The sequence below is a fragment of the Biomphalaria glabrata genome, chromosome 2 (assembly GCF_947242115.1).
Source record: "Biomphalaria glabrata chromosome 2, xgBioGlab47.1, whole genome shotgun sequence".
Classification (NCBI taxonomy): Eukaryota; Metazoa; Mollusca; class Gastropoda; family Planorbidae; genus Biomphalaria; species Biomphalaria glabrata.
The window spans coordinates 60,540,068-60,679,098 of NC_074712.1; the positions used below are offsets into that span (position 1 = coordinate 60,540,068).

Genomic DNA, 139,031 nt, shown 5'->3' on the forward strand with positions numbered 1-139,031 from the left:
TTTGCAAGTGATAATAGCTAGACATGATGTTATGTTGGCTCAAGGCATTTTGAGAACATACAAAACCTAAATAAGCTCTGAACTTAGTAGCCAAATGTTATCAGCTGACACAAACTGTATATATATTTATTTTTTTTATACTTCTGGAACATGAACAGCATACAGACTTGTATAATTTTTTTTTTAAAAATCCCCTAACCATGTGGTGCAACAATGATGTAAATAATAATAATTTAAAAAAAAAACACCACCGGAAGTTTCATTGATAAAAAGACATTTAGGATGATTAGATATTCACTGGGCAGCCCATGAAGATAGTGATCCTTCATAGTGATTATTTCTTTTGCTTTAATATAAAGTTAAACAGTGGTACATTAAGAACACAATTTAAATAATACAAAGTCTTTGATGTTTAAATTATATCAATTTATTTACTGTTCAGATAAGACAAATTTAGCTAGCAGTCTGTCTTCCCTTCCAGGCATCAAGTGGGCCATGGTTTGGCTTGTACTGAACTCCCACACCATCTGGTACCAAGAAACCTTCAGCTCTCATCTTTTCATAGTCTGTCTTGGCAAACTTAGTAAAGCCCCACTTCTTGGACACAACAATCTAGGAACAAAGAAAGCATGACAAATTAGCCATTGTATTTACATAGTTTGACTTCTACAGCGACAAAACACATTTCTTAAAAAAAAATAAATAAAAAAATCCACCTCATTTAACTATATAATGTTATGTTTCAACTATGTAGTTAACCATTTCACCACTAAGCAGTTGTAAGAAATTATCTACCCCATCCCTAAGAAAAGGGATATAACTTCTGTATCAGCTGTATCAATTTTTTGACTAAATTCACAGAAAAAAAAACTAACAAAAACTTCTTTTTATAATAAAAAAAAATAGACCTAGGGTTAAGCATCATGTTTGAAGTCATAAATAGGCCTACGGAGCTCAAAAACATAAAAATATCACGTCATATTTAGTTGCCTTCCAATCTCCAATTTGACCAGATCTAACATATTAAATACTGGATCTAGAATCTAGCATCAATTTTTTATTTATTTTCACTATCGGTCTTAAATGGTTCTAAATCACTTACCCCAATCATTATATCCTTATTCTATAGCTTAAACATTAATATTCCCATTAAAATCTTATTCTATTAAAGCCTAAACATAAGCCTAAGTATGTTCCATTTTCTAGGCTAGAAAAAAAAAAAAAAATTTTCAAAAAATCATAAAAATCCACCCTAACATGCTGCAGATACAAAATAAACACCTAAAAATAGCATCAATATCGCTCTCCTAGGTCAGAGTTAGTAAAGGTATAAATAGTCATTTAAAAACTAGCAGTGCGTGCATAAACGAAACAACCCAAAATCGGTGATTGCCGGCGACTCTAGTTGTCAAAGGGTTAAGTAGACTGCCTAGCATTCCTTCAATTATCAATGAACATTTCAAAATTGTAAGAAGCCTTGATTGTAATACTAGCATAGAGATAGCTTTACATTTTATGATAAATAAAACCAAATGTAAATCATATCTTAACAAGAATAAGATAATAAACCTATGTAACTGCATGGAATAAACGTAAAAACACAGGCAAGTCAAATATAAATAATGTTCATGTTTATACACATAAGTTGTGTATTAACTCTCTAACCCTAACCGCTCAGGCCTAACCCTTTATCTTAAGCAAGCAAGCTGACCCAACATTAAATTAAAAAATTAATATCGGAAGGAAAATGTCAAACCTAATTGCTCCTGTAAAAGAGTTTCTAATCTCTAATGTAGCTTGATTACTAAATGGAAATGATTTTATCTAAATTGTATTCAATAAGACAAGTTTAATCAAAATTACCCAATAGTCATGAATAGTCTCAAATGCTGTTAGCAACACCAAATCAATAAAAATATAACAGAATAAAATACCTTTTGTCTGCCTGGGTATTTGAACTTGGCACGACGCAAAGCTTCAATGACTTGCTGTTCGTGGTTTTCACGGGCTCTTACTGACATGATTGGCTGTCCAATGTTTACACGGGCAACAGTTCCCTGTGGCTTTCCAAAGGCTCCACGCATACCGGTCTGAAGTCTAAACAGTAAACATGATAGGACATAGTATACTGAAGAAATATTTTAATTTTGTTAATTTCATAAATTCAAATTTTAAAAATTATATAAAAACTTACCTATCAGCACCGGCACACGACAACATCTTGTTGATCCTGTTAATGTGGAATGGATGCAAGCGAACTCGCAGGTGGAAAGCATCTTTACCACAGTTCTTTACCAAGTATTTGTTGGCACAGATACGACCAGCTTCAAGTGCTTCAGATGACAGCTGTTCATACTCATCAGAAATCATGTGCACACAGAGAGGGAACTCATCCACACGAGCCTTTTTCCTGCCCAGATCGAAAATCCTGATTTTGGGATCTTAAGAAAAGAAAAAGCTAAATCAGTAACTAGTGGCTACACAACATATTTTCTAAATCTAATCAAGAATCTAGTGTTTTTCTAGCGTCTACGCCATGTCGGACCTAGTCCTAGTCGTCCTAAAGAGTAGACTAACTCTTTAAGTATCAACACTTTGGTCATAATATAATAATTACTTATAACTAAAGGACTAAACTGAGATCTATATCTACTAAATGACATATACTAACCTGGAACACCTCGACAAAAGCGAGATTTAGGGTATGGTTTGTTTTTGCAATATCGATAGCTGAAAAAAAAATTTGATGATAAACAATCATTTTACAATGAATTATGAATGATGAGTAGAGAGTCCATAAAATATTCATTTAGATTATTCAAAGTCTACTAATTGGTACAGAAATTAATATTATAGCAAATGCTAAAATAAATTTTACTAATATGTTGACTAGATTGGACTTAATTTGTACCTAACATCGATAACTTACCATCGAGCTGGTCGGCGACCCATTTCAAAACTGAAAAAAAAAATATTTCGATTCTTTAAATAACGTTAAAACAAATGCTATTAAAAGGGTAATATCTACACAGTTTAAATATAATAACAAAATAAAACATTAATCAAGCTGAGTCACGATGATAACAGATTTAATTTCTACTTTCAGAAACTTACAGGGTGTTATTTTTCCGACCTAAAAAAAGAGAAAGAACTCTAGCAGAACGGAAGTATAGATCATGTGACTTTTGTAGGTCAGAGTTATCTTTAGGGAGTAAAATGTAGTCAAGAAGAAAGAAGTTAAATATTATTATTCTATCAACAATAGACTAGACTTCTATAGTCAATAGAATAGAGCTAGATATTCTAATTCTATGCACTTAAGAGTCTTAGACTAATCTAGGTTTTGCATGCTTAGATTTTTGCAATTCTTCGGAACATATTATGGATAGATTGGAGTTACTTTGTTAAAAATCTTTTTGCAGGATGAGTGGTAAGAAATAAAGACTAGCTAGCTAGCTAAATAATTTATAAATAAAGTTATTATTTAAAGGTACTAAAAGTAAAAGTCGTAAAGAATTAGAATAAGTCTAAGACTAATAACTTTTAATAAGTTGAATAAGTAAGAGTAAGACTAGCACTGAGACTGAGCAGTCTTACTAAGAGTATTACTAAGAATTATTATAAAGAATAAGATTATTTTTTAAGAACATCATAATCATACTATTATTTTTTTTTTCATACATCATGATCATAATACAGTCCTAACAAAATCATTACTGTTACATAATTTAGAATTTAGATGATTATTCGATCTATTAATTATTAGTATTATCTAGTAGTAGTATAACTATGTATGTGAATGTGACATGTCTATATGATACTATAGTAACTATATCATACAATGATACATCAATTCCTTTTACTAAAGTTTACTTTTACATGTCATGTTACTGGTGCTCACAGTGATGACTGTGTGACAGACTGACAGGATCTGTGACTTAGCTAGACGCTAGACAGTGACTAAGACAATCAGACTCGGCTAGATCTAGATCTATTAAATCTAGAACTCCATCCATACTCACAAGCTATGGCTATAGATTATAGATCTTTGGTATGATATGTAATTTATAATAGAACTAGATTCTAAATCTACTTAACTAGTACTTGTGATTCTGGTCTATACTACTCTATACTACTACTACTACATCTCCATCTGTACAAGTCTATTTATTTTTCTCGATCTATTCTAGCACTCTAGTCTAATCTAATCCTAGTCTAGTAGATCTACTCTCTAGTCTCTACTGACTACTCAGCTTAGATCTAGATTCTGACAATAGTGACAGCAGTGAGATTCATAACAAATGAATATTCACATTTGACTAGAGTAACACCTTTAGGAAAATCACTAAATTTAGAAAGCCTTCAGGACAGAAGACTCAGAAGTAAAGTAGCAATTATACATAAAACACTGAACCACTGAATCTTCAAATACAAAAACAAAATTTAATAAAATACTCTGAAAGACACAAAGATAAAGGCACATTCCTCATCCCATATATATATATGCTAGGACAAATTTGTACAAATACTACTTCTTCCCTAGTGCTATTAGAGCATGGAATGGGTTGCCTGAGCTAGCCAGGAAAACCAGTGACTTGGCAGAATTTAAGTCATTGGTTAATATGCATGACTGAATGCATGACACGTAGGACGTAATCATCTTCTTTTTTGAAGTAACGTCTGTATTATATAAGATAAGATAAAATTACTCTGGAGATGTCTAGATTTCTTGTATGGGTGTATTCGATGTACGTAACTAACAAGTAACAAGACCTAAACATGTAACTAGTAGAAAGGATTAAGTCCAAACCATTATACAAACTTAGATGGCGTTTAATACTGAAAAGGCCACAGTTGAGTCCCTGTCTGTAATATCAAGTTATCCCACTGAAATTCAAACACCGACTATATTAACATAAATAATCTATAACCCAACTAAGTTGTGACATCACTAAATGTCGCGTTCAAAGTCTGTCAACTATGGTGCGTCTCTATACAAACTAATAATACTAATTGTCTTACAAACCCTACTCAGCACACCTAGCTCTCAGTTTCCACCCTTATAAATGAAATTGTCCAACTATGAAGATTTCCTTTTTGAACGTGTTCCACATTATCCTAACCTAGACAGACCTAATTCACTCAATATAGATTTCTGCCTGGTCATGCTGTATGTGGTCTGTTGTTTGAACACTGCCCCACACCATTCTTTACTGTCATGCTCGTGGTTTGGGCTATGATGTAAGAATCTTCCGCTCCAAATAAGCATCTGAAATATGTAAAACAAACAGTCAATCAGGAAATGCTGCTGTTTTTCCTTAGAGCACAGCTGCTAAAGGGCTTACAGATCAGAAGCATGTTGTTAACTAAAAGAAAGAAATAATGCTTTTGAAGACAGTAAAAAATGTATATATCTTAAAGTCCAGTGTGTACACTTCCTTATCTTTTTTTATGTATGAGACTTTCATTATAAATGTAATTATATCATTATTTTACACATTTATAGTTACAGGCTTGCTGGGAATATGGGGCATATGACCAGGCTTCACTTTTTTTTTTCATTAAATACAAAACCTGGTCTTTGTTATAGTTGGCATTGGTATTTATAAGTTAAATGGTGATGAGAAGATGTTATTCTCTAAGTAATACAACTGGTGGGAATGTGAGGAACTGTTGTAATTTTAAAGTTGTCCATTGCTTTGTGTGTTAAAATCATTTACATCTCACAGTGACAATGTAAATCATCACCATGTAGACACTTTAAAATTCTTGTTATTTCAATCAAACGTTTATGGAAAGCAAATTTAGCTATAAATGTTTTTTTTTAATATTAATTAAACTAGATTAAATTTAAATGAAAATTCAATTAAAAAAAATAATTTTATAGAGCTTAAATTGGTAATAAAATAAACTTCTGAGATTGTTTGCTAGATACATACACTTTTGTTTTCAGGTGATGACATACACCAGCATGAAAGGCAAACAATTCTAACTAGACTTTTAGATGCTGTGAAACAAGTAGGATCATTTTTTTCTGCTACTCAAACTAATAAATTGCATACAATGTACATTTAGTATTGATTATATCTGTGTAAAATGATCACAGATTTTTTATAGAGCTACTTTTTTTTGTAAAATTGGCTTTTGAATATATGCACACTGACACGTTTTGTCGTCTTACCAGTTGCTGAGAACTTGTCTTAAAACAAAAAATGTAGTTTCATTCTTAAACAATGCATGTATAATTCTTTTTTTTTAATTTTATTGTTGACTTAGCGCTGTTTAAAAAACAACACCTCTTTTATTAAATTTATATTGTCTCTTATTCAAAAATGTTTATTAAATTATATGTAGTTGAGAATTTTAAATGCAACTTAGTAAAACTTCATAAATATTTATTAATTTTGAAGAAGCTGAGAATTTGAAATGCGAACTACTTAAAAGTTCATAAAGATGTTATATGTTTAAATTAGATGTAATATAAGAATTTCAAATACAAATAAACAGAACTTCATTAATATTTATTAAATTAAATATCATTGGGACAAAAAGGTTAACTGCATAATAGTTGCAGTTAAAAATATTTTCCCGTTGCATCTTGTCATAAACCCATTTATTTTAAAACTTTGTAAGAATCATTTAGTCACACATTTTGTTTTTATTTTTATTTATAACTTTTTTTTTGTAAACTATATTTTAGTGTCAGGTACGCTTTGGTGGAAGGTCAGAATTGGCCACAGATTCAGACAGTAGGCAAGTGTTTTGTTTCTTTCTAGACCAGCTTAAACTTTGAACTTAACGTTTTATGGTTTATTGGTGACTTCATAGCTAGAAATTTTCTAAGCATAAAAAAAATCTAAAGGAAGTCCTAATTTTTTATGTATTGGACAGAAAATAATGTAACCTGTAATGTCTTGGCTAACCATAATACAAATATGTATTTTTGTTTTTAATCATTCTAGTCATATCAACTCATATGAAGCAACAATGGTTCAAATATTAAGCAAATAACCATTTATAGGCTTTTTAGAATTACAAATTGAAGAAAACATGGTACCTTTTTTTTTAAATTCTGTTAAACCCTTCATTTTGGTCAAATCTTTCAGAATTTCCTGTTTGTGTGCAACATGGGAAGCAGCTTTACAACATGGAATGAAGAAAAACAACAAAGCTTTTTCTGCATTCAAGTATATTTATTGTTCGCTCTATTTTCTAAAGTGTCTTCATTTTCTAGTATTTGTTCTAGTTTTTCTTCAAGTCACATTTTGCTTTGTGGTAAAAAGTTGTAACAAGTTATTTTATGTTTCATTATAAAGAAAGTTACTTGGCAGATTGGTTTCTTTGTTAAATTAATTCAAATATACTTTAATTTTGTTAAAGACAAATGACAGAAAGAGCAGGGCTAGGCAAAGTAACAGATCTGTTCTCTGACATTAAAAGGATTGAAACTGAACCAGGTAGAAAATCAATCACTCATATTTAAAGTGTTTATTATTTTGGATATCGATGATTATGTTAACTTGTAGGCAGATCATATTGAAATTTAGTTTTCTTGTATCTGAGGACTATAAAAACATTTCTTCTCTATATAATTTAAAAAAAGATAATTTTTTTTTTGTAATACTATCTAAAATAACGATAAAACAATTAAAATAAAGTATCTTGTTAATTTAAGAGTAATTTTATTTATTTGCAGTATTTTGGCATTATGCTAAGGAACATTTGACTAAGCATGAGTTTCAACGATTCAATAAATTGAAACTTGTAAATACAGATTCTGGAAGAGGCCGAGCGTGGCTGCGGGCATCCTTAAATGAACATTCTTTGGAACGATACATGCATATGTTGATAGAGAGTGATGAGATGTTGTCGTGAGTTGTTATTTTTTTTTAACTTAAATGGGAACTTAAGTCTTTGCGAACATAATTATGTCATTGAAAAAATATTAGTATCGGTGTAAATCAATCCCAGTATGTCGTTGAAAAGAACTCTAAAATAAAGTAATAAAGGATTAAGTCATGTCTTACATTTTTTATGAAAATCTGAAATTAAAAAAAAGTAATGATTTGGTTTCTTATCCGCAAAAAGTAACATTTTCAACTTAATTGGTAATAAACATTTTAAAAAAATAAATAAGTATAATTAGATTTAGTCATAACCATATTGACATTTATAATAGACAACAACTTTGCTGACTTTTGACTTTCATCATCATATATTTTCTTGTTGAATTTATTTCACATACAATGTTTTGTCAATTATAAAGAAAAACAACTATTTCTTCAAACAAAATATATTATGTATTTTTTAGAATAAAAATAAAAAAAAAAAAACATTTAATTTCTTTTTTTTTTTTTTTTTCACAGCTAAGAGATGTGCTATTCTCTTGCAATATAATTATATTAAAACCTCTTTTTAATCATTTATAATTTTAATTCAGGTCTACTGTTAAAATGTTGAGTTATTCTAGTTAGTAATGTTTGATCTAGGCTCTAGTTAGTAAACAATTGTTTAAGAGAGTAGTGAGACTCTGATTAGTAAACAATTGTTTAAGATAGTAGTGTGAATCAAACCACTTACATTTGTTCCTCATATTACAGGCAACACTATGAGGAGTGGGCATTCCTTAGGGATGTAGAGAGAAGCAGCATGTTACCCAATATGGCAGCAGGTTTGTGATTTATAATTTATTAAGACCCTCATCCACCTGCAGTCAAATGGCAGTGTGTCAAACTTGATTGCTGGTGCTTTGATTTGTGAGATATGCCTAGAGCTAGATCTTTTCAGCTGAATGCTAGGAATATCAGTTGGCACTGAAGATTCAAACTTAATTTGGTGTTGGATCTATCTTTGAATTGTACATCTATGGCTGTAATTGTTGACTTGACTGAAATGTTGACACCAGGCCATCACTAATTGCACATCAAGCTGGGTACACGATCATGTATCCTAGGCATAACAATACATTCTGAGTCTGGGTATACAATAGACCAAAGGTGGATGGACCTGGTACTGGATTTCTATAATTTGCAAAGAGCAAATGTCTTTATGAATAGAGTAACTTACGTAACTAGTAGTACTGATACCTCTAATGTAATATCTGCTATCCTGAAACATAGGTATTGATTTCTGACCAACTGTGTACATTAAATACCAAACATCTTGGAGACATCAGAGACTGAGAACACAGAAAAACTAACAGATCAACAAACCATATTGAAATAGGATTTAAAAAATAATAATTAAGAAACAAATTACAATTTGAGTTCATGTCCGAGTTCTCCCATATGAGTTTATTCATCAAAGGCTATGAGTAAAGTACCATACTTCATGAATTTTTCAGATGTTGTTCCATTCCTTTCTAATATATGCTGTCTTAAGATTTATACCATTCTATAGTTTGATGCCTTTCAACCATTTCATTTGCATAAATATTTATCTTCTTCTTGATAAAAATGTAATAGTCTCTTTTATTTGTTTTAATTGATTTCCTTCTTTTAATTTTTTTGGTTTGTCAGGTTTGGGGTCCATTTTGTTTGCTATTACGGTAGACAGACCAGAACTCAACAAAGGTTACACTGTGCCTAACTCTATTCATGTCACCTCCATGGACTCACTAGAAGCCAACTTACTCAAGGAAAAAGAACCAGAGCCTATTATCTCTGAACCTGTTTCACCAATTGCAGGTAGATTCTAAAATTTACTTCCTGTTGATGTCAATGTGTCAATGCAAGGTCAGTCTTGGGAGGGAAAGAGCTACAATACTATGTATACAGAATAAATAACAGTCTAAATAATTTGGCACACGCCTTAAAATATCTAGTAAAAATATTGAATTATGATAATTTTCTCTGATAAATTTTACAGTCTTAAACAGAAAGGAAAAAAAAAAGTATTGTATAGCAATTATTGCTGCATTCATCAAAAGTATACTTAAAGAATCCTTGAATGGTTTGAAAACATTCTTGGTTAGAAGTAAAAAACTATATGATTGTGCAAATTTTATTGAAGAGGCTTTGAAATATACAAATGCATGCTGGGGTCAATTGTTGAGAGACCAATAATAGCCAAGGTACTGTGAAGTATTCTGGGATCAATCAGTGAGAGACCAATAATGGCCAAGGTACTGTGAAGTATTCATTTGAAAGTTTGAACAATAAACACACAATACTGTGTGGCTGAGGGGCATGTAAACCACTTGGTTACCTAGGGGACTTTAGTTTAAATCCTGACTTGTGCTGTGTTTGCTTAGCATTGAAACCCCCCAGATACCTCACTCCCCCTCACATGCCCACTAAAAAAATTGGGCCAAAGTGTACTGATTATGTTATAGCTTGAATGATAACAAATGTATACATACATATATATATATATATATATATATATATATATATATATATATATATATATATATATACTTTCTAAAGTATCTAGTTATGTATGAGATGTTTAGGTCTCTTAGCCTACCAACAATCTCTATGTTTATAAACAATGGTTCTCACCACACTTTTGTGTGGCTCTTAGACCTGGGTACTCTATAAACGTCATCAAAGGTTGCTCAAATGCTTCCATTAAAAGTACCTTGTCTCCGTAATGGGAATATGCTGGAAAGACTACCTTTCAAATAATCTTGTTCTGCTGGAGGCCATTTGACAGCTCCACTGGGTCGGATGTGTAAAATCACAATAAGCACCGACTTTTTTTGTGTGTGTGGGCTTACTTGTCATGATTACTTCAACAGGATTGATTGAGCTGTGATATTATTCTTAAAACTTTGCAACTTTTCATGACATTTTAATTTGTTTGAATTAATAAATGGATTGTTGTGAAAGTGATATGGTTACAAAAAAATAATACAAGTAAATAATTATATATTATATAATTATATATATATAATATAATATGTTTAACAAAAAGGGTAACTATTTGAATATTTTCAAGGCAGTCTTATAGTTTTATCTATAGCCTATCTTTACTGAGTTATTCTTGGCTACTTTTTTTTAAATTTGTGGAATTATGCTTTTTTTTTAAGCTTCATTCTGTATCAAATTGTTATTACATACATTGCTTATTGTAAAAAATAAGAAAGAAAAAAGAGAAAAAGGGGGGGGGGCTATTTATCTTAGTGATAAGTCAATTTGGTCAAACTAAATGAACAGTCATGAACATCTATCTTTTGTTAGATCACTATCTGTAATAGGTGCAGTATGTAATCAATACAGTCTGAACTTGGCCTTGATAATACTCTATTTTTACTTCTTATCATTGACATGTAGTTAGTTGTACCATTTATAGTAACCTGAGATGTGTGTATACAGGGTTCTGTCACTCTGACCTCTTGCAATGCATTCAAGGACAACAAAAATATAAACAAATGTCTTTAAAAAAACAAACAAACATAGATACTCATTGAAGATAGTGACTTTGTTAGATACTCATTGAAGCTAATGACTTTGTTAGATACTTATTGAAGCTAATGACTTTGTTAGATATTTATTGAAGCTAATGACTTTGTTAGCTTTTTATTGAAGCTAATGACTTTGTTAGCTTTTTATTGAAGCTAATGACTTTGTTACTCATTGAAGCTAATGACTTTGTTAGATACTTTTGAAGTTAATGACTTTGTTAGATACTTATTGAAGCTAATGACTTTGTTAGATACTCATTGAAGCTAGTGACTTTGTTAGATACTCATTGAAGCTAATGACTTTGTTAGATGCTCATTGAAGCTAATGACTTTGTTAGATACTCATTGAAGCTAATGACTTTGTTAGATACTTATTGAAGCTAATGACTTTGTTAGATATTTATTGAAGCTAATGACTTTGTTAGCTTTTTATTGAAGCTAATGACTTTGTTAGCTTTTTATTGAAGCTAATGACTTTGTTAGCTTTTTATTGAAGCTAATGACTTTGTTACTCATTGAAGCTAATGACTTTGTTAGATACTTTTGAAGTTAATGACTTTGTTAGATACTTATTGAAGCTAATGACTTTGTTAGATACTCATTGAAGTTAATGACTTTGTTAGATACTCATTGAAGCTAGTGACTTTGTTAGATACTCATTGAAGCTAATAAATTTTTTAGATACTTATTGAAGCTAATGACTTTGTTAGATACTTATTGAAGCTAATGACTTTGTTTTTTCACAGTCAAAAAGAAAGAGAAGAAGAAAAAGAAGAAGCTGCCCAATGTGGTCAGTTTTGATGAAGATGAAACAGTGGCCACTGTGATCACTAGAACAGGAAGTAGCAGCTATAGTCCAGTTGCTGACCCCATTAGTGATTCTCAAACTGCTGATCAGGACAAAGAAATAGGTCAATTATAAGCACTGTATTTTCTAACAGTTGTTTTGTAATTGTTGATTGTAATTTTTATCATTGTCACAAAATGGCTTGTGTATTACATCTGCGTTTTTAAACAATCCCTGAAGTTTATCTGGGTGCTTATCTCACATTGAAAGTTGGGGGAAAACAGGAACAGTATTTCAATCTCATTATAGTTTGGCACACGTCAATAAATGTCATAGAGATAAACAGAGCATTTTGATGTCTTTATAGAGCTTATTGTGTTTAGTGCTGACTGGAATCTGAAGTAAAATAACATGCTTTTGTACGATTTCATTTCTTTGCCCTGATTGTGCATCTTACACTGTCTTGTATTCTGCTATATATTCTATCTGAGATTTATAATTTTTGGTCATTTTATAAGTTAGATGTTAAAGCTACACAACTGCGATATGATAAAACACTTCTTGCATGTGTAATACATCTGCATCTTTCAACAATCCCTGCAATATCAACAACTTTGTTTAGCTTATAATTACCCATTTAGATATTTATTGAGTCTGCTTCTTGTATAATAATAATAATAAGGCTAGTCTTCGAGTCCGAAGATTAGTGAGGAATGCAGTATTTCCAGTGGCTGCGCAGTCCCAGCTGTGACCTACATATTTTGCCACATCCAGGGCAAGCATGACAATTGTCGGCAGGCGGTTGATTTAGATTTTCTTTTCGCCATCTGCGTTTGTCCTCGGCAGCAGATTTTCTTTTGGTCTCATACGTGCCCTGCCCAGCGCAACTGGGACCAAAAAGAAGTCCCTCTATACTGTCCCTACCGGTGTTCGCAAGGACATAGCTGTTTGTAGTGTGGTCCTGCCTCCGTATGTCCATGATGGAGCGCAAGCATCTTTGGTGGAAGCGCTCAAGAAGTCTTAGATGTTTCCTGTATAGTGTCCATGTCTCAGAGACATACAGAAGGGTTGAAGGAACCACCACCTGGTAGGCACTTATTTTTGTAGGCAGGCGGAGCTATCTGTTCCGCCAAACTCTCGCCTGAAGGCGTCCAAAAGCGCTACTGACCCTGGCCAGACGGTTATCAACTTCCCTTGAAAGTGAGGCGTCATTTGAAACTATAATACCTAGATATTATATTTAAAATAATTTTTCTTTGTGCTTGATATGAAGCTGAAATTACATGTTTGAAAAGAACAAAAGTTCTGGTTGGAGTAAAAAAAAAACTTGTAATGTTGCATTAGTCTAACTAAAATTTTGTTTACAAAAAATTGTTTCTTAAAGGAGGAATAATAAAATATATTTTTTTTACCCAAACTAATTTAAAATTATCACTAGAATTAATGTTATTATTTATTATACGTTTCCTCCCTCTGTGGCAATTTATGCCTGGAGTGACAATCTTTTCCCTTTTTTTTTTTTATTTAACTTCTCAGGTGACTCAAGATGCCATCCTTGATGCACATGCAGTCACAGGTTGGGCATCTGTAATCACCAAGCACTGTTGTACTTCTATCTACTTCTGGTTTATATGCCATCTGCGACCAGGACCCTTCATTTATGCTGGGATTTTTAATTTCAGGATCTTAAGGGCGCTTCTGAGCCCACCCAGCTCTAATGAATACCTGACATTAGTTTGGGAAAAGTAACAGAAACAGATGACCTTTACATCATCGCCCTATAGAAATCGCAAAGTCTGAAAGGGCAACTCTACTTTACATCTACTAAACAGTGCCTCTTTTTCTCAACTGTTAGTGTTGATTTTTGAAGAGCTTCACGTCTGGCAGTTCCAAGAGTTTGTATACCTGAAAAGTGGGCTTTTATATGTTTATTGACTTGTATAAAAAAAAAAAACTTTGCCATATTATCAATACAATCTTTTTTTTCTGATTAAATCAGGTGAAGATCTACAAGACGATAATGTCTTCTCTATTGACTCTGCTAAAGATGTAAATAATAAACCCTCTTCTGCCTCTGTTGAGCTCATTAAGGAGCAGTCAACTCCAGCACTAGTCAGAGTATCCAGTGAAGTTAGCTCCCCTTCTATCCGTTCTTTCAACTCTGACAGGTTGTCCAAGTCCAGCGTAGGATCTTATAGTGACCTTGATCATGACACTAGGTATGCTTTTAAACTTTTACAGTCAGGCAAAATTTCTTTTTATATTTCAATGTTAAGTGATGCGGATAGACTTAAAGGGTCCTTGATCTTAATCAAGTCTGAAATTTGGTAGTAACAAAGACATGGGAAGATTTCATTACCAAAATTTAATTTTGTCATTTATAAAAGGTGGTGATTTAATGTGAGTCCAGCATTATATTGATTTACCCAAGAGAACCCTCAAACCCACTTGATGAATAAATAAACAATGTTTTAAAATTTCTTCCGTAACTCTTAATTTTTTTATTCCTTGCTATGTAAAAAAACAACTGAAACTACTATAGTACTGAAATTTTTGAAACTTTGCTGTTAGCTGGAATTTGTATATGTAGCCAAGCCAATGTAAACAAAAGAAAAGTCCAACTGTTAGAATATTCTGATGTTCTATAATAATACATAATGAACAACATTAAGTTAGTGACTAACAACTGTTTTGTCAATAGTTCATGAATCCTTAGAAACTATTTGGATTGTAGTCATGTGTTCTGTTTAGTGTTGTTATTGTATTAACAGGAACACTTAAAAATAATTTCTTTTTTGTACAATGAAAATTTTGTTAAAAATTCACAATACAAAAACTTTAAAAAATTTAGTTTAACAAATTTATTTTGTTTATTATTCAATTTACTTATTTATATATTTTTTCTATGGTCCAAGCTTACAAGGTTTTAAGTTTTTGTAAATAAAAGTAAATTTTGAAGATATCTTATTAATTAGGTGAGCTGGTAAACCAGTCAAATGAGGTCGCTTTGTTACTTTTTTATTGGGGTAAAATTTGTATTTTATAATTAATTAATTTAAATTATGTTTTATGTCCTATTTTCGTTTCGTTTGGCTTCCAGCTCATATATGGCACCAGTCAGTTCCGACGGACTTGTTATGGAGACTGAGATGGTGCCGTTGAATCACACAGATTCTCCTGACAGAATTTTGAATAACTCAGATCTAACATCCGACTATCCAAGACTTGTTGAGATGGAGAATGCTTCACTTGCCATTGCTCTAGCCCAGAGTGGTCTTTCAAATAGGTTCTTTGATATAGTCTGATACTTTCTTTGTATCCTTGACTGAACATTAAGTCTAACTGTAAAAAGTTTAATAGAAATATTTTATAGGTAGCTGAAGACTTTATACACAGTTTTTAATGTTGAACTTTCTCTTTGATAGCTTAAGGAATTGAAGAAATGCTTTAATGTTTTCAGTTCCAAGACAAAGAAGAATTCTTTTGATTCTTCCAAAATCTCTCAAGAAATCATGTCACATGGTAAGCGGAGTCTAATGCTGCATTTTGTTTGTGCCAGTAAATTTAAAAAAGACAAAATTGAAGCTGCTTGTTAATTTATTGCTTGTAATATTTAAAAAGATTATGACAAGTGGACATTTTTTCCTTTGTTTACGACAGAAGAACTAAAGCAGGCTGTTGTGGCCATGATGTTGCGGAAAGATTCAGTCGAAGATCAGAACAGGTTCGTTGGAAGTATTACCAATATAGATTTTCATGCAGCTTTCTAAAGTTCTGAATTCAAAAAGCATCTGGCACATGTAGTGTAATATATGTATTAATATAACCCTATTCTAAACGTTATTATTTAACGGGTTCACTTAAGCTGTCAAGTGTCAGTTCCTGTCTATTCCTCTTGTTAAAAACTGGATATTTTCTATGGCCTTCCTGTCTTCTGTTTAAGTTATTGCATTTAGTGATCATTAGGCCTAGCCTGTGTTAAGATCCAGTGACAATACTTTAACATTAGAAATGCTTGTAAACAAAATATTGCTGTACAAATATTTTTTAATTTGTAACAGTTCAATACATTTTTAACATTCATGGGAGATTTTTGTCTGTGGTGGATAATAATTAATAGCTAGCTTGTAGGTGTATCTGGTGAACAGAATATAGGCAAGTGTTGATTGTGTTGTAGTTTAACAAGTTTGCTGTATTTTTTTATAAAGGGGCACCCAAAATTCAAAATCCCAGTCTTCACCAAGATTCAAACCCAGGACCCCAGGTTCAGAAGCCAAGCGCTTAACCACTCAGCCACTTACTTAAAGAATATAAATCAGATCTGAAAAATAAAAAAAAAAGAGGAGATTATTGTTTTTAAAATTTCTTGTAAAAATTTTCCAAAACAAAATAATTGCAGCATGAATTAGTATACATGTTCAGTAGTTGAGTAAAACTTACAGAAAATTAAATGGCTGCTTAGAAGATGAGAACATAAATCTTATTGCTTATTGTTTTATTGTTCAGAAAAATTGAAGGCATGTTACAGCATGAGATGGAGACTTCATCAACTCTAAGAGCTGAAATTGAAGAAATGAAAATGCAAAATTCAGCCAGACAGGAGAAAGAACAGGCCAAGATTCTGGCTTTACAAAAGTAAATCTTTTTCTTCTTGTTTCACTTTGAGATCAAGATTTCGTCAATTATTTACATTTGTTTTGTTTTTTTTCCCACTCAGAGAAAATGAGTTATTGAAACATCAGCTAAAAAAATATGTCAGCGCAGTACAGATGTTGAGAACAGAAGGCATAAACAAAGAAGGTATAACAGTTTCTATTTATTTAGCATAGATTTTCTTTAACATAAAAACCACTGCTAGCAGTTTAGAGAGAGAGAGGAGAAACTGAGGGATCTATTGACTTCAAATTTTATATGTTTGTATAAATAGGGCAGATGATGACCACAAGGTCTGCAAGGGGAACTTAACGTTTTACTTTACATATATGTATTGTATATATTTCTTATTTCAATTGTAATTTTGTTTGTTTTTGCTCTAAGATAATCTTGGCATTCACTTAGAAGAGCCACAACCCAGCATCCCACCTCCCAAGCCTATTATAGACTACAGCCATGAGGCCTCAGAGTATGAAAGAAAATTAATACAGGTAGAGTTCACATTTGATTTTTTTTTTATTATCAAAGTGCCACATTTTGACTTGGAATTATTTATAATCTTGTTCGGTGCTAATTTAGTAACAGATCAAAATGAATGTTTCCAGGTAGCAGAGATGCACGGGGAATTGATGGAATTTAATGAGATGCTTCATCGTCAGCTTGCAGCCAAGGAATCCTTGTTGCGACAGTTGAGAGATGAGCTGATTTTATTAAGAGGACCTGTGAGTTTGTCATTGTCTTTACATTTAGGTTTAACTGTCATTCTTTACTATACTGTTTAGAAGGTATAGTTTGTCTTTACATTTAGGTTTAACTGTCATTCTTTACTTTAATGTTTAGAAGGTATAGTTTGTCTTAACATTTAGGTTTAACTGTCATTCTTGACTATACTGTTTAGAAGGTATAGTTTGTCTTTACATTTAGGTTTAACTGTCATTCTTTACTTTAATGTTTAGAAGGTATAGTTTGTCTTAACATTTAGGTTTAACTGTCATTCTTGACTATACTGTTTAGAAGGTATAGTTTGTCTTTACATTTAGGTTTAACTGACATTCTTTCCTATACTGTTTAGAAATTATTGTTTGTCTTTGCATCTAGGTTTAACTGTCATTCTTTCCATACTGTTTAGAAGTTATAGTTTGTCTTTGCATCTAGGTTTAACTGTCATTCTTTGCTTTACTGTTTAGAAGTTATAGTTTGTCTTTGCATCTAGGTTTAACTGTCATTCTTTCCTATGCTGTTTAGAAGTTAAAGCTTATGTTTGTGTTGTTTTTTTGTTTTTTTTCAGCTACCTAACGACAGACATCAATCATTTGATACAGGACAAGAGATAGAAAGGTACTAATTTAATACTTACAAGAGTTAAACGCTGTATTGTTTCAAAAATATATCTAGTTCTCAGCAATCATTGAAAACAAAAATCTGAGCAGAATCAATACACAGCTTCTAAGTGACTAACCAATTGATGTTTGTATTTCTATCCTTTAAAGTTTTAGTCTTCAAAGAACGCTCATTAACATTTGGATCCCTTCAGCCTTTTTAAGAGGAACCTCGAATAATACTCATCATGTTTATCAAGTAAGTTGGGGCTGACTTTAAAGTTTATATGGTTTTTGCTAGCGGAATCTTGCACTTTGTTAATATATACCTATCGTGCAGCATGTCTAAGGGCTTGTATAGTTCGTCCATGGTGGTTCGATGATGACCACTTTTGTCATCCAGGGGGTTGAGGGCTAAGGACTAGTCTGGCACTCAGCATGTCTAAGGACTTGTATAGTTCATCCATGGTGGTTTGGTGATGACCACTTTTGTCATCCAGGGAGCAGAGGGCTTTGGACTAGGCTAAGGGCTAGTCTGACACTGAGTGGGCAAAGAAAGGAAGTTGTCAAATACGAGATTGTTTTAGGCGTGTGTAATGTGTTAAACTTTTAAAAAATGTTTCCCCAAACAAGACTTGAAAATTAAATAGCTCTGCACTTCCTAATCATATTCGAAACTAAAAGTAATTGATTAGAGAATTTTAAAACGTATAAATCTTTCCATTTGAAGATAAAATTACCATCACATATTTAGATTCAACAGAAAAAGAAACAAACTGTTTACTGAAATAGGTACATCACAAATATTATTACATCATTTAGCTATTAACATGTTCTATGTGAGGGCTGGGTAGAGTTTAGGTTACTTTCTGGTTATTTTTAGCATTTGGCCCTGATAAAGACAAAAATGCTCCATTAAATTATTTTATTCAGATGGTACATTAAAGAAGTAAAATAAATTTCCTTTTTCATAATCAAATCATACAGTAAACTAAATATTCATATTTATTTGTCATAAAAAAAAAAGGATATTATTGGGTTTAAACCCACTGCATTTGCATTCTTAGTGGTACACTATCAACCTCGCCAATCAGCCATACTACTAACTATGTGCAAAAATGTAGCTTCAAATAAATTATTCACTTTTTGCATTACAAAACTATTTCACCTCCATATTAATTTTCAAAAAATAAATTAACACTGTCTTGAACTTTCTTTGCTTTAACTTCCAAACATCTACACTATATCAATAAATACAAAACATCTTTATAGTATGCTGACTTCCCCTCCTTTTTTTTGTTTTTTTATAAACCCACATCCTCACCATTCCATTTTCACGCCAGGATGTGTACTTGTGCCTATGACCAACTTCCAACTATAGGCCAAGTTTTAACATTCTTTGCATTTCCATTCATAAAAAAATTTTAAGCTTATAGTAGGAATTGCGCAAAAGAAACTTAACTTACATTCAAGTTGAGGCCATGAATTCACTATCTGAAGGTTGTTCCTTCTCTATTGATTCTTGTGTCATAATAGGTTTAGACGTTCTAAGGGTGGTTTGAACTATGCATCCTGCAACTACTTGGTATCAGTGATTCTGAACTTTATTTCAGGTGTATGTGAGAATCAGAGATGAAGAATGGAATGTCTATAGACGGTACAGTCAGTTTCTAGACATGCATGTGAGACTCAAGAAAGTCTACCCGATAGTTGGCAAGTACGACTTCCCACCCAAGAAAGCCATAGGGAAAAAGGTAAGTCTATTAGAGACATTCCAACAGACTTGACCACTAATTCCATATAATTATATTCCTTTTTTTAGAAAGAAAAATCCAACATGACATTAAGAATTGCTAACTTCATTTGATATTCTTTATTTTTCTCCCTGAGTTTCTGGTTAAGTGTAACTAGTGCATGATAGTTATTTGTTTAGCTTTTACTTTTATATTAACCCCCACCAACCCTGAGCCCCTGAAACAGATTGCCCTCTATGGCCTGAGTTCCTGATGGCCACACCCCTCTTTGCTTACTATATTCTAATGAAAATCAAGATTTTTTCTTATCAATCGATCTCTCACAGTCCCATTCAATGCAAGAAAAAACACTATTCTTTATGAAGTCAAAATCAACTAAAATATTGTTTAACTTTAGACTTATTACAAGCCAAGACCTACCTCATAGGTGCCTGGTTCATGTTGATTGAAACTTTTCATGTTAAACCACACCAATTCAATGTACACACATGGACGCAGCCATTTACGTAGCTAAACATATAGTTTTATTATGATTGGTTTGTTATTTTTAGATTCTGACTCATTTTTTAAAATCGGCAAGTACCGAAAAAAAGGTCCACCTGGATAGTGACCATTTTGGAAATTACCCAAAAAGCTGTCCATCGGTCTGATAGTGTTAAGTCATTGTTATCTTTTTTTTTCTGGCAGCTTCTAATGTTTAGAAAGTTTTAGTTCAGAACTAAGATGATAAGAAGATAACTTTAGCTTTTGTTGTTTTATTTGCATGAAAACTATTTATTATGCTTAAATGTTTGTGTTCCTTCACAGGTCCCTAGCTCTTCACAAACACATTATCATATTCGTATATATCCCATATAGTAAAACATTTTCCTTTTATTTTAAATTTCTATTGGCTATTACTATTTGAAATGTGGTCATAACTGCTAAATTGATTTTAATTTTTAATGTCTATCTTCATAAAAATACTGGCTATTTATGAAAGTCAACTTTATTAAACATGGCACTGAAATTTGTTACAATGCCAAGAACACAAACAAAAACCATAAACATCTTAAAATCTCCAGTGATATTAAATTAAACTAAGTCCAGTTTTGAAATGGCACTCTTCATTTTTATTTGATAACTCCTCCTGAATAGTACAGTACCCCCAAAAAAAAAACTATAAACAGTTGCTTTTTTTTGGAGGGGGGGGGTGCTGTCCATACCCCAACTGGGGCATAAGTCAGTCGGTCATCTGTTTTGCTTCATGTATTTCTTTTGTTCAGTTTTTAGGTAAAGTTTTTAATGTAATGTGAAATCTATTATTCTTTACCTTCATAGGAGGCAAAATTAGTGGAAAGCAGACGTCAATCTTTTCAAGCCTACCTACGCAGCATCATCAATTTACTGATGGAGAAAAATGACCAACTTGCAAACTCAGCCACAAAAGAAAAATTAATTTCCTATCTGCCATTCTTCAAGTAAGTGTTTTTAATCTTTAGTTTAAATTATTAAAAACTTCTAAGCATGCCACTATGTTTCAAACATTTGAAACATTGCCACCATGTAGCAATGTTTCATTCTGTTATTTAAGAAATATTTTACTGTAACACTATTTAATAACATTTTTATTATAAGTCTGAGGAGTTCAAATATATAACTAAATTACTTGTTGTGTTTGTCTCAGTGATAAACTGGAAGAAGGAAATAAAAAGACTAAGAAAGGGAAACGTAACTCTACAACCATTCCTGTATCAGTAGCAGAAGTGACAACTAATAGGGCAGAAGGGGATCAAGTTTTATCTTATCAAGGATTATGATAGTATTTCTTTTTATTTGCTGTTAAGTCTCTAGTTTTCTATTAAAACTATTACGTTTGTTGTGAGTAAAAGTGCCATAGGGTCTTACTGGTTTTTCAATTACATACAGTACTGATACATTTGCACATTAATTTTATTGTTATTTTTATAATGTGTTGCATTTAATATGTAACTATTAATCAAGATGTGTAGGCCAGGGTCTCTGTAAATATAATGTTAATGTTATTATTATTAATGCTTGGGTTGCCCACATCTGGGACCTATGTCAGCTAGTTTATCAATCAATTTCTTAACTGAAAATATGTGATAGGTTGTGTTGTGGAAGCAGTTCTGTTCTCCTGATTTATTTGTCACTTTCTTTATGTATTATTACTTATATTTTTATGACTGTGTCTTTCAAGTTCACTTTGATATTTACATACCTGCGCTAGGGCTATAAATGAGTTAAATGTTCACTGAGGATTAGATAATAATCAAAACTGCCTTGTAATCAAAGTCAAGTATTACTTGTTTTGCGCCATATACTCAGTACAATAGCTTACAAAGATACAAAGTTCCTTGCTTGCAGTTTGAATGAATTATTAGGGGGACATTTAATTAAAAGAAAGATGTTCCAGAATGTTGGACTCAATTTTTTAAAATTATCATTTGAGACATTTACTGTATGTCTTAGAAGGGATATTCCTTATTCGCTTGCCACATTGCTTGTCAATTTAAAATAGCTCAAATTTAATAATGCTAAATTTCATTTGTTGCCTTTTCCATTGTGATTTAACTATAGAACTAAGGTTGATATACTGTAGTGAGATTAAAGTATTGTAGTTTTGAGTTTGCTACATTGTAGCGCCAAGGTTGTTATACTGTAGTGCTGTAGAACAGTTATGTGATATTAAAACAAAAATAATTTTTGTGGTAATCTTCATCAAATGACTCAGCTTTTTTTGGTGAAGCAAAATGTTAACAAGGGAAAAATTAATTGAAAGTTTACAAATATAAAAAAAATTCCCCCTTGCAAGCAGTCAACCACCATGTGAAATAGATACCCCATCCAGTCCAGCATGGTGAAGTCTAGTTCAGATATCAGTTTAGTCTTAATGTCATAGATAGCACAGCCACCTTAAGACTAAGACTACTTTTTTAATTCTTGTTAGAATTATATTGTCATTGCAAGGACTCTTTTTTTTTTTTTTTTTAATGAAAAATCATCAACATTCCACAGAAATTAGAGACTCATTAAAGTCCATTGAGTGGCTACACACATCTTGATCTTTTCCATATTATCTAGTCAACGACTAGCGCTGATAATCTCACACAGCAAGGAACAAACAAGTTTTTGTACCATTCAGTTCTTGCCCAATATGCGCTGGCTTGACATAGTTATGAGTGTGTGGCAGTTGTCTTCTAAAACCTTATTGACTTTGCTGAGACATGTCTTCATTGAAAATACTCATTTCATTGGGGTAGGATTGTGCTTTTGATACTCATGTATAAGGTTGTCCATGTGGCTAATAGCTTGGATAACACATTGCCTTGCCAACAAGTTGTTGCCTGTGTTAGAAGATTTTGTATTGTCATACAGTAAAACTTAACCAAGATGGTGTTTTGTAATTTAATACTTTTCAGTTTTAGAAGAAAAATAGCGGCTGTGTGACTTTCTTATCCAGGTTTTCAAGATGCTCCCCTCACTGTGGTCTACAATAACACTCTGTATGAGTTTACTTTTAGTGGTATATCTGGAGTGGATGTATTAATTGCTTTTTCTAACCAAAGTCTGAGTTCTTTTTTTTTAAACATTTAGTTCTAAAAAGTTGTCAATGCGCCAGTCTTTTATTGAACTTCAATACTGTTCTGTCTCCTGAAATAAGACAAACTATGGCCTTATGGCAGTATCATCAGCAAGTTAAAAATTGCAACAGTCATGGAGGCTTCGTATGTCATTAGTGTAAAGGATCTACAGTACCTGAGAAGGTTGTTGAGGCCTGTACATAGTACTCGAATTGATGATTTGAGGTTTTAAACAAACTGGGGACGTTGGATTAGGTAATTTAAAACTCATGGTTGTAGGTGGGAGATGACATTTAAATGGCATGGTCAGTAACTGGCTTCTGAAAGAAAAACCTTTGAGAACCCAAGAAAAGGTTACTGTTGATTGAACAAAAGAGGTGATGACAAGAGAATGTAACACACTAGACTAATTTGGATCATTATTGTCTTGGAAGGTTTTGTAATCTCCCCTAATATTCAGAATCAAAGACAATGCCTTACTATTATTGATAACTCAAAATTAAACGTGAATGTTTCAGTTTAATCTGGTCCTTGTTTTATTTAGGGTTCTTTAAACTTAATTTTAATGTACCGGTAGAAAAAAAGCTTTAAAATATTTAATACATTCTTTATTTTCAAAAAATGTTTTTAATGCTTTAAGATAGTTATTATTTTTAACATTATTGCATGTTTATGTCATTATAAAAGTATTTTATAAGAATAATTTTTTTTTTAGATTTTTTTTTTTTTAAACATCGGTCATTCATGATAACCACAAATAACATATTTATAATATTCATAGTAAAAATTAAATTACATTAGTATTTTCAAACAAATTATGAAATCATTTTATTTATATACCTGATACTCTTTTTTTTTTTTTTTTTTTTTTTTTTAAGATGTTTTCTCTTGCAAGATCTTTTCTTGATCTTATTTCCACTTACTAGTTGATGAAGTAAAACTTTCTTGCTTCTTAATAAGTATGTTTAATTAGGTTCATTGTATTAAAACTACACACTAAGCACTCTGCTGTGAAAGACTGATTAATATGGACATTTCTTTACCAGTTAAATAATATGATAAACAGTGCAAAATTAAATATAATTTTAAAATTTAAACTTAACATGGAAATTTTTTTCTACTTTTGTTTTAAATTTTAGAACTGTATTAAATTTTTTTTATTTATTTGATTACGACATGTTTGAAATGATTTTCAATTTTTTTAAAAAGTCATTTTGACAGCTGTATTAGGTCAAACTGCAAAACAAGAAAGATACAACTTACTGGTTTGGGTAACAGCACAATGACTCCCTGGTTCAAATACCAAGCAGTCAGGTCAATTTGTTCCCAGTTTCACTGTTCATCATTGAGTCTGCTTTATCTTATTTTCACAGTATATAAGAGTACCTAACACTAGTAGAGCATTGTAAAGGAAGACAACTCCTGTCATTAGAAAAAGTCTTAGAACAGTGTGCTTTAGTTCCATTGCCCTGTCCAGAATGTTCTAGAAAGGCTTTTTGATTATTTATTGAGTCTCAAGTTTGACTTCAAATTTTATTTTCATTGAAAATTTGTTTCACTCTTTTTTTTTAAAAAACGTAAAGTGTTTGCATTTTGCGTCTTCTTTGTGTTTTACAGTGTTTTACAGTTCGACATCAAGTCTTTTATGTTCTGTGTAAATAGTTGTAATCATGTTTGATTAAGATACTAAAAGAATAGCATTGAATGTTTAAAATATGGATTGTGAAGGTTCAATGCTCATCTGCATAGAATTCGTTTTAAAGTCTATAATTCAACTGACCATGCTGATCACATAATACTTTATCGCTAATAATAATAATATTTGTTTTATCTCTGTGATCACTGTAATTTCTTTTATGCATGACCTCCCCACCCCCCACCCCCTTTCCCACATTTTTCGGTACCAATAGTCTGCAGCTTGCTGGTCATTCGTTAGGTTTAAATTTGTGTTTTCATAGAAAATGAAATGTATACTGTTCGCTACTTAACGTATAAAAAAATTGTGTGGCTTCGATGCGAAATGTTGGGTGCATTTACCACAGGCACAAACAAACATTTGATTCATAAAATGATTATTTCCACTAATCATATTTTTTTTATGTACTAAAAAAACAAACATCTTTTCATTACCATGGTCACATCATGAAGATACTATATTATTTTATTTTTTAAATTACCCTTTTTGTTGATTATAATTGCTACCAGTGAAACTATTATCATTTTGTGCTCGTTTCTCCTGCTGCCTCCTGCCTAATACTGTCACTTTCTATCTAGTCTGTTTTACTGTAGCCTTTGGTCAAAAGGTCAAGGGTCATGTTCCCTTTACTCCAACCTTTTTTTTTTTGCTTATTATCAAACTACTTTTAGTTGTATGAAAAGAAAAAGCCTTGTGCAATATTTATATATATTGAAAATGAAATAATAAAGTGTAGAAAATATTTGGTCACATCTCTTGTTGTGTTTGTAGTTAGTATAGAAAATATTTAGTTACATCTGTTGTTGTGTTTGTAGTTAGTGTAGATAATATTTAGTTACATCTGTTGTTGTGTTTGTAGTTAGTGTAGATAATATTTAGTTACATCTGTTGTTGTGTTTGTAGTTAGTATAGAAAAATTTGATCACATCTGTTGTTATGTTTGTAGTTAGTATAGAAAATATTTAGTCACATTTGTTGTTATGTTTGTAGTTAGTATAGAAAATATTTGGTCACATCTGTTGTTATGTTTGTAGTTAGCGTAGAAAATATTTAATCGCGGGTGATCTAGATGGCCTAGCAAGGACAGAAGAAGCGCTAGCTGACTTGGTGATGCGTATAGACAAGAATTCCGCAGCATATGGTATGCATTTAAATGCCGAAAAAAAACTCAAATTATGACCAGTAGCCAATAGGGCTTTAAAAGGGGCATCACCATTGGAGATAAAAAACTGACTAGTGTTAGCAGCTTCAAATACCTCGGAGCTATCGTCTCAGGTGAGGGAACCAAACCTGAACTACTGACCCGAATTGCATAGTCCACAACAGCACTTGCAAAACTCCAAAAGATATGGAAAGTCAAAGGTATAGCCATTGACACCAAAATCCAGAGTGATGCGTCACATTCTTATATGATTGTGAGTCTTGGACGCTGACTGCAGAGCTAGAGAGGAGAATCCCAGCAATGGAGTAGAGTTGCTACAGAAGGATCCTAGGCATCACAATTAAAGACCACATCACAAACGAAGAGATTTAGAGACAGTAGGTCATCGTGGGGTCCAATGACCTGTTACTACAGTCATTAGACCCCAGGATGACCTTCTAACTATTGTAAAAAAAAAAATGCAAACTAAAACACTATGGCCATATTACAAGGTCTTCGAGACTCGTCCAGTGAACAGTACCCTCAGTGAAGTCAGTAGGGCGTCGGCGCCATTATCCCGTTGGTGGGCTCTTCACCCCTGTCCTGTCTGAGGGCTCCCAACGGTAGACGGCTATATCCATTGACTGGGCCAGATCTTGTGTGGTGCCCCAACGGTCCAACAAACTAACGTGTGAAAGTGAAGGTCTTATCTAAAATTTGTGTATAGCACTTGTCTTGTTTACACAATTTAACTATCCATTCACATGTAGGGTGTACATTAATACTGCAGCCTTCCTAATTAAAATACTCTCAGTTCTTTTAGTTGTAGGCTATTCATCATTCTACTTTTATGAACAGCTTTAAATTAACTCCAAGAGATATTTTAAAATACAGAAATTACTACGTCTTACTGCTTGTTGAGTGAATCACAGTATTCTTTGGGAAGCATGATTTTGAATCCGATAGTCCTTTTTGCTTCTTCACAAAATTCACTGATGATGCGGCTCTTCTTTCCCTGCTCTCGGAGAGCTCAGACGTAAATGAGTATTTCAGAGAAATAGAGCACATTGAAAAGTACTGTAAAGATAATTTTTTATTATTAAATGTCAAAAAAAAAAAAAAAGAAATGATAATTGATTTTCGTAGGGAAAACTAAGAAAATGATATTGTTTCTGTAGCTGGAGAAACTATTGAAATAGTGCAAACTTTTAAATACCTTGGCACTAGTTTACAAACTGGTGCACCGACAACTTTCTAGAACTGAATGTCACAAAAACAATGTCACAAAAACTAAAGAACATATAATAGATTTTAGAAAGAAAAAACAAACTATACGTGAACTGCAAATAAACACTACATCTATAGAACAAGTAAAGGCATATAAATATCTAGGCGTTATCATCAACAACAAGCTTTCATGGGAAGACCACCTTGGAACTCTGACAAAGAAAACAGCCCAGCGACTCTTTTTTCTATACAAACTCAATAGCTTTAAACTAGACAAGAAGATCCTTGAGACTTTTTACGGCGCGACTATACAAAATCTGCTAACATACGGAATAACTTGTTTGCAAGGCAACGCCTTATCTAAACTGTTGCGACGTCAGAAAACATCATAAAAAAAGGATAAAAAATTACACTCACAACATTACCAGATTTAAAGGAACTTTTTGAACAAAAGCCCCTAAGAAAAATCGAAAAAATCTTGGAAGACAACGGCCACCCGCTCCATCAGAACTACGTCAGGTCGTCGCGAAGTGAGTGACTGCTGTCAATCAAAACAAGAACGGAGCGGTACAAAAACTCGTTCGTACCTCACTCGGTCAGACTCTATCACCGCCACTCATTGATCAGGAAACATGAAATGCACCAAGATACCTGCGTGTAGTCGCTGAATGAACTCTTTATGTTGTCTGTTGTATTTATGTGTATTTTTCTGTTGTGTTGTCTTTATATGAGAAAAGAGTCCTTGTAATCACAACAAATTTCCGTAAGGATCAATAAAACAGTCTTAGTCTATCCTAGACAATAAACTAAATTTTTACTGCAAATACTGATTATGTCAGCAAAAAAGGGCAGCAAAGATTACGATTACTGAGAAGATTGTCCTCGTTCAATGTTAGTGACAAGGCTTTGGCTATGTTTTATCACGCTCACATCTGCAATATTTTAAGTTTTAATATGACTGCCTGGTATGGCAATCTGGGCATTAGAAATAAAAATAAACTCCATAGAATCCTAAATGCTGCTGGTAAAGTCATTGGGAAAAAAACAAACCCCAGTTGGGTAGCTGTTTGAGACTAACATCCATAAAAAAAAAGATTCTAGAAATAAGAAATCCCCCTTTGGTTCAGGATTTTGTGATTATACCATCACAAAAGAGATACAAGACACCGATAGCAAAGACAGACACAAACACTCTTGTGTACCCCTGGCAATTAAATCATTAAAAAGAAACAATTGATAGGCCTATAAAAATGTTTCGTATGTAAATTATGAGTGACCCAGGTACGGAATGTACACATTTTTTCATAGTTACTATGTTCTGTTTGGTGTAATGCACAAATTGTAAGACAAATTTCCTCACGGACAATAAAGATTATTATTATTATAATTGATAAGGTTTCAATTAGAATATGCTAAAATCTTGGATTCTTTAAAAATGGCTGGTCAGTAAATATACTAAAATTTTGGATTCTTTAGAAATGGGTGGTCATTCCATTGGCTAAAATATTTGAAAGGCTTACTTTAGATTTAGGGGTCATAAGTGAATTTCTTGTTTAAAAGGAGAGTTTCTCATATGTAAAACTGCTTATCACAAAGCTTCTGTCAAAATGTGATCTTTTCAGTATAACCTACTCGTCAAAAACTTTGCTCATTCGTTTCTTTTCCTGACTAATTCATGCAACCCATTCCACTTGCAAGAATGTATCTTTGCATCTGGAACATAAATTTACTTGTATCTTTGTCTCTATCTAAGTATTGTAATAACTTAAGTGAGGCAACTCAACGAGGACATAGACGTTTATTTACATAGAGACATGATAAACACAAAGGGCATCTGCCTTGATTACAGCATCTCTATATTGGCTCTCTAGACTTGGGCGGAAATTGTTTGTCTCTTATGTCAACATCCGACTTGTCTGGTCACTGATAGTGCGCACCTTCTTTATGCACCATCTTGGATGGCGGTGCGCATGGCAAAGTCATAACAGTATTTTATTAGGTTTTGTATTTGTAAATTATGGTTCATTGTTTTATACATTATTGCTACTTCACTTCTTAGTTCTCTGCCCCTGAAGCGTCTCTGAATTTAGTGATTTTACAAATGCTTGTTTATAAGTTTCGGATGTTCCTTCAAATTTGAAGATAATTTCATCCAAGTCCAATTTTCCCGCAGGTCGAAGGTGATGACAGCGGAACAAGGTAGGAACCCAGGACAATCAAGGCCATCCGAATGACAATCCAGTGCGCACGCCTGTGCTAATGGTGTTACTCTAATCCAAACTTTTTCCTTAGCGGCCCGGAACACTGTTCTGAGTATTTAGCGTACTTAGCTTATTTTTAGAGAGATTAATTTACGTGGTAGCTATTTAGGCCTCGCGGAAAACTAGGGTTCCGCGGAACACAATTTGTGAAACACTGCTCTAATCAAATGTGAATATTCGTTTGCTATGCCGCACAGCTATGGGCTTAATTCTCAAGGCTCTACCATGCGTCTGTTCTATTTTTTGTTTGTTTTAAATTGAGTGGTCCTAAATAGAGAACGCATATTCTAATTAATCTTGATTTACCAAGGATATCTTGTTTGATTTGTTAATTTTTAAAAAATAAATGTTTGATTTGTACAATACTTCAATTCAGGTCGCACAATCGGAGTTTATTGGCAAAACCTTCTGGGCTAAAGTGGACACGTACGGTTGTCGAAAACGGCTCTAACGACTTTCCTAGTAAAATTGACAGTTGATGTAGCCTATATAGCTGGGGAAAAAATTACTAGCTCGTTGGCCTCACTGGGAAAACTCTGGTTTGAACGGGATAATTTTTCAAAATATAAAAAGAAACAAATTTAAATTTGGCTAGAGAACTGGAAAATCTGTATCTTGAACAGACTGTGTAGATCTATATGGCTTCATGTATTTCCGCATGTAGACCCTATTCCTATGTGCCCTATTCATTCAAGAGTTTAATAAATTAATGTTTAGGAACATTATGTGCACCGCATTCAAAGTCTATAAGCTGTATAAAGGAGGTATTGTCATTTTAACAAAAAGTATTTTTAAATTTTTCTTGCTTAAAATAGTTACCAGTATGGGGGCTCCATGACAATACTTACAATTCCTCCTATTAGCTTGAAAACTCTTCATGGCTGAAACCGGGACAAGGATCTTGAAAACAGCTATCCTGATATCCCTAGAAATTTGACAGTTTATGTCTGGGCCCTATATAACTTTGGGGAAAATGTACGAAATTTGTCACAAGGAAAACTCTGGTTTGACCGTTATAATTTTTCAAAATAGAATCATCTTAAAAGAAGTAGTTTTTATTTGCTTTAGTTTTTTTTGTACCTCTTAATAATCCTCGGTATCATATAAGATAAGAAAATAATAATGGACATTTTCTGGGTGGAAAGACATGCTCCATTTGATTCCCACTTCTGTAATTCTAATTCTCTTTGTAAAATTTCAGTATGCTGTGTTGTTTTTACAATACCTCTATTCAGGTCAGAAATTCATGGAACCAGTGTGGAGGGTGGAACCTGGACACGGATATACAAAACGGCTCAAACTATTTTCCTCCAAATTTAACAAGGATATTTATCGCTGAGATAAGAATTGCTAGCTCGTTGGCCACGCAAGGAAAACTAAAGTTTGACCTTTATAATTTTTGAAATTAAAAAAATAAATTTAAATTTGGCTAAAGAACAAGGCTTAGGTCTCAATCCAACATTGGTTTTGAAAGGACTATAGCGTTTGGGAATTTCCCAAATGTAAGGTAGGCTATTATTGATTCCAGTGTTGAATAATAAAACAATGAAGAGTAAAGCTCCTCTTTCAGACCTTGCGATCTATGGGGCACAGCTAATGATGGTGTCGTTTGGCCAGCACAATGACCGACCACCTTTACTTTTCCCCAAATTCGGTCAGGTACGCATTACAGCTGAATTGACTCAAGAGACGCCCTAAAGATCTCGAAAATTTTTTTTTTTGTCACAAGGATTCAAACCCGGGACACTCAGTTCAGAAGCCAAGCCCTTTACCACTTTGCTATGCCCCTCCTCTGTTAGAAGCCTTTGCTATATATCAATAAGTATGTGACTCACCATCTACTTTCAGTGTAGTCTCCTTGTTCAGTCTTATTATTACTATTATTATTTAGTAATTACTGAAATTAAAACGTGACCAACTTGAGTAAACAAAAAGAAATGAAATGATTGCTGTTGTTAAATTTTAATTCTATCAAGTAGCATAGATAAGATTTATATAAAACTTTGGAGAGCAAATTTAAACTTGATACAAAATGAATAGTAATTAATAAAGAAATATATATCCAATAAATAGGCACATCAAAAATGTACACAAGTATAGGAGCTTTGGGTCAAAGTCCTTGTTAATGGTTATATGTCTAATTTTTGCACAATACTCTAAAGCTAGAGCCACAAATTTTAAATTATAAATACAAAACAAAATGAACTAGCATCTTAAAACCAAACATACGGTATCACTTATATTGAAAATTTATCATAATGGATTTTTGAATCAAATAACACCTAGAGCTTAATCTAGCTATAGTAAAATGGTGCAAAATTTATTGTAGAACTTTTTTTTTAAAGAAGATTTATCTCTTGAATATATATATATATAAAAAGACATAAAATTGTAATCTAATTTAACAAAACTGACACTTTATAATTGTTTTACAAAGTAAAATTGGACCTAAGAACAAAAAAATAATTATCGGTCCCAAGCCCAAATGAATAAGGAGGAGGGTTGATATTGGGGGCTAACAACTCCACACTGTAAAGCCTCGATTGCTACAGAAGCGGCAAACATCAAACAGATATAATCTAACATGGGTTAAGAGGGGCCAATTACTGATGATGAAGTTGGACCAAACAGGAAGTCCAACAGCCCATGCATGGCAAAATGAGATTGTTACAGACCTTTGCACGAGGTCCTGAGGGACATGTCCAACATAATGAATTGCAAGTCCCAAGGGTATAACATGAGGGCAAACACAAGGAAAACTCAAAAGGGATGTCCTCAAATAACTTGGGGCAACACTTTTATTGAAGATCTCATGGCGGAGAACACTAGCTGAGAATAGGTTAGACATTGCTACAGACTGATTTCTATAGACACAGCTTGCTGCCCAATGCACTGAACAGCCTGTGAGGACCCAAGTAATCATTATACAACGTAAAAATGGCCCCAAGAATACCACTAGTTTTTTAAAAAAGGTTAATTAAATAATTAAACATTTAAAAGCCATATGAAGTAAAAATGGCCTTGGACAGAATATATTATAACTTTTAATAATAGAAACTCTCTGCAAGCAAACAACTGTTAGTATAACAATAAAAAAAAAATAAAATCAGTAACATCACTGAGATGATGTCCGGTTATATCACAATACACATGTGTTCAATCCCAGGCAATATTGCAGAAACGCCAAATAAATGTGTATGCATTCAATGTGCTGCCTTCAAAACAAAATGGAGGTAGGTAAGGGTTTCTCCAGAGCTGGTGGCCAGTTGCTGACAAATAATGTGTCAAATAGTTGATTAGGGTTCAGTGCTGAATACAGTCTTCTTTGTCCTTGAGATAAAAATAAATCCCCCTCCCCCCCAATACATCTAATAATAGTAAAATGAAACTATCAATGTTTGGCACATTTAATTTTGTTCCAAATGAAAAAAAAGTGAAAATGAAATAATGAAGATTGCTTTATATGAAAGTACACAAGCTAGCACTAAGAGACATCCCTTGCGCCTTTCTTTGGTTTTATCCATTCAAACTACACAATCTAATCTACCACACACACAAAGCAATAACAATACAAATATGTTTACTAGAGACATTAAGTAACATGTTGCCTAAAACAAAAAAAATATAGTCACTTCTTAAATTACCATTTATGCCTCAGACTTAACCTTAAATTCATTTCTGACCAACTTAACTCTTTCAGTGCGAATTATTTTGATCGAAAAAAAATGGAGTTTTCCGGATTGAACACAAATTTTCCCCTGGGGTAGAGTTACTAAAACTAACATTAACTTTTTTATTTTATTAAATAATCTAACATATTTGATTTTATTTGGAAGGAAAATGAATGGGCTACAAAATGAAAATAAATAAAATTAATTATTGAAGAAAAATTGTTTTTCATTAATTTTAAACTGAGCACGGAAAAAGAAAATATTTTTAAAATTCATTAAAAATTGATATACTGAAAGATTTAACCTTTTAATTAAACATTTAATCAATAAATATTGAAAAATCACAATACTAAACACATTTAATCGCTTCAGATTTCATACAAGAAGAAAAAAAACACTAAGAAATTGTATATTTACATTTTTCGGGTCCTGGGAAATAAACTAAAAAAGAACCATTAACATAATGTTGTCTATTTTCTTTTAAACATGTTGATACTGCATCAAATTTACTACCAAAACAAAGAACAATCACTCTCACATCCGGAAAATGAAAAAAAAAAGAGAAAAAAGATAGTGAAATAAATATTATAAACCAAGTTACACGCTGAGTGTACGCCGTACTGACCAGCGCTAGCGAAGGTACTCGCTGAGAGTAACACCGCACTGAAAGAGTTTAGCAAAACTAAATTTGAATGAAAAAATTTCCAAAACATACCCCATTACATTTTTTAGCCATGAAGGTAATTTAAAGACTACAATGTGATCAGATGCATGCGGCTAAGAAAATCTGGAAATTCTCATCCTTTTAAATCACTTATTGAAATGTGTTGGGTTTTTTTTTAAACTTCATACTTAAAATTTAAACTCAATTATAATCATTTTATAACAGAAGCATTTTACAAGCTATTCCAATATGATCAACATCAAACTTTTCACCTTCAAACCGAACACAAGAGAATTAGACAATACATGTTATGGATTCTGATAATTAGTCTATTGGAATATGCCCTTGTGGTGTGTCACCAGAGAATGCAGACTGTGTCCTCAAAAGCACATGCAGCAAATTTTATTGAGAGGCCCAAACAAGACATTAGCCACAAAACATCCCTATGCAAGAAAAACTGTATGAAAATAGGCCAGATCTGGACACATTGCACAGTTTATCGCAGATAGAAGATTAGTTAGATGAACTCTCCAACACGATATTGAGAACACAGAAGAAGAAACATATAACAGAGAAATGAATGCAATATAATTTGAAGAAGGTATATATATAATATTTATAATTAAACTAATATTTGTAATTTAACAAAGTATTATTACATTGTTAGAAATCCCTGAGACAGACAGTGAAAGAGAGTGAGTGAATATGCCATTTGTATGCAAGTGATTAGAGTGAGTGAATATGCCATTTGTATGCATGTGATTAGAATTAACAGTTTTTTTTTTGCTACACTTTGCATCAATGGATTTACCTCGTAATAATTTCATCCCAGTTATACAGTTGAACTAAGACACAAAACTGGAATGTAACTTGGGATACGTTTTAACAAAAATTTTGCTAACGGATCCAGTTTCAGTAAAGCATGAATAGTACTTGTCCATATAGCAAGTTTGTCAAATTTAAGCCTAAGAAGTTATTTACTTAGAGTTACTTGAAGTTATTTTGGCCAAAAAAAAAATCTTTCACAATCTCTTGCCCCTAAGAATTGACACTCATGACTTTTCAAGGCATGGACATCAGCAAAGAACTAAGAGCAATAAAACCAAAAAAAACTAATGCTCTCAGCAGGCAACACTGCAACTGACCCAACCTATTCATGCTTTGTGTGCAGGCAACACTGAAACTGACAAACCTATTCAAGCTTTGTGTGCTTTTCCAATCTTGGGAGTTCGTCAGATTGTGCTCATCTTCAACCACAAAGGAGGAGCTTTATATGTAAATATACAAGGACAGCCAGTGGCTTACTCAGTAATTGTATATGTATTGAATAGGGAGGAACAACTAAGCTATTTCTTACTTCTTTTAAAGATCAACTCTGGAGAAACCAAATTTGGAGAAACACTCCATTGACAAGCAAAATTTTTATATTTATAAACATACTTAAAAAGAAATTTTAAAATATAATCTCTTGCTTGGCAAATATTTTTTATGAGAGGACATTGTTTAAACACATAAACCTTGCATAATAATTTGCAAATAATAATAATAACAAACAAATAGATAATTGTTATAGAGATGATGAAATCTATTTTAAATAAATTATTAGAAAACAAAATATGTACACGTCTTGTAAGGAAACAATAAAGTAGTGAAAAACAATAAACCTAAAGATTTTGTTTTATTTTAGGTTTTAGTCTGTATAAATAGAACTGATTAAATAAAAGAGATTGAAGAATTAAAAAAAAAACAACAGCAGTACAAACAAATGTTTTTTTACACATATAAATCCAGATCACATATGAACAAAAACATGTCACAGATATCACTTGTTAGCAGCAAATATTCTATACATAACAAATTTAAATAAGGTACATTATTTTCTTTTTTACCAAATCGCAAGTCAGGCTTGAATAAAAAAAAAAAGTTAATTAGAAAAAAAACTGAGAGCTTATAACCACATGCAAAATGGCAACAACCAAAAATCATACAAGGATGACCATTACTTTTGCTTTTAAAAATTATGTATATCAGTACAACAAAAAGCTTCCATGTTTAAAGCCAGGTAAAGATTCTAAACTTGATCAAATATTAAACAACTCAAATATACAAATCAAAACGTTTGACACTCAAGTTACAGTAAGTATGACTTTCCCTGTCATGTAACATGACCAGAGAGAGTTTCAATGCGGAAAAGGACCCAGTCTAAAGGTACACAAGAATCTTCAATTAGATTCAGCTTCATGTTAATGGGACTCAATGCCTTGGCAGGACAGAAATGAGAGTACTAGTAGTAGATGCCAGTTTGTATGATTCACTACATTCAGGCACTGGATTACTTTTAGCTCTATAAAAGTGCATGTAAATCACATATTAGAACACATAGGATTTTAATGTATAAAATAAATAAATCCACATTTATGATTAGCATCAGCGATGACAATATTTACATAGTGAGTATTGCATGTATTACAAACAGTCAACTCAAGCTGGCACAACAATAATTTTAGTACTAAGCTCTTAAATAGGGAACTGGCGCCAAAAGCAAGTTGAAAAGCCACCCGTATTAGAATCAAGCAGACAATAAGATTCACAATAAATATAACTTAGAGTGAATTGCCCAAAAAAAAAGCAATAATTGGGTTCACGTATATGTGTGGAAGATCGAAGATGAAATTTTATATTTTAAATGAAACGTAAACTCAAATTAACATGAACCAAATAAGTCAAATTCTGTAAGTTATTTTGTTCACTGCATGGTCCCAAAGATTTGCTTTGAAATGCAATTCGGAATCACTTTTATTTATATATACTTTACCTGAATTTAAACCGACAATCTAAGAAATATTTCACATCAGCTAGAAACATGGTCCTGTGCCCGAAAGTCAGTAATTGCAACAGTACCATTAGCCAAAGATTTATCCTTGAGATTGTTACTACCGGGTGAGCCTGCACAAGATGAATTGCTTGGTGAACTTCCAGATGAGTTTGATGTGTGAGCGTCTTTTTTCTCCCCACCTTCACTGTCCCTACGCCACAAAGAGTTGTCATACACGTCTTTCTCCACCACTAGTAACAACTCTTTGTCCCCGTTACTTAACTCTGATCCTAGATACTCCAAAAGACTCGCCTCATCCCCAATGGCACAGGGAGCATCTAATTTTGAATCAAGGTTCATATATTTTCCATTCAGCCACCGAATGGCAATCCAATGCTTGCGATGGATGGGCAACTTAACAAAACCCAACTTGTAATCTGTTGGTGTGTTCAAAATGAATCCCATGATTTTATCTGGAATCAAAACATTCACTTTTCTGAAACAAAAGAAACATAGTACAAAATCTTGATAATAGTACTTCTTAATATTATTTTCACATTATTATAAATATGATATGCAAATAATTATTTATAAAAATTACAAAATTACTATTTCGATACTGTTTTTCACAATAGCTGTATTCTGTAGCCAATATAACATTCTTTGGAATGATATAGTCAAGAATGCTTACCTATTAAATGCTTTTTCTATTCTTAGAATAAACTAATAATCGGGATTCCCCATTAAAAGTGATTAAGGTCTAGAAAAAAATCTTCTCAAAAGCATAACTAAGATTTAAACTGAAGATCTTTAGCTGCATTCTACACAATTCCTGTTATTGACACACATTATTTAGTAACTCAACTTACTTTCGTTTGTCAAACCAAATAGTTTCATATCCTTTCTCTTGCAAGGCGGCCATAATAACATTGACATCATAATTACCAAGTCCGAGCATGCTACGATGAGGATTTATGAATGTGTCAGGAGACAACCTAGAAAAAAAAGTATCAAATTAAATTACAACGTTAAATCAAAACATTTTTATTTTATTGTTTACTGGTATTTGAGTTGGCATACAAAATATTAGTGGCCAATACTTGACTTCCATTGAGACTTTGTTTAGAGTTCAAAAGAAACAGAACTATAGACACAGAAATAGATATTGTAAGACAGATGACTTTTTCTTCATTCAATTTTACTACCACTGTACCAGATCTTACACAAGAAGTTGCAAAGGGAAAAGATAGTCTCTCGAGACGTAAAAGGCTACAGGTACCTGAGATGAACTCCTATTGAAAAATCAGAGCAGGAAGGACTAGTCCTCCCGTAGTGCTCTGGCGCTACAGGTACCAGATCTTGTGTCCTTCTGTTAAAATTGTCCTCCCAACTACTCTAACTTTGAAAGGACTAGGATGTCCTACTGATGCTACTAAGTTTGTGAGTTGGTTCAATTATTTCAACACCATGTTCCAGCATTAAGAAGTTTCATTTTTTAAAATTGTGTTTAAGTAACATATGTGTCTTATCAAATGTTCAACGACAGAATGATTTTTCTTGGCGGTTATCTTCTTTAGATAGAAAGTCTTCCAAGCGAATTAGATAATTAGTTAAAGAGCTGTTTATTTTCTTTCAAGGAGCAGGTGATGGTTTTAACCAGCCCTTGGTATTAGATTTCCCTGGTATACCTAGTAGTAAGTGAAGGTTCTATATATATATATATATATATATATATATATATATATATATATATATATATATATATATATATATATATATATATATATATATAGGCCTACCGGCTATGCCATTTGATTTGTTCCTAGGCTAAAATTTTTTATTTTGACCGAAAAAAACAACTATTTTTGTTTTTAGACTTTCTGAAAAAAAACAACTTTTTTTTTTTCAGACTTTATGTCAAGCTTTTATCTAGAGACACATAAAATACACACTTAATTGTTTCCCCCATTATTTATAGCTTGTGGAGATCAAATAGCCCACTGCCACGAACTGTATAAACATAATATCCTTTCCCAAAACACACATACTTTTAAAAAGCCTTTACTGTCACTATGGCATTTTCTTTGAATTTTTAGTTCTAGATTTAGCATTCATGTAGATCTTGATCTACTTTTCTCTCTCTGAACACCCCCCCCCCCCCCCCCCACTTTTTTTTTTTTTTGCTTTTAAACCATGCAGTGTATTTTTAGTTCTAGATTTAGTATTCATGTAGATCTAGATCCAGTTGCTATTATGTAATTCTGAAGAAATTATATTTGTGTTTAAAGACTTGTAGCAGATAAAAATAATGTAATTATTCCTTTATGAGTGTTTTTGTTTAAATAACACAAGTTATTTTTTCGTGTTACTAATTGTCTTTAAAATGAGATATTTAAAAATAAGTTTAAAATCAAAGCTCGCAGATTTATTTGGGTCCTGTTCTAAAAGCACAATAAATTCACCTTAAGCAAATGTCGTCAAGATCCTTCTTAGTAAAGGCATCTTTCTTCTGCATCAGGTTATTCAGGGCATGGAGAGCGCACAGCTCCTTTACCTGTCTTTCATGGTACAGTTGCTTGTCACCAGCATCAGATTTCTTGCTCATCATGTACTTCTTGAAACAAAAAGTAAGTTTAGCTTTTGGATGTTGCTTCCAATGGGAGTATTCTAAATCTGCAGAATGTTAGAAATAAAAGACCATGAGCTTGGAAATAAGGATTTCAATACTTAATTACTATTAAAAACAACTTTCAAATACACAAGAGTTGCCTGAATATTCACTAATTCAAATATTAAAAGTTCTAATTAATGACAGTCATCCCCTCCTCGAAGATAAAACCTAGCACTTCCCCAAGATTAACACTGTAAGACATTGATCTGAGTTTATTTATGTTCAAATATTTCCTTCTAATATTCTGGTATCTGAGCAACCAAGAAGGAGTTACAATCATTACACATTCTTCTTGTTTCTGATATACATGCAAATGTAGGTGTGCTTATGGCATATCTTAAGTCTGGACATGTATTCATGATGTATGTATGCTTAGTGACACTTAGTCTTGAACTTAGATCTAGTAACTTATTAGGGTCTGTCTAGCAGATCTAGATCTAGATCATACTCAAACTCAACTGAACTAATCAACTCACAGAGTTATGTATTAACCAGTTAACCAGTAAGTTAAGGGTTAACCAGTAAGCATCGGGCAGGAGGGGCTCATTAGCCATGGCTGGCTACACACCTAGGAGAAGGAAAACTCTGAATTCAAACCTCTGTTGCCTTGCAGCTATACCCAATCATGGGAAAGGCTTCGAGAGTCAACCCTGAGGAAAAATCAGGAGCTGGCGACCTTAAGGCAGTTTGCAGCACCCAGTGCTACACTCTGGCAGAACCTGCGACGCAGCTGACCCCAAACTGTATCGGCACTGTCCTTTGGATACATCAGCAGCGTGGAGTGGGGGGAACTGATGTGTGGGCAACATCGTTCCGACCACAACTTATGCCCAGGCATTCATCCCATTTCCATGAGATGATCCATAGTCGCTTCGCGACTGAAGGAGGCCATGTAATATTAATAATGATCTATACATCATATTACATCTATCAAATCAAATCTATGTGTATGTCTATGTAATAATATTAATAGTAATTAATAGACACATACTCATGATACTGGCATAGAGTCACCGTCAGAGTATTTTAGGATTTAGACTTTAGAATTAGATCTAAGTAGATCTTTTTATAAATATTAAGTTTAAGTAAATTTTCAAGTATTTAGATCTAGATATGAGATCTATGATTATAATATTTATAATGATACTCAATCATTGAATCAATGTGAATGATACTTGATTTTGATAGAGTCGAGACAGAGACAAGAGTGAAGAGACTAATTTAAAAAGTTAAAGTACATTTAAGAAGTCTTAAGACTTAAGTTCTTAAGACTAAGTTTCACTAAGACACTTATTATAAAGTTAAATGACTTAAAGTTAATAATTATAAACTTAAGTTTATTAATAAAACTTAAAAGACTAAAAGTAAAAGTTTAAGTTAAAAGTTAAGTCAGTTAATTGAGTTAAGTCTAAGTTTAAGTAGAATTCAATCTACTATCTAGTCTAGATATTTCTAGATTTAGCATACTTAATGTAGTAAATGTAGATTATTCTAGATGTAATCTAGATTCTAATACTTTAGCTTGCAGAAAAAAGTTCTAGATCTAGAGTCTACATCTAGAGATATCAATAAACTGGAGTCTACAAGATAAAATTTGAGTGTAAAATTTTAGCCTGCGGGAAAATAAACTTTTTAATGTTATTACAGTACCGCAGTAAAAGTTCCTTGGGAAATTTCCCCCCCCCCCTTTCCGTATCTCAAAATTAAAAATAAATATGTAGCCTGCTAGATATCTAGAATCTAGATACATAATTTTTTCTTTAGTGTATAAATCTATATCTAGCATTTAAAATCTAGTTCATTATATTAAGATGTGTAAATTTCAGAATCTTTCTTTCAGTTTTATAAACAGAAGTTTTTGTTACAGATCAATAGTATTTTATGCTGTGCTGTAGTTGATGACACTGTGTTGCAAAAGTTTGATGCCTGAGAATCCCAAGCAACAGTGTCAATATTGTAGGATTTAATTATAGAAAATACTAATACATAAAATTGCTGGTACATTGCATCAGGTCAGAATATATAAAATACATCTTCCTAGATCTAGCTGTTGCATATTTCACAGCTTAAATACCCATTCTAAATGATAGATTTTAACGATATTATTATTAAAAGTTGATGTTTACCACAACTTAACACTTTTTCACTTTACTTATTTTACTACTATTAGATCTATATAGTCTAGTACTACTACTGACTAAAGTGTCTACTGAGTTACAAGTTACAACTTTCATTTTGATCATAATCATAATGAATGATAATGAACTTAAGACTTAGACCGTAGTAGTCGGCGTAGTTTAGATACTAGATCTAGTCTAGAATATAGATTATCATTATGATTATAAGTCTAAGACATAGATGATAGATCTAAGTCTAAGTCATAAGAATAATAGTCTTCTTACTTCTATAATAGTATACTATAAGTATAAGATAATAGACTAGTAACTCGTAGTAACTGTCTGTAACTCAGTGTAACTCTAGTGTCTCTACTCACTCTAGAGTACTCTAGACTAGATGATGGTAGATGTATAATGATAATCATAATAATGTATATAAATACTAAGTGAGTAAGTCTAAGTAACTAACTAGACTAATAATAATTATAATAACTATTAGTAATAGTAAATAGACTAAATAGTAATAGCCCTAAAGTCTAAAAGAACTATTACTAATGAGTAATGTGAGTAATTTTTTAATATTATAATAATTATTTTATATTTATATTATATAATAATATAGATCTAAGACAAAACTTAGTACGAATATTAGTATATAAGTATATAGACTATGACTGTCTGTATTCTATAATAAAACTGTGAATGAGCGATAGTAATAAAAACAGTTCTTACGCTTGCATTATTTTACTCATTTAGAATTCTATATAATAAATTTAATAATATATTCAATATCAATAATATAAAAATAAATCATTAGAATTAGATCTAGTTTCTAGATTAAGTATAGTAAGTAAGTATACTAATATGGTGTACATTATTATATTACAAACTAGTCTAGTAAATTATGATCTTACTCCGAGTTACTGTAACTGTTTAATTCTCAGTCAGATGTTCTTCTTCTAGACTAGACCTAGAGTTAGAGTCAGAGTAGGCTAGGCTGACTAGAGATCTTGTCTTATCTTATATAATACAGACGTTACTTCAAAAAAGAAGATGATTACGTCCTACGCGTCATGCATTTAGTCATGCATATTAACCAATGACTTAAATTCTGCCAAGTCACTGGTTTTCCTGGCTAGCTCAGGCAACCCATTCCATGCTCTAATAGCACTAGGGAAGAAGGAGTATTTGTACAAATTTGTCCTAGCATATGGGACGAGGAATGTGCCTTTTACTAGATTACTAGATTATGTAGTTTAGTAGACTGTAGAAGACTATTGTTTAGTGTCTAACTAAACTAGATCTAGAGCTTTACTCTGACAAGTATACTGTTACATTCACATATTAGACTAGAGTCTGTTTAACTTCATTTTAGGAGACATTCCTGCACTAGATTTCTAGGAATGAAACTGCTTTTATTCTGGACAATTTCTATTGTTACATCCACTATAACAAAAAAGTATGCCATATAAAATATGTTTATATATAAAATATATATAAAATATATATATATTTATATGTGTCTAGTCTAGATTTTGTTTTTATTTATTTATATTCATTTAGTCAAATTTAGTGTGATAAATGCTATGATTTTTAAGCATATTTTTGCCTTTTTTGATCTGTGATAGTATTGAAAATTACTATCAATCTTATCTTATAAAATACAGACGTTACTTCAAAAAAGAAGATGTTTACGTCCTATGCGACATGCATCTAGTCATGCATGTTAACCAATGACTTAAATTCTGCCAAGGTGTCATAGCGCGAGAAATCTTTTAAGTTAGAGAGGAAGTGGAACAAATTTAGAGAGTTGTTTTATATCATTTTTAGTGAGCGGACATGTATAAATGGTTTGATTTGCTAGACACAACGTAATTTTCTCCATTTGAATGGTTTGAGGAGAGTGTGTTATTTCCCTTGGATATTATTTGTTAATAGTGTTTGATATATATATTTCTCTTATTGACTTCATGGACTGTAATTACCCCAGTGGCTTATGGCTGGATGCTCACTAGTATACTATTTTCTTATATTTTTACCTTTAACTATCCCTTAGCACATTGAACTATTGGGACATCACACAAGATCTGTTGACAGTCTTTCTTCACTCCTCTCTGTCTTTTGGCTATGATATAGAATCTCTTTTAGGCCATCCTTTTATAAATGTTATCTTTCCATCACTGTGTCTGAAAGAAGGTTTTTGCAAGCCTTGTTGACCTTATAAAAATAATATATATAGCCATAGAGTTTTAGTTTGTGTTTTTTTGACAGTAGGTAGCAGATTATCGTGGGGTCCTGTACTAATCCTTCACTAATCTATTTGATTGTGATGCGATATTTGTATGTGATACTTAAGATCTTTCTGTAGCATCTCAGTTCCATTGCTAGGATCCTCCTCTCTAGTTCTACAGTCAGTGTTGAAGATTTGCAAGCATATAAGATGTGGCCATGACAGAGGAGCACATCGGTCTTATATTTTATTGATGTAATAAACCTGGTCTGCTGAAGTACACCTTGCTCAGATTGTGTTATAGATACAGTTGTACTTTTACGCTTGTATAGTCTAACTTAAGCAGCAGAGCCCAAACACAACTCTACACACCATAGAATAGTCCAAGTATTCAAACCCATAGTCACACAACCCAAAATATAGGTGTGGCATGTACCCATTTGACAGTCAATCTAAACCGTAGGCAAAAAGAAAAAAATATTTCAGATCTACTTCAAGTTTACAATCAGGAACTTTTAAAAAGTTATTTATAATTGTATTTTTGTTTCATTTAAGATTTGAGATTACATCATGGAAAGAAACATATATAACAACTTAACCTCATAGGAGAATTGAAAGTAAGTATATAATTTATATTTTATTAAGTTTTTTTTAATAATGATTGATTAATAAGATATTCTAGAAAGTAAAAAAAAATAATCAATGTTCAGTATGTTGCTAAACTACTGGATGAAGTTAATTAAAAATTATATATCTTAAGTTGTAAGAATTGCTTTAGTTTTCTTTTTTAAAAAGTCAGGTGCCCAGAATGGGGTGGACTTAGGAGGGCCCCTAAAAATCCTGAAATTCAAAATCCCAGTCTTCGCTTAGATTTGAACCTGGGACCTCAGGTTTGGAAACAAACACTTAACCACTCAGCCACCGCTCCCCCAATCATAACAATAAACATATATATAATTTGGTGTTAAACCAAAAAGATTGCCTCCGGAATTTAACAAGCAGAGAAAAAAAACTTTTTCTATGAGTTTTTTTTTTTTTTTTTTTTTTTTCAAGTAAATCTTAAAATGAGTAGCACAGGAGAAATCAACCCAGTATAGGGTGTGATATCGCACCAATATTGACTCTTTGTTTTTCTTGGTCCACAACTATTCTCAATGACCTCAGCCACCGATTTTCTCCTTTGTCTTCTTTGCTTTCTTTCACCTGGCAATGTTGTAAGAGTCTTTTGAAAGGCTAATAGATCTTGTCAACACAATATTTTAAAAGCAGTTATATGTTGGTCAATGTAAGCTATCTAGTAAAACTGTTGAAGTAGATTTACAGGTAGTTGTAATAAAATGTTGATTAGGAAGGAAATTAGAGTTTTTAAATCCCAGACAAGCCAGCCTAATGAAAAGGCTATTCATTCAGTTAAATATCAAACCCATTTTATCAAAAGTTTGCTTATTACAAAGATATTTGCAGACCAGCTTATTACAATTGATTAAAAATTAATATTTAAAATGTTTACTGATATGCGTTTGAAAATTGTTGAATTTTCGTAGACTTGAGACAGTACAGTATCAAAACCATGTATTTATCAGCGCCATTTATAGTGAAGGATATAAAGTAGTTGAATGAAAGAAATATCCATATCATTTCCTTGTACAATGTCATGAGATTTGTTTCTTTTGTATTGATTTCGTGCAACATTGTTTACAGCTCTCATTATAAGGTCAGCTCTTCATCTATTCCTATGACACAAATAGTTTTATTCCTCAACCAGGGAATTGTGCACCATTTTAGCTCTCGAGTTTGTGTTTGTATTGTTATCACAGTGCCTTGAGCCTACATTTTGTTTGTTAACAGCACTTTATAAATAAAATTATTATTAAGCTTGCTTGTATTTCAAGAGCAGTGACAAGTCTGCATATGATCCCTTGTCTATTTTGAAATTCAGCTTCATTATGGGACACACAATGATTTGGTCTTTTTATGATATTCCTATCTGTCATTCATTTGATTTTTGGTTCAGTACACAAGTACACAACCTTTTATCTCATGGCTGAAATGAAAGCTTTGCAACAACAGGGGAAAAAAAAGATATAATTAGTTTCAGTTTAATTATCTCCAGTGACAAGTGGTCTATTTATAACTTTTCAATGAACTTCTAAATGTGGGTTTGTGTCATTTTGAATAATCATTGTCAACTACAGTGTAGCCTAAATTATGATTTTGATTTTAATGTTTTGAAAATTTCAGGGTAAAAAAAACAACTGTTTTAAAAAAGTACATTTCTTTTAAAGTTGTTTAGGATTTTAGATAGATGTATGAAGATCTTGAACAGAAGCAATGTTGTTATAGTCATCTTAAAGAGAATTCTTTCAATACAACTTCAGGCAGTTTACAAGATATAGGCTTGATAGTTATGAGATTCTTATAGAGAATTTTTGAACTTTAAATGAGAATAGGTTTATCACAATTAGTTTTGAGTGTTCAGTTATTAAAATGCTAGGACTGTTTTGAAATTGCTTTATGTTATGCCTGGAACTGCTACTTTTTTTTTTGACTTTGTGCTATTCTTTATTACAACAGACCAGGACTACACATTTCAAGAAGTGTCGTCTCGCTTGTGAAGATGTGAATTCAATGTCAAAATACAAGATGTAAATTATCAATTTATACATTTACACACATTGTCCTTGTGATAAGAGAATCTCTGACCAACGAACATAAAAGACATTTAAAATCAGTTCATAATTACCATTCATCATGGCGGCATTAATGGACATAGATAAATTGGAGAGTCCTGAAATGGAGAATGGAGGTGGCCTCTTTGCACCAGATGTTGGTGACCTTGACATGGGAGCATTGACATCAAAGGTAAAGTAAGGGAAATACAAAAAATATTGTTTTTTATAGTTCATTCTCTTAGAGGTAATTTCGGTGCCATTTTATAGCATTAAAATATAAAAAAATATAGTTTTATGAATTATTATGTTGGCTTAAAATTACATGTGTAAATCATGTTTCCTTGCGTAATCAAACTGCAGGAGGATAGACCTGCTAAATTTTTTTTTTTTAGTCATTAGAATAGGTTTCTTTATTTCAAAATAACAGAATAATTTTTTTTTGCTGCATTTTAGGAAGTATTGTTTGTAAGGGTCATTAATACTAGATAATTCTGTCAATTCTGACAATGAATACATCTGCCCTGTGAAAATATTTCCAGATGGCGCTTGTGAGTCCGACCAATGAGGAGTTTGAGATGCTGCTGGAAGATATCAGGACAAGAATCATGGACACTCAAGGGGAGACAATATATGAAGTTGGAACAGGGGGTAAGTCCAGCCTGGTAACATCTACATTGTTGAGTGGGGAGGAGTTGTCTCCCGTGTTCATGGTCAATGTACACATTGAATAAGAAAAGAATGTAGAGTTCTAGATATTGAATAAAACTTTCCTTAATAAGTAACTCTTTCTCTGAAGAGTTTCTCTTGACATCTTTAATGCTAGAAGCAAGTGAACCTAAATGACAAGACTTTCCATTTATCAAATCCCTCATTCTTACTATACTGTGTCCATTTCCCAGACATAGTTACCAAGAAGGAGGAACTGTTCATTGAATCGGCAAAACTTTCTTGTCACCTCTATGGTATCTCCCCTCCCCCCTTTCTGGAGCTTATTCATGTTCTTTGGTCATCACGTTCAATAAATCATTAATACTTCTTTCTTTAAAATCTTCCTAGTCACTAGTTTCACATAAAAGTGGTTTGAGTGCTGGGACAAGTCCCAAAAAGCCTGTGGAGTCTTGGAGCGCATGAGGCACCCTGACCGCACTTCCCTGTGGTGGAGGCTGTCCAGGCCTGAGCAAGCTATTATAGCACAGTGCAGGACAGGCCATTGTCCTGTTGGCTCATATTTCTCACGGCCATGGCCAAATTTTGATTCATGGTGCCCCCGCTGCGGGGAAGAAGAGGAAACCATGCCTCATATTCTGTTTGACTGCCCCAGACTTGCTGATCTCCGCCTCGACAGGTTTGGGAAACCAAAAATTCTCGACCTGTATGGCGACATTGATGCACTACACAAGACAGCAGGGTTTCTGTCCAGGGCTTTTGCAAGAGAGGATTTGAGCCTCTCAAGCCCTCACTCAGATGTAGTTTGATGATGATGATGATTATGACTAGTTTCACATGTTCTCAAGTCTATATTGATTGTATGAATGCACAACTATCCTACAGTCACTGTTTAATAGATCTACACAGATCCAGATCAAATAACCTTTCATCTTTTTGTTTTACATTATAATGTACAAGCATTACAGTTTTCTTCTACTGTAAAGGACAACTATATTATTTTTCTTTGAAAAGTTACATTCTGAATTCCTATTGCGTTAAATAACTTATGAAAAGTTACATTCTGAATTCCTATTATGTTACATAACTTATGAAGAGTTACATTCTGAATTCCTATTACGTTACATAACTTTGACTAGCACATTGTTATAAACTTAACAGAGGGAGACAGACCAGGTTTAAAGGATGAGGATTATCAGGCAGCAGTAGCCACCTTACAAAGTATATCCCAGACGTTAGATCTTGTGTGTGTTTTACTGAGGGAGAGGACAGCAGAAGAAGGCAAAGTGGCGGAGTTTTTACTGAGGAAAAAGTTAAAACAGGAAGAGTTTATGGAAGTCAGGTAGAAGTCGCTCATAATTTAATAATCACATATGGAATTATTTTAAAATTAAATGCTTTAACATATCTCAAATAATGAGTAGTTTCCCTTTGATCATTATAAATGATTTCAGTCTCATAGCTTGTTAGGTAGAGGTTTGATAATCCTTTTGCTTCTCAACTTAGAATTAAAAAAAAAAAAAATTAAATCACAGCAACCACTTTCAAAATTTTATTTTAGTTATTATAATTTGATTTTTATGAAGTAGAATGATTTTTAAATGTTTTATTTTTATGGATTCTCATTTTTGGAATGACCAATAAATGAAGCACTTAGAAGCTTTTACGGATATTTGATAATGAATAATTTTAAAAACAAATAAAATGTTAATCTTTTTCAGATTGATTAAGTTACATTTAAAGAACACTAGACTGACTCAATATATGTCATATCTTTACAGAATAGCTGTAGTAGGGAATGTAGATGCTGGTAAAAGTACTCTGCTGGGGGTGTTGACCCATGGAGAGCTGGATAATGGAAGGGGAGTGGCGAGACAAAAACTCTTCCGTCACAAGCATGAGATGGAGTCTGGTCGCACCAGCAGTGTGGGCAATGACATCCTGGGCTTTGATGCCTCAGGGAATGTGGTGAATAAACCTGAACATGGCCACCTGGACTGGATAAAAATCTGTGAAGATGCAGCAAAAGTAGGATCCGTTCCTTCTTCTTAGCTTTACAGTATTAGCAGATTATCACTGGATTCTAATTACATTTTTAGAAACATAAAATAATGGACTTGTTTGAAATACTCTTTATCCAATAAAATGTTGGAGAATGAGTATTAGCATTAACAGTGGTAACATAACAATTCAAAAACAAAAAGCTTTAGACTTGTATAAAAGTTTTTTTTCAATAATATAATACAGCTGCAGTTGGTCAGAATTACTTAAGCCACATTGTGTTTCATATCTCAGGTTGTTACGTTTATTGACCTTGCTGGCCATGAACGGTACCTTAAAACGACAGTGTTTGGCATGACAGGACATGCGCCAGATTTTGCGATGTTGATGGTAAGGTTGGCATTGTTTTATTCGTTTTTTAATAACATTATTATTTTTTTGTTGAGATTTTATCAAATTTGCAAGGAATATTTTTAAAGCGTACATTATGTATTAAAAGATTTTTCTCATACTGATTCATCATGTTTTCTAAACAACATTTATTACTTTGGAATATGTTGATTTTATTGCTGTTGAGGATTAAATTTAAAAGCTGATGCTCCAATGTATTTGTAAAAAGTATTACATTTTTTACCAATTTAAAAAGTATAGTTACATTATATTTTGGTGTCAGAGCAAGGTTAACTTTTAAGTAGAGACTTGATGGTTAAAAGTTGTTAGCTGTAAATAAACATTATTATATTATACTAGAGTTTACATTTTTTCCTCTTTGTGTCATGTTTAATTAGATTGGTGCCAATGCAGGTGTGATTGGTATGACCAAGGAACACCTCGGCTTGGCCCTTGCCCTGAATGTGCCAGTTTTTGTTGTGGTGACCAAAATTGACATGTGTCCACCCAATGTCTTGCAAGAGACCCTTAAGCTGCTGACCAGAATTCTTAAATCTCCGGGATGTCGTAAGATTCCTGTCTTAGTCCAAAACACAGATGATGTTGTAGTGACAGCGACTAACTTCACATCAGAGAGGTAAGAGGGAGAGCATTCAGAAAAGTTGTAGAGGAGATCATAATTTTGTCGAGATGTCCAAAAAGGTTTGAGAGACATCCCTTTTATGAACCAGGAAAGGATTTTATCCCGTGGCCAGGATTAGGAATGAACTAACTGTGCAGTAGTTTCCAAATCAGTCAGCTCTTAATATAGTTTTTCTTCTATAGGGTGTGTTGCTCTGGCCTATCTTTGGAAAATGTTACTAGTCCCAGTTTTTTTTGCTTCCGGAACATGTGTTGTCTCATTTAGTTGTGTCCAGTTTGAAGTGAAAAATATGTTGGTTGTCTCAGCATAGCCTGTAGTAGACATTTATTTTCTGGAAAGTTGGATGAGAGCCGTCCATTTTTTTGGTTTATTCTACTCACTATTAGTTTCATTATTTCTTTCCGGATAGGGAGGAATTTTCATTCTCCCATATTTGGCCAGTATTTTAAATGTGTTCTGGGATCCATTGGAGAATAGTTTTCTTTGCTATTGAGGTTTACAAGAGCTGTCCTGAGTTGTTTTCATATATGAAACATTAAGAGTTTTTCAAGCTTTTAAGGACTGTTTTGGCATTGGTTAGGAAGACAATCTAGCTGTTCAGCATACTCGGGTGCTTTACTAGCTTGGTAGCTGCTAGTTCTAGTGCTCCCCCTTTCTTCTCTTTGTCTGAGATATCACACCAGAGGCAATGAACTTTTTCTACTCTTTCTATCTCAAACATTTTTTGTTCACTTTGTATACTATTGATTTTAAAATGCTAAATTACTAAAATAATATAAATATTTTGTTATTAAGGAAATTACCATTTTCAGATGCATTTTTGAAATGTTTTTTCCTGTTTTTCTGTTTTGTATAGAAAGGATGCAATGTAATAAACATAACAATCAACTTCATGCTTATCTAAGGTGATTGTTTTAAAAAGTGCCTATCAGTGTTCACAAAATATCAATAAATCATTTTTCAATGTTATGAAAATAATATAATAGCTGTAACGCTAGTATTCAATTATACAATAATAAAAGGAATAAAAACTTGACAACAGTGATAATACTTGGTGTTTCTTTACACTTTACAAAACATAATTATTCTTTATTTTCTGTGAAGAATTATTTTAAAAAATGATAGATACCAACCATACTTGATTTAAAAAGTATTTGTACTGTAACTGTTCCAGTGTAATAAGTAACGAGACCATAAATGATCTTTTAGAATGTGTCCCGTCTTTCAAGTGTCAAATGTCTCCGGTGAGAATCTTGATTTGTTAAAAATGTTCCTGAACCTTCTGTCTACCCGTGTCAAGTGTGATGCCTCACAGCCAGCCGAATTCCAGATAGATGACACATTTTCTGTTCCTGTAAGTTAAAGTATTTGTTAGTGAAATTTGGCTGTGTAAATTTAAAGATAGAGCCGAGGAGTTTAAAATGGGTGAACTATTGATAATTTTGCGTTTTTCTTCTGTTTCCTATCAGGGTGTAGGAACTGTTGTATCCGGTACTCTGTTACAAGGTTGCATAAAACTTAACGACACATTGCTGCTAGGGCCAGATGCTCTAGGTCAGTTTCAGCCTGTTCCTATCAAGAGCATACACAGAAAGAGAATGCCAGTGAGAGAAGTCCGAGGGGGTCAGACAGCATCATTTGCTCTTAAAAAGGTTTCAGTATTATTTCATAATTATATCTAATAATATTCAATAAGTTTATGGAATTATGTTCTTAAAATCAAATTAACTACTCAATATATGTGTAAGAACAACATGCAAATGTTAAGAAAATTTAAGAAAATTTTATTTTATTTTTGTTTAGAACACTTTGGGAAATTTTGTTTTTTTTAATACTAACTTAAAAAATATTTGTCTATTAGATCAAACGAGCCTCTATAAGGAAAGGAATGGTCATGGTGTCCCCACGCTTGGAACCAAAGGCATGCTGGGAATTTGAAGGCGAGATTCTTGTGCTACATCACCCAACAACAATCAGTGTTCGTTATCAGGCCATGGGTAGGTTAAGATTGTAGTCAATTTTCCAAATGTAGATTTCCAATAAGTCTGAATTCAGTAAATGTCACTCAGGAATGTTCTTGAAAACATGAAAAGCATTTTATCTTTGTCTTATTTGGAAACCACTGCGAAGTTCGTCTCATTTATTGGTCTAGTCATCTGAACGCTTCAACATAATAATGAGAATGAGGAAGAAGAAGAAGAAGAATTTAATCTTGTAACAAAACTATCTGAAAAATAAAGATTTAAATATCTGATGAGGGTTACTATGGCATTTAGTATAGCTATATTTGTTAAATCTGCTTGCCATCAGAATAAAATATTAGAAAATCAATTTCCGATCAACCATCAGCTGATTATTAACAAGAATTTGGGGTTAATTAACTTTTTGAATTCAAGTTCTATTTAAGTGTATTAATAGAAATTTGAATGTAAGGTGTACTGATGTTTCCTTTTTCACCATATGTAATGTCATCGTTTCAACAAGCTTTAGCTGCTGGTCTTTGAGAGCCATTGATAGATGGAAGTTTTGAAATATAGAAATTCAAAGTAGAAAGAAAAAAAGATTTAGGACATTCATTTTAAGAAGGAAAAAAAAATAAATATGTAGCTTATATGCAATTTAACTGACCTATAGTTTAGTAACTTGAAATTTAACTATTCAGGATAACGTAGACACTACTTCTAAGCAGTGATATAATAAGATATAACTAAAGTCCTAACTGCTTTTCCTGCTGGTAATTTAATTATAATAGTACTTACAATTGTATTAAATCAAATAAGTTCATATTGAGAAAAAGAACTAGGTTTGTCTGAATTTTAATCAAATTCTAGAAATAGAGATTTAGGACAAGAGTAATAATGCAAATTAAGAATGCCCTATAATTTGATTATTGTTATAAATGATAAATGTATAAACTTTTATATAAAGATTTGTATTTGTTGGGTGATGTTTATAGTATTCATAAGCTACCTGAATTTGACATGGGTATTGTTAACCTTTGTTAACATATTTATGTTTACAAATGTAATCTGTGGCTATAATGTAGGAAAATATAACATTGTCTAGCAAGAGAACATAACATACGAAGGGCTGTAAGTGTAGACATATGCAGGGCAGTAACAATCTCCTAAACATGTATTTGGCTCCTAATAAAATGAATTCCCTTCTTGGTTAAAAGTAAAAAAAACAACTAAAGCATCATATGATTTCTATCACATTCTTCTTAATTTCAGTTAGCTTGCTTCTATTTTTATGCTCTAGCTATCTTTGATTGGCAAAATATTAAGATCACAGCTAGGATTGCATAGCCTCATAAATTTTGCACTCCTCCTTAATCTTTGGACTCGAAGACAAGCCTTTTATAATCTTTGTTATTTTATACTGTATTATCTAGCTGAGTATGTGCTTGGACTTTACAGGCTGGTATCATACTGTCTGGCTTTGTGTAGAAGCTTAAGTTACTAATTTGATTCAGAAATAGAGGGGGGATGAGGAAGTTAAGCAAGTGAGTATCAAATAAATACTGATGTTGATGTATTCACTTTTGTTTCCAGTTCACGTTGGCAGTGTGCGGCAGACTGCAACTATCATAACCATGACTGAAGATCATCTCCGGACAGGCGACAAAGCTACAGTCAGATTCCGCTTCATCAAAAACCCAGAGTATCTCAAAACAGATATGAGGATGGTTTTCAGGGAAGGCCGGACAAAGGCAGTGGGTAACATTACTAAACTTTTCCCCCAGGTGAACGCGGTAGCGCAGAACACACGCAACCAGCGCTCCGCGAAGAAAGCCCAGCAGGAGAACACTAAACATTCGGTGAACCCCCAGAATGAGCCTCAGAAAGCCAGCAAGAGAAACAGAAGAGCCAAGAAATTTGACCTTGAAGAGACAGAAGTCAAAGAGAATGGTGCTGCTAAAAGCACCGGCACTGGTGATGCTGGAGTGACCATGTTCTCACAGTCTTCGGTTCCTTTACCCCCTATAGCGTCAACATCCACAGCGGCAGCAACTTAAATCAGTTTCTTTGTTAGTTTTGTGTAACCTCTATTGGAATAGTGTATGATAGCGTGACACTTCAGATGGTGTAAGTGTAAGGTAAAAGAATGCTTAATATTGCTTCAGGATTTTGAGAGATTTACAACCCATGGATTAATTTCTAAACATTAATCATCTTTCACCCTAAATTTACCAGCGATCAAAAAATTGTTTGCCCTTTTTGTCAGACATCTACATAGTGTATCATAGTTTGTTAAATGTGCATTCTTCGGTGTCATTGCTAAAAAACAATTCTTGTAGTTAACAAAAGAAATACATCTCCACTAGTGAATGTTGAGTGTACTAGACAGAGTTGAAATGTTGCGATTGTAAACTTTTCATTGAAAGTTAACATCTTTTGATGTCTTGAAATTTTTTTTTATTGTATTACACCGGTTAGTAAATATAGTAAATATTATTCCTATGGACAGCTTTTTTTTTTCTATATTCTAAGCCTTAAAAGGATTTCTTGTTGGAGTGTTTCATGTTTCATAGAACTGCTTTAGTAGAAGATGTAAAACAGTTTCAACATTGTTAGCAATGTTAGCAAGAAATGTCTAGTGAGTTTTTAAATGCATCTACATTGCCCCTAATAGATTTCACTTGCAAGCTGTCCACAAGATGATTGCATAAGAGGTCACTGTATCTGTTCTTGTAGCCTGCATTTTGTATGTTTGTTGAATGGGTTATTGGTTTGTAGATAGAATATTTACTACAGGTGTGGTTTTTAATTTTCATCCACCATGTAATCTCAGCATATATTTTTTTTTTCAACCCTTTCCTTGTTTTTTTATTTTCCCTTGTTTGTTGTTTGTTAAATCCAGTCAGACCAATACATAGATAACCTTATAGGTTAGTTCAGAGCTTGCCACCTTTTGTACTAGCAAAACACTTGCTAAGGCAAATTGACATTGTGAGCTTTGTTTTATTTACAACATAGCATTGTATCCCTTTCTTCTCATCATGGAAAGTTCTGCTAGTCCAGTGGTTCCCAAACTTTTCCCTTAACGGAACACTTCGCACTTTTTGAATATTTAGCAGAACACTTTGCTTATTTTTTTTTAGAGAGTTTAATCCACATAGTGGCCTACTAGTTAATTATTACAGTAGTTTGTGGAACATTTATTCAGGCCCCACTGAACACTAGGGTTTCGTGGAACAGGTTTGGGAAACACTGTGCTAGTTTATGATATTATACATATATTTCTTTAATTTGTGATGAATTAACACACAAAGACAATCGTAGTACAATGACAAGAGATTGAATTGATCAGTGTGTTCTCAAGTTGGGCAATTATCTCAAATGTTTATTCTTTATACATTTGTCTGTAGTCAAAAATTTTAATGTCATAGTTTCAAAGTTTGATTTTTATGCATTTTGGAGATTGGATTGCAAATGTATGCCCGTGGCATAGTGTGTGTTGAGAAAAGCTTGAGATCAATTGTTATATATAGTATGTGGTACATGTTTGGTCACAAGTGGGACTGGTGGACTTATTTTGAACTCTTGTCAAGGATAAATACTAATGCTGTTTAGTTAATCCTTTGAATTTTTGGAATAGCTATTTGAGTACCTAATATTTCCTAAATTTCAAGATTCCATTTTAAAGAGTTTAAATAGAGTTATAGATCCTAGTTTTTCTAGTGGAATCCTAAGCCCTATTTTTTTTTTTAAATGATCACACATTGTAATTTTAATAATACCAAGCTACCTTATCTTGTAGTTATTGGTATGTCCATGTTGGTTTGTTTTAAAAAAAATTTTAACATGATTTGCCTCCCTTTGTCTGGTTTAACATTTTTACCCTGAAAGTTGTTTCCCCTTACATAAAAAAAAAAACAAATTGCCATGTAATTATTTGTTAAATCTTATTGACCTATTTACTTGAAATTGTTATACTTTACTTCATCTTTTAACTATGGAAACAGAACCTTTGAATGTTTGATGCCTGACAAAAACAAAAGTTTACTATCATATCAATGTTCTACATGGAGTCAGTCACCCAGTCATACATGTTGCATCTTCCAGTCATATTGACTTGACACATGTATTCAGTTGGATCCTTTTGGTTGACTTTGTCTGTTTTGAAGCATTAAATCCATCTAAACACTTTGAATTCAAGAGTTTGAGTTTTCTGTGTGGAAATTAAAAGTGTGGCGTTTGACTTGATGATTTTTGTCTAGTCATAGGTAATGAGTACACAAATAATGAGTAATCAAATAATCCTTAGCAGTCATTACTACTTTTAATTTTTTAAAAACTTTTTTTTATATAGTAAACAATTTTCTTTAAATTGGGGGATGGGGGAGGAATAAGGTTGATAATTATATGAACTACAATTGTTAAAAAAAAAATAAAAAAAAGAAACAATTATTAAAACAAAACATGACTAAACAATTATTCTTGTGAATACATGATGTAGGTTGTGTGACCCTTCAAACACATCCAGCTTCTGTCAAGTATTTTTACAGTAAAAATCTGATAGCCCAGACCAATACCTTGCAATGCTACATGTCCACAGTGGCATAAAAGTCTTATAAGGATGCGACACCATATAGCTGCAGTTATTATACAATTTAATATTGCAGGAGGCGCGGTGGCTGAGCGGTAAAGTGCTTGGCTTCTGTGGGAAGCGTGGTCGAGAGGCCAAGTGTGCTTTAACTTGGCTTGGCTTGGCTACCTAGAAGGGGGCTCGAGGTTCGACATCCGACTCGTGCTGAGTTGTGTTTACTGAGCGCCTAAAGGCAGCACGGAAAAACCAACTCCTAGATAACCTCCCCCCCACTGGTCCTCAAAAGAGATTGGACCAAAAGCGCTCTGAGCATGCTATAAGCATGAAAGTAGCGCTATTTAAAAGCTATAATAATAACCGGGATCGGGGTTTGAAGACTGGGATTTTTAATTTCGGGATCTTCAGGCGCCTCTTGAGTCCACCCAGCTCTAATGGGTACTTGTTAACCAGAGGCCACAGAAACAGTTGACCTTTACATCATCTGCCCAATAGACCACAAGGTCTGAAAGGGGAACTTTACTTTAGACCTATCTGATTACTTAGCCATTTTACCTCTTGTATTTATGTTTGTAATGTTATCACAGCGCCTTGAGCCTACATTTTGTTTGTTAACAGCGCATTATAAATAAAATGATTATTATTATATCAAGAGTTTCCATCTCTTAGATTGATTGCTAGTCAAAGCTATAGAGCCCAGTCTGCACCTTGGCTGTGAAGAAAATTCATGTCATGTTTGTTGCTTTTGAAATGGATCTACTCCAGATATTTCTCCGAAAGACAAGACATTGACGTGCATCTGTATGTTAATCTAGTTCTGCATGTGGGTTAGAAATTTACACTCTCATAAGTCATTTGTTTTCCTCGCTAACTCAGACAAAGCACTTGCATGACTTTGCCTTTATCTCTGTGTCCTAGGTTGTGTTTTGTAGTTTTAGGTTGTGGTTCAGTGTTGTATGTATTGTTGCTACTTTACTTTCAAGTCTTCTGACCTGAAGTGTCACCAAGTCTAGCGACTGTACCAAGGATGTTTCTCTTGTCAATGTGAATATTCGTTTTGCTATAAATCTATTCATTTATTTTGCACCTGTTCTAGTTTCTTTATCTTTTATTCTAATATTGGACTAACCAAGGCTATACATCACCTACTATATAAATTCCTGTTGCTTACAATGAAGATCATGTGTATGTCCAATAAGAGTGGTTTACATCAGGACTATTTTGTATAATTACAGCAGAAATAACTAATGTTTCTGTTATCCAATTTCTTCCTTTTATAACTCAGAGAATGTTCTGCAGGAAAAGTTTGAAACTCTATCCCAGTGAACTTTTAAAAACCTATAACTCTCAGTAACCTTTTAACAAAGCTTATATCAACTCTGGTAACAGGTTTTACCAATTAGTCAATTAATTATTTGTAATTAATTATTTTGTTAGAGGCCAATTAGGGAAATAAATCCTTCAGTGTTCACAGATAATGGCTATGTGGGATTTTGTCCCCTTGATAGTTGTACACGTTATTTCTCCCACACGGTGCCCACACCCATTCTCGGATCAAATAGAAACTTTAAACAATTACTTATTGTTACCTAACAAAACATGAATCAATAAAAAAAAATTAACAAATTAGTCATTTAATTATTGGTAATTAATTATTTTGTTTGAAATTTAAAAAAAAGGAAGAAAAAGGGAACTAACTTCTACATTACTGGGAGATGTTAGAAGTGCAGAGTTCTTTCCCTTAGTTAGATGTCCGTGCATCTACAAGAAAGAAATGCCTTCCTGCTTAAATGAACTGATCACACCAGAGAGCTCTGCGCTCCATGAACTGAGCGCTTCTAGATGTGTGCCAGGTTTCTCCCTCAAAAGTTACGGTATGTAGGCTTTTTCAGGACCAAAGGTTTGGAACTCGCTCCCCATTCAGCTGAAACTGCAAGCTTCTCTACACTCAAGAAAAACATTAAGACTTACTGTTCAAAACTTATCTAGATTAGTTTGGATAATTTTTTTCATGTTCGTGCTGTTTCCATACAGCTTTGAGGCTACAAATGAGATTGGTGGGATGCGTGGTTATTGAAAGTCTAAGTACGCATGAACTTGGCTTGGCTTGGCTACCTAGGAAGGGGGTTCGACACCCGACTCCAGCAGAGTTGTGTTTACTGAGCGCCTGAAGGCAGCACGGAAAAACTTTCTCCCAGATACCCCTTTCCCCCACCGGTCCACAACTGAGATTGGACCATAGCGCTCTGAGCATGCTATATGTATGAAAGTAGCGCTATATAAAAAGCTATAATTATCACTTTATTATTATGTTTGTTGACAGCGCGATATAAATTGGATCTTTATTATTAATGTTAATATTGACCACATAATCAGCCTTCTCTAGTGGGGCAAGTATACTAGATCAGCTAGGTTGTTTAGAATTCTTAGACATAGCTTTTAGATTACAGACTTGACTTTAAAAACGAAGTGAATTACGTCCTATGCATTTCATGTTATTGACTTAATTTCTGCTAACTTTTTTTTTTTTTTTTGCAGGGCCGGCGTAGACCGATTGCTCCAAATTTGGCCCCGCACCTTGGCAGCGAGCCCGCAGTTTATATTAAGCATATCACTATCAATCATGGCTCTTATCATAGGCTTTTAAGGATGTAGGTCTTAAAGGGTTAACATATTAAGTTTATCGTATTATTGACATAACTTTAATTAACCCACCATAACTTTAATTAACCCACCGGCGCCCATTGCGTTTGAGTTGCTTCCGATGCATGTTGTATAATAAATATTGATATAATGATCTAATTACGAGTAATAGTTATTTTAAGAAAAATTAGAAGAGGGACCTCTAAACCATCCATTAAATTGGGCCAGATACTCATGGTGGAGCACCCTGCGCTAAGTCGTTGGTTTCCTTTAAAAGGATTATAGTTAGTTAGTAAAAAGGTCGAGGACATTTTATCTATCTTTATAAAGTTAACTAAATATTTAACTTATATTAAAGTCCCATCAATTTAAGTGCAAAGAGGGTTTGTTTATGCCTATGTTCTGCAGGCTTGTTTATTTAAACCAGTTTCAAGATTCACTCACGCGTGTACAATAAAAAGCCTGTGTATAAAAATGAAAAACAGTACAGCATTGATTTTGAAAATTTAACATTTAGGGGATATTTTGTTATGGAATATAACTTTTCAGAGTCTTGAAGTCTTAATACCTTATTAGATCAAACCCATAGACTTATATAAAGTCTATATGGTCGAAGCTTTTTTTTGTTTTAACATTTCCGGTTAAATTCATCTTTTTGTCTTAAGCTCAAATCTGAAAACGAAAGTAGCGTTCTGTAAGTGTGACCTACTTTAGTTTCCACCTTTCTGAGAATTGGTTTCTGTTTGATTTATCATTGAATATTTCGTTCAAACCTTAACCCATTAGTTCTCACTGACCGACAAGGTTCGAAAATTAGGTCAGCATGAAACATAAATCAGAAATTCAGGCCTACTAGAAGTAGTAGCCTACCAGCAGTAACAAATCTGTGTTTTAAATGAATGTCTTCTTATCCTATCTTATATAATACAGACGTTACTTCAAAAAAGAAGATGATTACGTCCTACGCGTCATGCATTTAGTCATGCATATTAACCAATGACTTAATTTCTGCCAAGTCACTGGTTTTCCTGGCTAGCTCAGGCAACCCATTCCATGCTCTAATAGCACTAGGGAAGAAGGAGTATTTGTACAAATTTGTCCTAGCATATGGGACGAGGAATGTGCCTTTATCTTTGTGTCTTTCAGAGTATTTTATTAAATTTTGTTTTTGTATTTGAAGATTCGGTTCAGTGTTTTATGTATAATTGCTATTTTACTTTTAAGTCTTCTGTCCTGAAGGCTTTCTAAATTTAGTGATTTTACTAAAGGTGTTACTCTAGTCAAATGTGAATTTTCGTTTGTTATGAATCTCAGTGCTCTATTTTGTGTCTGTTCCAGTTTCTTAATGTTTTCTTGAGTTGAGGGGTCCCAAACTGAGGATGCATATTCTATTATTGGCATAAACAAGGTTAAATAACATTTTAGTTTTATGTTCTTATTTGATTTATAGAAATTTGTAATAAATCCTAATGCTTTGCTTGATTTTTTTTAATAGTTTCATCAATATGTGGATTCCATGACAGTTTTTCATTTATTATAACACCTAGGTATTTTGCGTTTTTAGTCTGTGTTACTGGTTTGCCATGAATAAGATAAGTGGAATTAATTTGTTTTAGGGTTAGGGTTAGGGTAACAATTATGGATCTAGGTTTTATACTAAATCAAGTTTCCAGTATGCTTTTCAATAAAATTGTTTTTTTTTTTTTGTTTTTTTTTAGCATACTTTATATTATGGCTAGTTCAATGGGCCTCATTCACCAATCGTAAACAAACAACATTTAGCCACGTGATAATATTTATAAAACAATGAAAATTACGTATCACGTGACAGTCTTTATTATTGCGTAATTTGTACAGAAGATATAGAGAACCACGTGACAAAATGTTGTTTATTTACGATTTCGAATCTGGTTACAATGCCATACGTCAGGGCCGGCCTTAGAAAATTTGGAGGCTAGATAAATATAGCCTATAGCCTAGTTTAGACGAAGAGACTTTGGTGCCCCAAATAAAATAGAAAAATAGAAACTAATCAGCGAAATAATAATATTACGCAATTTCTTAAAAATCTGGTCAGTGTAGTGCACTCCAACAATACCACTTGGCACAAGTTTCACTATTTCTTCTCTATAAAAATTGTTTTCAGTGCTGTGCAAGGCCGAAGGCCCTTACCAATCGGAGGCCCTAGTCCGGCCCTACATACGCAGAGATAGAACAAACTATTCAGACTAGTCTAAACATCTCCCGTTCTAACTTATAAACTCATCAATTTGTAAGGGGCATCGTAAATCCTACATGCCATACACAGTGAATACACACCAGGAATAGAATAATAATAATAATAATAATCTTTATTGTCCGTATGGAAATTTGTCTTACAATTTGTGCATTACACCAAACAAAAAACATTATGACTATAAGAAACCAAAGTGTACATTCACACCAGACTCACTCATAATTTACTTGTGACAAAGTTTATACCAGATTGTTCTTATTTAATGACTTGATTGCTAGGGGACAAAAGAGTGTTTGTGTCTGTCATTGCGAAAGTCACTTTGAAAGTGCAACAGCCCCTGGTGATTGTAGATGCCCAACCTGTGACCGCAGCTGTGTATCAAGCATTGGCCTCTTTAGTCACACAAGAAGTTGCAAAGGGAAATGGTCGTCTCTTGAGACGCAAATACCCCAGAGACTATGTAGTATCACAGTGCAAATTTTAATTCAACATTTTAGTAATTGGATTAAAATCCATACCAGTGGCCTGTGTGTGTAAATCTTGTAATTTTACTTGTCACTTCATTGTAGGCCTATGCTAAATTCCTTCAAGGAATAGTACCAGGTAAAAGAAGAAGAGGCAGACAGAGAAAGCGATGGGAATACACAATAAAAGAAGGGAAAGAGATTCTAGCAAAGGCAAAAGACAGAGAGGAATGGAGAAAGACGGTCAAACAGATCTTGTGTGGTGCCCCAACGGTCTAACAGACTATGGGAAAGGTGAAGGTGAGGTAAAAATGTATAAATAGATAAACAGATATATAGAAAGATATAGATAGATAGGTATAGATAGATAGACAGACATCAGATAGATAGATAGATTAGATTAGATAAATAGATAGACGTCTATTATTAGAAGTAAAATGGCGTGTTTTATTCAATAAAACATTCTAAAAATGCACACGTATGTATGTCAGTGGAAAAGCCTGTGAACACGGGGAAGCCTATATCGCTCCAAGCGACATATGTCAGTTCTACGCTATTGTTGTCTAACAATGTTTTTAGTTTGATGACCTCAATAGTCCTTGTATTTCCTTGAATACACATTTCTTTCTAGTATAAAGCGTATGTAACACAACGGCAGAGTAATCAATATATTAAGTTATCGATTTGTATTAAATATTCATACTTTAATTTGAGTTGAATGTCATGGAGTGTCACTCCAATACGTTCGTAAAGAACATTTTCTAGGAACGCCTTTTTTTGTTTCTCTTTCAGGTACTATGAGTGCATGCAAATACATAACAAATGAGACACGTGTTAGTGACATTACATAACTGTGAGACAGGCCTACGTAAACGTGAGACACTTAGACATATCTGATGGTCGATGGACGTTACATAACTATGAGTAAGACAGTTAAATCACGTGAGACACATCTTAGTGACATTACATAACTGTGAGACATAGGCCTGCATAAGACTGAGACACTTAGACACATACTAAGAAATTGCATACACATGAGTAAGACAGCTAAATTACAGTCAGAGATCTGAAACACATGAAACAACCAGGTAAATTACTGTGAGACATTGTTACGTGCGTGTTGATGAAGTAAACATTAGGGAAGTGGGGCGGATGTTTTGGCTGGAGAGTTTCTGATGAAATCACGAGGTTGTATTGCGTAATCGATGGAAATTCGAAATCTAAGATGGAGATTAGCTAGAGACGTGAGACAACAGAAAGTATGGGTTTTTGTTGTGAACTAGATCTTGGTTTAATTGTCGTTTCACTTTTGCTTGTACATAATCTACTTTTAAGTTGAATTTGTGTTTTGTCTTATCTTCTTATCTTATATAATACAGACGTTACTTCAAAAAAGAAGATGATTACGTCCTACGCGTTATGCGTTTAGTCATGCATGTTAACCAATGACTTAAATTCTGCCAAGTCACTGGTTTTCCTGGCTAGCTCAGGCAACCCATGCCATGCTCTAATAGCTCTAGGGAAGAAGGAGTATTTGTACAAATTTGTCCTAGCATATGGAACGAGGAATGTGCCTTTATCTTTGTGTCTTTCAGAGTATTTTATTAAATTTTGTTTTTGTATTTGAAGATTATAGTTCAGTGTTTTATGTATAATTGCTACTTTAGTTTGAGTCTTCTGTCCTGAAGGCTTTCTAAATTTTGTGATTTTACTAAAGGTGTTACTCTGGTTAAGTCAAGTGTGAATATTCGTTTGTTATGAATCTCACTGCTCTATTTTGTGTCTGTTCCAGTTTCTTAATGTTATCTTGAGTTGAGGGGTCCCAAACGGAGGATGCATATTCTATTATTGGCCTAACCAAGGTTAAATATCTTATCTTATATAATACAGGAACATTTTAGTTTTATGTTCTTATTTGTTCTTTATGTTCTTATTTGATTTATAGAAATTTCTTTTAATAAATCCTAATGCTTTGTTTGATTTTTTAATAGTTTCATCAATATGTGGATTCCATGACAGTTTTCATTTATTATAACACCTAGGTATTTTGCGATTTTAGTCTGTGTTACTGGTTTGCCATGAATAAGATAAGTGGAATTAATTTGTTTTAGTTTTTTTGTCTTAGTTAATACCTCTTTCAATTGCAGTCCCGTCCATTCTTTTATGTTGTCCCCCCATCGTTTTCTCTGTCTGCCTTTTCTTCTTTTTCCTGGTACTGTTCTCTGAAGGAAGGTCTTTGCAAGCCCCGAAGACCTTGTAATATGGCCATAGATTTTTAGCTTGCGTTTTTTTTTACCATAGTTAGCAGGTCATCATGGGGTCCAATCGCTGTCTCTCATCTCTTGGTTTGGGATAGCGGTCTTTAAATGTGATACCTAGGATCCTTCTGCAGCATCGCAATTCCATTGCTAGGATCCTCCTATCTAGCTCTGCAGTCAGCGTCCAAGACTTACAAGCATATAAAAATGTGGCCATGACCATGGAGCGCATCAGTCTGATTTTGGTGCCTAGGGCTAAGCCTTTGTCTTTCCATATTATTTTAAGTTTTGAAAGGGCTGCTGTGGACTGTGCAATTCGGCGCAGTAGTTCAGGTTTCGTTCCCTCATCTGAAACAATAGCTCCAAGGTATTTGAAGCTACTGACGCTAGTCAGCTTTTCAGCTCCAATACTGATGCCCCTTTTAATCCCTGTTAGCTGTTGGTCATAATTTGTTTTTTTTTCGGCATATCCTGCTAGGCTAGGCCATAATGTCATCTGCGAAGCGCAAGTTAGTAATTCTTCTTCCTCCAATGCTTACGGTACCTTCATAGCCCTCGAGAGCATCTTCCATTATCCTTTCAAGGAAGATATAGAAAAGTGTTGGTGAAAGTAGGCAGCATTGTTTTACTCCAACTGTGGTTTTAAAGTTACATTAATATTTAAAAGATAGATAGACAGATAGATAGATAGATAGATGTTATGTAAGCATAAACAGCGCCTCATTGATGTGATCCAAGAGAATCAAGATACATGTGTTCCACTTAGTACTTGCAGCGGAACAGTGGCGTAGCTAGGCTGTTTGATGCCCAGTGCGGCATTACTTCATGATGCCCCTCCCACTTGGGTATAAAACTGCGCAAATACGTTATTATACCATAACACAATATACTACAAATAAATATTACGAGCTTTCTTTGTTGCAAAACAATCAATAATTTTATCGAAACTCTGTTTTTCCACCAATTGCCTAGTTAGTGAAACGCATTCTTGATCAACTTAATTAAGTCTAAAAAAAAATTCGCTCGCTTAAAGCCACACTTTTCGTAATTGTCAGAAATATGTAAAAATTTGATAATGCTACCTGAAAAGAATCTTGGACATCATTCTTTTTTCTCTCTAAGCAGAATCTGGCATTCAATATTCAGGAATATTTAGACATTATTTAGAACTTTATTATCTGATGGCATTCTAGCTGATATCTTTTTGTTTTTTTTATTCAAGATTTGAAACAGGTCCCAGTTTGAGAAGTTCAAAGGTTTCTGAAGAAATTCCGACAAACTGTTGACGCCACTTTCGCTCAAGACGAAATGTGTTTTTTTAAATGTTGCTATGAGCACTATCGAGATTGATTTCAATCTGAGGATTTAATATTTGGGATAGCGACAGAATTCATATTCACCTACCACATTATGATATAATCTTTTTCGCTGATTATTTCTTGAACTTTCACTTCCATGAAGAATAATCCTCAATCCGTAGCTCTTTCTCATGTGTTTATACAGAATCTTCACCTTTTTCGCGTGTTTTTAATGTTTTCCATTAAAGTGCGCAGTCTCGAATTGACGATCATTGTTTTTGAAGTTAGACTTACCCGTCGTTTATTTCAGTTAATTCAGGAACCAAGAATCCAAAATAGGTGAGACAATTAAGACTTCATAGCAACTAACAATCCGCCTACTTAAGAGATTTTGTCTTTGCAATTCTTCTTCAACTCCTTCGTGATGCCCATTGAGGCCCAGATTCTGCTTTGAGAGAAAGGAATAATATCCAAGATTCTTTTCATTATCAGATTTTTACATTAAGGACCCTTTGATCCCTGCCATCGGCCATTTTAACCAGAGAAGACAATTTCTCCGCCTGAGCTAGCAGTATGAGCGCCAGCCAGACTTATCAATCTTGAGCAGCTCCCATAATATTAACAGAGTGACAAAATAAATACATTTTTAAATCAAATACAGTAGTTAATATTTGTTCATGTATGCACAATGTGTGCAGATTCTACTGAGAAATTTAGTGCTCAGTTTGATGCCCCTCATCACTTGATGCCCCGTGCGGCCCGCACCACTCGCACATGGCTAGCTACGCCACTGCAGCGGAATGTCTGAGAACCCATAATGACTTCTGGGAGCTCGCAAAATTCTTTTTGTTTTACAATGTAGCACTAGAGATATGGCCTCGGAGTTTTAGAGAGATCAATATTTCTACTTAAATAAAAAAAAAATCCTTCACCCTTCATGACTTCCACCCCCCCCCCCCTTTTTCGTATAAGAGCATTTATGGCGCTTATAGATAGATAATATCATTCCAATCCATTTATTATTCTAAACTTTCTTATCAAACGCCCACAATATGTAAAAGTGAACGGGCATGTGTCAGGCACGAGAGAACTTAGCACTGGAGCGCCGCAGGGGTGCGTCCTGTCACCAGTATTGTATACCATATACACAAATGACATTCAGAGCTCATCAGCTGACACTCCTATCATAAAATTTGCTGACGACACAGCAATCCTTGGCCTTATTGCAGGTGACGAAAATATGTACCATTCAACAATTAACACTTTTTACCAATGGTGTAAAGATAACTTTCTAATTTTAAATGTTCAGAAAACTAAAGAAATGATAATTGATTTTAGGAAAAACAAAGATCATGTTGAAGAAATTCAGATAAATAACCAAACCATAGAACAAGTACAAGAATATAAATATCTAGGTACAACTATCAACAACAAACTAAAATATATATATAATATCACCAGCATGATCACCAGCGACTCTTCTATCTCAGAAAGCTAAGAAAATTTAACATTGACAAAACAATTATCAAACTTTTCTACACAGCAATTATCAGCAGTCTAATCAACTTTGCAATCACCTGTTGGTATGGTAATACTTCACTGGCACAAAGACATAGACTTAATAGACTAATTAAAAAAGCATCGTATATCACTCAAGTACAGCTACCATCTCTTAAAGAGAGCTTTTAAAAGAAAGATGCCTTTCCAAATCACTCACGATTCTTAAAGACAACCTGCACCCATTAAACCACTGTTACATAAGATCTGAAGGAAGTGGTCGTCTCCTTTCCATTAGGACTAAAATCTTAAATAGTGTCGCGTCTACGCATTGGGCTACTTTATCGAAAAATTCGTTAGTGGCAGAAATCTTTTTCATTAATATTTTTTTTTGAAAACCTGTGTAAGTGAAAGTCGGACCCTCGAAAGTCAAGGGACCAGGTATCTGTTAATAATAACGATTTAATTTATAAAGCGCGTTAACAAACCTGTATGTGCAAGGAGCTGAGATAACAAATCTGAAGACGATAGTTAAAGTGACAAAATGATCTAAAAAAAGTTTTTATTTCATTTTAACATTTCTTAGTTCTGGAACGTAGCAAATCTGCAGACCTCTCTTCCCCCTTGTAACAAATCTGCAGACTTCTCTTCCCCCTTGTAACAAATCTGCAGACTTCCCTTCCCCCTTGTAACAAATCTGCAGACTTCCCCCCCCCCCTTGTAACACATCTGCAGACCTCCCTTCCCCCTTGCCACAAATCTGCAGACCTCCCTTCCCCCTTGTAACAAATCTGCAGACCTCCCCCCCCCCTTGTAACAAATCTGCAGACCTTCCTTCCCCCTTGTAACAAATCTGCAGACCTCCCTTCCCCCTTGCCACAAATCTTCAGACCTCCCTTCCCCCTTGCCACAAATCTGCAGACCTCCCTTCCCCCTTGCCACAAATCTGCAGACCTCCCTTCCCCCTTGTAACAAATCTGCAGACCTCCCTTCCCCCTTGCCACAAATCTGCAGACCTCCCTTCCCCCTTGTAACAAATCTGCAGACCTCCCCCCCTTGTAACAAATCTGCAGACCTCCCTTCCCCCTTGCCACAAATCTGCAGACCTCCCTTCCCCCTTGTAACAAATCTGCAGACCTCCCCCCCCCCTTGTAACAAATCTGCAGACCGCCCTTCCCCCTTGTAACAAATCTGCAGACCTCCCTTCCCCCTTGTAACAAATCTGCAGACCTCCCTTCCCCCTTGTAACAAATCTGCAGACCTTCCTTCCCCCTTGTAACAAATCTGCAGACCTCTCTTCCCCCTTGTAACAAATCTTCAGACCTCCCTTCCCCCTTGCCACAAATCTGCAGACCTCCCTTCCCCCTTGTAACAAATCTGCAGACCTCCCCCCCCTTGTAACAAATCTGCAGACCTCCCTTCCCCCTTGTAACAAATCTGCAGACCTCCCTTCCCCCTTTGTCACAAATCTGCAGACCTCCCTTCCCCCTTGTAACAAATCTGCAGACCTTCCTTCCCCCTTGTAACAAATCTGCAGACCTCCCTTCCCCCCCCCTGTAACAAATCGTAACAAATTTGTATATCCCCCTTTAGCCGTTACATACTACCGCAACGTTCCCTGAGGCGATCACATTGCCAAAATGTACCATTCATATTTGGTCATTTTGGAAGAACAGAAAATGAAACATTCTAGAAAATTCGGCACACGCCTAGCCATTCTACAACCATTTTGATTCCCCCCCTATCAATTCACACACACACAAATTTCCTGAAACACTGAGGTTCGCCCAATTCTTAAAATACTAAACAGTATAAGCTTCTGAGAAGTGAGACTTCCTGCTGACAAAATGGATGAGGGTCACATACCAGCGCCAAGATCAAAAGTTCATAGGGCACGGCGCATGTGCATATCACGAACATCATTTTATCATTAAGGTCAGGGTCACTTCAAAATGCAGACATCATTGGCGAATCCTTAAAGACTTTGATAAGATCCACGTGGTACCTTGAATCTATTTCAATATTACTTTTACTTCTTACAAAACAAAAAAAAATTAAAAAAGTAAAAGTGCGATAATATCGTCATCTCTCTCTCTCTCTCTCTCTCTCTCTCTCTCTCTCTCTCATTATCTATAAGCAGTAAGTTTTGGTGCAGCCATTTTGGCGCAGTGGTGGTTATGGCGCCGACGATTTTGTGAGGGAATTGTTGGGGCTAAAGATTTCAAACACATTCAATATATATTCATTTCAATATAACTTTTTAAAATGTGATACACATCTATGTTTTATTTATTTGTGTTTGTCTTCTAATTAATTTTTTTTGTTTTTGTAGTTATTTTTGTCCATTAGAGTTGGGATTTTAATTTGTGTAATTATTGCTATGTTATGGTCCGACAGTTAGGTACGCTGGGCAGGGCATGTATCTCGTATAGTGGTCAAAAGTATGCCAAAAGCAGTGGTTTTTTTTTTGTGAGCTAGAAGGTTGTCGACGTAACAGAGGTGCCCCACGGAAACACTTTAAAAACCAGCTTAGGTGCCAAATTTCATTGGCTGACATAGAAGAGCGCTCCTGGTTGCATGCGGCTTCAGAACCCACCCAATTCGGACAACTGTGCTCTATATATGCTATAGATATATGATTTTGTATAGTGAAAAAAAGAAGTTCATTATCTATATATATAATTCTCTTCTTCCCTAATCAGTTCAGACTAGAAGTATAGGGAAGATCACTCTCTTATTTCTGCGGATAGTCACCCCACTAAAAAAAAACAAGAGGCGGGGGGGGGGGGAAGAACACGTTTTCATAGCTCGCTACGGATGGCTGCTCGCTGGACTGTCAAACCCTGCCCGCTCCCATCCCATGCGGGAGGTTTGGACTAGGAAATAAACTATCGTCAACTCAGAAGGAACATCCGAAACATGTATAACATTTTACAAACACTAAATAGCAGGGCCGGACTTAACCATTGTGGGGCCCTATTCGAAACGGATTTCGCGGGGCCAAGTTTGGGTAGGGAAGCGAACAATAAGTCAAATTTAAGAGTTTGTATTAGAAAATAAATTCGTCTATGCATTTTATTCTTTCTTTACTACGTACAGAATTACTTTACGAGCCTTGCGTGTAACAAAGTCATACAGTATATCATAATAATTCTGTTTCCTACATAGATCCCGCTCAATAGCAAGAATTACCAAATGTTTCAATCTATCTTTGAGAATTGTTGAACTCAAGTAATTCTTTATTAGTTTGAGGTGCAAGAAGCTTCTTTCACCTGATTAAACAATTACGGCTAATGCATAATGACATTTTTTTATTAATAGCGAGTAGGATTGTCGTTTTCCATATTGAATGACACCCAAAGATGACAATTTTTTTTCTATATATTTCCGTATATTTTAAGGACTTTTTCGTATATTTTGCAATTTCGGGAGATTTCCAGGAGCTCCTGGTAAATTGACAAGAATGCGCGAGTAATCTGTTTTAAGTTATAAAAGGGTTTAATTTAATAATTTATACACCTTGAATTATCGCGGGTCCCATGAAAGTGCGGATCCTTCGGTCGCATAGGTTGCAGTGGCCTAAGACCGCCCTGCAAAATAGCGGCGTATGCTACGCCGCCGGTCGACTAGTACAATTTATTAGTTTTACGAAATTATCGAGTGAACAAATTGCGCCGAAATGATCAGAGCAAAAACGGTGTGTGAAATATGTGTATCATCCTTTCCAACTTAAAAAAACTTTCGAGGAATGTAAAATTCTTTTAAGAAAATAAATGGTTTAGAGCATTTAGAATAATTTTTTTTTCCCAATATATTAGATTTCTAGTTTCAATAGATTTGGGTCCAGATCAATGAATCGGAAACTAAAAACACCTCGTCACGTGCTGATATCATAAACAACAAAAGGGTTGATCGTGGCCTGGGTCTGGTGATAAGATTCCAGGTACAAGAAATAGAAAGTCGACGTTGATAGCAGACATTTAAACCACATCTTTAGAAGGACGTCTAAACGGAAACAGGTTTAGATCGTCGAAATAATTCTCGTCATGGTACGACCCTAAATCTCGACGTGTCGAATAGTGAATAAAAGTGGATGATTAAGAACCAGACGAGAAGATGACGTTTTAAAACAGGACAGTCAAATATGGCGACAGATTTTATGTAATTGCACACGAATTTATCTTGGTAATTTTAAGAAAAACTTTGTTTTACAAAATTTTGAATTCATACGAAATTTTTCATTATGAGAGTAACAATTGAGATAAGTTCTGAACCCAAATTATATTTTCCTAGTCATCTTTTCCCAACCTTTACTCATACTGATATTTTTCTGTTGTATAAACAATTTAGGACGACAACTCACAATGACAAAACAAAGCTACAAACATGCCTATTGGACAAAATCATCAAAATGTATCATTTACAAATGAGCATTTTTTTTTCGGCGGCGATCCTCAAAGTCTTAATCTAAATATGTTGGGTATCTTATCTTTTCAAGAACAAATAGATATATTTGCAATGTAGTAAGGGCCTGTAAAATTCATATTAAAATATTTTTCAAGTAAAACATTATTCAAAAGATCCTTTTTTAATAGGATAAATAATGAGCTGTCAGGAGAATGCGGTTCTGCAGTGAAGAAAGCAAATATATATATATATCACTTACAAATGAGCATTTTTTAATATATCATGTACACGCGTTTATGCTTAGGGTTAGGGTTTACTGGGCGTTAGGGTTAGGGCTTGGTAAAAAATCGCAACCCCCCCCCCCTCCAATGTTCTGGATCAGCTGGTGGCCCGAGGGATGGTTTTAGTGGACGCCACTGCACTTTTTCGAAAGCTTTAATAAAAATTCACTTATTCATAATAATGCATGTCTAAGAGCATTCCATATTTTAGAAGAACGAAATACAGTACTTGTACATTTAATACCATTAGTCTTACTTTAAAAAAAAAAAATTTAATATGCATATATTAGTCAAAAATATTAAGTTAAAGACTATGGTGAGCAAAGTGGTTTTTAAACTAAAAGTTCCATTTTCGGTAAAAGATACACCTCTGCAAACAAAATGTATACTGAGAATATCCCTTATTGTCATTCTGCTTACCTTCTGTGTAAATGCCCTTGTCATTCATCATATTGACATATTTACCTTACTAGGAATTGAATTCCTAACTAGAGATAATTCTGGGAACTCAGCACTGAAGTGTAATGAACCTCACGGAAGTGTTTCTCAATCTTTTACTTGTGACCCCTCCTCCCTTAAAGCAAAGAACATACGCTAGTTCTCCACCACGAGTCTGTGGGAGGACTGTAAACTTTACCAGCGAACCAGCGCTTAGCGTTTTCTGCTAAGTCTCGGAAAATCATTCTCCTGGCGTCAACAATGTATTGTTTACAGTCCAGTGATGCCCAAAATACGGCCCGTAACGAGCTTCCATTCGGCCCGTCAAAACGTAGGTACAAAGTGCATGAAATCTCCCCCACCCCCTTTAAAAAAAAGTTTGGAAAGGTGTAACTTTACCTACGTTAGGGCCCTCACTTTTTATCTGAGGTCTTTATGTAAAGGGGATTAAGAATCTACCAGAACAATATAAACAGATCTTTTTTGTGGAACATGATAAAAAACAAACACATTTGTTTTATAGAGAATTTGTTGCTGTTTTAAAAAAAATAACATATAGAAACAGCATTAAAAAAAATAACAAATATGACGGCATTTTTGGTTTGAGCCGCAAAGATTGTTAACCCTTAAAGTGCTGAGCTGTTTTACAATGAGTGCATATAAATGGAATAACAATTCTGATGTTTAGAGGCTAATCTACCACACGCGTTTAAAGGGTTAAACAACGCCTACAGAGTGGAGGATCGATGGGAATATTTACCAAAAAGAGAAGAAAAAGAATTAGTGGTGAGGCTAGCTACTATGTGGCTCACAATTTAAGTAGAGAACTAAAGCCATTTCTGGCACGTAGGACTAATAGAATAAAAGATAAACTTCAAATATCCCAATTTATCAACGTAGTGCATGTAATACTAGATCCACGGGTTTCTAATACAATAGTTTTAGGTCCATTTCAAGTCACTTTTTTTTAAAAAACTTTTTGGTCATGTGGCCCGCGACACGAGTGTCGGAAATTAAAACGGCCCGCAAGTTGAAATAGGTTGGGCGTCACTGGTTTACACCAACAAGAAAAGCGCAGGCCAGATAGAGTTAAATAGTGAAGAGGTGAGACTGGTCCAGATTTACATTTAAGAAAACACTTAGAAAGCGTAGAAGGATTTAGCACTGACTGGTTTCAAATGGACCCCAAAGGTCAAAATCGCTTACAGCCTTTTCAAGTCTTAATCTGGCACGGCCAATATTGAAGTGGCTTTCGAGTCCGTATCTTTTGAATGGTTTGATCTTCGTAAGATCGTCATCAGTTCCAACAGGATATCTTATAGTGAACCGGTCACCAGAACGATGGCGTGTCATTCAGGAGCAATTTAACCGTTCTGGAGTAAGGGAGATGGGTAACCTATAGAAGCACCTTGTAAGGGAGATGGGTAACCTATAGAAGCACCTTGTAAGGGAGATGGGTAACCTATAGAAGCACCTTGTAAGGGAGATGGGTAACCTATAGAAGCACCTTGTAAGGGAGATGGGTAACCTATAGAAGCACCTTGTAAGGGAGATGGGTAACCTATAGAAGCACCTTGTAAGGGAGATGGGTAACCTATAGAAGCACCTTGTAAGGGAGATGGGTAACCTATAGAAGCACTTTGTAAGGGAGATGGGTAACCTATAGAAGCACTTTGTAAGGGAGATGGGTAACCTATAGAAGCACACTGTAAGGGAGATGGGTAACCTATAGAAGCACCTTGTAAGGGAGATGAGTAACCTATAGAAGCACCTTGTAAGGGAGATGGGTAACCTATAGAAGCACCTTGTAAGGGAGATGGGTAACCTATAGAAGCACCTTGTAAGGGAGATGAGTAACCTATAGAAGCACCTTGTAAGGGAGATGGGTAACCTATAGAAGCACCTTGTAAGGGAGATGGGTAACCTATAGAAGCACACTGAAGAATACATAAAGAATGAAATGTCTTCTTTTAAAGAACGTTTTCAATTCATTTTGTAGCATGCGCCTCGCGCGGAAATGAAACGACGCCGCTTCATATAGTGGTTTACTTTTTTAATTTTCTGAAAGCGTTAAAATGTAAATATTACAGTTATTTTTTTTTAATTCTGCTTTTTCTGATAATCACAGTTTGAGAATCCCTAGCCTAGATTCAGGACGCCTGGCTGCCTCCCTTTCAGATCCTTGTCTGGAAATCATTAGCCTACATTCATTACGAATTTATAAATCATGTTTAATTTAGGCTAAAGGTGCCAACCAATAAAATACACAATAATCGGATGCTAGATCCTTTATGGTATAATATACCAGGCCATGACCCCCACTGTTATTTAGTATGAAGTGCGTGTGCGTTTGTTTGGAGAGAGAAAGAATGGGTAGAGGGAGGTATAAAATACAAATGTGAAAAAAAAAAGTGGGGGGGGGATCATTTTAATCTCGTTTCTCGGAATACGGTAATGTCAGGAAGGAGTTAGGCTATTTTTTGAATACACCGAATCTATGCCTTTGGTCTGATTTTGGTGTCGAGGGTTATGCCTTTGTCTTTCCATATTGTTTTGAGTTTTGCCATTTCTGCTGTAGACTATGCAATACGGGCCAGTAGTACAGGTTTGGTTACCTCATCTGAGACGATAGCTCAGAGGTACCGTATTTAAAACTTCTGACACTATTCAGCTTTCCGTCTCCAATGCTGATGCTCCCTTTTAAAGCCCTTTTGACTATCGTTGATAATTTAAGTTTTTTTTTTCGGCATTTAATTGCAAACCATAAGCTGCAGAAGTCTTGTCTATGCGCACCACCAAATCAGCTAGTTCTTCTTCTGTCCCAGCTAATCAATCTATGCCGTCAGAGAAGCGCAAGTTAGTAGTTCTTCTTCCTCCAATGCTTACAGTACCTTCATAGCCCTCGAGGGCATCTTCCATTATCTTTTTAAGGAAGATATTGAAGAGTGTTGGTGAAAGTAGCCAGCCTTGTCTTACTCCAATTGTGGTTTTGAACCAGTCCCCAATGTTATTGTTGAAGTACACCGCACCAGTGGCCTCCTTGTAGAGGTTCTGTATTACTTTTAGTATGTTTTTATTTATGTTGTACATTTCCATTGTCGCCCAGAGTGCCCCATGCCATACTCTGTCAAAAGCTTTCTTGAAATCAATAAAGACATCGGAAAGATTCTGTTGGTGTTAGAGATATTTTTCACAGAGTATTCTGAGGTTTAGAATTTGTTCTGTTGCGCTGCGACCTTGTCTAAGACCTGCTTGTTCTTCTGATATATTTTTGTCTGCTATCGATTTTAGCCGGTTTAATATAATTTTAAACATGTTTTTGCTGGAATGACTCATGAGGCTGATGGTGCGATAGTTTTTGACAGAGTTGTAAGTTGTTTTTGGAAGAATGAAGCAGAGTAATTGGGTCCAGGGCTTGGGCCACTATTCTAACTGCCAGATCTTGTTGCAAATCTTTAAAAAGTGCGTTAATCATGGTTTGTCCTCCAGCCTGTAGAAGTTCACCTGGAATGTTGTCGACTCCGGCTGATTTTCCCTTTTTTAGTACTTGAACTGCTGATGCTACTTCCTAGCGAAGAATGGGATAGTTTTCTATGTTGGGTACTGCAGGGACATTTAGTATCAAACTATCTAAAAGGACGGGGGGTATGGGGTGAGGGTGGGGGGAAGTAGAAGACGTGGAGGCGGAAATTTTCAACAAAATAAACAAAAATAATCATTTGCAGGGCCTGCTTTAGATAACTGGAGGCCACACGCGAAGTAAATTTGGTGGCACCAAATACAATAGAAACATAAAAAAAATAAACAACCCTAGCTTACAAATAATACAGCCCGATTTCAATTGTCTGGTTGAGACAATCAATGCTGCCAAGTAACGAAATTTGGTAAGTATCTCTTGGCATTCTCCGATTTGCGTTTGACCTGAAATTACGTTTTGACATATTTACTAATAGGAAGCAACGAGGTTATTCTAATATAGCTAGTCAACAAGTAGATCTAAACACTCACGAATAAACCTTGAACTACAGTAGAGACCTAGAGGTAGGCCAGTAGACCTATAGATCCCTGGTATGTTTGAGATTTGATCCAGGGTTCGCAATTTTTTTCTAGAAAATTTTTTCCCTATTCGATGACCCCAATTAGAGACCCTAGGCGGCCGCCTAATTGCCTATGCCTAAGGCCGGCCCTGTCATTTTATAAAGTTCGGCATTTGCAATAAAGGAAAAAAAAAGGTATGTATATACTTCTAATTTTTTAAATAAAACTTATTTAAGAAAATCTCAACTCATTTTAAGAGGCTGTCATGAAATTGTGAACTGTATGTTGTAGGTGCACCTCAGCTGTAAAGTGTTTCATTATGTACTAGTCACAAGTGTTACGCTAAGAGACAATGTACATCCCTGTTACGGGTAGTAGATCCTGTTTAACCGTTACATCACTATCTAGATCAGGGATTCCCAAAGTGGTCTATATAGACCCCAAGGGATCTACGAAGACTTTCAAGGGGTCTACGAGACAAAAAAAGTTTGGGAACCACTGATCTAGATTATGGTGTGATGTGTCGGCAGCCAATCATTATATGACTCATTAGTATTTTAGCGTTTTTAGTTTGTATCCATTATAAAATGGCTCATTCTTTGAAAATTGGCTTTATTTTTATGTCAAGCATGAGTTGTTTTCAGTTTTCGATCTTTCACTCATTATTTTGTTTTTAAGTTATCGTTTTGTTTTTAAAATAATTAACGTTATATCCGAGTGACTCCTAAAGATGTGCTTTTAAATGTTATTTTCGTTTCAGCTCTCGTTAGCGGCCAAGTGTCACAGCAAACAGCTGCTCATACAAAATTTGAGCTGCTAAACAGAGTAGGAAGTGAATTGTCACCCTTCAATTGGTACATGGCTGCCTAGTGGTGCGGCACGAGCTTCAGGCTGTCGTCGAGATGGTCCCGAGATAGAGCCCAGTCTCCTAGCGTCCATTTCTGAAGGGACATCTGAAACTTAATCATTCCAGTCAATGTCAAGGGGAGAATCCTGTCCATTTCGTTCACCATCCTGGCTATTTCTAAATATTTGTCCATTTCGTTCACCATTCTGGCTATTTCTAAATATTTGTCCATTTCGTTCACCATTCTGGCTATTTCTAAATATTTGTCCATTTCGTTCATTATTCTTGCTATTTCTAAATATTTGTCCATAGTTAACCATCCTGGCTATTTCGTTCAGCATCCTTTTTATTTCTTAATATGTGTCCATTTCATTCATCATCCTAACTTTTTCTAAATATTTGTCTATTTAATTGACCATTCTGGTTATTTCATTGACCGTCATTGCTATTATTAAATATTTATCCATTTCATTCACAATCTTGCCTATTTATAATTCTCTGTTTCATTCAACAAAGAGTTACACGGCGAAGTGCTGTCGCGGCCCCATGCTCCACTGGGAGTCCAAATGACTAAGTCGATTCCTTGCCCGCGTTTCCCCCTTTCTTTCTTTTTTTTTTTTTTTTTATTAATAAACCAATCGTGAACCAGATGTAATATTGTAGAGAAATAATACTTGTACGTAACAAGGTTATCGATAAGTTGGGCTAGTTACTAGATTATAACATAGGGTTAGTACGGAATCGATATATGTTGTATTTACATGAATGAAATGCAGCTGTGTCCGTGCCCTCGTGGTGGATCGAAGGCTCACGTTTGTAGCATAAGTACAATCACACTGATCGCGTTCACCGGTGTTTTATCGTGCTTTTTTTTGTTTCTATTTCATCTTCCATTGTTGTGGGTTTTTTTTGTGTGTGATTTTTTATTGTATTGCGTCATCGGTTTTAGTTGTTCTGTATACATCTCTAATCAGGATGTGACGTAATAAAAGCATTTATAAAAAGACGTCGTCTCTCGTGGTGTTTATTTAAGAGTAGGCTCAAATCCCTTTATATACAAAGCTTTTACATTGAACACAAACCTGAAAAATAGGATTTTCCCTAAGAATTTTTCGTTCCCAAGTATGAAGTAAATTTTCTGGGGTCTTAGCCAGTGTCCAGGTCTCACTTGTATACATTGCTGCTGGTCTTATTGTGGTTTTGTATATTATTTTCTTGTTTTATCTTGAAATTGTTTTGCTCTTAAGTAAATGATGGGTGCTATAAAATGCTATGTGGCCTCCTGTTAGGAAGTTACACGTTTGTTTGACACGTGTGCTAAACCTTACCGGTATGTGTGTGAGCGTGCGGAAACGTGTTTGTGCGTGCATGCGTGGGTGTTTGATGAGTAACAGCACAGTTGGAAAGTATATTAGCGAAAAGTGGAAAACTGAGAACAAGGGCAGCTGGAAATAGATCTCCGTTTTGATCGAGACATAACTCTTGTTTTCCAAATATAGTTTTAAACATGAGTTATCTCCCTATCCAAGTCACATTTAATAAGGGTAAGGGTAAATGATTATTTGGTATGAAAAGAAGCAAAAAAAAACGTAACTCCCAGTGAAGAGAGTTGTAAGAAATGCATACAACTGCACACACACATACAGCACACACACAGATTCTCCCCCCTCTCACTCACACAATAGCACAGCTTCAGGGAAGAAATGTGTCAGGTGAAACTGTAAACAGCTGATTTCGCTGTCCGACATTGAAAGAGAAACAGGATTCCAGGAATGACGACTTGGTGATATCGTGAGTATCAACAATACATAATCTCTATCAGTTATCAGAATCACTGCACTATAGATAAAAGAACTTACTAGGAAATAACTTTAAACCAAGTAGTTCTCAAGTCTTGAGAACAGGATATCGGTAACTGTAGACGATATCACACAAGAACGAAAAGCATATTTTTAGAACAGAACTTAGAATCTAATCTAATAGGAGCAGGTACCTTTATAACAAGTAAATGCGTATATTTTTAACAGAATGTCGTTCCGTCGTATCCTGATTTCCTTTCTTAGAGAGCGTAGAGGAAGAGGATGTTACGTTAAAAGCACTGGCTTGAGTCTGTGCTTGACTGTATTGTTGCGAATCTCACTATCCAGGCTCTCTGCAAACTGCACCATACACCACCAACTTAAAGAACTTGACAACTCAGGGCTCCAAAGTAACGTAACACTTTAATGGTTGAATAAATAACAGCCAATACTGTACAATTGGCAGCACGTAACACAAGACTGTACAAATATCTCCTCGATAACACCGTACCGCCGTATCAACTCTTGCACTGGCCTCTCCGTCTCGTTCCGGGCTTGCACTGGGTTCAACAGTTCAGGACTGACTTCACACACTAGGCTCGTTGTGTCGGACTCGATCGCAGACCAAGATCAAGACGCCAGCCGTCTTAACTGTACTTGACAGTACTCCGCACTGAACCACACCGCTGAACTGTGCTATAGTCGACCGGACTGTAGTGAACCGGGCTCTGAACCCCTGCCGTGAACCTTGCTGTAATGAGCCCCTTTTCTCGACCGTCTTGACTGCGCAACCTCCGCTCTTATATAGGGTCCCTACTGGCCTTCTCGAACCGGACAGAACGCCCCTCGACGTTTCTAGGTGGTCAGATGACTATAACTCTCGTGACGCTCCTGAGCTCTGTTCACGTCGGCGATCCTTCCCGAACTGTCCTGTTGACCCTCGACTCGGCTGACAGTCGTAACTCGTCACGCTTGACCGCTCGTCTAGCGCTGGCCTGGGGCGATTTGCGTCGGCTGACTACACACACACCACTACCCCCATCTGTGCCACCACCAGGTTTATAACAGTATTATAAATTTTGGCTTTTATATAGCGCTACTTTCATGCTTAAAGCATGCTCAGAGCGCTTTGGTCCAATCTCAGTTGTGGACCAGTGGGGGGAAGGGGGTATCTAGGAGAAGGTTTTTCCGTGCTGCCCTCTGGCGCTCAGTAAACACAACTCTGCCCGAGTCGGGTGTCGAACCTCGAGCCCCCTTCATAGCCAAGCCAAGTTCAAGCGTACTTAGCCTCTCGACCCCACGCTTCCCATTAAGCTTGACAGACAGAGTGACAGTAGAGAAACATAAACACAGCATTTTTTCTGTTATATTAAAACAGATTTTTCCATAGATCTGTGTGGCCTGTTGATAACATAAACAAAGCTTGCTCCCCAGTTTTTCATATTATGTATAGGCCTCACGTTATGGAGTATGTCTATGTGTTTCTATGGTGACGGGGAAAGGGGTGAGCTATGCAGTGTGAATGATGCAAGATAAACGACATAGTCATTAGCGGCCTTAGTAAGGGCAGACCGACTCCAGATTTTCAGGAGTGAAAAGACGTGTTTTTTTTGTAGTGAGTTTGATCTTGTTCAGAACACCATTGTAATGATATATTAGTACTAAAGTCTACTAGATTTGTTGCATTTCACCTCAAGCTGATTTTGTCTATATCGTCATAAAAGTTATATATAAGGGGTGTATGGGGTATCTAGGAGGGGTAGCACCTCTAGTGGACAGGCAGTCGTACCCTCTTTTTGAGGGTAGCTAGGCTCACTCTTGGTCCCCACTCGGTACCCAACTCTCACCTGTGGCTCCCAGAAGCTGTAGCATGCGCAGCGGCCACACCCCGGAAACGGCTTTGACTGGCCGGCTAAACCAGGTAGAGGGTATCTGACGTGTCCATGGCACTCAGTACACTGAGGTTCTGTCAAACCTAGCATGTGAAGTCTGGACTTGGCGGCCTGTGCGTAACGTCACAAAACTAGACTAATCGGACAGAATGGCAAGTACCAGAACAGTGCTGTGGAGTACTCAAGAGCAGGACAAGACACACAGAAAGTCTCTGGTCATCCACTGCACCCAAAATATATAAAGAAAGAAGTTATTCAAGCTATTTCAAGTTTAACAAGTTGAGATATAATACGCCTACAGAGGTTTAGTTGTCTGCTACGCACACTGTGCTATCCTGTCAACATCACAATACTGTCATAACATGAACTTACATTGAAAAACAAAAAATTATAGTACCATAGTCGACCATACGAGTCCGAATACAGGGCGATAGTAAGTACAATCCTTAACATTTAAAAAAATATTTTTTTTTTTAAATAAAAATGTTATTTAGGCTAACAATTTTTCAAACTAAATGAGCTACTAGTCGACTCTATCAATTATTATTTCAATCAGTCAATTATTATTTCAATCATTCTACTACTATTCTATTTTTTAAAACTATTAGTCAGGGAGCGCGGTTGCTGAGTGGTTAAGCGCTGGCTTCCGAACCTGTGGTCCTGTGTTCGAATCTCGGTTAAGTCTAGATTATCATTATCCCATATGCTAGGACAAATGTGTACACATACTCCTTTTTCCCTAGCGCTATTAGAGCATGGAATGGGTTGTCTGAGCTAGCCAGGAAAACCAGTGACTTTGCAGAATTTAAGTCATTGGTTAATCTTCTTCTTTTTTGAAGTAACGTCTGTATTATATAAGATAAGAAAAATACTATAGAGTACTAGATCTATACATTCTCTTAACCAGGATTCTTTCTCGGCGAAAATGGGGGATGGGAGCGGGGTAAAAAAATGTTCCATTTTTGTTGTTTTTTTTTAAATCTTACATTCATTAATTTTGAAAGAGAAAAACTCTAAGATGGATCAGGGAGGTATTGTCTGAAAAAAAAAAGTATTTTTTAGTGTTTTTCTTGTTTAAAGCAAAGTGAGAAGGGTAAGATGGGTGCTGCATACAGGCGTTCAGAAAACACAACTCTACTCGAGTCCGGTGTCGAACTAGAGCGATGGGTGTCTTTTTAAAAGTTTCATTATAAAAGTGTTGTAGAGTTGGGAGATACCACTGCCCCGCTACGCCCCAGACCTTGAGCCGGCTCTAATAAACAAGAAAATAAATGGAATAGGAAATGATTGACTTCCGTCAGCGCCATAAAGGAGGAACTGATGAAAAAAAAAACACTTTTTTTTTTGTTACCTGTTTTCGAGTAAAAAAAGCGATTGTGGAATCAGTTTTTAGAAATCGATTTTTTGTATGTCTTAAGCCAGTGTTTCCCAAACTGCGTTCCGTGAAACCCAAGTGTTCCGCTATGCCTGATCCGGTGTTCCACGAACTACTGGAATAATCAACTAGTAGGCCACCACGTGAATTAATCTCTCTAGAACAAAATAAGAAAAAAAGTTCGCCAAACTGGCTAAACACTTACAATCTGAAAAGTGTTCCGTGAAGGAAAAAGTTTGGGAACCTCTTTTATAGAGACAGAATTGGAGATGTTCACGATGAACTAAACAAGGTCAAGGACGCTCAATTTTACTTCACTGTTGCCCCCCCCCCTCCCCAAATGGCTAAAATCTAAACAGCTATTTTGTTATTGAATGCACTAGCTTATAATTTTAACATACACGATTACATCCGAGTGTTGCCCATTCGTTTTTAAATAAGTCTCAAGTTGCACCTCTGTCTTTGAGTGGAATACTGTTTCCTACATAATGAAAGTGTTTTTTTTGTGCTAAGAAAATTTAGATTCTGAAAAGCTAAAAAATAACCAACAATTATCATATAACTTTATTTTAATATTTTGTACACCGGACATACAGTATAACGAAACACTCATAGCCTTGTATTCCACACCATGTATGAAAGTTTCTAAGAATGCAGTTTTTTTTTTATTGAACAAAGAACTCGGTGACGCTCAAACTGAGGCTCCACATAGCATTCTTCATTGCTGTCCTGGTTCATTTAAAGAATTATTTTTTAAAATCAATAAAATGGAGATTTTAACGTTATATGGAATTAATTAAATGATTAAATACTGAAAAGTTATACGCATGATTTGATGACGTCATGCGCTCACTCGCGAGAATAATTTTGACACGCTAACGTTGTTCAGATGCCAACTACTGTTGACAGCTTATCCCTTATCCCAGTTTATTCACTAGTACTCAGTGTAGTCTTGAAAAAAGCCCTAAGCTATTTGAGATATGGGGGCCCTCGTGGAGCTATAAGTTGTGTTGCCTGTGTTATATATATATATATATTTAGGGTCCTAAGCTATACGCTGTTTTGCCTGTGCTAAATACTTCTTGAGGGACATAAGCTATAAGTTTAGTTGCGAGACATCCATTCAAGGAAAACATAAAGGACAACACGAGAACCACTTGGCATGCGCTTGAAGTATCACAAGTGATACGCGTACCACAGTCTGAAAAGCTCTGGTGTAATAAATAGACAGACAGCAAACACATACAAAATTGCGTCATGTTGCTTAGAGAGCTGTTAAAAGAGAGAGAGAGAGAGAGAGAGAGAGAGAAAGAGAAAGAGAGAGAGATAAAGAGGGAGAGAAAGTGAGAGAGAGAAAGAAAGAGAGAGAAAGAGAGAGAGAGAAAGAGAGAGAGAAAGAAAGAGAGAGAGAGGGAGAAAGAGAGAGAGAAAGAGAGAGAGAGAGAGAAAGTGAGATAGATAAAGAGAGAGAAAGAGAGAGAGAAAGAGAGAGAGAGAGATGGATCTGTAGATTGTCATATCGAGATACAAGAACGTAATATCGTATTCACAGAACTGTTTAATATCGGTTTCAGGTTTAATACTTAAAGGCGCCGTTATGCTCTGTTGTTAGATCAGTGGCGTAGCTAGGGTGGGGGTGAAGGGTGATCCAAGTTTCAATATCCCCTTTCCCACTTGAGTGGGCCCCAGTGTCCGAAATTTGTTTTTACACATTAAATATTAAGCGATTATATCCTCATGAAGTCGACTGTCAAAATGCAGTGGGCCCCCTAAAGAGGTCAAGCCTCCCCCCCCCCGGGTCCCCCAAATCCCTATCAACGCTACAGAGATAGATCTGCTTCATAAGAAAAAAAAAAGGTCATTACCTCTTTCTTAGTAGGCTAATAAAAACATGCCATTTATGACATGAGAAAAGAGACGTAGCCAGTGGGGTAAATCACGAGTACGTATTAGTAGAGAATAATGGTCCCAGATTCTAGAAGGAAAATAGAACTACAATGTGTTGACACACGTTTGTGGCTGTATTTATGTGTGTGCATGTGTGTGTGTGTGTTTATAATTACAAGAAGGCTTATAGAGAGTTTTCATGGAAACGTTTAACTGGCCCCGAGCACCTTTTGAATAGTGTTTTTCTTTGTAATGGGTTAGGGTTATGGTCTTCTAAACCGAGAGGTAGGGGGGTGAATATGAGGCGGGTAGAGGGTGATTGATGTCTCAAGAACATGCTTTCGCTTGTGTATTTTGTCTCATATCTGCAGATGCAAGTTAAGACTTTCCGGCAGTTAACAGAAGTTGGCGCAGGCTACACATTCTTCTGGATCTACGAGGAAAGGCGTGAAGCTGGTGTTGGTGTGACGATCACATTTGCCGGGGATTATATTATCAAACTTGACAATTCAATGAAATGAAGAAAGAAACATCTCTCTGTATTTACTTCAAACTTCTTTAATAATACTTCTTCAACTTTCACATCAAATTAACTTCTTAATTCAACAAAAACTTGACTTGACACTTCATAAATAAAACTTAAAGATACATAAAACTTCACTTAGTATAACTTTAACTTCAACTACTAAAACTTTACTTAACGCTAATATCACAAAACTTATTACTAATCGAGAACTGAGCGAGGACCATCGCTCTACAAGAACTACTACTATGCGAGGACCACCTCTAACTGACTTTCCCCTTATTTATACTTTCTTTGATCGTACGTTCCAGAATCATGGAACCTTCTCAGATAATTATTTTAGTAACTTTGACCTTCTAGAAGCTGACGTGTGCTATTTTTTCCCTTAACCTCTTTCTTTGATTGGATATCTAAAATTAACTTGTTTACGCTGGACACTTGCACTGGTTTGAACTCGCTTCTAGAAACTGGTCGAAATAGGTCACAGACTCGACTCGTGACAGTTGGCGTCGCGGTGACATCCAAATCAGTCAACAAGTTAGCAGGGTTACCAAAAAGCACAAATGACCGTCTAATGACGCCTACCCCTGACTCCAAGGCGACATGCAACTCTAATAAGCGCCAGTCATCTTCGAGTCCATAGGAAATTGAAATGTGCTCATCTTCGGTCACGAAGGAGAAGCTCTTCTATACTATAAAGTAGAATGTGAGGTGTATGTACGTGACTTATAGACATCAAAACCGCTTGACCAATCTTGATAAAACTAGGGAGGAATGTTTCTTGGGTACCAACTTAGACCGTAGTGTATGTATTGTGGCCCTAAAACAAACTTAAGACCCTAAAAAAAAAAAAAAAAGTTGTCCGACTCTATTAAAGCTATAGTATTTTATGGATCTAGGCCATGTCCTCATGATGAGACAAAACGGGTAAACCCATTTTGGCAAAACTAATTTTATTTTCGTAGCGAAAGAGAAATAACTTGAAAGGATCATTAGCTAAGTTTAACATACATCTAAATCCAATCCACTACATTAAAAAACACAAACTTAGACCCGCAGGCCGCGGGTAATGCCAGGCTAGTAATATATATAATATATACACAAAATATGGAAGCATCGATAAGCGAAGTAGTTTAGTAAACCATATAATAATTAGCGTGCATTTTTTTTAGCAGTGTGGTATAAAAATTTGGCTTGAAGCACAAAGTAATTTGAATTGTTTAGTTGGCAGCAGTGATCCTTCACTATGTTGTCCTTAACATTATATTGCTTATTTTGGCAATTGATTTCAAAATGTCTGCCAATCTAACTCTTTTTATTTTCTTACCATAGAATCATTTTACTGTACTTTTTTTTAAAGGACTTAAGAATTAACTTAAAAAGTAAACATCTACAACCAAAGAGCAGATTAGTGTGAATAAACTGTAAGATGAACATCTCGTTGTAGTATGTGTTTATAATCAGGATGTTGCTCGTTTTCGGTCATTTAAATATTCCTCCCTCCTTCCCAGTGGGGGCTACAGCTCATGGAGGGCCCTGGCCTGCCTTAACACATGACTCCATTCTGATCTCTCCTGGGCTTTACGTCTCCAGGCCTGGACTTTGAGCTGGTGTAGATCTGCCTCTACGTCATCAAGCCACTGTGCTCGTGGTCTGCCTGCCTTTTTTTTGCCGGTGAACAATTTTTGTTCCTCTGTTCTCGGGCATTCTTTCCAGGTGACCTGCCCAACGTCATCAGCTCCTTTTTATATCCGTCACTATGGAGGGGTCTTCATATTTAACTGCAAGGCAGTTCCTTTTGGAGAGCTGAATGGTGGTAAAAATAACAGAGGTGCCCCACGGAAACGCTTTTAAGACCAGCTTAGGCGCCAACTTGCCTTAGGTGACATAGAAGAATGCACCTGGTTTCAGACGGTTTCAGAACTAGGCAGTAGGAGGTCACTCACAAAGATGCAATCCGCTGCCGAGGACAGACGTATTCGGCGAAAAGAAATCTACATAGACCACCGGCGGGCAGATGGTTATGCCTGCGCTGGATGTGGCAAAATATGTAGGTCTGGGTCTGCCTAGACACGCGAAATACTTCATTTCTCATTAGTCTTCGGATTCGAAGACAAGCTTTATTAATATTACAGTTTCATTGATACGATTCGGCGATGTGTTTCTGTTATGTGCTATTTTGTGTATAAGTACGCCAACATAGTGATAAGCGACATAAATGTAGGCTAAGCACTAGAGCAATATCCTAAAAGGATCTCATGGAAATCACCACTTCCTGGTCCTTGTCACCACGCGTCTGCCTTTCTTCAAACTGTCTCCAGACCTCGCGCTATTAATGATTATCAACTATTCAAACTTGTGCCACTCGAGGACGCATGCGATTGGATAAAAATAGAATTGCGGAACTAAGATATGCTTGATCGAATTTCACTGCAAGGTGGGCCATTCAAATCTGTGATTTTTTCATTGCCTAAACACTCGCTTACAAAAAAACAACTACACGCTTTTATTATTTTTTAATGTACACAACAGACATTTCGATAGCTAGATGATAAGCACTGAGTGCGCTGTCTTTACAATCGTCCCGCGTTCTAGCCCGGCTCGCGATTAAAGTGTCGTGTATCCTGCCGTCCTTCTGGAAGGTACACCCAGAAATAAACAATTTTCATTCCTAATGAAAAGCTTGAAAATTAGAAAAACAAATGACTAATTGAAAAATAAAATGCTAGTCATGTAGTTATTCAATGAATGGCGGAACTTGAGAGAGAGAAAAAAAGGAGGAACCATGCGTGAAATCACAAGGACAGTAGGAGTGACTGCGCACGTCATGAGATGGAAAAAAAAAAAGGAGGGGTGTGGTGGAGACAATCTGGTTAAGAGGGGACTCCTTAAGGCTCGTTGTTAACTCTTTCTCTCCTAATTAACGATATCATCTTTGATTTGACCTCATTAAATTAAATTAATATTTGGTCTTATAAACTTTAATGTGGGTTATATAAAAAGAGCATGCATTCTCCCATAATTCTATACCAAATGTAACGTTTTCTGATTACAAACAAAAATGGTATTGAAGTTTAATCACAACACGGTTGAATGTACACATGGTAAAAAAAAAAGAACAATTCTGAAAGAACGTTGAAAAATAATTACGGAGATAAAGAGTTAATGTAACGTAGAATATTTAAAATTTTGTCTGAATGTATTTTTACAAAGCGTATACTAACTCTGTCCGTCTGTCTGGTAAAAAGTTTGTACACGTCATTTCTAACATACGAATATCTCGGATCAAGTAGAAATTTCGCAAAATTATTTCTTTTACCTGACGAACAAAATCAATTTAAAAAATATATTGTTGTAAACCTGGTGGTGACACAGATGGGGGTAGTGCTGTGTGTTTTTAGCCTACCCAAATCGCCACAGTCCAGCGCAGGACGAGCGGTCAACTGTGACCAGTGACAGTACACGTCAGTTCGGCAACGACCTGTGTGTAAATATTACGCACGCAAGTCACGGCGAAAGTGATCAACTGGAGTGGTCAAGAAGGTTCGAGTAGGCCAGTAGAGACACTATGTAAGAGCGAGTGTGTCAGAAAGACGAGACTTCACGTGGCCTCGCAATGTGACCAGTTAGAGACAGACGGTGTGTGAAGTCAGGCGGAGCAAGGCTAGGTTTTGAACGGTTATTGTAATGTTTTTGCCAACTGTACAATATTTGTACTGTATTTGAAATTAAACTGACTGATACTTTGGAGCCCTGAGTTGTGAGGTTCTTTAAGTTCGTTGTGTCGTGTGGTGCAGTTGGAAGAGAGCCTGGATAGTAGGAGAGATCGTAACAATATATTAATTAATTAACTATTCGGTAATTAATAATTTTGTTTGGTATCGAAACAAATCCTACTTGTCAGATGCCGTGGTATAAGTTGAATTGAGGAAGCTTATGTCACGCATGAACAAGTTTAAAAAAAAGGCATTTAAAAAGCGATTACGGAAACATTCACTTGGATACCGCTTTCTTTCCCCTCATTCCTGTCCCAACTGGTCCAGACAAGTCGATAGGATCATTGCGCATTGTGAAAGCTAAAAAGTATGTAATTGCGGTAAACAAACATAAATTTTAAAAAAAAATTATAATCGCACAGTTTTATTATTGATCTATTAAAAATGTAATCCAAATGACTGACACCAAATTAACTAATACAATTTCACCTAATAAAAGCTTTTTTTTTCTTTAAATAGTATCCAGAAATCTCTCCTGTTAAATAACGTAAGCGTGGTCGAGAGGCTAAGTGCGCTTGAAGGGGGCTTGAGGTTCGACACCCGACTCGGGCAGAGTTGTGTTTACTGAGCGCCTGAAGGCAGCACGGAAAAACCTTCTCCTAGATACCCCCCCCCCCCAACTGGTCCACAACTGAGATTGGACCAAAGCGCTCTGAGCATGCTCTAAACATGAAAGTAGCGCTATATAAAAGCCATAATTTATTTTATTTATTGCAGCTCCACACAGTCAAGTGTTCGTCATTTTCTTCTGTCCTACAAAACGAAACTAATAAACACAAATCTGAATGCTGTAAATATAAAAAAAACAAAAAGTAAAAGTAAAGTTCCCCTTTCAGACCTTGTGGTCTATAGGGCATAATCATGTAAAGCTCGTCTGTTTCTGTGGCCTACGGTTTACGAGGGTGTCATGTGGCCAGCACAACGACCCACCCCCTTTACTTTTCCCCAACTAGTGTCAGGTACCCATTAGAGCTGGGTGGACTCAGAGACGCTCAAAGATCCCGAAATTAAAAATCCCAGTCTTCACCAGGATTCGAGCCCGGGACCCCGGTTCGGAAGCCAAGCGCTTTAACGCTAAGCCACCGCGCCAACCAAACGTAAACAAAAATAATTGTAAATTTAAAAAAACAAAAAAAAAAAAAAAAAAACTACCTATACTTTTTTTTTTTCAATATTTAACTTGAGATGGTAGAAGAGAGATGAAATATAGAAGAGAGAGCCAATGAGAAAAGAGGAGAGGGTGAGTGGAGAGAGAAAAGGAGAGAGAGAGAAGGAGAGAGAAAGAGAAAGAGAGAAAGAAAGAGAGAGAGAAAGAGAGAGAGAGAGAGAGAGTGAGAAATAGAGGAGAGGATGAATAGAGAGAATGAAAGTGAAAACCAGTGAACAGACTGTATACAGGCGGGTTATAATAAACTGTAAACCACAATTTTTTCCATGAATGTGTCCCATAGTCCTATCGTAATACGGAACTGTGTCAAGGCCATCTACCCACGTCTGCTGCTTGTTATTTATATGTCGTGAAAAAATGTTTTGACGGGGCGTTTTATTGACGAGGTGTACATCAAGCCATCTCTGTGACACTGTCCCTTGCGTTATTTCCAATGAAAGGAAGACCTAGTCTTGTACTAAATGCTTTCCATAGCTGACAGTAGCGCAGTCCAACCTTCTTCAGCGCGGTGGTCATTTTATTCAAATACATAGGTCCAGGGCCGGCCTTACGCCGATTTGACAGATCGCTACAAATTGGGTCCCCCCACCCGGGCAGGGGTCCCGCAGTTTACATTTAGCATATCACTATCAGTTCTGGTCATGGCTCTTGTCACAGGCTTTTAGAAATTTAGGACTTAAAGAGTTAACATATTTAGTGTTTCATTCAATGGACGTTATCATACAACTGACGTAACTTTAATTAACCCATTTGCGCCTACTGCATTTGAGTTGCTTCCCTCGCATGTAGTAGCCTATATATTAAATGTTGATATAGTAAGTAAAAAAGTAAAGTTCCCCTTTACCGCTCAGCCATCGCGCCTTCAAATGTTGATATAATGATCTAATTAATAGTTTAAGTTGTTATTGTAAAAAAAAAAAATTGAGTTTGCCTCGCAAGCATCCGTTTAAATTGAGCCCCGCGATTTGTAAGGCCGGCCCTGCGGGTCACGGGCCGCAACACTGCCAAAAACAAAAGCAACAATCGTTCAGCATATTAGGAATCAAGCCTCAACAGTTTCACTTTGCTCTATGGGCGCTAGGCTTTGATTTCTATTTCATTTCACTGGGTCCAAGAACAGCAGACACGCGCAAATCTTGATTTTCGGTTTCGCTTTATTTTATATAACGAAAAATGATTTTTTAAAAAAGTAGGCCTATTCGTGACCCAGTTACGCGGCCCTAATCTGTCAAGCTCAGCATATAACGAACAAACAGGGCCTATGCATGTATTATGTATAATATATGGTAAATACGTCCATGAAATGCTTGCGATTGGACCCAAGGATTACGCAGGGCCGGATTTAAGGGAAGGCAGGTACCGGGGCCTCCACAAGAGTGGGGTGTACAACAATTGTCGTGGTTAAGTGTGCGCTTCTAGCAGGCTCGTAATATTTAAATTAAGTAAAAAGTAAAGTTCCCCTTTCAGACCTTGTGATCTATGGGGCAGATGATGTAAAGGTCATCTGTTTTTTTGTGGCCCACGCCGGTTAACTAGGGTGTCATGTGGCCAGCACAACGACCTAACCGCCTTTACTTTTCCCCAACTCATGTCAGGTACCCATTAGAGCTGGGTGGACTCAGAGGCACCCGAAGATCCCGAAATTAAAAATCCCAGTCTTCACCAGGATTCGAACCCGGGTCTCCGGTTCGGAAGCCAAACGCTTTACCGCTCAGCCACCGCGCCTCATAATATTTAAATGCAGCTTCGGATTTATGGCTGTGCATCAACCCAGGACCTTACCCTCCACAAACTCAAAAATAGTGTTAGATTTTTAAATTAAAATCTGCATATTAAACATTATTTTAAGAGGAGGAGAATGAGGTTTAATGTGTACATGTACCGCGGTCCTTGTCTATTTCTTTCTTCTAAAATATGACATGCTTTTAGATATAAGTATTATTATTAAGTGGACTTTTTATTAAAGCTTTCGAAAAAGTGCGGGAGCATCCACAAAAATCCTGTCCAGAGGGCTTCCACGTACTTAAATCCGGCCCTGGGATCAAGGCTGTCAATGCAAGTGTATGGGAGGAAACAGACAGCTCGGAGACAGACTGTAGCTGCTCGCAAAGAGAGAAAAGAACGAGGCAGCCGTAGACAAAACGATAAGAAATAAAGCTACTCTACTTGCAGGGGCGTAGCTAGGAATTTTCCATCATTTGGGGACCCAGAGGGCTTGACCTTTTTGGAGGCCCCTGCATTTATGGGCTGTTCGTTTACGTTTGGCGAATGAGGTCCATTGGTAGGCACAGCGTGTACTTCCGCGACTCAATGAGAAACAATCTACAGCTATACTTCATATGGACATTGTCTCTTAAGACTGGGCTAGAGAGAAAGAGAGAGAGAGAGAGAAAGAGAGAGAGAGAGAGAAAGAGATACACACAGATAGATAAGCAGATAGATAGATTAGATAGATAATCAATAACTCATTCTTGCCTTGCAATACTAAGTCTACATTAGTTTGACATCTGTTTTGCCTCCACGAAAAACCACGTGATCCGACACGTGACCATAAGTAATCCACCCTGTTCATACATAAAAGATATTGACTAGGAAAAAAATAAGCCAACACAACATAATCCTCTTTGTAGCAGAAACATCTTAACAAGCAAGATATTTAAAAAAATCCTTTTTAGAAAACAAAGCTTATCTAAGGGAAATATTTGTGCACTCACAGCTATATATCTTAATAATGTAGAATTTATTTCCCTTGTTCGATATCAATTCGATATCAGACAAAATTATTAATTACCAATAATTTATTGACTAAATGGTTAATTTTAATTGATTCATGTTGTGTTATGTGCAATAAATTATTGATTAAAGTTTCAACGTGCTCCGAGAATGATTATGGGTGAATAACGTGTACATTTATCAAAGGGGACGAAACCGTACATTAACGTATCTGTGAATAGTGCAGAGTTAATTTCCCTTGTTGGTATCGAAAAAAAAATTAATTACCAGTAATTAATTGAATAATTGGTTAATTTTTTTTTTCATATTTAGTCTATGGCAATGAATAATTGCTCAAAGTTTCAACTTGATTCGAGAATTGGGTGTCGGAGAAATAACGTGTACACACTTTTTACCAGACAGACAAAGTTGACATGAGCTTTCTAAAAACCCAGAGAATTTATTTTTTTTGGGGGGGGGGGGTCGGAAAGGGGGCAAGTTGAGCGAGACACCTGCCAGCATTTGTTGTGAGATACACACACAGTAGGTATGCTGACTCAATCCCTTCACACTATCTCACTCCACCCCCACCCCACCCCCACAGCTACTCTTCAGCTGCTGCGACGAGCCCAGGTTATGACCCAAGCCACTGGCGGATCCAGGGGGGGGGGGGGGGGCGGTAGGGGCGATCGCCCCCCCCCCCCCCACTCGGCCGACCCCCCCCCGGGGGGGGGGGCGGACGAATTTTAGTATAGAATTCACACAATTTGTATACGAATTTATTACTTATGTTAATAATATATACTAATTATTTATATTTCAACCTATTTTTAGATTATTTCGCCCCCCCCCCCCTTCTAGTATTTTGGCGGATTTGGTAGGGTCGGGAGGGGGCGATGGCATCAATCCGCCCCCCCCCACCATAAACTTTCGAGTGGGGGGGGGCGGTCCTATTTATTTGTAGATATCACAGCTTGCTAACAGAATCAATTAAATATCTATATGATTAAAACTTTTTATTGGTATTTAACAGGTCTTTATATTATGTCGTTCATCTTTGGCCGATTGGAAGGGGAGGAGCGAATACCTCTACTGCCCTTCCCATCTAAACCCTTTGAGTGGGGGGGGGGCGGTCCTACTTTTATGGAGAAATCATAATATGTGAACAAAATTAATCGAATATCTATATAATATAAACAGGTGGAAGGGCGATACATGCAATCACCTTCCTCCCCCCCCCCCCATCGGACAAACCAATACTTTTTCTTTTTGTATTATAGTAAGAAATTACAAAATAAAAAAATCTGTCACTAATATAATTTATATATGCTATAAAGTAAATTCTTATATCGAGTCGCCCAACCTCTATTCTTTAATGCAAAATGCAATCATTAGCAGAAATTATAAAAAGGAGGGAGGATTAATCATTTTCATTTTACCGCCCTTCCCCTTTCCAGACAGAGTTTGTGTAATTTCACATGAATTTATCATAACTATTTTAAGAAAGACTTTGCTTTGGAAAAGTTATAATTCAAACGAAATTTTTCAATATAACAGTCACGGTTGAGAAGAGTTCAAAAGCCAGATAATCTTTTCCTAGTCGACTTTTTCCAACCTTTACTCTATCTCATATTTTTCTAGTTAAATAAATTTAGGACTATAACTCACAATTTATACTTACATTTTATTGAATATTATTAATCGAATTTTTTTTTTCGGCGGCGATCCTCAAAGCCTTAATCTAAATATGTTGGGTATCTTATCTTTTCAAAGAACAAATTGGTTGTATTTGCAATGTATTAAGGGACTATAAATTCATATTAGAATATTTTTCCACATTATTCAAAAGGTCCTTTATAATAGAATGAATAATGAGCTGTAGGTCAGGAGAATGCGTTTCTGCAGTGAAAAATGCAAGAAAACGGTTTTGGCGTCTAATAAGTAATAAGCTGTAGATGTCAGGAGAATGCGTTTCTGCCGTGAAAAATGGAAGAAAACGCTTTTTGCGTAGGGTCTTCGCCCCGAACCCCACTGATAAACAATGAGCTGTAGATGTCAGGAGAATGCGTTTCTGCAGTGAAAAATGCAAGTAAACGTCGGGGCTTCGCCCCGAACCCAACTAATAAGTAATAAGCTGTAGATGTCAGGAGAATGCGTTTCTGCGGTGAAAAATGCAAGAAAACGCTTTTTGCGTCGGGGCTTCGCCCCGAACCCCACTAATAAGTAATAAGCTGTAGATGTCAGGAGAATGCGTTTCTGCAGTGAAGAATGCAAGAAAACGCTTTTGGGTTCGGGGCGAACTAATAAATAATGAGCTGTAGATGTCAGGAGAATGCGTTTCAGTCGTGAAAAATTGAAGAAAACGCTTTTGGCGTCGGGGCTTCGCCCCGAACCCCACTGATAAATAATGAGCTGTAAATGTCAGGAGAATGCGTTTCTGCAGTGAAAACTGCAAGAAAGCCCGAACCCCACTGAGGAAACTTACAGCGCTTTCCCAGACCCCCAAGCGTGCAAGAGAAAGGCCTCAACATGACTGAGTTTTTTTTTTCTGTTTTTTTTTTTCGCCGAAGATTGAGATACAGTCTTATTTTATTCTCATATATCGAATGTATATATATATGCTGTACGCACGTTTATGCATAGGGTTAGGGTTTACTGGGCGTTAGGGTTAGGGTTTGGAAAAAAATCGCCCCCCCCACTCCAAAGTTCTGGATCCGCCAGTGACCCAAGCTTGACCCAAAATACCTGTTTTTATCCCCATCATGTCTGCAAGAAAAAGGTCATCAAAAAAAAAAAAAAAAAAAGATCGATGGCAAACTTCCTCAACAACGTATCCTATTACTTTTGTTTACTGAAGTTTAAGTTTCCATTTTTTTTTTAAAGTAGCTAGCAGGTCATCGTGGGGTCGCTGTATCTCTTCGTCTGTGTGCTACCTTGGATCTTTCTGTAGCATCTCAATTCCATTGCTAGGATTTCGCTCCCTTCTATAGTTCTGCAGTCAGCGTTCAAAATTTCGCAATCATTTAAGAATGTGGCCATGACCCGGGAGCGCATCAGTCTGATTTTAGTGTCGAGGGCTATGCCTTTGTCTTTCCATATTGTTTTGATTTTTGTAAGTGCTGTTGTGGGCTGTGAAATTCAGGCCAGTAGTTCAGGTTTCGTTCCTTCATCTGAGACAATAGCTCCGAGGTATTTAAAACTACTGACCCCTGTCAGCTTTTCGCCTCTTATACTGATGTCCATTCTAAAGCCATTTTGGCTATTGGTCATAATTTGTGTTTTTTTTTTTTTTTTTTTTAATAATTTTTATTTCCATATCATATGCTGTGGAGGACGCATCTATGCGCATCACCAAGTCGTAAGACTATAAAAAGAAAAAAAACAAAGCATCTACAGCAGGGGTTCTCAACCTGTGGACCGCGACCCCCTTGGGGGTCGATTGTCGATTTGCCAGGGGTCGCCTAAGACCATCGAAAAAATGAATTGTTATTGTCTATTCTTCTGTTGCTGTATGTATGTGTGTGTGTGTGTGGGGGGGGGGGGTTCGCGGCAGAGTGGGGGATTGTAAAAAGGGGTCGACGAGCCTAAAAGGTTGAGAACCGCTGATCTACAGGAAAGGACATTGATAACTATTTTCCGAAATAGCGATCTATGTGGGCCGATGGTTAACAAGTATGCCACATAAACACCTTAACAACTGCCTCTTTTTTCACAACGAATGTCAAGTGGGATTTTTTAAGCTAAGCCCTTCAGTCAAATATTGAGTACCAAAGTTTAGCAGTTATCAGCTCAATGATAACATCAAAGTATTTACAGTAGCTCTGGCTCGTTAAAGATATACGTACAATGTCTTCTTTTAATGACAATGTCGATAACCAATGAAGAAGAAAAAGTTAATGTAGATAAGTTCATGTATTTCCATTCTATTTTTGTTAACTTTCTTTTCGGGATCTTTAAAGTTAACACCCAGTTGGAAGCCTTGTTGAATTAGTCTGGTTTAAAAAAAAAACAATAATATCGATGCCTTCTTAATGTTTAAATAATACAGTACACTTGAGTATTACCTTTTCATGGGGGAGGCCATTTGTAAAACGACCATGTGTTAGGTGCGCAGCATAGTGCGAATGTAGAATGGTGCGAATGTAGAATGGTGCGAATGTGGAATGGTGCGAATGTAGAATGGTGCGAACGTAGAATGGTGCGAATGTGGAATGGTGCGAATGTAGAATGGTGCGAATGTGGAATGGTGCGAACGTAGAATGGTGCGAACGTAGAATGGTGCGAACGTGGAATGATGCGAATGTAGAATGGTGCGAATGTGGAATGGTGCGAATGTAGAATGGTGCGGATGTGGAATGGTGCGAATGTGGAATGGTGCGAATGTGGAATGGTGCGAACGTAGAATGGTGCGAATGTGGAATGGTGCGAACGTAGAATGGTGCGAATGTAGAATGGTGCGAACGTAGAATGGTGCGAATGTGGAATGGTGCGAACGTAGAATGGTGTGAACGTAGAATGGTGTGAATGTGGAATGGTGCGAACGTAGAATGGTGCGAACGTAGAATGGTGTGAATGTGGAATGGTGCGAATGTAGAATGGTGCGAATGCGTGTTGAAAGAGGAAGAGAGGGACGGATTCAAAAAATGGAGTTATGTAAACGAGGTTACTATTGACAAATTATTATTGGTTGAATCAAGGTATTTTACCGTGTTTAAGTATGCCATTCGACTACAGTGGTTATGTGTGTGTGTGTGTGTGTGTCGTGTCTGGTGTTGATGTGTGTTTTATATAGGTTGCACCACTCGGTGTTTGGGAGTAACATCCCTTGTAACTGTTGTTGTCAACCAAGATGGCGTAAGATTAAACAGCTGATTTGGTGTCTTATTGTTTATACCTAGAGTTTTGTTATTATTTGTTCACGTTCATCAACATCTGGATAGACGCCTGTACATAAGAGTGACAACAGAGAAGAGGAAAGAAGAAGGTTGAGTAAATGGGCGGGAACAGTTAATTTTAAGTGAGTTTTTCTAAACCTTTGGTATTTTCTTACATTACTAGTACATACATAGCGTGTGTTTTATGCTTATAACATGCTCAGTCTGCTATGGTTCAATCTCTTTTGTTTACCAGTTGGGGGAGGGGTAAGGGGGGTACCTGGGAGAAGGTTTCCGTGCTGCCTTTAGACATTCAGCAAACACAATTCTTTTCGTGTCAGGATTCGAACTTGAGTTTCTTTGTTAGGTGCCCAGGCCGTCATTAAATACTCTCAGTGCCCAGGCCGTCATTATCTACTCTTGTTAGGTGCCTAGGCCGTCATTAGCTACTCTTGTTAGGTGCCCAGGTCGTCATTAGCTACTCTTGTTAGGTGCCCAGGCCGTCATTAGCTACTCTTGTTAGGTGCCCAGGCCGTCATTAGCTACTCTTGTTAGGTGTCCAGGCCGTCATTAGCTACTCTTCTTAGGTGCCCAGGCCGTCATTATCTACTCTTGTTAGGTGCCCAGGCCGTCATTAGCTACTCTTGTTAGGTGCCTAGTCCGTCATTAGCTACTCTTGTTAGGTGCCTAGTCCGTCATTATCTACTCTTGTTAGGTGCCTAGGCCGTCATTATCTACTCTTGTTAGGTGCCTAGGCCGTCATTAGCTACTCTTGTTAGGTGTCTAGGCCGTCATTAGCTACTCTCAGTGCCTAGGCCGTCATTAGCTACTCTTGTTAGGTGCCCAGGCCGTCATTAGCCTCTCTCAGTGCCCAGGCCGTCATTAGCTACTCTTGTTAGGTGCCCAGGCCGTCATTAGCTACTCTTGTTAGTGCCCAGGCTGTCATTATCTACTCTTGTTAGGTGTCCAGGCCGTCATTAGCTACTCTTGTTAGGTGCCCAGGCCGTCATTAGCTACTCTTGTTAGATGCCTAGGCCGTCATTAGCTTTAGCTACTCTTGTTAGGTGCCCAGGCCATCATTAGCTACTCTTGTTAGGTGCCCAGGCCGTCATTAGCTAGTTAGGTGCCCAGGCCGTCATTAGCTACTCTCAGTGCCCAGGCCGTAATTAGCTAGTTAGGTGCCCGGACGTCATTAGTTAGTTAGGTGCCCAGGCCGTCATTGGCTACTCTTGTTAGGTGCCCAGACCGTCATTAGCTTCTCTTGTTAGGTGCCCAGTGTCGGGTGGGTAGTCACTGGGTAGGGAACCAGGAAGTATGATGATGAATGTTTCGTGTTAACCTCAGGACCACTTTTCCCGTCAATACCGAGTCAAGTGTTTCTCAAATTGTTTATGCAAAGAATCTCCGAGATTCTTTCTTTTTTAAATGTTTTAAGTACCCTTTTGTTTTCAGTAAATCATACTTAGAGTGTTCGTGTGTTTAAGTGTCTATGTTTCTCTCTCTCTCTCTCTCTCTGTGTGTGTGCGCGCGCGCGTAGTCATCGTCCAAATCTTTAAGCTAACAATTCGAATATAAAAAGGGACAAAGCTTGTTGCTAGGAAACTACGAAACCATCCGGTCAGGTTGCGTCATTCTGACGTACATTTAGAGAAGCGTACTTATTGAAACGTGTCAAGAGAAATGTAAAGTCTCACAACAGTTTGTTTGTTTGTTTGTTTGTTTCGGACGTTCCTTCAAGTTTGATGAAAGCTACATCCTAGATAAACCGACCCTCAGGACGGCAGAGGATGGCGATGGGCGGGGGGTTCAAATCCGGGACTATCGTGACCATCGAACGACAGCCCAGAGCGCAGACCACACTACAAGTTTAAAGGTCATATCAATGTCAGTAACTATGACACCAGTTGTCATCACCTAAATATTCCCCTCTGGACATGTGTCAGCTTCTTTGAGAAATGTACTAAAAATAAAGTCCCCCCTTTACATTTAGTGTAAACTCGCAGAATCCGCTAATTTCTCGGCATCCTTGACGTTTAGAGCAAGGACAGGGTTAAAACGTCTGAATAAAGCGTGAATAGGAAAACAAATACATTGTTTTAAGAGAATGGCAAGTGCGAAAAATGACGTGTACAACATTTGTACCAGACAGACAGACAGAGAGACTAGATATAAGCTTAGTAAAAAGAACTGTAATAGAAAAAAAATCACTGAAAAATCTAATCCAAAGCTTAATTATTTTTGAACGATGCAACGAATGATAAATCTACTCAGTAACACACTACATCAATGTAGTGAACACATTCGCACCACGTTAATCAAACGTATAGGATAAGATAAGATAAGTTTTATTGTTTCAATCAAATGTAAATTCACTTTGACTACAACTGACCTCCTCAACGTAACTACTTTAACAATATTGATGCCAATAGGAACAAGTCACACATGATAACAGCGTTTTATGAATTAGACTTCAATGTACTTCTCAATGACGACAGCTGATCTTGTAACAATCTGACCGAAAGGATAAATGAGTTTTAAAATCTTTCAGTCCTAATGGAAAGGAGGAGACCACTTCGTTCAGATGTGATGAAACAGTGGTTGAATGGGTGAAGGTTGTCTTTAACAAGTATCAACACTATTACCGCACGTAGGTTGCCGTATTTGATGACTCTATCTTGATGACTCTATCTGTATACACACTCAAGCAAATTAAAGTGCAACATGGAAACAAATAAATTAACCAAAAAAGTAGCGTAGTTAGGGATTTGGGGCGTAGGGGGTGGGGGGGGCTTGACCTCTTTAGGGGCCACTGCATTCTGGCATTCGACATCATGACATTTAATGTAAAAACAAATTTCGGACACTCATTTGGGGGAGGGCACTCAAGTAAGGGGCCAGGGGATATTTTTAAATTTGGACCCCCTCCCCCCAAGCTACGCCCCTGGAGCCAAATAGACTGAACTTGATTGAAATGAATGGGTTTTTTTTTATAGACATGATACTAAATAACACAGATGTTGTATTATTAAAGTGTAGTGAGTAGCAGTTTTGATATTCCACCAGTCCTTTCTATAGTTAGAAGAATAGCAAGATATATTGTGCTTAAAAACACTGAATTTTGGAAGCTCTAGAATATACGTCACACCGTTTGCCTGTGAGAAGTTTTCTAGGGCAGAACTAGAAGTGTTGTCACCTACATTTTTTATTTTCTTCCCAGCAAGATAAAGGTTCAAACAGAGGCGTAGCTAGTGTCGGGGAATGGAGGGATAGAATTTAAAAATCCCCCCGGGCCCCCACTTGAGGGGGGGGGGCAAATGACTTTTTAAAAAAATATTAAATATTACGCAAAATGCAGGTGCCCCCAAAGAGGTCACCCCCCCCCCACCGGGACCCGAAATGCTGGCCTAGTTACACCACTGGGTTCAAATGTGACTATACCGCAGAATAACTAGCTTAAAGAGAGAGCGACTTAAATAAGTTGATGATGTGTGTGTTTGTGTCTGTCTGTGTGTGTGTGAGGAGGTTGCCCTGCCACTTAGGGTAAATAGAAATGAAATTTATGCAGTGAACTCCTAGCACTGGTACACATTGCACTCAAGGTCAAGGCTGGCCTTAGAGTACCACGGTACAAGTAGCTTCAGATTTAGCTGCTTGTGAACGCGATATTTCCGAGCTCATAGCTAGATCTGTGTCTAGTTTGTATGACAAATGACAATGGAGATATTAATTTTTATTTACGAGGGGAAAGTCTTGTTAAGTCATTTGTACACAAGTGTAGCTTAAGTAGGTCAAGATTTTTTTTTTCTTCGTGTTGCCAATTTATCTCATTTTGTAAGAAGAATAAATCTTTTTCTCTTTATTACAATGTAGCATGTTATTAATTTTGAATGTCTGGATAAGGTTAATAATTATTATTTAAAAAAATAAAAGTGTACGCTAAATGAATATATGAAGATGCTGTGGCTGAGGGGTAAAGCACTTGGAACCGGAAGTCCCGTGTTCGAATCCTGGTGAAGACTCTAGGTGGACCACTTCGGGGGCCGATTTTGAGTTTGTGTTTCCACACAAACTGTCTTTGTAACCTTGTTAAATTATATTTTTTTTTATATTTGACTTGTTCAGGCTTCGAGATGTTGATTTAAAAGTTATTACATTTGACTCACTAAACGTTTTTAAATCGAACAAGTCTATAATGATAATAATAAATATAGGCAAGGTCCCGATGTTCTATGTTCGCAACACATGACATCAAACATGCAAATCGGCAAGTAACTGCCCACTGCTTAAGCCTACATTTACAAAGCTGATATTAACTCTAACTGCCCACTGCTTAAGCCTACATTTACAAAGCATATATTAACTCTAACTGCCTAAGAATATATTTACAAAGCTTATATTAACTCTAACTGCCCACTGCCTAAGCCTACATTTACAAAGCTGATATTAACTCTAACTGCCCAATGCTTAAGCCTACATTTACAAAGCTGATATTAACTCTAACTGCCCACCGCCTAAGCCTATATTTACAAAGCTTATATTAACTCTAACTGCCCACTGCCTAAGCCTATATTTACAAAGCTGATACTAACTCTAACTGCCCACTGCCTAAGCCTATATTTACAAAGCTGATATTAACTCTAATTGACTCTAACTGTCTGGGTGGATTCTTTTACACAATTTTTCTTCCTCTGCACGTTCTCTACTAATTCATAGCCGAAGACAATACATTAATCTATTCAACAAATTAACTAATTAGTAATTCAATTAGTTGTATTTAATTAATTTGGTTTCGTTCATATAAAAAGGAGATAAAACTTGCAGTATTTATAGATACGTTAGTGATTCTGCAGTGATTTCTCTTAATATAAAGTTATTTTTTAGATCTGAAAAACTGAAAGCACCTCTTAAAATAGTTGCTCTTCCTATAAAAGCAAGCCCTTTTGTTACTAAATATAGATCTAATATGCACATTAATATTGGTGTACATCAAGATTTTAAAGCTTTAGATAGTAAATACGACTTTATTAAAGATGTTCATTTAAGGCAGAAAAGAACTAAAAATAGCGTTTCTTTTTTAGCATACGGAATAAAGGTAGTGTTGATATGATGGTAATTAATGAAAGCAATTTTAAAACATTAAATGTCCCAAATGTTCTTTGTGGTCTTCTAAATTCACGCAGTCATGACTCTGAAAAAAACCTACGTGTATTGATTGCACGTATGCATATCGCTTTTAAATAACAAAATTTAAACGGCAGAGCTTCTTAATCGGCAACTTGAATGTTAAAGCGCCGTAGTTTTCTGTAACATAATGTGTGGGTACCACTGACCCACAAGGCATCCTACGAGTTTGTGTTTAACATTAACTCCGGTGTATTGGTATTCGGTTGAGTCGTTCCTCAAAAGAATGCGCAGTAGTTTCTTGAAGACATGCCCGCAGTGATAGTTCGACGAAGATCAGTACCCAAGTATTTACATCTGCATCTATGTGATCACTGCTATAACACAGATGGCGAATATTTTTAGCAATGTATATTAACGAGAATTATAATGGCCAGATATTCCCTCAAGCGTAATAACAAGGAAGACTCTCAAATTAAAATATTTCTCGTAAGGCTTGATCGGGATTGAAATATCCAGCAAGTACATCTTAGTATAGCTGGATGATGAAAATGGTTTGAGTTACATGCGTTTAAAGTTAACTTACCAAGACCCTAGGCAGACAAAGGCTTTCTCTGCGTTAATAGTGACATAAAATGTAGGTCACAGCTGGGTCTCCTTAGAGACGTGAAATTTGTGCATGTGTTATTAGTCTTCAGATTCGAAGGCAAGACCTCAAGATTGTTTAATACAGGTGCCAACAATATGCAATATTAATTTGAAAAGCATAAGGGCGTGTCTTCGATGACCAGGATTGGTTATGAAATGTGTGCTCGAGTTTGTATTGGCTGGAAAGATTCTGATGCAACTAGATGTAAGACCATCGCAGAGGAGGGGATAAAAAGAGGGAGAATGACTTTCCATTGTTGAATGGATGTCGCAGACGTCTGGCAGTTTAAAATGTGTTTATTTTAGGTTTGAAACGAGTTGAACTATTTTGTTTAAAATGTTCTAAATATTATTACATTGTGTTTCTGCATACATCAACCTTGAGGTTGAAAGCTGTGTCTATTGTCAATACAAAAAGTTAAGTTTGTTTTGTGTAAAAAAAGTTTTCTGTTTTTTAAACAGGCGTTCTGTATTAAATAAAGTGCTATGCCTACAACAGTTTAGTGTGACTGCCTGTATCTACATGTACATTATCTCATTAACGATCTGTAACAGTAAAGTATCGATTTTATTTTTCAGTGAATTTTTCGTGGAGGAAACAAGTAAATTTAAAACAAAATTCTTTAAAAAAACAACAACAACAAACAAACAAACAAAGCTTTTATTAAGTGTAATCGTATCAATTAGTTTGGATCGGTCAAGTAATTAAATTTGTAATAGATCTAGACTAAGAATAAAAAGCATTCGAAAAATAGAGGGGACAGACCTAAATTGGAAATCATGGCTCAAGCCTTCTTAGGCTTCCAAGCCAACACGGTTACCACTCTGCTAATATAAAGCTTATAAACATGGAAGATTGTCTCGACCTATTTATCAGGTTTGTGTTCGCTAATACTCAGACGACAACCTATAAAGGGGACTAATTCAGCTTATACCACTACTTCAGTCAATTACAATTTCTTTCCCTTGTTCAAGATGCTAAAAAATAATTAATTACCATTAGTGAATTAACTAATTGCTTAGTTTGTTTTATTGATTCTTTTTCTATCAGGTAAAAGAAAAATTTGAGCAAAATTTCACCTTGATCCGAGGTTGGGTGTGGGATAAATCACGTGTACCAACTTTTTACCAGACAGACAGAATGACAGACATGGTGAGTTGTAAAAACAATTAGATCTACAGACGACTAAATATACTTCATCTGTTCAGTCTTAGCGCTTATGCACTAAACAATACATTTGACAATTTATCTAAACCTAGGTCTAGTACTAGTCAGAATTTACATTACACACAATAATATAGTGTGTTGTGATTTTGAGAACCATCTACAAACACACACCATTAATGTCGGCCCTTCTTATCACCACGCTTACACACGCATAGCTATGCATACACACACACACACACATTGTAACACAGCCACACGCTACGCTTCAGCACTGCACTCACCGAGTACACTGGCTTATATAAGAATTCTCGGAAACGCGCTTACTCTTCTTCTAGGAAATCCTCAAAAACTTAACGAATGGAAAAGAGGGAAAAAGGGGGAAGCAATCGCTCGAGTTGTTTTTATATTTGCCTATTGTTTTATCCCTACATTTTAATTCTATTTACAAATAAAACATTACATTTGTGTTTAAATATTCCATTTAATAATAGAAACATTATAGATGTGTTAATTACACACGATTTAAATATCTATCTAATAGATCTAGAATTAGATATCTAGGTCTGGATTCGATATACCATTTTTGGTCGATACCTTGTCCCACTTCAGCACAGAACACACTAGGAGATCTTCATTAGTAAAATAGTAACAGTTCCAGAATTATTGGACCACTTACATCTAGAGCTGTGTAACTATGCTTACACATTTATGTATTTTTTTCAAGAGGCTTATTATATCTATAAACACGGATTTATCCACGACAGTTAGCCTAAATGGATTCACACTAGACTTTAACCGAGATATGATCCGGCCATAACACATGCCCCGCTTTCGATTTGTTGTGTGTTATGACTCGGAAGTTTAATGAAAAGTAGGACTTAATTTCTGAGAGAAACAATTTAAAAAAAAAAAAATGCTTTGATGTGTTTATTTCTTTTGGTCAGCTCTGGATCTATCGTAGATAAGTCAAGAACATGTGCACACACCTGGCATTTGTAATTATCCGAAAAGATCAACTTTAAAATGGAAAGCACTTTCAGTTTCAATATGGAAAAAGGCTGAGCTGCTTGATGGATAGTACTCACAATGAGAAAAATGGAAAGACCCATCAGGGCGAATCATGTAAGTGTTGTTTTCCTATCGATTTAGGTTTAGTTCTCTGTCACCAGCACACGAACAGGTCTTAGTTATTCGTTATTCCGACACATTTCGATTAAACGCCGACTTGGCTTTTTTAAAAATGTGTTGGCACGTTATATAAGTATTATGTTCTCATATTATATTATAATATATATATATATATATATATATATATATATATATATATATATATATATATATAGAGAGAGAGAGAGAGAGAGAGAGAGAGAGAGAGAGATTTAAATATATATTTGTCTAATAATCATATCCATGTAAAGTAAAGTAAAGTTCCCCTTTCAGACCTTGTGGTCTCTAGGGCAGATGATGTAAAGGTCATCTATTTCTGTGGCCCATTGTAAACGAGGGTGTCATGTGGCCAGCACAACGACCAACCGCCTTTACTTTTCCCCAACTAATGTCAGGTGGTACCCAATTAGAGCTGGGTGGGCTAAGGCGCCCAAAGATTCCGAAATTTAAAAAATCCCAGTCTTCATCAGGATTCGAACCCGGGACCCATGTAGGTTTAACTTTTTATTTTTATAATAGAAGAGAAGAGAGAACTAAATCAATTGGCAAATGGCAGGGCTATTAACTTTTCGATAGTCCATTGTATGGCTTTCTCTTCGATTATGTCCTAGATGTAGAGTAGAATCAGGTCATTAATCTTATTTGTTATAAAAGTTGTGGCTTTGGGCATTTAAAAATGTCTGTAACTGAAGTCTAAGACTCACGGCGGGCCATTTGAAAATAATGTGTTGAGGTTGAATTAGGCAATCTTTTAAAAGTGATTAAAAATAATGTTGAGCTTATAGACCAGCTCTTAAGTGAGGTAAAATAGAAAGGGGGAGAGATCGGAAGAGAGTAGAGAGAGAGAGAGGGGTGAAGAAAGAAAAAAAAGGAAGAGAGAGACAAGAGAGAGATATTGAGAAAACAAAGAGATAGACATATAATGGAAGATAGAGAAAGAGAAGAGAGAGAGAAAGAGATAAGAGAGAGAGAGAGAGAGAAAGAGATAAGAGAGAGAGGGAAAGAGATAAGAGAGAGAGAGAAAGAGATAAGAGAGAGAGAGAGAAAGAGATAAGAGAGAGAGAAAGAGATAAGAGAGAGAGAGAAAGAGAGAGAGAAAGAGATAAGAGAGAGAGAAAGAGATAAGAGAGAGAAAGAGATAAGAGAGAGAGAGAAAGAGATAAGAGAGAGAGAGAGAGAAAGAGATAAGAGAGAGAGAAAGAGATAAGAGAGGGAGAGCAATATATCAACATAGAAAGAGAGTTTTAACAAATAGAAAGAATAGATAGAGAATGAGATAAGAGAGAAAAAGAGAGAGAGAGAGAGTTTAAGAGTTAATCTTATCTTGGTAAATGACAAAACGTGGACACTACACATATTAATTGGTTGATTTTATTGTTTGCTGATCAGACGTTCAATCATAAACTTATTTGACCCCATGTAGAGGCAAGTAGGGCAACGCCACCTTTCCTCTCCCATCATCCTTTGCAAAGCAGATCTGAAACTGCTTCCTGGAAATCTTATTCCTGGTAATGCCAGAGAAAAAAAAAAAAAAAAAGGTTACAAAGAGAAATATACCAGAAATAGAGAGAGAGAGAGTTATGTGAAAGAAATGCGCATAGAGAGAATGGTGAGAAAGAGAGCCATTGATATTATGTCGTGAATATTTTGTTTACAAGTAAAAACTATTGACTTTCTGTAATGCGTCGATAGAGTCTGGAATTCACAGCGGGTTATGGGTTAACAGAACAATGCAAGAGGAACGTACTATCTCTAACGCACCAACGGCCTTGGTGTGGCAGGAAGTACAAATAGTGGACGATAGATTTGAGTTGATGGCGGATTAGAATTTTGCGCAAAACATAATGTTCTATTTTACTTGATATAATTTAATTGTAAAAACAAGTCGTTTTCACTTGTTTACTTTATATCTTAATTCTTTCGGTTTTACATTCTTTTTTCTATTTCTGCCTTACTTTTTTCTATTTCTGTCTTTCTTTTTCTATTTCTGCCTTTCTTTTTCTATTTCTGCCTTTCTTTTTCTATTTTTGCCTTTCTTTTTCTATTTCTGTCTTTCTTTTTCTATTTCTGTCTTTCTTTTTCTATTTCTGTCTTTCTTTTTCTATTTCTGCCTTTCTTTTTCTATTTCTGCCTTTCTTTTTCTATTTCTGTCTTTCTTATTCTATTTCTGTCTTCCTTTTTCTATTTCTCTTCCTTTTTCTATTTCTGTCTTCCTTTTTCTATTTCTGCCTTTCTTTTTCTATTTTTGCCTTTCTTTTTCTATTTCTGTCTTTCTTTTTCTATTTTTGCCTTTCTTTTTCTATTTCTGTCTTTCTTTTTCTATTTTTGCCTTACTTTTTCTATTTCTGCCTTTCTTTTTCTATTTCTGTCTTTCTTATTCTATTTCTGTCTTCCTTTTTCTATTTCTGTCTTCCTTTTTCTATTTCTGTCTTCCTTTTTCTATTTCTGCCTTTCTTTTTCTATTTTTGCCTTTCTTTTTCTATTTCTGTCTTTCTTTTTCTATTTTTGCCTTTCTTTTTCTATTTCTGTCTTTCTTTTTCTATTTCTGTCTTTCTTTTTCTATTTCTGCCTTCCTTTTTCTATTTCTGTCTTTCTTTTTCTATTTCTGTCTTTCTTTTTCTATTTCTGCCTTCCTTTTTCTATTTCTGTCTTTCTTTTTCTATTTCTGTCTTTCTTTTTCTATTTCTGTCTTTCTTTTTCTATTTCTGTCTTTCTTATTCTATTTCTGTCTTTCTTTTTCTATTTCTGCCTTTCTTTTTCTATTTTTGCCTTTCTTTTTCTATTTCTGCCTTTCTTATTCTATTTCTGTCTTTCTTTTTCTTTCTGCCTGTTTTCTTTTCTTTTTGATGGTCCTCTTTCCCTCTCTCTCGTTATCTTCTGTTTCTTTCTCTTCCCTTTCTTTTCATCTCTACTGTTGTCTCTCTCTCTCTGTCTCTCTCTCTGTCTCTCTCTCTGTCTCTCTCTCTGTCTCTCTCTCTCTGTCTCTCTCTCCCTGTCTCTCTCTCTCTCTCTGTCTCTCTCTCTGTCTTTCTCTTTCTTTCTCTCTCTCGCTGTCTCTCTCTCTCTTTCTCTCTCTGTCTCTCTGTCTCTGTCTCTCTCTCTGTCTCTCTCTCTGTCTCTCTCTGTCTCTCTCTGTCTCTCTCTCTGTCTCTCTCTCTCTGTCTCTCTCTCTGTCTCTCTCTCTCTGTCTCTCTCTCTGTCTCTCTCTCTCTGTCTCTCTCTCTCTCTGTCTCTCTCTCTCGCTGTCTCTCTCTCTGTGTTACATCGAGTTTTCAATTTTTTTTTTAGCTTTATAAATATGTTCATTTTTTTTAAATCCTTTCTTTAATTTCCTTTTTTTTTTTACAGTACTTACCTCTATTCAACTGATAACTTCTTTTAAACGTCTATGTGGGAAAAACCTAAAGGGTGGACAAGGTCTCGAAAACGGCTCTAACGATTTTCCTAGAAATGTAACAGTTACTGTATAGTGTTGGGAAAAGAATTACTAGTTCGTTAACCACCCTGGTAAAACTCTTGTTCGACCGCTATATTTTTCAAAGTAAAACAAACAAACAAACAAATTTAAATTTGGCTAGAGGACTAGAAAACATTTATCTTGAACGGACTAGACGATTTCGAGTATTTCCGCATTCTTTGAAGAGTTTAACTCTTACTCTCCTAACTAACGATACCATCGTTGATTTGACATTTATTAAATTAAATTTATTTCTGGTTTTATAAACATTAATTTGTCTTATATAAGAAGAGCATGCAGTCTCCTATAATTCTATACCAAAAGTAACATTTTCTGATTACAAACAAAACTGTTATTGACGTTTCATGATAACAGGGTAGAATGTACAAATGTGAAAAATGTATGATCCTGTCAGAACGTGGACAAAAACATTACGAAGATAAAGAGTTATTACATTAACTCTTTCTCTCCTAACTGACGATACCAACGTTGATTCCACTAGAATGTGGTAAATAATTACGAAGATAAAAGAGTTAATACATTAACTCTTTCTCTCCTAACTGACGATACCAACGTTGATTCCACTAGAATGTGGTAAATAATTACGAAGATAAAAGAGTTAATACATTAACTCTTTCTCTCCTAACTGACGATACCAACGTTGATTCGACTAGAATGTGGTAAATAATTACGTAGAGAAAGAGTTAAATGTTCAGTAAAATTGTACGCACTGTCTTCTAGGTCTAGCTCTTTGCCTTTCATTGCCACCGTTCTGTCTTGATGTAAATATAGAAGTGAAGCTTAGGTGCTGAAACAAATGATGATACATACACATATTACACATAAATGAACAGCAGCACCAGGGACCAAGTTTTTAAATGAGAGAACTTAGTGCGTTATCGCTAGGCGGTGTTGCCGTTTCCAGGGTCACTGGTTCGAGCCCTGGTCGGCGCAGTACCTTATGTTCGTCCCATTTTAATTCACTACTTTCTCTTAAAAACTTTGGTCCCTGGTGCTACTGTTCATTTATGTTTAATATGTGTATGTATCGTTTGATGTAGCCGTGTCTCTCTTACTTTAAATTAATGGATTTATTTTGAAAGTGCTCTAGCCCTTGATCGGGCATCAGATGTTTCTATTCATGAGTCGTGGGTGACCCGCGAATCGCAAATCCGACAAACCTAGTAGGTGATATGTTGAGAAAAACTTGCTTTCTTGATCCACATGACAGTGAGGCCCAAAATAAGGCCCGCGGACCAGATCCGGCACGCGACGTGGTTCCATGCGGCCCGCCGAAATGTCGATACAAAGAGTTGACCCCCCCCCCCCTCTAAAAATAAAAGTTTTACTTATGTATCTTTACCTACGTTAGGGCCCTCAATTTTTCTTTAATTGATTGGTACCATGACCTTTAACATTAGTGTGTTTATGAAATGAGAATCTACCAGAAAAAGAGAACGGATCTTAACTTTTTTTTTTTTTTGTGGAGCATGATAATAAGTCAACATATTTGATTTGTAAAGAAAGTGTGGCTGTTTCAAAAAAAAAGAACAACATCTAAACGTCATTATGAAACAAATATGACGTCATTCTTGGTTTGAGCCGCGAATAAAAAGATTGTTAAACTACGTCTAGAGATTGGAGGATTGTTGGGAATGTTTACAAAAAAGCGACAAGAAAATGAGGCTAGCTTCAATGATGCTCTTATTTGAAGTACAGAAATTAAGCCATTTTCTGACGCGTGAAAAAAAAAATCACTTCAGATATCCAATTCCTTAATGTAAGTACTAGCTCCACGGGTTTCTAATCAAATAGTTTCAAATTCAGGTCAATTTCATTTCGTTCTTTTTTTTTTTTTAACCTTTTCGTTCATGTGGTCCGCGACACGAATGTCAGAAATTAAAATGGCCCGCAGGTCAAATTAGGTTGGGCATCACTGATCTACCATGTTCTCGATATGATCTTTATCTTTCTACGATCTTCTGTCTATGATCTTCTGTCTATGATCTTCTGTCTATAATCTTCTGTCTATGATCTTGTGACTATGATCTTCTGACTATGATCTTCTGTCTATGATCTTGTCTATAATCTTCTGACTATGATCTTCTGACTATGATCTTCTGTCTATGATCTTGTCTATGATCTTGTCTATAATCTTCTGACTATGATCTTCTGACTATGATCTTCTGACTATGATCTTCTGACTATGATCTTCTGTCTATGATCTTCTGTCTATGATCTTGTCTATGATCTTGTCTATAATCTTCTGACTATGATCTTCTGACTATGATCTTCTGACTATGATCTTCTGTCTATGATCTTCTGTCTATGATCTTCTGTCTATGATGCTTTCTCCTTGTTTCTCCGTGTTTCTCCTGTGTTTATGTTTTCACAGTGAGCTGGCAAATTGTATGTGTGTGTGTGTGCATTCAACTATGAACAAGAATGTTTACAGTAAAATTTCTCCTTGGAAAACTAATGAATAAAGTGTACACAGGTTCTTAGTAATTCTGGTTATCTTGAAGAACTTATTTTTCAAAAGTATAAAATAATGAATGAATTAGGGGTGCACCGGATAGTCCCTCCGGCTCCGGCTTCTGCCGAATATCCGGCATTTTTTACTATCCGGTGCTATTCGGCTCCGGTCGGATATCACTACCGGATAGTAATCCGGATAGTAAAAAATACACCTATTTAATATGCATAAAGTGGACCTCGTTCCATTACTGTCTGTTATAGAATGTATTAATGCTTTTATGAAAACAAAATAATGTGCTTAAAAATAGAGCCATTATGAATATGCACCAAACATCGTTTATTATAAAGACAAGGCGTGTTAATAACTTAATATAAATAGAAATGAAACTTTACATCATAAGTGCGCTTTAGATACAGAGCAGCAATGGCTGGCACTTTTTTCAATTTGTCTTGACCTTTGAGTAAGTTAGTTAACATGTTAAAATGCTACATTCCTTGACTACGTCATGCTGACCAGACGTCTATCTAGCTGTGTGGGTATATCTCCAGAGGTAGAGATGAACAACTCCCACCCCCTTTTATTTGTTTAGTCCATCACATTGACTTTATTTATAGGCAGGTAACCACAAGTTAAATACGATGTACGTAGGTTTAATGTCAGCGTATTGACACTCTCTAGTAGTCACACCTTACGAGGGAACTGAGTTTGTTTACTTAGTAGTTAATCTTTATTGGGGGGGGGGGCTGGACTACAAGAGCCACACCTCTAAGGCGACCAGGTATATTTCTAGATGAACATCTCCCTCCCCCTTTTATTTGTTTAGCCCATCACACTGAGTTCATTGATTGACAGGTGACCCCAAGTCATGTGTAGGCTCACTACGTCTATCTGACCAGATTGTTACTATCAGTCGAACACAGAGTCTATTTATGTTTTTTTTTGGTACGGAGGGTGTGAATGAGTTTTTTTTTTCTTCTATAGTTGATTTTCCTGATTTTCTTAGATCTATATAACAGTAGATCTAAACATAGATACCAATAATAGGCCTACAGACTACAATTAAATCTATGCTTCGCAACATTTAAGGCTCAGGCTATGAGTAGGTATAATAGATGTCCCTGCTGTTAATAAAATATCGTTTGCCGCAAATGGATTAATAAATATATGACCTACTACGCTTCAGATTCCAACTATTAACTAACAGCTATCAGTATTAAGCCCTTGAAACCAGAACCAGAAGCAGTCTTTGGACTTAAAATTACAAGTCTGATGACCAGTTGTTGGTCAGAAATTCTTGAACACATACATCCAACCACCATACAAGCCAGATGAGAGATTTACATTAGTAACTAGTTATATATATATACTAACATATTTTACATTGACCCTCCAACACACATCCTTTATAGTTGGTGGCCTCGTACATGCTACACAGATTAATTTTTGTTTATAAATACTGTTAAGCTTGAATAAATCAATGAGTAACAGAGTTTAAAACAATAAGGTATATAAAAGGAAAAAAAATAATACCAACAAATATAGGTATGTTATTTAACAGTTTCGTAAAATGCTCAGCAATACAAGCTATTTACAAGACACTTAGGTATTCGGCTCCGGCTCCGGCCCCGGCCGAATATCAAATTTTACTATCCGGTCATATCCGGCTCCGGCCGGATATCAAAAAGTACTATCCGGTGCACCCCTAGAATGAATACAAGCTCATTCACTCGAGAGATTCTGTCTTGGAATCACGAATTTTTCTAGAAATGTTATGTTTCATGTATCTTTTTTTTTTTACATTACAACTAAAAGCACATTTAAAAAATCAATAACGATACTGGGGTTAGGGTAGATAACTTCATTTAGTTGACGACTTAAGGAAATACACAGTTACCTCCCTTACAATCCCTATTTCCTTCCCCCCCCCCTCCTCCCCGTTAAAATGAAAACGAAAGGTCCAACAGTGTCTGTCTGGGGAAACTTCTGAAAACAACAAAAAGTAATGCCAGTCATTTCCTCGAAAACATTCTCTACTGTCTTTTCAAATGTCTTCATCAACTGTTTCAAAATCCAGTTTTAGGAATAGTATTAGGCCTACATATTATTTTGATAATTTTGAAAATGCTACTAAGAATAGTAACCAACAGCAGGGCCGACTTAAGGTCATTGGAGGCCCTAGGGGAATTGAATAAGGTGGCCCCCAAATAAAATGAAAAAAAAAACAATACTTAAGACTGAAAAATATGCACTAAATTAAAAATATTCCTGTATCTATATATAATTCAACAAAAAAAGTGAAATTCATTTAGCGCATATATAGCATTACTCTGCGTCATGGGCGAGTCATGATCACTAAACGAGGAATAACGTTTCGACATTTCACTAAAAGAAAGAAACAAGAGTCTTTCAAGAGTCTACCAAGTAGATCTATACATTAATGAATAAACCTTGAATCTTAATAGAGACTTGGAGCTAGGCTAGTAGACATAGAGCCACAGAGATTTGCTATGATTGAGATTTGATTCATGTTTCGCAAATTTGTTCTCTAAAAAAAAATTTCGAATCCTTTGTAAGGCCCCCACCAATTGGAGACCCTAGGCGGCTGCCTAGTTTGCCTATGCCTAAGGCCGGCCCTGCCTTCAGTGTAATAGAACAAAAGTAGGTACTTAGATAGTGGCCTTTTTCATTACGTAGGCCTAAGACTGAAAGAAACAAAAGACTTAACTTATTGTTAAGCACTTGTACACGCTGAACACACTAGTATTAGAACACACCAAAAAAATACGTCTAAGACTTAATTTTCTCTTATTTCCTTCCTTTCTCTCGTTCTTTCTCTTCTCTCCTTGCTTTCTCTTAATTTATATCATTCACAATATTCGAGCTGTGTAGTCATATAGATATGTGGGTCACTGGAATTTGGGGCATATAAAAAATATTCGTGGTATTAACTCTATTTAATGTCCTTCAAAACTGCTCTCTTTACCAAGAGGCCCTTACACGACACTCGTCCCAAAACACTCCAATAGAAAGAAAACTAAGTGGAGAGCTGCCAGTTCATCTCGTATATTGGTCTAGTCATCTGAAGGCTCCAACAGTTCGTCTCGTTATATTGGTCTAGTCATCTGAAGGCTCCAACAGTTCGTCTCGTTATATTGGTCTAGTCATCTGAAGGCTCCAACAGTTCGTCTCGTTATATTGGTCTAGTCATCTGAAGGCTCCAACAGTTCGTCTCGTTATATTGGTCTAGTCATCTGAAGGCTCCAACAGTTCATCTCGTATATTGGTCTAGTCATCTGAACACTCCTACATAACAACGAGAACGAGTAGGAAGAAGAAGACTATTTAATTTTTTAATTTTTTTTTTGCCTTCTGTTTATTGCAACATTTGTTTGGTAAACTTTTAGACTATACTGTGTATTTTATGGTGTTGCTGTACTGTGTAGCAGCTATAAGAATCAGCTGGGTCTGTGATTCGTATCAAAGCGATCGAAATATCTCGTCTACAAACTTAGCATTGAGTTAATATTCTAATTCCATTACTTGGATTTTCTTCTCTAGTTCTGCAGTCAGCGTCCAAGACTTGCAAGCATATAAGAATATGGCCATGACCAGGCAGCGCATGTCTAATTTTGGTGTCGAGAGCCAAGCCTTTGTCTTTATGTATTGTTCTGAGTATTGCAAGTGCTGCTTTGGATTGTGTAATTTGGGCCAGAAGTTCGGGTTTGGTTCCCTCATCTGAGACAACAGATCCGAGGTATTTAAAACTACTGACAATTGTCAGCTTTTTGGTCATAATTTGAGTTCTTTCGGCATTTATTTGCATACCATATGCTACAGAAAGATCCTAGGTTATTTTTTTGGCTTTTGGAAAAGAGGACTAAAGATTCTCATGGCCTCACTCATATAGAGTTGGATGATGATTGATTGATTAATGAAACTTTCTTCTCTCTCTTCTCCATCTTTTTCTCTCATCCCCCCTCTCTCTATTTCTCCTTATCTTATCTTATCTTATCTTACTTTCTCTTACTTCCTTTCTTTCTCTCGCTCTTTCTTACTTCCTTTCTGTCTCTATCTCTTTCTCTTATTTCCTTTCTTTTTCTATCTCTTTCTCTTATTTCCTTTTTTTTCCTCTCTATCTCTTTCTCTTATTTCCTTTCTTTCTCTCGCTTCTTTTCTTTCACTTATTTTCCTTTCTTTCTCTTATTTCCTTTCTTTCTCTATCTCTTTCTCTTATTTCCTTTCTTTCTCTGTCTCTTTCTCTTATTTCCTTTCTTTCTCTATCTCTTTCTCTTATTTCCTTTCTTTCTCTCGCTCTTTCTCTCACTTCTTTTCTTTCACTTACTTTCTCCCGCTTTCTCTTACTTTTTTCTCTTTCGCTTTCTCTTACTTCCTTTCTTTCTCTATCTCTGTCTCTTATTTCTTTTCTGTCTCTATCACTTTCTCTTATTTCCTTTCTTTCTCTATCTCTTTCTCTTATTTCCTTTCTTTCTCTATCTTTTTCTCTTATTTCCTTTCTTTCTCTATCTCTTTCTCTTTTTTCCTTTCTTTCTCTATCTCTTTCTCTTTTTTCCTTTCTTTCTCTCGCTCTTTCTCTTTTTTCCTTTCTTTCTCTCGCTCTTTCTCTCGCTTCTTTTCTTTCACTTACTTTCTCCCGCTTTCTCTTACTTTTTTTCTATTTCGCTTTCTCTTACTTCCTTTCTTTATCTCGCTCTTTCTCTTATTTTCTTTCTTTCTCTCATTATTATTAGAGCCTGCAATTTATACGATAGCACTCGGAATATAAGTTTCTCTTTACAAGTGAAATTTACATAAGAAAGTTATAATTGATAATTATGTTTCTTGATTTTAAACAACAAATTAAGAGACTACCTTGAATATTCCATATCAATTTGTTTTTTTTTTTAAATTACAATTCCTCTATTCATGTCACACATTCATGGATCTTGTATAACAAATGGAACCTAGACACTGTTCTCGAAAAGGGCTCTATTTTTTTTTTTTTTTTTTTTTTAGAAATTTGACAGTAGAAGCATATCATTAGCAAAAGAATGACTAGCTCATTGGCCAGACTGAGAAAACTCTGGTTTGAACTTTATAATTGTTCAAAGTATTAAAAAAAAAAAGAGAAAAATGAATTGCTCTATAAAATGTTGAATGGAGGAATTCTCTTTTTTTAAAAAAGTGTTGTTTTTTTTTTACTTGTCTTGTTTCGACTTAAATGTTGGTACACTTTTGTCTTATTTCCTTCATCCGGAATGTTTTCCGGGTAGAATTTTCGGACTACTTAGTAAAGATATTATGGGATGGCCTGAAAACGAACCCGGAACGTATACATCCAGAAAACGGGGGATAATAACTTGTATTGTTATGCTAGAATTCAACTGCGTGTTATGAGTCCTAGCGCCACACTGGTGGTACACATCGTTTGTACATTCTCTAGGGATGGACTTTGTGTGTTTGTTTTTTCAAGTCCAAGAGACGTCAAAAGTTTTGTCAGACACTATTTTTTTTTTAAATCAAAGTTTAGGAATGGGGACGTCAAGTTAAAATGTAAAGTTGAAACATAGTTAAAATGTGAAGTTGAAACAGAGTTAAAATGTGAAGTTGAAACAGAGTTTAAATGTGAAGTTGAAACAGAGTTAAAATGTGAAGTTGAAACAGAGTTTAAATGTGAAGTTGAAACAGAGTTAAAATGTGAAGTTGAAACAGAGTTAAAATGTGAAGTTGAAACAGAGTTAAAATGTGAAGTTGAAACAGAGTTAAAATGTGAAGTTGAAACAGAGTTAAAATGTGAAGTTGAAACAGAGTTAAAATGTTCAATTCAAACAGAGTTAAAATGTGAAGTTGAATGTGAATTTGAAACAAATGTGAAGTTGAATGTGAATTTGAAACAAATGTGAAGTTGAATGTGAATTTGAAACAAATGTGAAGTTGAATGTGTATTTGAAACAGAGTTAAAATGTGAAGTTCAAACAGAGCTAAAATGTGAAGTTAAAACAGTTAAAATGTGAAGTTGAAACAGAGTTAAAATGTGAAGTTGAAACAGTTAAAATGTGAAGTTGAATGTGAATTTGAAACAAATGTGAAGAATGTGAATTTCAAACAGAGTTAAAATGTGAAGTTGAAACAGAGCTAAAATGTGAAGTTAAAACAGTTAAAATGTGAAGTTAAAACAGCTAAAATGTGAAGTTGAATGTAAAGTTGAATGTGAAGTTGAAACAGTTAAAATATGAAGTTGAATGTGAATTTGAAACAAATGTGAAGAATGTGAATTTCAAACAGAATTAAAATGTGAAGTTGAAACAGAGCTAAAATGTGAAGTTAAAACAGTTAAAATGTGAAGTTAAAACAGTTAAAATGTGAAGTTGAAACAGAGTTAAAATGTGAAGTTGAATGTGAAGTTGAATGTGAAGTTGAAACAGAGTTAAAATGTGAAGTTGAATGTGAATTTGAAACAAATGTGAAGAATGTGAATTTGAAACAGAGTTAAAATGTGAAGTTGAAACAGAGCTAAAATGTGAAGTTAAAACAGTTAAAATGTGAAGTTAAAACAGTTAAAATGTGAAGTTAAAACAGTTAAAATGTGAAGTTAAAACAGTTAAAATGTGAAATTAAAATAGTTAAAATGTGATATTGAAACAGAGTTAAAACGTGTCATTTATAAACTGTTATCAAATGTGTACCACCTTATAAAACAACAGCATAGCAAGTTCTTGACCAGGAAGCTCTACATCACTAGCATCCTTCACGCAGAGTCTGTATCTACCATTAGCAAGCCTCCATCCTCTTAGGCTCGGCACTGAGACTCATGTCTCTTGCAGCAGGGTATCTGACGCATTGCTTATTCATTGTCCGTTGACTAGAAGGTGGAAGACCGCCACATTCCTAAACGACTCCAGTATGGCCAATTAAGGTAAAGAATGCGTTTACAAGGTGGACAAAGAAAGCGCTTCAGGGACACCCTCAAAGCTTCTCTGAAAGCGTTCAGCATTGACTCAGCCACCTAGGAGACAGAAGCACATGACAGAGCATCGTTGCGTCGCGCTGTGAAAACTGGAGCCCAAATTGCCTACGGAACAGAGAACATCGCTGGCAGAAGAAAAAAAAAAAAGCAAGGCCAAGGACAGTATCTCCAGCTGCAGTAACCTTCCCAGTGTGCAACCGAACGTTTCCGGCTCACGTAGGTCTCACCCGCCACACGAGGAGGCACAAAACCCCCAGTGCAAAGCCCTCAGCCCCCCTGGAAGACAAAAGTGTTCATCATCGAACCACGGTGGACGAACTATGATAAGGTGATACTGAGAACATTGCCCCTCTTTGCTTCTCCCCCTTCCCCAACACACCCACGTCACCAAATGTAGTACCAAAAAAATACTCCTCTCCTAGTTTTTAGAAACCAACTACACCAATTAAAATCCCAGTTCGCTTCCAGCTAAAGCGTCCTTAACTACAGTCATTTTCCACTCATTGAGAAACCTCATGTCATTATTACAAACAAAATCATTGTCAGTATTAATACCTCTGTTTACATAGACTCTTTACCCCTACGTGTGGTGTTCCTGTAATCACAATATTGCTGATCTAACGGCCGAAATTCCCCCGAAATGTTCTTACTTTGCTTCGTTGGAAGTGTGGAATCATATCGGAAATTTCCGATACATTTCAAAATGCGCCTACTTCTTTATCTATCAATGCTTCATTTATTACAGTTTGTCTACAAGGTTTCTTGGAAACTTGAGGAAGGGAGATCAAAGCAAAGTTTTTTTTAATGTGTGTGAAAAAAAAATCACTTGATAAGCTAAACATAACGTTTCATAGAAAGGAAGCTAATTACACGCGTGCATAATAGATTGATAAATTATAAATAGATGCATACATTCTGAAACATTTTGGGACAGACAGGATTCTTAGAAAATATCGCAATTTTTAATTTCTAAATTGTAAACAGCTGTCAGGAAATGGAATGGAAATTTCGAAAGACTCGTCTTTTAAAAAAAAATATATCCCTTTTTAAGCCTTAATCAGTTCCAAAAATAAATAGTTCCCCTTTCAGACTTTGTGGTCTATAGGGTAGATGATGTAAATGTCATCTGTTTCTGTGACATACGGTTAATGAGGGTGTCATGTGGCCAGCACAACGACCAACCGCCTTTACTTTTCCCCAACTAATGCCAAGGCACCCATTAGAGTTGGGTGGACTCAGAGACGCTCAAAGATCTCGAAATTCGAAATGCCAGGATTCGAACCAGGGACCCCTGTTCGGAAGCCAAGCGCTTTACCGATCAGCCACCACACCTCCTTCAAAAATAAATATATCCTATAATTTAAGATAGGAACTTACGTATATGTCCCGTGACTAAGAAATTGGTTGGAATGTATATTTGATCTCTTATCTTATCTTATACATTACAGACGTTACTTTAAAAAAAAAGACGATAATTACGTCCTATGCATTACATATGTCAATCTAGTCATGCATGATAATCAATGACGTAAACTTTGCCAAGTCGTTGGTTTTCCTGGCTGATTCTCTAATGTCGGTTGGGAAGAAGGAGAACTTGTACGAATTTGTTCTAGCGTATGGAATAAGAAATGTACCTTTGTTTTTGTGTCTTTTTGTATATTTCATTAAATTTTGTTTCGAATTTATCGTAGTTTATTTATGAGTTATTTAATATGTTTACTTGTCACGTTTGCTTGTTATGTTTAAGTGTAATGTTTACTTAGGTTGTTATGTTTTGTTGTTATAATTGTCTTCTGTTTAGATTGCTTGTTATGTTTACTTCTTATGCTAAGTTGCTGGTGTTAACAATTCATAAGTTCTCATTTCATTAGGACATAGAAATAATCAGTCACAAAATCTATTTCATTAGTGTTGTAAGTTCTTTGACATTTTTTAGACATGACTTTTAGCAGCCTTGACAAATATAACAGCTAGTAACAGTTAATCGAAGGTAGAGAAACCATAGAGAAATTAAATTGTATGACACCTTGCTGTTCAATCACTCTTAATTGTAGCTTTATATACATTACTCTGGCTTTAATTATTCCCCTGAACTTTCCCACACACTTATAGCCTATTATAATGATCCACACGCGGCTTGCAAGTAGCAAGTGCTGTCCTTATAAACATCCGGGAAATTAGGTTCAAGTCAGGTCTGAAGTATTTTTTTTTATTAATCCTTTTGATTTTGTCCGTTGTTTCCCCCCCCCCCCCCCCAACTTCTTCAACAAAATCGTGTTCAGACATCCTCCCACGGCCCGAGTCGCGGATAACATCAGTGTGATTTTTTTGAACCGGAAGTACAGGTCATGATAAAATAACAGGCTATTCCGACGTACCACTGCGTACTAATCTATTTATTTGTACTTGAGCCGGCAAAGTAAATAAACCTCAACACTCCCCCTCAATCAATTACTAATGATCGAAACTTAATTTTGGAAATACAGCTTCCGACTAAACTATTTGTCACTGATTGTCATAGAATTGTAACTTGACTTTCAAAGAAATAAAAAGGTTTGGTCTCTGCTGGTCTGAGAATCGGTCAGTAGACTTATTAACCTACAAATCTGCTTTTGGTCTTGACACGCTAGAAGGTTCTGTAAATAAGTACAAAGCAATAAGTAGATCTATAAAGAATGGTATCTCATATGAACCAGGATTTTCGGGCTGTCGGGGATTGGCCAGATTTAATATAATACGAAACTAAATTAGAAATCTCTGACCCAAAATTATTTGATCTTTGACACGCCCTCTGTTAATATAAACGACGCTATTTTAGTGTGACAAGTCTACTTTGAGTGCGTAATGTGCTGATTAGTGACACAATCGATGACCTGTATTGCATTACACACTGCGGTGATTTACATACGTACACTGTCATTTGTTTATTACATTTCATACGAATGAGTCGTCACTTTTTTTGAAACTATGCAAAACGAAATTTAAATAATACAAATTCTCTCTCTCTTTCTCTCTCCCTTTTTCTCTTTCTTACTCTCCCTTTCTTTTTTTCTCTCTCTTTCTCTCTCTCCCTTTCTTTCTCTCCTTTTCCTTTCTCTTTCTCTCTCCTTTTCCTTTCTCTTTCTCTCTCTCTCCCTCCCGTTCTTTCTCTTTCTCTCTCCCTTTCTTTCTCTTTCTCTCTCTCTCCCTTTCTTTCTCTTTCTCTCTCTCTCCTTTTCTTTCTCTCTCTCCCTTTCTTTCTCTTTCTCCTTTTCCTTTCTCGCTCTCCCTTTCTTTCTCTTTCTCTCTCTCCTTTTCCTTTCTCTCTCTCTCTCTCCCTTTCTTTCTCTCTCTACTTTTCCTTTCTCTCTTTCTTCCTTTCTTTCTCCCTTTCCTTTTCTATCCCTTTTCTTTTTCTCTCTCCCCTTCTTTCTCTTTCTCTCTCTTTCTCTTCTCTCTCTCTCCCTTTCTTTCTCTCTCTTTTTCCTTTCTCTCTCTCTCCTTTTCCTTTCTCTCTTTCTTCCTTTCTTTCCCCCTTTCATTTTCTCTCCCTTTACTTTTCTTTCTCTCTCTCCCTTTCTTTCTCTCTCCTTTTCCTTTCTCTCTTTCTTCCTTTCTTTCTCCCTTTCCTTTTCTCTCCCTTTTCTTTCTCTCTCTCCCTTTCTTTCTCTCCCTCTCCCTTTCTTTCTCTTTCTCTCTCTCCCTTTCTTTCTCTCTCTCCTTTTCCTTTCTCTCTTTCTTCCTTTCTGTCTCCCTTTTCTTTCTCTCTCTCCCTTTCTTTCTCTTTCTCTCTTTTACTTCCACGTTTCTAAGATATTCATCATTTTTCTCTGTCTGTCTGGGTATCTCTTTTCATTTCAAACTGTTCTTCTCTTTCATCCATACACGAACACACTTTTGTGTCTACTTTTTTAGCTCTGTAGTCTCCCCAGTGGCGAAATTTATTTCAACTCCACTACTGTCCTTCGCGTACCTACAGCAATACGCGAATCTCAAGTTTAGAAGCGCCTCTGGAAGTGGCAAGACTATTCGTAATAGAGGCATGAAAATATACAAAAAATTATAAAAAAAAAAAAAAAGCCTATATTAATGGTAGTTTGTCTCAGCCATGTCATTCAATTTTGTAATAGATCTATACCAACAAACATACTTCTGTGCGATTAGAAATATTTTTACAATGTGTTTTGGCTCAGCGCTATTTCATACTTTTAGCTTTCTCACTTTTCTTGACCTGTTGGGAAAGAGGTGGGGGAAGAAGGAAGGGGGTATCTGGGTGAATGTTGCCTTGATCGCTTTTAAATTCCTTTTATATAAAAAAAAGTTGAAAACTTGAATTCGAACTCGTGGGCTCAAGTCTCTTCAAGCCAACACACTAACCATCGTGCCAGCGAATCGCTTATGAAAATAGAATTTTGTATAGTTATCTATTGTTAGCTTCAAACTTTGAAGCGGCGACCTTCAAAGTGAAAAGGGGCTGATTCAACTTATACCACCACATCAGTCAAGTACAATTTCTTTCCCTTTTTCGATACCAAACAAAATAATTAAGTACCAATAGTTAAATAACTAATGGGTTAGTTTAATTTGTATCGGTGCCTGTGTTGTCAGGTAAAAGAAATGATGGTGTAAAATCTTTGCTTGACCCTAGATAGGCTGTGAGAGAAACAACGTGTATACAGACAGACAGAGTGAGTTGATACAAGCTTTGTAATAAAAATGTACCAGTTAGTGAAAGACGGCTAAAGGGATGGAGCCCTTGTTCTTGTCACGTGACCTGTTTTCAGTTACTTTTTCTTTTACAATATTTCTTAAGAGTGTCATAGAAAAACAAAATAAATAGAGCGTGACTAAATGCTGGAGACGTTTCGGTTTATATCGATATAAACTAAGCCTAAAAATAACCTTTTCAAGTTTATTTAGCGCTAAAGAGATCTATTCCCTCGTACTAAAAATAGTTTATTTACGCTGCGCTAGATTACTGTGCTTTATGTCCATTCCCCGAAAACATATGTAATACATTTCTAGCAAATAAAAACAGGTCATGTTCAACTTTAAAAAATCAATAGACAGTAGAATAAGTATGAAATGGACAAGCTCTCACCCGTATTTCAAAAAAAAAAGAGATGTCTATAACAAGCTGTCCCGACAGTCAGAGACAACATATGTTTTAAAAGCTAAAAAAAAAAAACTGGGACTAATGAATCTTGCGCTTGTGGAGCGTCACCAGAGAAAGTCCTTCAGAACTGTATGAGAGACCAACATCAACATCGGGTCCAGATCGCATCACATCTAATTGGGTCTGTCCAAATTGCATCATATAGGTTAGGGTTGAAAAAAAACAAAACAACTTTACTTCTTATAACTACTTTACAAAACAACGCCTTGATCCAACTTTCTAAAAATATTTTTTTTCACATTGTTTGTGTAGCTCTCTATGCCCAGTCGAGGTATAATATATATATATATAGGTCTGTGTTATGCACATTTCCACCCATGAAGAAAGTATAAGTTAAAAGTATGAATTAAAAAGAAAAAAGGAAAATAATTTGGGCTCACCTGAGGTAAAATATGGGAACGGACGCTTAGTGATACTAGAGCAGTGGCTCTCAACCTTTTAAGCTCGGCGACCCCTTTTTTCAATCCCCCACTCTGCCGCGACCCCCCCCCCCCATACACAAATACAGAATTGTAGGGTAGACAATAACAATCCATATTTTCGATGGTCTTAGGCGACATCTGGCAAATGGTCAATCGACCACCAAAGGGGTCGCGACCCACAGGTTGAGAACCCCTGTGCAAGAGTGTCGTTGCCGTTAACGGATACGGGAAACATACAAAAATTGGCCTCTCACGGAAATAACTTTGTGTTATGAAAATTCGTTAACTCTTTCTCTCCGTAATTATTTTCATCTACTGATAGAATTACTCATTTTGTTCCTTTATATTTTACTATCCTGTTATGATTAAACTTCAATAATTTTTTTATGTTATATTTGGTATCGAATTATAGGGGAATCTATGCTCTTTTTACAGAACACAAATTTAAAGTTTATAAATTCAAAATCGATTTAATTTCATGGGGTCAAATCAACGTTGGCATCGTCAATTAGGAGAGAAAGAGTTAAGCCATATAGCCTAGAAATGTGATCTCGCTGCGCTGAAAACTGCACAGAATCAATCGTTTATCTTCTAAATTGCATGGCTCATCAGCACTCCTTATTTACACCGGAAACACCAAAGATAACTATAATGTGCAGTTAACTCGCTATAAATGAAACGTTTTCAATAGGCGGAGGAACGAACAGTCCAAATAATCGATAGAAAAATGTAGTCACCAGACAGAAGTAAGGGAAATTAATCGTTCAGTATTCTCAGATACGGCTAAAAATGTAGGGTTTCGTCCCTTTAGATAATTGGGTGGGAAGCGTGGTCGAGACGCCAAGTGCGCTTGAAGAACAGTCCAAATAATCGATAGAAAAATGTAGTCACCAGACAGAAGTAAGGGAAATTATTCCTTCAGTATTCACAGATACGGCAAAAAATGTAGGGTTTCGTCCCTTTAGATAATTGGGTGGGAAGCGTGGTCGAGACGCCAAGTGCGCTTGAAGAACAGTCCAAATAATCGATAGAAAAATGTAGAAACCAGACAGAAGTAAGGGAAATTAATCGTTCAGTATTCACAGATACGGCAAAAAAATGTAGGGTTTCGTCCCTTTAGATAATTGGGTGGAAGGCGTGGTGGAGACGCCAAGTGCGCTTGAAGAACAGTCCAAATAATCGATAGAAAAATGTAGAAACCAGACAGAAGTAAGGGAAATTGATCCTTCAGTATTCACAGATACGGCAAAAAAATGTAGGGTTTCGTCCCTTTAGATAATTGGGTGGAAGGCGTGGTGGAGACGCCAAGTGCGCTTGAAGAACAGTCCAAATAATCGATAGAAAAATGTAGAAACCAGACAGAAGTAAGGGAAATTATTCCTTCAGTATTCAAAGATACGGGTAAACATGTAGGGTTTCGTCCCTTTAGATAATTTAACACGTCATTTCTCCCACCCCCATTCTTTGATCAATCTTAAAAACTCCCTTATTGTGCCTGACAAAACATAAACCAATTAAGTCAATCAATTTTTGGTAATTAATTATTTTGTATGATTTCGAATAAGGGAAATAACTTCTACATTATTGAGATACATATATATATAGGTGCAGAGTTCTTTTCTTACGATAAGCTACGTTTATTTTTTTTTTGTTTTTTTTAAGGATTGTTATTATATTTTACTTGTTAGTGCTAATATTGTTTTTACCGCTTATGTTTTTGTTTTGTTGACGGCAACAGATATCCTACAGATCGTGTTTCTTCTGGTACCTGAAATTCTATGATTCTCTAGACTTCCACGAAATGGTTGTTCACACTACGCCGCAGCGTAAGCGTGACCTTCTCGACCCATACGAATCACGCGACAAACCAATTTATATTTATATATTTTTTACAGTTCACCGAATTCGACGTCTGCTGTTGTTTTGCTCACGTGCGATGACCCGCTTTCGATGTGGTTATTTTTAATTCTAATTAATAGTAATAATTAGAAGCGTATTTGAATCAATTCCTAGATATTTAATTCCGTATTTGATAATTTAAAATATATTGGTTCTAGTAAAGCGGAAAATTTATTTTTTAAAAATTCCAAACTGGCAACTCATGCCAGTCATATTTTATACAGGCACTAATTCGCCGCGCACTGCGGCTTGAAAGAAGCGAGAGGCGAGTTTTGAACCTAGTCGCGCGTAATATTAGTGCATAGTGCATAGACTAGATCTCGTTTTACTATTGAGTTATACGCATGTTTTAGTTAAACGCGTAATTATTTAGCCAGTTTTATATTATTTAAAAAAAAAATCAAACTTAATGCGTCTTTAATGTATGAATTGACATCTTTAAGTTGGCGGACGTTCCTTTATAGTTGAAGAGTATTACCTGTTTTCTAGACCAAAACTCCCTCAGGACGGGGCGTGGTACAGTATTCGTACCAGGTCCATCGTGACGTCTATCCAGAGCGCATACCACATGACCAGGCAGCCATCCATTCTGCATCTATAGGCCAATAAAAATCTTAAATCTTTAAGACTGAGATAAGGAACACTTATATTTCAAACTGGTTTCAAAGGTTGTCATGGCCAGGGGTGTCAATGGGGTTAAGCTCCCATTGTCTATAAAGTACTCCTAATGGCATGCGTCTCAAATAGCCTCTGACAACTAAGTCCAGCACCTGGCCTGCTCGTGTGGCTTAGATATTAAGCCCGGCGAAACTGCTCTTACTAACAGGTGAAGGGGTGAAGGCGGATACCTGGCGCCACAAAACCGGGAGCTTCGGACAGATGGAGCTCGTCAGCCTAGTAAGGCAGTTCATCTAGGAGAGGGGTACTCTGACTTCAAACCCCCGCTGCCTTGCGGTACTGAGGCTTCAGGAGACAACCTCGAGGAGAAATCAGGAGTGAAGCCCCTTAGGCGTTGGGAGTATCAGCTACGAAATTCCCTCCGGCAGCTTCTGCAACTGAGTTGGTGCCAAATGTAATGCGATGCGTTCCTTTGGATCACATCAGCAAGGTCGAGAGAGGGATCATGACGCATGGGCCACCCATGACCCCTTTATCCAAGGCCCAGGAATGCGCCCCGGAGAGGAAACTCTGGTGCTGCTGCAAAGCGGCTAAAACAACACGGGAGACAACAGTTACGGGTTATAAGTCCAACTTGATTGGCGTAATGTATGGACGCCACGGGTTGTCTCTGACGGTGGGAGAGGTCTTCGCGCCTCACTGATCAGCTACCGCCCGCCTCAACCTGGGCAGCCCCCAGTCAGTTAGGTGCTGATCCGCCACAGCCTGCCTGCTCTAATGGGTGCTTAGAGCTTAGTTTAAAACGACAAGTAGGCTGGAAACTTGCACCAAGCAACAAAAGAAGAAAAATTAAACTGAAAAAGAAAATCCCTGTCATGCGACTGGCCACTTGGAATGTCAGGACAATGTGTCCTGGTCTAACTGATGATCTAAGGCAGATCGACGATGCAAGGAAGACGGCAGTTATAAACAACGAGCTAAAAAGGCTACATATTGACATTGCAGCCCTGCAAGAAACCCGACTGGCCGAAAACGGCATGCTCCGCGAGACTGACTACACTTTCTTTTGGAAAGGGAAGGCACAGGATGAGACTCGAATACATGGTGTGGGCTTTGCTGTCAAGAACAGTCTTCTTCCCATGATAGTCCCTCCAGTTGGTGGCTCGGAACGGCTACTAAGCATAAGTATGATGACAGCATCTGGAAAAGTCACTCTAATTAGTGCCTATGCCCCCACACTATGCTCGCTTCAGGAGGACAAAGACAAGTTCTATGAAGACCTCAAAGAAGCCATTGCAAACATTCCTCAAAAAGAACATATGATCCTTCTAGGTGACTTCAATGCCAGAGTAGGATCAGATCACACTACCTGGCCAGACTGTCTTGGGCTTTTTGGAATCGGAAAGATGAATGAGAACGGACAAAGACTGCTTGAATTCTGCACATACCATAAGCTCTGCATTACCAACACATACTTCAGAACAAAGCCACAGCACTGTGTCTCATGGAGGCACCCTAGGTCTGGGCACTGGCACCAGCTGGATATGATACTGACACGAAAAAAGGACATTGGAAATATACTGCTGACACGTAGCTACCAAAGCGCGGATTGTGATACTGATCATACTTTAGTGTCCTGCCGGACAAGACTGCTGCCAACTAAGATCCACACTTCACAGGGAAAAAGAAAATCACGCCTGAATACTACTAGCACAAAAAATCCTGATCTTTGCACCGAATTTGAGAACAAATTAGAGGAAGCTTTTAAAAACTTCTCTGTGACTGAGGTAGAAAAAAGATGGACGTTTATGCGTGATACAATCTACCAAACATCATCACTGGTCTTTGGAAACAAAACCAAGAAAAGCGAAGACTGGTTTGAAGCTAGTCTACCAGAAATGGAAACTGCCACTACGAACAAGAGAGCAGCCATGCTAATCTACAAGAAGGATCCCACCCCAAGCAACTTAAAAAGGCTCAGAGCTGCACGTAACAATGCCCAAAGAGTAGCGAGACAATGTGCTAACAAATACTGGCAGGAGCTATGCGAAGATATTCAATCTTGTGCCGACTGTGGTAACATAAGAGGACTATATGAGGGCATGAGAAAAGCCTTTGGACCTCACACCAGCAAGTGTGCTCCGCTCAAGTCAAAAGATGGCTCAATCATCAGCGATCGTGCGCTGCAAATGGAACGATGGGTAGAACACTATGCAGAACTCTACCAGATTGAAAACGCCATATCACCAAATGCTGTTTCCAACTTCCCATCACTTCCAGTTTTGACGGAATTAGACGAAACGCCCTCAGTAAAGGAGCTGAGCATTGCCATTGACATGCTTGCACATGGGAAAACACCCGGAGGAGATGGCATTCCTGCTGAAGTAATTCAGGCTGGAAAACATGCCCTAATCAAACCACTCCATGAACTGCTAAGCTTGTGCTGGGAACAAGGAATGGTCCCCCAAGAATTGAAAGACTCCAACATTGTTACAATTTATAAAAATAAAGGCGACCGCTCTGATTGTAACAATTACAGAGGCATCTCACTGCTTAGCATAGTCGGAAAGGCTTTTGCTAGAGTATTACTAAAGCGATTACAGATCCTGGCAGATCGTGTTTATCCAGAGTCGCAGTGTGGCTTTAGGGCAGGTAGATCTACAACAGATATGATTTTCTCTCTGCGGCAGCTACAGGAGAAGAGCAGAGAACAAAAGCAGCCCCTCTTCATAGCTTTTATTGATTTGACCAAGGCCTTTGACCTTGTTAGCAGAAGCGGTCTGTTTGCTGTACTAGAGATAATCGGCTGCCCAAATAAGTTAAGAAAACTAGTGTCAGCTTTTCACGAAAATATGCAGGATACCGTTCAGTTTGAAAGTTCTTCCTCCAGGCCATTCTCCATTAAGAGCGGTGTAAAACAAGGATGTGTACTGGCCCCTACACTATTTGGCATCTTCTTCTCAGTCGTACTATCCAGTGCTTTTAAATCCCTGGAAGACGGAATATACATCCATAGCAGATCCGATGGAAGGCTCTTTAACCTGGCACGTCTTAAAGCCAAAACGAAAAGGCGTCGTATCTTGATAAGGGAGCTGCTGTTTGCAGATGACGCGGCACTCGTATCTCACTCACAAGGAGGTCTACAGAAGCTAGTGAACGCCTTAGCAGCTGCTTGTCAAGAGTTTAGCCTTACTATAAGTCTCTCCAAGACCGAAATCCTGGCACAAGACGTCGCAGAAATACCTATAATACAAATTGGGAACCACACCCTTTCAGTGGTGCAGGAATTTACCTACTTGGGTTCAACAATTGTCAGTAACCTAGACTTAGACATCGAGCTGACAAAAAGGATAGGAAAAGCTACCACAGCATTGGCAAAACTCTTCAAACGCGTCTGGGAAAATGGTAAATTGACCACAGCGACCAAAATCCTAGTCTACAACGCCTGTGTTGTGAGCACTCTCCTTTATGGCAGTGAAAGCTGGTCAACATACATGTACCAAGAGCACAGATTGAATAGTTTCCACTTGCGCTGCCTGAGACGCATAATGGGCATCTCTTGGAGGGACCATGTCTCCAATCAGGAAGTTTTGAGATTGGCCAATATGAACAGCATGTATGCTCTCCTGACACAAAGAAGATTACGCTGGCTCGGACATGTCACCCGAATGCCAGATGGTAGAATCCCGAAAGATATCTTATATGCTGAGCTTGTGGAAGGAGTCAGACCCAAGGGCCGCCCAAGACTAACATATAGAGATGTCTGCAAGCGAGACATGAGAGCCTCAGGCATCAGTGAAAGTATGTGGGAAAACATAGCCAAAGACCGGAGTGCATGGAGACAGACTGTGCGTGCTGGGACAACCCTTGCTGAGAACAAAAGAATTGAAGCGGCTTTAATCAAGAGGGAAAAAAAGAAAGCTGCCCTGTCTGCTAGCCCTAAATCAGAGGCATACACATGTACGAATTGTGGCAAAGTCTGCCGTTCTAGAATTGGCTTGATTAGCCACACCAGATTCTGCCCCGTCTCAAGATTAAGCCAAAACCAGTGACTCACTTGGGCGCATCCATTGCCTTTCGAGACAAAAGGAGCCATATATATATTTCAAACCAAATAAAGATAATGCGGTTTTTCATCATCATAACTCCATTGAGTTCCTCATGGAACATAGGGCCTCGACAAAAACACGCCACTCTCCACGGTCTCTCGCTAGTTTTTTTTTTTGATGGTGTCCCAGCTCTTCCCGGTCTTCTCTGCTTCTTCAAATACACTGCGTCGCCATGTTCTTTTTGGTCTTCCTCTGCGTCTTGTTCCCTGGGGGTTCCACTCTAAGGCCTGCCTAGCTCTGTTGCTAGGATCATAAAAAATATGACAATTTTAAATATTTCTTTAAAAAAAAAAAAAAAAAAAAAAACTCATATCAACTCGGAGGCGCGGTGGCTAAGCGGTAAAGCGCTTGACTTCCGAACCGGGGCTCGGCTTCGAATCCTGGTGAAGACTGTGATTTTTAATTTCAGTCCACCCAGCTTTAATGAGTACCCGACATTACTTGTATATCAACCCGCTCAGTTTGTCTGTCTGGTAAAAAGAGTGTACACGCTATTTCTCCCACACCCATTCTCGGATCAAGTTGAAACTTCGCACAGTTATTCATAGGCCCTAGCAAAAAATCAATCGAAAACTTAATAAATAAATTAATTAATTAGAGGTACCTAACAAAACATGAATCTTTTTTTAAATACCAGATTAGACAATTAATTGTTGGTAAAGTAATTATTTTGTTTGATATCGAATAAGGGAAATAACGTGTACATTATGGATAAAAATAGTTTTAAGGGCGGAGTTTTTACCCTTCAGATAAGCTTTGTTTTTCTTAAAAAGGATTTTTTTAAAAAATATTTTACTTATTTAGTGGTCATAGTTTCCAACAGTATAAAAATTACCGATAACTTTATCCACCAAAAAAGTTTATTTTAAAATACATAAGGAACAATGTTACTTGACTCTCTAAAGAGACTGCTAAATCTGGGCAGTTTTTTTAGAAGAAATTCGGAACCAAGGCGGACAACTAGGGCGAGACTGTTCCAGTGCAATGTAGGACTTTTGTGTAGGACATTTGTAGGACATTTGTGTAGGACATTTGTGTTGCGATAACTTTCTACGCACACATACACTTTCATACATTGTATTGTGTTTACTCAAAGATCTTTTGAGACTTGATCATCAAACTCTCTCTCTCTCTCTCTCTCACACACACACACACACACCAACGTTTGACATTCCATTCAACTTTATGCTAATTACATCAATTTGAAAAGAGGAAGAAGTGAAAGTCGAACACTTGTGAGTGGGCTTGATTCATAGTTAGAAATGTATCCTATTGATTCTTTGACAAAGAAATACTTAGAACGATTTCCTAAAAGAAAATGAAATCGGGAAACAAAACTTTTATCGACACCGAGAAGTGACAGACTGTCTTGACTTTTACCTTAAATGGAAACATTGATTTGCTATCCAAAAGTAGAAGATGCACCCTGTCTAAGAAGCTGCCCGAGCAACGAAACTGAAAACGCAAAGTAACAGTTTCAGGAAGGAACGCAAAGTAACAATTTTGAAGTGCTGAAAACTAATCAAACTCATGAAAATACTACAACAGCCATAGACATAAATAAATATAGACTGGCCGATTAAAGAGTTTTATGAAACGAAGATTTGTGACTTGCAATTTTGTGTACTTTATTATACAGCATTTATGAGCAGTATAAAAGTGAAGTAGTCATATCTATTTCAGCCATAACCTATATGAGTATTACAATATTTTTACTTGTGTTTTGTTTAATCTCTAAGAATGAAGATCATGCAATTTTTCATCATTCGGAAATCCGACAACAATAGATGTACATGTTTTCAAGTTACATGAAGTTACTTCCTTCGGCCAGTCTATATTTATTTATGTCTATGTCTACAGCCTTAACTTACAAAAACAAAACACAACCTAATAACAAATATTCAGAAAGACCCAAAGATAAAGGCACACTTTTTGTTTTCTATTCCATGTTCTAGGACGATTCGTACAAGTGCTTTCTTCCCAAGGTTTCATCGGAGGTAAAGATGGACCGCTTCCTGATCGTGTGGTATGCGCTGGTCCCCGGGTTCGAACCCTAGCCCGCCGCCATCCGCCCACTTGAAGCATGTTATAATCTTCAGTTCCGATGAAACAACTGAAACCCATAATAAAAAGGTTATGGCTTCGTCGCTATCGTGACACTATGGCTTCGTCGCTATCGTGACACTATGGCTTCATCGCTATCGTGACACTATGGCTTCCTCGCTATCGTGACACTATGGCTTCATCGCTATCGTGACACTATGGCTTCTTCACTATCATGACACTATGGCTTCTTCACTATCATGACACTATGGCTTCTTCACTATCATGACACTATGGCTTCTTCACTATCATGACACTATGGCTTCTTCACTATCGTGACACTATGGCTTCATCGCTATCGTGACACTATGGCTTCTTCACTATCATGACACTATGGCTTCATCGCTATCGTGACACTATGGCTTCATCACTATCGTGACACTATGGCTTCTTCACTATCATGACACAATGGCTTCATCACTATTGTGACACTATGGCTTCATTGCTGGGGCCTCCGATTGGTGGGGGTTTGCACAGGACTCTAAACAACATTTTTATAGAAGAAAAAGCGAAACTGTTCCTCTTTGTTCTATTTGTATTTCACTAGATTTTCAATAAATTGTGTTTTTTTTTTTCGCTGTTTTTATTTTTCTATTTTATTTGGGGCCCCAATTTCACTTTGCATAGGGCCTTCAATTATCTAAGACCGCATCGGCCTATGCCGAGGCATATACGACTTAAAGAAAGCTTTTTAAATAGATGGGTAGATTAGCGTGGTCGCATGAAATAGGGGCCTACTGACATTAATCTTCGGAATCTTATCTTATAATGGCCTCAAACAGAAATATAATTACGCCATATGCATATCCTTGTGTTAATTAAGTTAATCATTGACTTAAAATCTGCCAAACATCTTACTGTTATTATTAAATCGGCACTAACTGGGCTTAAAAGAATTATTGAAAATTAAAAGTAGTCTTTCTACCTTTAAATTGCTTAAAATTAGCTTACGTCTAGAGCACAAGATCAAATGCCTACAAGGCAATAAAACCGAAAGGACCATTTAAAAGATCCTTACAAATATCCACACACACACACAAATAGAAAATGCAACTAAACCGAAGAAAAAAAGAAAAGCATTGATCTAAACCTCAGTTTCATTTCTCAACTCTTAGAATCTAGATCTAATAAGGCCCACTGTTTCAAATATTGTAATCCATTTTGTTTTCTCCCTTTAAAATACCGGAATTACATTTCTATTTTTAACCAACCAGCGTTACTGTTGTGTACGCAGCAAGCAGGCGTTTCCTAGAAGTTTCGTTATGTGTGGCTCTGGTATATTCTTAAAATGATAATGACATTATAATGTCGATCATACCAGTGATAATAAATAGAACTAGACATGCGGTTGGGTGTTCAGTTGAAATTCGTATTTCCATACAGGCAGACAAGCCTAAGGATAAAACAAGGCAATTGAATTTATACAGTATTAAATTAAAATAGATTTACTTTACTCAAATTACTGTCAGTGTCAGTCACACTTAGACTTAGTGAACTTTGACTAGAAAATCTATGTTATAGTTATTGTATGTTTAATTTTTTTATTTAGATTTAGATTATCTAAAATAAATACTTAAATAGATCTAGATCTAATTATAATATTATTGTAATTCTAATATTTTAAATTTATATTTCATTATATTATTCTAGATCTAGAATCTAGATCTACTTAACTTTTACTTAGATTCTAGAGTCTAGTTAGTACTTCTTAGACTTACTTAGAGTCATAGACTCTTTTACTAACTTACTTACTAGACTAGATCTAATTAATATAATATATATTTATATACTATCTAGACTAGATCTATATTATTCTAGATCTATATTAATAATATTAATAATATATAGTTTATAGAGTAGGGTAATCTAGATTAGATCTAACTTAGGACTTTAGACTCTAGTCAGTCTAGTAAAGTCTAGAGATCTAGTAATCTAGACTAGAGTCTAGTAGATGCCTTAGTCTTTGTCTTTAGTCAGACTTATGACTTAGTGACTTATTAGTGGCCCTTGCCCTTAGCCTTAGAATTTAGATCTATAAATAATAGGATCTAGATTCTAGATCTAGCTAATACAAGTGATAGATTAGATTATATAAATAATACTATAAATACTTATACTATAATATCTAAGGCTTATATACTAGTAGTAACTTGAGTAGTACTAGTAGGCCTAATTGCCCTAATAGAATTCTGTCTAGAATCTAGAACTAGAATGGATCTATTTATTTAGAATTTAGTGAGTGACAAAGACTGAGTAAGACTTAGTCTTAGACTAACTTACTAACTAGATCTAGAGTCTAGATCTAGATTAGATAATACTGTTTGTAATCTGTATAGACAGTATACTAATACTACTAATAGTAATAGACTATAGTGACTATAGTGTCTATTTATAGTCTATAGTCAGTCAACATTCTAGATCTACATCTAGTTATTCTAGTATGATCTACTCTACTAGAGTACAGTCTAGAGTTCTAGAGTCTAGAACTTTTTTTAAAACTCAAACTCAAGAAATGCTATAATAATATAATAATACTAATAGTAGGCCAAGATCAACAAATCTATATAAATATAGATGTAGAAATAAATAGATCTATATCTAAAATCTAGATTTTTCTATAATCTAAATCTAGATCAATCTATATTATATTTATACTATAGAAAATATATATAAAATAAAATATAGTCATTATTGACCATAGTCTAGAGTATCTATAGATATTAGATAAGTTATTTGTTTAAAAAAGAAAAACAGGAAAATCTTTTGATCTAGGATATTATATGAAATATTTATTAAATAAATAAATAATAATTTACAATTTACACCAATTTTATCGATTTTTAGAATTTTAGATCTATCTAGTCTATTACTATTAGTAGTATCTACTACAGTAAAGTTGATTGTAGATTGATGTTCTAGAGCTATATAATATAGATTATAGATGTGGTCTATCTGTATCTCAATGTCTATTCTAGAAATCTTGATTTGTCTTGATACAAGAGCTTTAATAAAATGTTAATTGTTTCAAGACATCCCACACTAGAATCCTAAAAGGAGAGTTTAGAACTAGACTCTAGAGGAAGAAGGATGAATGACATCTACCACACTTTATCAGAATTAGATCTTTACTGGGAAAAGTTTTGGGCAGATATATAATGCAAACACAGTGGAGTGTGTAAACAATCTAGATTTGGGCCATAGTTTGTCCAAATTTTTCTAGTGGATTATTTGTATGTAAATGAAAATGTTAGATCTAGTAGTTTAACTTCTCAACTTAGGAATTTATTAGTTTAGTCTTTTTTAGTTGTATTTATCTGTTCTATTTACTGACTCATTGGTTTACTAATTACTGTGTTAAAAAAAATAAGAATTATTTATAAATGACCCAATAATTTTATATGGCAATTTCATTTTTAATTTAAAGGTAGGGAATCATTTTTTTTTTACTCGATCTTAAGGCAGTATATATAACAAATAGCTATCATTTTTACTAGATCTTAAGGCCATAAGATCAGCAAGGAAACCCCGACTTTGCAGAGTTTAAAGTCCCTGATTAACATGCATGACTAGTTTGATACATTAAATGCGTAGCAGGGCATAAATATCTTCTTTTTTTGAAGTAACATATCTATAATATATAAGATAAGATAACTAATAGCTATAATTTTTACTAGAACTTAAGGTAAAAACAAATAGCTTTGATTTTTAATGTGTTTTTTTTTTAATGTGTTTGTTTTTTGGGTCAAATATTAGATTTTAAAATTTTGCTGTTGGTTTGCAAAGCATCTTTTTTTTTTTTCATCTCCTCTCATTTCTATTTTTATTTAGAAAAAAAAAATATATCCACAAGGGATGCGGTGGCTAAGTGGTTAAGAGCTTGGCTTGTGAACCTGGCATCCTCAGTTTTTTTAATTTTAGGGGTTTTTAAGGCGCCCTTGAGTCCACCCAACTCTAATGGGTACCTGTCATTATTTGGGGAAAAGTAAAGGTGGTTAGTTGTTGTGCATGATACCCTGCTTGTTCACCGTTGGCTAAAGAAACAGATGACCTTAATATCATCTGCCCTATAGATTGCATAGTCTAAAATGGGAACTTTATATTTAACTTAGTGATACGGAAAACATTTTTATGAACTAAATACATTGGAATGCTTATATTTAACTGCTCATTGTAGGTTATTCTTATATTTTTTTAACTTATGAAATTAAAGATTTATACTCTTTATATTTACGGCATACTTTTATTTAATTTAGGTGACAATTCCACAAAGCAGATGCCGCCAAACTGTCCATTAGAAGTTGCACTCTGGCCGAACACTGGTCATCATCATGCCAGCCCATCAATTATGAACACAAATTTATGTCAAGTCGATCTTATAGATGCAATTCACAAGCTCTTTTTGTCGACACCACCAAGGCCCGTTGAGCCATGCCCTGGTAATCATAACGTTCATCAAGAAGAAAGTTCAAACGATTCTGGTTTCGGCTCCTCTGGATTTTCTGTTTACAAGCCGTTATATGACTGTAACACAGAAATCGAAAAATTGCATCTTGCTGTTAAAGAGTTAAATGAATGTTGTTTTTATTATGGCTCTGTAAGCAGCCAGGAAGCACGAGTTATACTATGTAAAAAGCCTATAGGAACATTTTTACTTCGGGACAGTTCAGATTCAAGATATTTGTATTCTCTTAGTTTGAAGACCGAAAGGGGGGCTACAAGTGTTCGAATAGTGTACAGTAGAGGACTGTTTCAATTTGATAGTGATGAAAGGATACGCAATAAACTGCCTTGCTTTGAAAGTGTGCTGGCACTTGTGGACTTTCATGTGATGGTATCTCAGAGCGGAAATAACAAATCGTGGAGATGGGAAGAGAACTCTGGTAAAAAAAGCATGAAAGTGAATCTAAAGGAGCCACTCAAGTGTTCGGTCCCTTCGTTGGCTCACCTTTCCAGGATAAAAATTAACCAGTGCCTTGAAGATGTTTATATGCCTCAATTCTCTGTGGATAAATTGTTAATATCAATGCAGTTAAAGGATTACCTTAAAGCATATCCTTATAGAGTATGATGACACTTTTTTTTAATTATGAACTCTCTAAAGTATTATTACTAGGAATATTTATTTAAAAGTTAAAGCAGAATCAAAGCTATATAGATATATATGCATATTATAAATATATATGTATATATTTAGTTTTATGTACTTGAGATACTGTCTTTAAATGCATGGCTATTTTATTGACTCACTAGTCAATTATCTAAGCATGTTTATATTATTTTACAAACATAATACCAATACCAGGCAGAGTTTTCTCCCTCTTGCTGTTCTGCTGCATCTTGAGTGGGACAGACATGGTCAGGTTTTTGTTTGTCAGTGTGACCAAACTCATGTTGTCCACCTTTGTATAAGTGAAAAGAGATGTAAACTCTGTCTTGGTCATTAGTAGTCAGTAGCTTTGTTACAAAAGTTGTCCTGACAGGAACTTTTTAATGAAGCTATTTACCTAGTGACAGTAGTCTTGTGTTTCTATCTAGTCACTGTACAATTTTGATGTTAACTACCTCCTATGTATAGTTGGGTAAGGGAGTGTTGACTTAAGACCTTGCTATTTTATTTATTTGAATGTCTCAGGAAAGGGACGCTTATTCTCATTGGTCTTTGGTCCGATGTCAACAATATGTGATTTGGTCACCATGGCTTATGAATTTTTAATACATGATACAATTTAAAGTGTGTCCTAAAAAGTTTTTTGTTCATATTAACATTTTTAAAATATTTTTTTTGCCAATCTTTTTTACAAAACCAAATTATAATTTCTTCACATTATGGAAATCAGTTCTGTTTAAGCAACTTTACTAAACCATTGAATATATTTGTTCCAATCTTTCAATTGAAAACAATTATATAATTTAAAATACTATTAGTGTCAATGAACTTTAGATTTGTAGATCAAATTAATGTATCATTGATGAGCATGCTTCCACATTTAAGCCTGTGTACATATGTACATACATACAAATAATTTATTAACTTTTATATTTCTTTTTGAAAATTGCAAGCTAAATAACTTACACCAGGGAATGTTGTTTATAACCCACCCACCCCAAACTCTGAATTGCCCACTGCCTCAGTATCTAGACGACGAAATAGGGACACAACATTTCTGCTTTAGTGGCTAGAAGTTGTAACTCTGACCCATCTCTATAGCCATCAGTTTGAGGAGAGTGTTGTGCCATCAGCACAATACGCTAGATAAAGAATAATCAGCTGGAGTAGAAATGTGGGGCCAATCAGGCACTCAGCCTGGCCTTGTCAGTAAATGGTCAATATGAACCTTCGATTTGTAGATCAAATTGATTCATCGTTGATGAGCATGCTTTCACATATTA

At 35.8% G+C, this 139,031-nt stretch overlaps 5 protein-coding genes and 1 long non-coding RNA gene across 13 annotated transcripts in view; 3 read left to right on the forward strand and 3 right to left on the reverse strand.

The window, feature by feature from the left end:
- Window positions 1–404: 404 nt before the first annotated feature.
- Window positions 405–3,225, reverse strand: LOC106076739 (60S ribosomal protein L10). The gene is made up of 6 exons (XM_056021762.1): window positions 3,115–3,225; window positions 2,930–2,959; window positions 2,672–2,730; window positions 2,195–2,441; window positions 1,935–2,097; window positions 405–612 (listed from the first exon to the last, which is right to left on the reverse strand). Exons 2-6 carry the CDS (start codon window positions 2,950–2,952, stop codon window positions 454–456), a joined length of 651 nt encoding a protein of 216 aa, XP_055877737.1. The 5' UTR covers window positions 2,953–2,959; window positions 3,115–3,225; the 3' UTR covers window positions 405–453.
- A 65-nt stretch (window positions 3,226–3,290) lies between these two features.
- On the forward strand, window positions 3,291–25,950 carry LOC106053509 (sorting nexin-29-like). The gene is made up of 22 exons (XM_056021761.1): window positions 3,291–3,430; window positions 5,954–6,018; window positions 6,701–6,753; window positions 7,107–7,187; window positions 7,381–7,457; window positions 7,697–7,871; window positions 8,601–8,671; window positions 9,519–9,686; window positions 12,154–12,318; window positions 14,194–14,413; window positions 15,295–15,480; window positions 15,655–15,716; window positions 15,855–15,918; window positions 16,701–16,829; window positions 16,912–16,994; window positions 17,232–17,338; window positions 17,453–17,569; window positions 18,136–18,185; window positions 18,338–18,425; window positions 19,780–19,920; window positions 21,241–21,380; window positions 21,587–25,950. The coding sequence occupies exons 1-22, from the start codon at window positions 3,424–3,426 to the stop codon at window positions 21,717–21,719; spliced, it is 2,382 nt and encodes a 793-aa protein (XP_055877736.1). The 5' UTR covers window positions 3,291–3,423; the 3' UTR covers window positions 21,720–25,950.
- A 5,822-nt stretch (window positions 25,951–31,772) lies between these two features.
- Window positions 31,773–41,287, reverse strand: LOC106053515 (josephin-2-like). Its single transcript, XM_013209076.2, has 4 exons — window positions 41,118–41,287; window positions 39,442–39,652; window positions 37,849–37,974; window positions 31,773–37,475 (listed from the first exon to the last, which is right to left on the reverse strand). The coding sequence occupies exons 2-4, from the start codon at window positions 39,585–39,587 to the stop codon at window positions 37,016–37,018; spliced, it is 732 nt and encodes a 243-aa protein (XP_013064530.2). The 5' UTR covers window positions 39,588–39,652; window positions 41,118–41,287; the 3' UTR covers window positions 31,773–37,015.
- Window positions 41,288–41,494: 207 nt separating this feature from the next.
- Window positions 41,495–56,525, forward strand: LOC106053511 (GTP-binding protein 1-like). 4 transcript variants are annotated; one of them, XM_056021763.1, is made up of 13 exons: window positions 41,765–42,330; window positions 43,143–43,226; window positions 44,553–44,614; window positions 46,572–46,859; window positions 47,209–47,317; window positions 48,497–48,677; window positions 49,117–49,363; window positions 49,631–49,726; window positions 50,125–50,363; window positions 51,579–51,723; window positions 51,839–52,021; window positions 52,231–52,366; window positions 53,924–56,525. In XM_056021763.1, exons 4-13 carry the CDS (start codon window positions 46,749–46,751, stop codon window positions 54,385–54,387), a joined length of 1,911 nt encoding a protein of 636 aa, XP_055877738.1. In that variant the 5' UTR covers window positions 41,765–42,330; window positions 43,143–43,226; window positions 44,553–44,614; window positions 46,572–46,748; the 3' UTR covers window positions 54,388–56,525. The 4 variants fall into 4 exon arrangements, with proteins under 4 accessions (XP_013064524.2, XP_055877738.1, XP_055877739.1 ...); XM_013209070.2 differs by lacking the exons at window positions 41,765–42,330; window positions 43,143–43,226 and adding an exon at window positions 41,495–41,662; XM_056021764.1 differs by lacking the exon at window positions 43,143–43,226.
- On the reverse strand, window positions 55,209–105,417 carry LOC129924788 (uncharacterized). Its single transcript, XR_008776715.1, has 2 exons — window positions 104,945–105,417; window positions 55,209–56,543 (listed from the first exon to the last, which is right to left on the reverse strand). It is a non-coding gene; the product is annotated as an uncharacterized LOC129924788 (long non-coding RNA).
- Window positions 105,418–133,842: 28,425 nt separating this feature from the next.
- Window positions 133,843–139,031, forward strand: part of LOC106053197 (suppressor of cytokine signaling 2-like) — a 5,682-nt gene continuing 493 nt past the window's right edge. The window contains exons 1-2 of one of the 5 annotated variants that reach the window (XM_013208700.2): window positions 133,843–134,050; window positions 136,895–139,031. The exon at window positions 136,895–139,031 is cut by the window's right edge and continues 493 nt beyond it. In XM_013208700.2, coding sequence (XP_013064154.2) covers window positions 133,984–134,050; window positions 136,895–137,709 — 882 coding nt within the window. In that variant the 5' untranslated portion in view covers window positions 133,843–133,983 and the 3' untranslated portion in view covers window positions 137,710–139,031. Of the gene's footprint in view, window positions 134,168–135,847; window positions 135,872–135,918; window positions 136,066–136,894 lie in introns of those variants that run through there. The other 4 variants (XM_056021768.1, XM_013208702.2, XM_056021770.1 and 1 more) reach the window with 4 other exon arrangements.

What these genes read in the sequence shown, in the direction of transcription:
- LOC106053515 (XM_013209076.2), bottom strand. Translation starts at nt 39,587, where the DNA reads ATGATGAGCAAGAAATCTGATGCTGGTGACAAGCAACTGTACCATGAA. An exon ending in CTTGACGACATTTGCTTAAG is followed by an intron (nt 37,975 to 39,441) that starts GTGAATTTATTG and finishes TTTTTTTTCTAG; the next exon opens with GTTGTCTCCTGACACATTCA. An exon ending in ATTTGGTTTGACAAACGAAA is followed by an intron (nt 37,476 to 37,848) that starts GTAAGTTGAGTT and finishes CTTTTGTTTCAG; the next exon opens with AAAAGTGAATGTTTTGATTC.
- LOC106076739 (XM_056021762.1), bottom strand. Translation starts at nt 2,952, where the DNA reads ATGGGTCGCCGACCAGCTCGATG. An exon ending in GGTCGCCGACCAGCTCGATG is followed by an intron (nt 2,731 to 2,929) that starts GTAAGTTATCGA and finishes TTTTTTTTTCAG; the next exon opens with CTATCGATATTGCAAAAACA. An exon ending in TCGTGTGCCGGTGCTGATAG is followed by an intron (nt 2,098 to 2,194) that starts GTAAGTTTTTAT and finishes TTTACTGTTTAG; the next exon opens with ACTTCAGACCGGTATGCGTG.
- LOC106053511 (XM_013209070.2), top strand. Translation starts at nt 46,749, where the DNA reads ATGGCGGCATTAATGGACATAGATAAATTGGAGAGTCCTGAAATGGAG. An exon ending in CAGATTTTGCGATGTTGATG is followed by an intron (nt 49,727 to 50,124) that starts GTAAGGTTGGCA and finishes ATGTTTAATTAG; the next exon opens with ATTGGTGCCAATGCAGGTGT. An exon ending in CATCATTTGCTCTTAAAAAG is followed by an intron (nt 52,022 to 52,230) that starts GTTTCAGTATTA and finishes TTTGTCTATTAG; the next exon opens with ATCAAACGAGCCTCTATAAG.
- LOC106053509 (XM_056021761.1), top strand. An exon ending in AAGGATTGAAACTGAACCAG is followed by an intron (nt 7,458 to 7,696) that starts GTAGAAAATCAA and finishes ATTTATTTGCAG; the next exon opens with TATTTTGGCATTATGCTAAG. An exon ending in ACCTGTTTCACCAATTGCAG is followed by an intron (nt 9,687 to 12,153) that starts GTAGATTCTAAA and finishes GTTTTTTCACAG; the next exon opens with TCAAAAAGAAAGAGAAGAAG.